This window comes from Cnephaeus nilssonii (assembly GCF_951640355.1).
Source record: "Cnephaeus nilssonii genome assembly, chromosome: 21".
Lineage (NCBI taxonomy): Eukaryota > Metazoa > Chordata > Mammalia > Chiroptera > Vespertilionidae > Cnephaeus > Cnephaeus nilssonii.
In genome coordinates this window covers 37,103,440-37,246,930 of record NC_137092.1, presented here as the reverse complement: position 1 = coordinate 37,246,930, position 143,491 = coordinate 37,103,440, and the positions used below count along the sequence as shown (strand labels likewise).

Genomic DNA, 143,491 nt, shown 5'->3' with positions numbered 1-143,491 from the left:
GGACTTGGTGTGCCCTTCTATACCCCCTTGCTTGGCTACTCCTGGCCCCCTTAGCTTTCTATGAATTGTACTGAAATCATCAATGAGTTTCACTGTGACCTGGGACGAGTTACTTAAAAATCTCGGAGCATGTGTTTCCTCATCAGAGACAAAATATATACGGGGCATGGATTTAAAATTGCACTGTAGCCCTGGCCTATGTGGCTCAATTGGTTGGGCATCATCCCTTGCACCAGAAGGTTGCTGGTTGGATTCCAAGTCAAGGGCATATGCCAGGGCTGAAGGCTTGATCCCAGGTAGGGGAGTGCAGGAGGAAGCCAATCAATGTTGTGCTCTCACATTGATGTTTCTCTCTCTCCTCCTTTCCTCTCTCTCTAAAAATCAATTAACTATTCTTTAAAAAGATAATCTATACTAATAAAAGGGTAATATGCTAATTAGGCCAGGAGACCTTCTGGGAGACCTTCCGGACGTCCTTCCGGACAAAGCCATGGTGGAGAGTGAGGCAGAGGCGGTTAGGGGTAAACAGGCTGGCAGGGGAGGACAGTCGGGGGCGAGCATGCCAGCAGGGGGGCCAGTTGGGGACGAGCAGGTCGGCAGGGGGGGCAGTTGGGGGCGATCAGGCCAGAAGGGAGGGCAGTTGGGGTTGATCAGGCTGGCAGGCAGAGTGGTTAGGGGCAATCAAGCAGACAGGCATGTGAGCAGTTAGGAGCCAGCAGTCCCAGATTGTGAGAGGGATGTCTGACTGCCGGTTTAGGCCCGATCCTCAGGCCTAAACTGGCAGTTGGACATCCCCCTAGGGGTCCCAGATTGGAGAGGGTGCAGGCCACCTGAGGGACACCCCCCTCCTGTGCACAAATTTTGTGCACTGGGCCACTAGTAATAAAATAAAATTGTATTGTATATTTACTGTTAGACTTTGTTTACCTTAATATGTACTGCTCCTTAATTTCCTTTAACAATACATTATAAACATCTTTTTATATCTGCATAAGTGGACTAACTTCACTTTTTAAATTTTGCATAAGATATATGTATGGTAACTTATATAACCACCTTCCTGCTGATGAACATTTAAATTAATTTCAATCTTTTGTTACTAACAATGCTGCAGGGCACATCATTCTATGCATATATTTGTACACTTATGTGAGCTTTTTTGGAGGATAGATACTTAGAAGAAGAATTGTTGGATTAAAGAGAATGTGCATTTAAAATTTTGATAGGCACTTCCAAAATGTGCTCTAAAAGGTCTTTATCAAAATACACTATTTTCAGCCACACATTTCTACATACCCTTTATAGCAATGGATATCAGCATTATTTTTAAACTAGAGGTCCGTTGCACAAAACTCGTGCACGTGTGTGTGTGTGTGTGTGTGTGTGTGTGTGTCCCTCAGCCCAGCCTGTACCCTCTCCAATCTGGGATCCCTCTCACAATTCAGGACTGCTGGCTCCCAACTGCTTGCCTGCCTGCCTTCCTGATTGCCCCTAACCGCTTCTGCCTGCCAGCCTGATTACCCCCTAATCACTCCCCTGCAAGCCTGATTGATGCTTAACTGCTCCCCTGCCAGCCTGATTGCCCCTAACTGCCCTCCCCTGCAGGCCTGGTCACCCCTAACTGCCCTCCCCTGCAGGCTTGATCGCCCCCAACTGCTCTCCCTTGCAGGCCTGGTCTCTCCCAACTGCCCTCCCTTGCTGGCCATCTTGTGGTGGCCATCTTGTGTCCACATAGGGGCAGCCATCTTTGACCACATGGGGGCAGCCATCTTGTGTGTTGGAGTGACAGTCAATTTGCATATTACTCTTTTATTAGATAGGATCTTTGGCCTATTGAAAAAAATTGTTTCACTTATTCTTTTTTTTTACTTTATGCAGTACTTTTTCTTTTAAAAAATGTGGTTTATTTGAAGTAAAACAAAAGTGTTTTTCTTCTTCACAAAATTGAGCTACTATGATTAATACTATGTGGCACATTAAATAATTGGACCATGCTTCATTTAAAAAAAATGTTTTTATTGATTTCAGAGAGGGAGGGAGAGGGAGAGAGAGATAGAAACATCAATGATGAGAGAGAATCCATCACCTCCTTGTTCATAGGTCGATGCTCAACCACTGAGCCACTCAGGCCAGGCTATTTATTTATTTTTTAAATCTTTATTTTTGAAAGTATTACATATACTTTTCCCCACATTGACCTCTTCTAAGCCACCCCCTGCCCCAGGCCTTCACCACCCTATTATCTGTGTCCATGGGTTATACATATATGCATATAAGTTCCTTGGGTGATCTCTTCCCACCTACCCACCCATCCCTGCCTTCCCTCTGAGATTCGACAGTCTGTTCCCTGCTTCTATGTCTCTGGATGTATTTTGTTAATCAGTTTATTTTACTCATTATATTCCACATATGAGTGAGATCATGTGATACTTGTCTTTCTCTGACTGGCTAATTTCACTTAGCATAGTACTCTCTACGTCCCTCCATACTGTCTCAAAGGGTAAGAGATCCTTCTTTTTTTACTGCTGCATAGTATTCCATGGTATAAATGAACCACAGCTTTTTTATCCACCCATCTACTGATGGGCACTTGGACTGTTTCCAGATTGTAGCAATTGTAAATTGTGCTGCTATGAACATAGGGGTGCATACTTTCTGATTGGTGTTTGGGTTTCTTAGAATAATTCCTAGAAGTGGGATTGCTGGGTCCAATGGCAGTTCATATTTAATTTTTTGAGGAAACTCCATACTGTTTTCCATAATGGTTGCACCAGTCTGCATTCCCACCAGCAGTGCACTAGGGTTCCCTTTTCTCCACATTCTCGCCAGCATTTGTTGATGGTAGCCATTCGGACAGGTGTGAGGTGATGTCTGAGATTGTGCTGCCTATGGTTTCTTTTAGGATTTTTTTTTTTTGGTTTCACGACTTACATTTAAGTCTTTTATCCACTTTGAGTTTATTCTTGTGTATGGTGTAAGCTGGTGGTCTAGTCATGCTTCCCTTTTGTTGCTTTGTCTTTCCTCATCCCTGACCCTGATTTCCTTGCCACCCCTCCCAGAGCCATGTACGCATTTATTCAGTGCACATCTTTGAATCTCTTTTTTATTTCTTTATTTACACACACTTACACATACACACATCCATGAGCAATGCATTATACTATTTTGTGTGTTTTACATTTCAGGACAATATTGTGATGTACATCTCATTACGTTTCTTTTCCTTTTTACTAAATAATGTGTTTTAAGATTATGTTATGCTTTAATATATGAGATTGAATTTAAAGCATAGTATGTGGTGAACTAGTTCAGTTTTATCTACATATACCGTATGTTCATTTCACTATGTATTTATCATATAAGATTTCCCCCAATTCTTTGCTGCAATGAGGATCCTTAAATATGTCATTTTATGTATCCTTTGCAGGGTTATTTTGTTGTCTGCTTTACCACTCTTATTCAACATAGTACTGGAAGTCCTAGCCACAATAGTCAGACAAGAATAATAATAAAAGGTATCCAAATTAGAAAGGAAGAAGTAAAACTGTCATTATTCACAGATGGCATGATATTGTACATAGAAAATCCTAAAGACCCCACCCAAAACTACTAGATCTAATAAATGAATTTGGCAAAGTAGCAGAATACAAAATTAACATCCAGAAATCAATGGCATTTTTATACATCAATAATAAACTCTCAGAAAGAGAAACTAAAAAAAAAAAATCCCATTTATCATTGTAACAAATAAAAAACCAAGATACCTGGGAATAAACGTAACCAAGGAAGTAAACAACCTATATTCAGAAAACTATAGGACATTGAAAAATGAAACAGAGGAAGATACAAATAAGTAGAAGTGTATACCATGTTCATGGATTGGAAGAGTTAACATCATTAATATGTCCATACAACCCTAAGCAGTCTATAGATTCAATACAATCCCTACTAAAATACCATTGGCATATTTCATAGATCTAGAACAAATATTCCAAAAATTTACATGGAACCAAAAGAGACCCTGAATAGCTGCAGCAACCTTAAGAAGAACAAAGCTGGAGGAATCACAATACCAGATATCTAACTCTACTACAAAGCCATTGTAATAAAAATAGGCTTGTACTGGCAGTAGAATGGAGCAGAAATTGACCCATGCCATTATGGTCAATTAATATTTGGCAAAGGAGGCAAGAGCATATAATGGAGTAAGGACAGTCTTGTCAATAAATGGTGTTGGAAAAATTAGACAGATCCATGCAGGAAAAATAAAAAAAGAAAGAAACTAGACTACCAAGTTACACTGTACACAAGAATAAACTCAAAAAGGATAAAATACTTAAATGTAAGTCATAAAACCATAAAAATCCTAGAAGAAAACATAGGCAGTAAAATATCAGAAATCTCACAAAGCAGAATTTTTGCTGATACATCTCCTAGGGCAAGAGAAACAAAGAAAAAAATAAACAAATGGGACTACATCAAACTAAATAGCTTTTGCACAGCAAAATAAACCATCCTCAGAATGTAAAGGGGACCCACTATATGGTAGAACTTTTTTGCCAATGATACATTTGATAAAGGGTTAATTTCCAAAATATAGGGTGTTCCCCCAAATGTATACACAAAATGACTGTAGATTCTATTATATTTTGAAAATGAAACATATTTTAATAAACACTGCCTTTATAAGTATTCAAAGTGTGTATACATTTTTGGGGACACCCTGTATATAAAGAATTCATACAACTCAACAAAAGGAAGACAAACAATCCAATTTTAAAATGGGCAAAGGACCTTAAATAGACATTTCTTCAAAGAGGACATACAGATGGCCAAGAGACATATAAGAAATGCTCAACGTCACTAATCATCAGAAAAATGCAAATAAAACTACAATGAGGAATCACCTCACACCTGTCAGAATGGCTACCATCAATAAATCAATAAACAACAAGTGTTGGCGAGGATGTGGGGACAAGGGAACCCTAGGACACTGCTGGTGGGAATGCAGACTGGTGCAGTCATTATGGAAAACAGTATGGAGTTTCCTCAAAATATTAAAAATGGAACTCCCATTTGGCCCAGCAATCCCACTTCTGGGAATATATCCTAAAAACCCTGAAACACCAATTAGAAAGTATGTATGCACCCCTATGTTCATAGCAGTGTTATTTACAATAGCTAAGATCTGAAAATAGCCCAAGTGCCCTTCAGTAGACGAGTGAATAAAAAAGCAGTGATACATTTACACAATGGAATACTATGCAGCAGTAAAAAAATAAGGATCTCTTACCCTTTGAGACAGCATGGATGGACAGCATGGAGATTATTATGCGAAGATAAATAAGCCAGTCAGAGAAAGATAAATAACACATGATCTCATTTATTCGTGGAATCTAATGAACAAAATAAACTGATGAATGAAATAGGTCCAGAGACATGGCAGCATGGAACAGACTGATAGGAGGGAAGAGAGGGGCAGAAGAGGTTAAAAGAACTTATATATGCATAGCCCATGGACACAGACAATAGTGCAGTGAAGACCTGGGGTGGGGTGGGGGCCATATGGAGGGGGAGAAAGTGTAGTAAAATGGGAAACATCTGTAGTCTTCTCAACAATAAAAATAAAGAATAAAAAATAATAAAATATGGTAAGAGAGGTTCAGAGAAAGATTTGGTATTTCAGAGATGAGATCAAAATGGTGGTTTCAGAAATGGCTTAAGAGAGAAAATATCGTTTGACTTGGACCTTGAAATATTTTGGGTAAGGGTGATGGTGAATGGAAGGCACACCGCATAGAGGGAGTAGGATAAACAAATGGGATGAAAGCAGGAAAGATGTGCTTGGTTGAGGGACTAATAGAGTGTCCAGATGGTCTAAGGAAGAATGGCAGGAGAAGATGTGGAAGGTACTGGTGCTATTGCCAGCTTTCTGTAAACATCCTCACCCTAATGGCCTGTAGGCATCTAAGACACCTGTCAAACCAAACACATGATTTACCCTTCAAACCTACTCTCCCTCAGGTACCCTGACTTTATGCATGGCATCACCATCTTCCTTAAGATCGAGGCCACAAGACTTTGAGTCATCTCATATGCCTATTTGTTTCTTAACTCGAACACCTGCAGGCCACCTCTCAAATTTGCACTTTCTTTTCTATGCACCTCATCTTGGATCCTGCTCACTCACTCTCTCACCCTCTCAACTTTTGCATTAGCCTTCTCACCTATCTCTCCATTTCTAGACTCTTCTGCCCTCAAACCATTCCTCACTCAGTCACCAGCTCCCGGTGTCCCCTGAAAAATGGGTGTGAAATTTTATATACATTTTTCTGAAGGGAGCTTATAGCTTTCATCAAAGTCTCAAAGAGAGCCACAGTCCACAAAAAGCTAAGAGCCACTGCTCTGTACCTTTCTTCCCTTTTTTAAAAAAATATCTCTTCCAGTCTCAAAACGTTATTATTTTATTATTTATAAGCATATTCCTTTAACATCAGATATTCTACAGTGCATCTCCTCTCAGTCTCTTCTGTTTCACAAGACAAACATTTACTGTTGTATGCCATTCACTGAGCCAATTTCTGGATCTAGAAAGATAAATAAAGCATTGTTCCTTCCATTTCAGAAGCTCACAGACCAGCTGGGCAGACATATGTAAATAAGAAATTACCATACAATGTCATTAAAATTGCAGATCTCTGGGAGCACAAAGAAGGTGGGGGTGGGGTGGGGGTGGGGACATCTAACTTGGCTTGAAAGAATTCGGGAGTCAAAGAGGAGACCACAGCTAACTCTTAAAGGATGAATAGAACTTTCTAGGCAGAGAAGGAGGAGGATGACATTTCAGGCAAAGAAAACACCCTATGAAGGCAGAGATGGTAATAGAACCCCAAGTTAGCAGAACAACCGGTAGATGAGCACAGTTTGCATGTGTGTTGAAGGCTTGGACTGTGAATGCACAGGGTATAACAGAAGATGAGGCTGGAAGGGAAAGCGAGTCCGGTACTGGAGGTCCTTTTATCCAGCATCAAGAAGTTTTGGGTTTAGCCCTAACCGGTTTGGCTCAGTGGATAGAGCGTCCGCCTGTAGACTGGAGGGTCCCAGGTTCGATTCCGGTCAAGGGCATGTACCTTGGTTGCGGGCACATCCCCAGTGGGGGGTGTGCAGGAGGCAGCTGGTCAATGTTTCTCTCTCATCCATGTTTCTGACTCTCTGTCCCTCTCTCTTCCTCTCTGTGAAAAATCAATAAAATACTTAAAAAAAAAAAAAGAAATTTTGGGTTTAGGGAAAAAAGAGGAACAATTGTAATAATCTGAACAATAAAGATTTATTAAATTAAAAAAGAAGAAGTTTTGGGTTTATCTTGTAGACAGAGGGGAGCCATTGAATTGTTCCAGACAAGAGAGTGACAGTCTGATTATTCCTCCAGAAAAGAAAGAATAGGTTGGAAGGGAATGATGCAAGTTTGGAAGTGAAAAATGTCTGAATGAACCAAGGGGATGGGGTGGTGGTGAAGGGAAGATAATGCGTTCCCTTTAAAACTATACGTTTGGAGAACCCAGAGAATACCAAGTTGAAATGTCCAGTAGGAAGTTGGAAATATGAGTCTGATGATCAGAAGAGAGATCTAGATTTAGGACCTTTAATAAGTAAGCACTGAGTGTAGCCCCCGGAAAGAATGGCATTACTTTGGGAGACCATGTAGGATGAGGAGCAATGGGGCCAAAGGCTGAATTCTGGGAAATATCAATATCTGAAGTCAGGAGGAGGAATGGTATTGAAAGGATAGCTAGGTTGGAAGAAGCTGAGGAGTGAAGGATGGTGATGAGTAATCTACTCTTTTAAGAAGGTTGAATGAGAAGGAAAGGAAAGAGAGGGATGAAGCAAAGAGGAAGCTGCATAGTGGAGAGAGGTATTTTGTTTTCTTACACCTGGTAGGCGAAGATGAGTGAAGAGGTAGAAGTTAGATATAGGAGAGATTGGGGACAACGAGGGGGGAGGGGTACTTGTTCTGTCAAGAAAGGAGGAAGGGAATCAGAGTTTGATTTAATGGTTCTCACATTAGAATCACTAAGGTAAATTTAAAAAAAATGCCAATAGCTGGACTGGACCTCGGAAGTTTCTGGTTTAATTAATCTGGGATGTGTCCTGGGCATGGGTATATTTTCAAAGCTTCCCAGGTGATTAAAATCTGCAGTCAAAGATGAAAACCACTGGTTAATTGTAGGTAACTTTCTAGATTGGTGATAATGGGATGGGATTTGAGTAAGCTCACACTTAATACAGTTTGGATGAAGAGGGAGTGGTAAAGGTTTGGGAAGTAATGTCATTATTTCCCGTGACTATGTTCAGTGCTTACTTATTAATGCTCGAAATCTAGAGGGATGGAGAAAGACAAGGAAGTTAGCAGGGAAGTGAACTATTCCTTAGTGACTTGTATGGACTATTAATGTAGAAATGAATGAGGCTCGGTTCTGTTCTCAAAAGAGATCAGGAGCTTATGTGAGGGAGAAACACCTCACAACAACCTGATGACATCACAGAGTTCTTAACTAGTTAAGGGCATTTTTCCTCTATTTTATTTCCTTTTAAAAATATATATATATACATACATATATATATGTGTGTGTATATATATATATTACTGATTTCAGACAGGAAGGGAGAGGGAGGAAGAGGAGAAGAAGGAGGAGAGAGGAGAGACGAAAGAAACATCATAGATCAGCTGCCTCCTACAGGCCCCACACTGGGGATTGAGCCCATAACCGGGACATGTGCCCTGACCTGGAATCGAACCGTGACCTCCTTGTTCATAGGTAGACACTCAATCACTGAGCCACACTGGCCAGGCTTATTTCCTTTTTTATTAACAGTGAAACAAAATCCTGTTATTCCAGCCCTAGCTGGTTTGGCTCACTGGATAGAGCATCGGCCTGGGGACTGAAGGGTCCCAGGTTCGATTCCGGTCAAGGGCATGTACCTTGGATGCAGGCACATCCCCAGTAGGGAGTGTGCAGGAGGCAGCTGATCGATGCTTCTCTCTCATCGATGTTTCTAACTCTCTATCCCTCTCCCTTCCTCTCTGTAAAAAATCAATAAAATATATTTTTAAAAAATCCAGTTGTTCCAAAGTATAGATTTGATCTAACATTTGTAACATTTGAGAACCATTAAATCAAACTCTGATTCTCTTCCTCCTTTCTTGACAGAATAAGTGCCCCCCACATCGCTTGCTGTCCCCAATCTCTCCTATAGATTTGATCGGACACTTGTAAACATAGTCTTTTTAGGAAAGTGGGTGCTGAGGAAAGAGCTCTAATGGTCATGGGAGATGGAACTGTGCCCGGTTTTATCTGCAGGCTGCAAAAAGATGGTGGCTCTGGCCTGCGATGTGGGTCCCTTACTGGGGTCACCCGAACCCGGGGATTGGCTCAAGTGGCTAATCACTCACATTAAAGACTGTGATGGCCATCCTGCCTGGGTGTGAAGCGTCAATGCTTAGGGAAGGTACTAAGGACTCCCCTTTCTCAGCAGCGGTGCCGGGGAAGGGCCCTACTTTCCACCAGAGTAGACCTAACCTTTGCCACCGTGGCCTGGGCCTGCCTTCTGGGAACAGCTTCATCTGCACAGGAAACCCCCGGAGAGCGTCCACTGCCACCTCTGAGCCCTTCGCCTCTTTCCCAGGAGACTCAAGTGTCCAGGGCAGCCTCTGCTCTGCCTGTTCCATCCAGCAGCCTCAGGCCCGTGAGCTGGTGAGGAGTTGAGAAAGCTTTTATGGAGGGCCCTAACGCTTGGCTAGGAGCCTCCCCCTTCCTTGAACAAGACTCCCGAAAGCACTAGGAATCCCCTTGGCATGGAACACAGAGGGGAAGTTTGATTGGGAATTGACTGGGGCATTATGGGTATGTGGAGGGAGTTCCTTCAGCTACCTTATTACTTCCATTTTATATACAGGATTTGAGGCTTTTAGAAACTGAGAAACTTGCCCACGTCCTCAAAGCTAGGAGCTGCACATTCCAAGTTCAATCTGTTCCATGATGTTGTCCGCCAGGCTCCTGACACTCCCCCCCCCTCCCCCCTGTCACTAAAGGTGGGCCCCCCTTGAGAAAATCCTGGTTAGATGTCACCTCAGTGCCTGCCTGCTTCCTGAAGAATTAGGCTAGCTCCCTTGGGCCGTGGGGCACATGAGCTTCGTCTTTTGGCCTCTGTTTTCCCATTCTGTGAGTTAAGAATGTGTAAGATCGCTCTAGTCAGTTTGGCTCAGTGAGCAGGCGTCCTCAAACTACGGCCCTCGGGCCACATGCGAGTGTTTTTGCTGTTTTGTTTTTTTACTTCAAAATAAGATATGTGCAGTGTGCATAGAAATTTGTTCATAGTTTTTTTTTAAACTATAGTCCGGCCCTCCAACGGTCTGAGGGACAGTGAACTGGCCCCCTGTTTAAAAAGTTTGAGGACTCCTGGAATAGAGTGTGGGCCTGCGGACCAAAGGGTCCCGGGTTCGGGTTCGATCCCTGTCAAGGGCATGCACCTTGGTTGCAGGCTCCTCCCCAGGTTGCAGGCTCCGCCCCAGCCCCGGCCCTGGTCAAGCCTTGTGCAGGAGGTAACCAGTCGATGTGTTTCTGTTGCATCGATGTTTCTCTCTGTCTTTCCCTCTCCCTCCCACTCTCTAAAAAAATCAGTGGAAAAATATCCTTGGGTGAGGATTAAAAAAATTTTTTTTAATTGATTTCAGAAAAGAAGAAAGAGGGAGAAAGAGATAGAAATATCAATGATGAGAGAGAATCATTGATCAGCTGCCTCCTGCACGCCCCCCACTGGGTATCGAACCCGAAACCCAAATAGGCCCTTGACCGGAATCAAACCCCGGGACCCTTCCGTCTGCAGGCTGACGCTCTATCCACGGAGCCAAACTGGCTAGGGCTTGGGGTGAAAATTAAAAAAAAAAAAAAAAAAAAAGATTTGTAAGATTCAGGGGGTTTGCATCCTGGTGGTGAGGGTGGAAGGCAGTCCAGAGAATTGCTGCATGGAACACATCTGACCACTCATATTTCATTTTGGACCTCTCCTCTGTAATCCAAAGTTTCTGTTACAAAGATAAAATTGAAAGCCCCCAATCTCACCATCAGAGAAGAAGGAGAGCCCAAGCTGATTCCAGCTTGTTGCCTGGTATCTGTTGCCATCTTGACTTAGGTTTTGAGCTCTATCTGGGGCCAGCCTAGAGCGTCATCTAAGCTGTGTGTGCAGTTCCTGGACCCTCCTGAGGTCCGTGACACAGGCCGGCAGCGTGTGAACATTGTTCACGCTAACCTGCTGGATAGTCAATCGGGGCCACGGCAGCTCCACACTGTGTCAGATTACACGCTGGCTGCCCAGCATGGGGCAGGGCTGGGAGCACCCTAAGGCCGCCCTGTCTCCCTTTACCCTGACCATTGTCTCTCACACTCCTGGTTGTGGTCACTGCCAAGACCCCCAGTGCAGCCCAGTCCCTGGCACGTGATAGACACCTAGCAGGTAAGTCTGGATGCACGCAGAAATCTGGGGACCTGAAATCAATGATTCTGCATATTCCGTGCAGTCTGCAGTTGCTGACCCAGGATGTGGGGAGGGGGATGAGGAGAGGCAAGGGTTCAACAAAGGTGTCTCTAAAGGTTCTCCATCTTTGAATGGTCCCCATGCAGGTGAAGATGGCTCTGGCCTCATCTTTAGTCAGGCTAGAATGGATGACTGAAAGGGATGAGATCGGGTCTCAGGAAAAATAAAAAAGTCCACCAGGGCGGAGCAAAAACATCCCCAAACAGTGAGGAAAAGAGGCGGGGCATCTCCTTCCCTGGGACTTCTTAATCACAGGGTTGGGAGAGAAGATAGCAGGACTGGGAGTTGGAGGATGCTGAGGTGTTGGGCAGGGCAAGGGAAAAGTGTGTGGAGGTCTTTTTGAAGTATTACTATTCTAGGTAAGTGCTGGGTTGCACCGCAGGAATACGAATGATAACATAATCATACTTTTGCTTTCATGTCTTCCAGAGGAAACATGGATTTCCCACAGCCTAGACTCTTACGGTGGGGGGTCACTCTTGGTGGGTTCCGTCTATTGCTCCACTTCACGAACCCCACCAGGTTTCCGGAAGGCAGAAAAGCCCCAATTACGGGCGGATATTTTTCGATGCCCTGTCATCCCTTCAACTCACTCCAAGGTGTCTGAAACCCTGGGGGCGAGAGCCCCGCCTGCTCGGGGTTAGAGACAGGACAGGACAAAGCATTTTTATTCCCGGGAGGAGGGCCCCTCTCCGACGCCCACCAAACTCCGGGCGCCCCGGCCGCCTCTCCCTCCCTCCCTCCCTCCCCCACCGCCCAGGGCCGGGCTCCCTTTGTAATTAATCCCGATGCTCAAACCGGAGGGGAGGGGCGCGCGTTAATGAGGGAGCGCCCAGACCGACTGGGCGGCAGCCGCTCGCAGCTGGAGCACCGAGTAATTAAATTATTTTTGGAAGCGGGGGAATATGGTGGTGCCGGTGTCAGGGAAATCCCCGTATGCATGGGGAGGGGGGCGCGTCTCTCGCCACTAATTACCATCGGGGGTGACTCTGCCTTCTCCAGGCCCGGGGGTGGGGGGTGGGGGGTGGTGGGGTGTGTGTGGTGGGGGAGGATCAGTCTTTCCATGTCCCAGATTCCGCTGGGCTTCGTGTAGCCGCTCTGTGGCCCTAAAGCATTGAACGCCGCCATCCCCCGGGGCTCGGGGTCGGTCTCCGGCAGAGGGTCGAGGAGAGCGGCCCCAGGAGGGGCTGCAGGCTGGGCAAAGCCAGGAGTCAAGGAGTCCCCAGGCCTCCGTTGGGGGCCGGGGGGTGGGGGGGTGGGTGGTGGCCCCGCCGCCAGGCTCGCTCAGGGCCGCAGGCACCTGGAGGCGCAGGCGGGAGGAGCGACGGCTCCGGGAAGAGCGGGGCCGCAGACAATGGGCGCGGCGGCGGGAGGGCGGCGGCGGCGGGAACAGCCGGGAGGCGGCGCCGGGAGCGCTCCCCGCCCCTCCGCCCCACGCCGCGTCCCCTCCCCCTCCGCCGCCGGCTCCCGATCTCGGTCCCGATTCCTGATCCCCGATTCCTAGATATCAGGGTTCGCCATGGGTGCCTGAGCGCCCCCCATTGCCCCCGGCCCCCTGCCCCGGGGCCTTGAGGGGGCAGAGGCAGCAGTCTGGGACGAAGAGGGGGTGACCGGGCTGCGGAGCCCCCTCCAACCCCCGCGTCCACCCGTCGGGCTGGGAGTGCGGAGTTCGGAGCGACCCGGGGCGCTGCGGATACAAAGGCGCCGGGCGACGGGGCGCCCGCCGAGTCCACTGGGCAGGTCGCAGCGGCGGGTGAGCCGGGGCGCAGGGCGCGGGCAAAGTTTGCAAAAAAAAAAGAAAGCAAGCAACAGAACAGGAGGACAATCATGCAAGGGCCAGGGGGTGCCCGGCCCCCGAGCGAGCGGGGCGGCGTATGGGGGAAGGGGAGCGTGGGTCAATCCCCTTCCGGTACGATCCCCCGCTGCACCGCGGAGTAACCCCCCCCCCCCCCCAACTTTGGGAGGGGAAGGGGCGTGTGGGGAGGGGGCGGAGCCGGGCCTGGAGAGCCGGGGACTTTCCTGGGCCCGGGGTCCGGGTGGGGGCCTTAAGGATCTCGGGGGAGCCTGTTCAAGCCAGAGACTGGGAGTGTGTGGAGGTGCGGGCAGAGGCAGTGCGAGGATGGGGTGTGCGGGTATGGGAAGCGAGGTGCTTCGGGTGCATCCACACCTCTGGAGTGTGGGGAGGGACGGAGTAGGGATGGCTCAGGGTGTAAAGGGGTGTCCGGGGGGGCCTGCCCTGGAGAGTAGAGGGTGTGTGGGTGCCGCTCGAGGATGGGGCCAGCGGGCTGAGACCCGGGCACTGGGCATGCGGGCCCCGGGGACAGGCGCTGCATCCCTCTCCCCACTCCCGTTGACCCATTTGGGGAGCTGTGGGCTCTGCACTGGTGAGTTTTAAAGGCCTGGGGGAGGACCAGTGTGCACTATTCTTTGTTTTCTGTGTCCTGCAGGTGGGCCCCGGGGTTTGGAGGTGGAGGTGTTTTTCTGTGCCCGAGTGTGGGTGCAGCCAGGGAGCGGCTGGCCGTGGATCTGCTGTGTGTTTGGATGTGGATTTGTGTGTACACTCTGGGGAAGGGATGTGTCTGTGGGAGCGAGGTGGTGGTGGTGGTGGTTGGGGGGTTTATGGGAAAGAGGTGTATAGGTATGGAGGGAGGTGGGTGTGTAAGAGCAGAATGGGGCATATCCAAATGGGCGTGTGTTTGAATCTGTTCTCTTGTGTGTAACCTTTGTGGGTAGATCAGTACCAGTGTGTGTGTGTGCCCGCCAGAGGTGGTGCGTGTTTCTGAATGTTGGGGGTACTGCCTCTTGCCTCTGCAGGCAGACTTTCCTGGCAGAAAACCCAAAGGTAGGCCTCTCTGGAGGCTTCTTGGGTGTCCCTGACTGGGTTCTGGGGTACTGCCTTAAGCCTCTGAGACCTATGGCTGAGCGTGAGTGGGCCATCTTATGAAGGGTCTGTTCTGGGAAGTGGATTTTTCTAGCAGAGGGTGTGTGTTGTGAGGAATAGGGAAAGGGGGTTCTGGTTATAGTCCTAGAGGAATCGGGGATTGGAGGAATTAGGGAAAAGAAGAAGAAGGACCTCCGACCCCTCATCATAGGTTGGGTTCTAGTGCTTGGAGAGGTTACATACTTGGCTTTCCAGCTCAAATTCACCCCCTTGCCCCCCAGGCCACTGTTCTCTTAGAAAGCTTTCTTGGAGTTTCTGCCTCAGGGCCCACTAACTGCCCTGCTTCCAGCATCCCACAGTTCCCCGGAGTCTTGGGGTTTGGAATGGATGAGACCGGGTAACAGACAACTTGGGTTTCCCTCCATGGGGTTGAGCGGTTGGCGTGGGAGCTCTAGGGAGGCCAGGGGTGGGTGGTCGTCAGGAGTTCTTGAAAATGTGTGTGTGGTTTGTCAAATGGTTTCCCGTTTCACTGGCAAAGAAGTATGATCGGATGGGGCTGTGGTCTGGGGCCAGGCCTGAGAGCGAGGAATGGGGGCTGAGCTTGCAAGAGGGCAGATGCCCGAGTTGGGGAAGGGGCAGGTACCCACATCCCATCATCGTGACAGCACCGTGGGCCGTCATAGCCTGGGAAGTGGATGTATCTCTTCCCGGAGAAGCACAGCCACCTGCTTTCCCTCCTCTCTCTCGTCTTTTCTGGAGTGAAGGGAGGGGGTGGCCTTTTCCTTCTTTCGGGGGCACTCCTTGTTTGCCCATGTCCCTCTCTCCGCCATTTTCCTCTTGCTGGCAGAGGTCAGGTCAAGGCACCCAGCTTTAGGCGCTGGGACTGTGATTGGCCGTTAGGGTCTCTGGGACATGGGATTGGAATGTTCGAGTCCCTAATGGGCCAGGCTGCTGGGATGTGTCCTCTGTAGTCCTCAGGCTCCCCACTTTTCCTCAGGCTCCGGGATAAGAGTAGTGGGAGTTAGGAAGTATTGGGGCTGGGTATAGAGGCAGAGTAGGAAAAGACTGGATTTTTAAAAAAATGCATGATTCCCTCCAGTCTGACCCCTGTCTGATGGGCAGGGCTCCTGCGGCCAGCGTGTGCCCGCACCCAGCACAGTGTGCTGTGGACTTGGGGCACCTTGCTTGCTCCGGGCACTCTCTCTGCATGCGTGTGCACCGGTGGGGCACGCTTCCAAGGAGACAAAAGGAAGTGCCATCTCTGCAAGCACCTCCAGACTGGACCCAGGGGCCACATGCCCCCCTTGGCTTGCTCCTGCTTCTGTTGCCTCTGATTTCTCAGAGGCAGGCCTCTCTGCGGTGCCCCCTGTCTGCTCCCTCTGTTCCGTGGAAGCCTGAGGACCCCTTCCCTGGGTCCAGAGCAAGACAGACTTTTGTCTGCTTACCTGATTCCCAAGCGGTCCTTCCCGTTAGAAGGGGGGTGAGCTTACTTGGTTAACAGAAGCTTTGGAGGGAAGCGTTCTGGGGCTCTCCTCATTTCCTCTGAGCTTTAGGGATTCCAGTTGTCTCCTTAGCTCCTCCTTCAACAGCTCCCCACACTCTGAGGCCAAGGGGAAGAGTCTGACATGGTTGGAATTAGCACTACATAGTGATGCGATGTTGGGGTTTGAGAATCCCATTCCTCAGCCTCTTAGGTGTCTTAAGACACCATCCTGCAACCCCAGATAGAACCTTTCTGAAGGAATCCCAGGTCCTCCAAGGCCTCCTTCCCTGGCTCTCAGCGGCTTTTATATCCCTTTTTGGTCACTTCCTAGTTTTGTGGCCTTCGAGAAAAATAGGGAACTTGTTGAAGCCTCACCTGTATCACGGAGTTAAACTAGGTCCTGCCTCTGAGGTTTATGAGTGTGAAATGAAGTCCTGTGTGGAGAGCGCATCACACGGTGCCCGGCACAGGGGACGCCCTCGGGAGTCGATGGAAGCAGCTGTGGTTCTGGTTCTGGTTGGAGATGGCGATGGAGAGAGGTCTGGGCTGGGAGGACCTAGTGAGGCTTTGCTTCTGCTCTCCTTCTGGCAGACCATGCTGGGCACTTGCTATTTGCCAGGCACCGTGTGGAGCACTGGGGATGGAGGGGCGAACGAGGCAGGTTTTCACAGGGCAGACATGCATAAGCATGTTGACTCTCTTAGCCCAGTGAGTGCTGTGTGGAGGTATGTTCTGGAGGCCGCCATAGAGCAAGAGTGCTTGCCGTGGGAAGGTACACGGAGAAGGACCTGAAGCTGGTCGGTTTTTTAATTGAGGTGAACGTCACATCACATAAAGTGAACCATTTAAAGGCGAACAGTGGCGTTTAGTACACTCGCAGTGTTGTGCAACTCGGGCCTCTATCTGAAATGCTTTTCACCACCCCGACCGGAGCCAGTGCCCACTCCGCAGTGCCTTCCCGCTTCCCACCACCAATCTGCATTCTGTCTCTGCGGATTTACCTGTTCTGGATATTGCGTATACACGGAATTTCCCAGTGTGTCTGGCTTCCCTTACTTCCTGTGATCTCTTCTGGGTTCATCCGAGTTGTAGCAGGTGTCGGATTGCATTCCTCTTCATGGCTGAATCGTATTCCACGGTGTGGCTGGGCCTTGGCTGGGCTCAAAGGACGGCACTGCAGGGAGAGGCTGAGCCAGGTCAGGGGTGTTGGTGAACCAACCACACACAACTTGGTATTATTGGGTCCTGAAGGACGTGGTGGGGACTTGGCCTCAGTTTCCCTGCCTGTGAAACCAAGTCCTATGTGGTTGCTGGGGTGAAGGAAATGGGAAGAGGAAAGACTGGGATATTACTGCCTCTTCTCAGAGTCTGGGTGGAGAAGGGACTTTTACATATATATATATATATATATATATATATATATATATATATATATTGATTTCAGATAGGAAGGGAGAGGGAGAGAGAGATAGAAACATCAATGATGAGAGAGAACCATCCATCGGCTGCCTCTTGCACATCCCCTACTGGGGATTGAGCCCGCAACCCAGGTCACATGCCATGACTGGGGATTGAACTGAGACCTCCTGGTTTATGGGTCAGTGTTCAACCACTGAGCCACACTGGCCAGCAGGGATGGGACTTTTTAACTCACTCTTTCCTCTTTTCTGGGCAGCTCCCTTCTTATGCATCTATCCTCCTCCCCTCGGATTCCCATCTTCCTGTTCTACTGAGTGTCAACTTCCCATCTCTCTGAATTGACCTGACATTTCTCCTCTTACCCACTCCACGTGGGTAACCTCGTGCTACTGGGGTGGGGGGGCGGGCAGGCAGGTGTGAGAGGCCTGGGAGTGAATCCTACCCACACCTGCTTCCTGGCAGCACTCCCTTCTAAAGGTCTGACTTGGTGACCTGACTTGGGCAGCATCTGTCATGTCACCTTTTTGAGATCTGGAGAGAAATGAGGCAGCTCAGGGAGAATCTTTCCATTCCTTCCCCCCACCCTGCGAGGTACCCAGTAGGAGACAGAGGGCACTGGGGGGCGGGGCCCTTTGGAAATGAGGTCCTGCCGTGCGAGTCCAATGCCCCTGGCAAGGTTGGTAATTACAGATGTGACATCTGGGGAGGGCTTGGGAGAAGCGGGGTTGGATTCAGCAGAGCTGAGGATATCCTGGTAATCAGGGAGGGGCAGTGCGGGGGGAGAGTGGGAAGGAGCGGGGGGCTGGGGTGGGGCAGGGAGCTGGGGGCCCCTTCCTGGGCCGCTCCATACACAGCTGGGCTTGGTGCCTGTAGGAGAGTGGGCGGTGACGGAAGCACAGGCCCTGCCTCAGTGTAAGTGCAAGGAGGGAGGGGAGGGCCGAGGCTGGGGATCCAGGACCCCTGAGGAAAGAGGCAGAGAGAGGAAGAGGGCCTTTGGCTGCTCTCCTGGGCAGTGCCTGGCTCTGGTCTCAGAGAGGGCCTGTCACTTGGGGCCAACACTGTAGCCAAAGGTGATTCCTTGAATTCTGGGTGGGGATTTACTTCTCGCCATGAGGCTGGGGATTGGCCTTGCGCCCTCTTGAAGGATGATAGAGGAAGGAAATACCGTTTTATGGAACATCTGTTATGTGCCTGATTCTGTGATATTCCGTATACATTATTTTCTGGAAAACTCCTCTTAACCGTCCTAAGTAAGCACTGTTATCCCCACTTTACAGATAAGGAAACTGAGGTTTAGAGACGACGAGCCACTCATTAGGATCCCGTAGCTCCTCAGAGGCTGTGCCAGGCCTCGCTCACTTCATTGCTCTTCTGTTTCCCAACGTGCTCTTTCCCTCCTCCCTTACTCTCATTCCACTTAGGTCTGGTTTTGCTCATTATTGCCTTTAATCTTGAACTTGAATGATTCCCCTGTCTTCTGAAAAGCACACTTGAGTCCAGTTACCAGCCTGAGGAGTAGAGAAGCTGCCCCTGAGGCGGGGTGACCGGAGTCTCCTGGAGGAACGGGAGGAACACCTTGTTGTCACAAGCCTGGGGCGGGGCTGCCGCCCCGGGCAGAACATCTCCTGGGGCTGGCCTCTTCCTCTCTGCTGGGCCTCTTCACCTGGGGGGGCTCTAGCCACCACAGCCCAGGGCCTTGTTTGTGATGGGCAGGGGCCTGGCCCTCATTGCCTGCAGAGTTTTCCAGCCACCTCCTAACAGCATCCTGTACGGAGAGCTGCTCTCCAGTGAAAGCAAGGGTCTAAAGCAGTGGTTCTCAACCTTCCTAATGCCGCGACCCTTTAATACAGTTCCTCGTGTTGTGGTGACCCCCAACCATAAAATTATTTTCGTTGCTACTTCATAACTGTAATTTTGCTACTGTTACGAATCATAATGTAAATATCTGTGTTTTCCGATGGTCTTAGGCTAGCAGTTCTCAGGTCGCGACCCACAGGTTGAAAACCACTGCTGTAGAGCCTAAGACCATCGGAAAGCACAGATATTTATATTACGATTCATAACAGTAGCAAAATGACAGTTATGAAGTAGCAACGAAAATAATTTGATGGTTGGGGTCACCACAACATGAGGAACTGTATTAAAGGGTCGCGGCATTAGGAAGGTTGAGGACCCCTGGTCTAAAGGATACTGGTAGGAGGCTGCTGGAAAACTCTGCAGGCAGAGGGCCAGGCCCCTGGTCAGAAGAGAGATGATGTATTTGTGCATGGCTCTGGGGAGGGCTCTGGCTTTTTAGGGTAAGTGGGGGTTAGGAGGGAACAGGTGCTGAGCCTGAGGTGTGAATGCGGTAACTTAAAACACAACCACGTGTGAACAGAGACACTTGTTTTTTGTTGTTTTTTTTTTTTAAAATATATTTTATTGATTTTTTTTACAGAGAGCAAGGGAGAGGGATAGAGAGTTAGAAACATCGATCAGCTCCCTCCTGCACAGCTCCTACTGGGGATATGCCCGCAATCAAGGTACATGCCCTTGACCGCAATCGAACCTGGGACCCTTGAGTCCGCAGGCCGACGCTCTATCCACTGAGCCAAACAGGACAGGGCTGTTTGTTTGTTTTTGAATCACCTGCTTTATCCATAGAATGGAGGTGGCACATAGAAGGGGTGGGGGGTGTTGGGCTCCTCAGGAAGAGTGAAAACCTCCGGCGATGGGTTTGTCAGGGTGGTGGAGGTTGCTTGGTACTGGGCCTTTCAGCTGGCTTGATTTTCCTAGATAAGAGCTGGCTCAGTGTGAGGAGAAGGTTTTCAGAACGGGAAACTCAGGTGTGCCACCTGCACCCCCGTCACACTGTGTCTCCCACCCTGAGGCCCACCCTCCTGCTTTCGCCGTACAAACCAGCCCTCACTGCCAGTGGCCCCACGTCGCGGCTGTCTCCATCATATGCGGGCGGAGGGGTGGCTGACTCCCCCTCACCTACTGCGAGGCAGGGGCTCTCGGGGCCAGGGACTGCTGGGGCCTACCGAGTGTCTTAGGAAGAGAGGGAGGGAGCGTTTCTGTTTCCCCTGAGGTGGGGGTGGTGTGCATAGGAGGTTGGCCTGTGGGCCATCCCAGCTGGCTCACCTTCCGTGGTCCACCTTCTCTCGTCCCTGCAGACAATCCGAGCTCCCTGTTTTTTTTTTTTTTCTTGGCTCTTCCGTAACTTACCTGGTGGGCAGGTAGGGGCCAGCCGAGGGGGGAAGCATCTTGGAGCCTGGTGGGTGGGAATTGTGAGACCTGCCCATGGGTGAACGTTAAACAGCATCCAGGCATCTAGAAGCCCTGGTTCCCTTCTCACCAGCTCGGCCTCCCCCTGGGACATGTGCCAAAGGGATTACTCACCTTTGCTACTGCACACTCTTCCCCTGCCCACCTTCCGCTCCAGACTGACTGGGGATGGGTGTAGGGGAGGCTAGGGAATGGGGCTCAGGGGTGTGTGTGTGTGTGTGTGTGTGTGTGTGTGTGTGTGTGTGTCTACGCCCTTGTGTGTGCTTGCGTGTGGTGTTCTGGGGGGCAGAAACTTTGTGAGAGCTGGGGTGGGGGTAGGGGTGCCAGAGAAAGCAGAGCAGGTCTCTACAGAACCTGCCTGGCCAGGGCAGGTGGAGCTGGGCGGGGCAGGAGGAGCCCTTCCAGGTTTCAGAGGGGGAATGTGCCTGTGGGCGTGAGTGTGTGTCTGGGTTTAAGTGTGTCTGTGGACTTGGAGGGTGCCCAGCCTTAGATGGAGGGAGATTAAGGAAGTAGCTGGAGCGGGCTTGGCTCTGGCTTCCCGGACTCCTTCTCGGTGAGAACGCGAGCTCAGGTGTCCTGGCCAGGAGCCCAGCCTGCGGGCCCTCCCCGGCTCCCTGCCCTGGGGTCTGGTGGGGGGCAGCTCCAGAAACAGAGCCGCCTGGTGGCCCAAGCACAGCCTCGTCCTTGCTACTCAGGCCTGTGACGGGGAGGTTTCTGCCCCTTGCCTGGGGCTGTCAGGATGGTGAGCTCATGTCTGGGGCTGTCCTGGGAGAGCGCCTGGTGAGCAGGGCTGGAGCCGGGCACGCGGTGCCAGCTCCTGGGCTCCCTGGTCCGGCTCTTGCCTCCCCCTCAGCCCACTGAGATCCAGCTGTTCTCTCCGGCCTCCTGGGCGGCACTGTCCCCAGGGACACTGGGTCCTTTTTCAGGGGGCAGGACGGAGGAGTCGGGGCTGGCCCGGGCCCCCTCTGTGCCTTTGTGCTTTTTGTGGCCCGAGATGCAGCATGGGCCTCTTGGAATGGCGGCTTGTCCACGGCCTGAGGCTGGATGGGAAGGAAGGAAGGAAGGAACATCTGGACCCTCAGTTGGGAGTGGTGAATTGTAAGGGTAGGGGCTCTTTGGTCTTGGAGGTGTTGGCTTTGGCCTGTCTACTCTCTGCCCCTGTGGCCTGTCTACTCTCTGCCCCTTTGGCCTGTCTACTCTCTGCCCCTTTGTGTGGTGAGAAGAGGGGTTAGGGCAGGAGTCCGTGAGTTCTCTGTCCTGGCCCTACCGTCTTGGCGCTTCCAGAACAAGAAGGAGGCTCCTGAAGGGACCGGGACTCGCTCTGAGAAGAGCGCACACACCTCAGTCACCGCGTGTGAGGTCTTTCTAAACCAGTGATGGGCAACCTTTTGAGCTTGGTGTGTCAAACTTCGCCAAAAAACTGAGCATAACTCGGGTAGTGTGTCACTTTGAGGAAAAAACTAACTCCAAGACTCTAGTCGCAAATGTTTCATCCTCAGGAGCAGCAAATGTTTCATCCTCGGCATGCGGCTGCGTGTCATCAGAAATGGCTACGCGTGTCAGTGCTGACACGCGTGTCATAGGTTCGCTATCACTGTTCTAAACAATGGGAGCCAGAAGCGGGCTGCTCACACGTCATGGCCACGGGCTACCTACCTTCTTTCTCTGGGCCCCCGTTTTCTCTGTAAATCTCAGGTGATACCTCGAAGGCCTCTTCCAGCTTAGTGCTGGCACCTGCTGAACTGGGTCCGTCCAGGGTCTCCTCCTAAGGGAGGGGATTGAGGGGGAGCCGAGGAATGACAAGGGTACAGTCAGAGGTTTGGGTACCTCTCTGTCCTCCATGGGAGCCATGTTAGGGTCCCCCACATTGGACACCTTCCGCTCCCCACTGGTGTCTACAGGGCGGCCTGGATTGAGCTCACCGATGAGACTCGGAGAAGGGATGCCACTTAGGGAGAAGTGTGGCAAAGAGGAAAGACAAAGGGTCTGAGGGGGGACAGGTGTGACTTTGAGTCTCTGCTGTGCCTCACTCTGGCCTCGGGTGCTTTCTCTCTGAACAGACATCTAGCTCCGGAGCTCCTGGTGCCACCCAGGAAGGCGGGCATCCAGCTCTTGGGGTGGAGCTCACATTGGTATCCTTGCAAGTTGGGGCTGTGGAGGGGCAAGACTAGGGGCACCCACATGTCCACACCACTCGAGGGTTGCAGTGGGGAAGGGAGTGCAGGGCACAGGCAAAGACCCAGGCTCTTGTGTGGGAAGCAGAGGGCTTTCAGGGGCAGGGGTCCCTAGACTCCTCTGCGGGTGGCATCAGAAGAGGGGGCCACGGCCATCCTCCTGCATCCAGGCAGGACCGCCCTCCCCTTGTCCGGACTGAGGAGGGCCTCGGTTGAGAGCGGTCCTATCAGAGACCTGCCCTTTGGGAGGAACACTTTGGGCTTCTTGTCCTCCCCTTCCTCTACCCCGCGCCAGTGGTCCATTCTGAAACCAGCCCCCGCGCCTCCCCTGCTCTGCAGTCCCGTCCTTGGCGCAGATGAGGGGCAATCGCGATCGGCACCCCTTTCAGGGGCATGTTTGTGCCCTGTCCCCTCCCCTCTCCGCCCCACCTCTTCTTCTTTGGCCCCCACAGCACCTTCCCCAGCCCCGTCGTCCTCTCTGCCCTGCCTCCTTTCCCCATCCCAGGTCTGAAGGAGCTGGGACTGGGCAGTAGGGGGGCCCTGGACCAGAGCGGCCGAAGCGGGCGGTGACCACAGCTGCCTGCCCCTGGCCACCGGTCCCCCGCGTGTGCCCCACGTGGGGATGCCAGCAGCTGTGCCCAAGCCCGCTTCCCCCTGAGCTGCCCCTCCGAGCGGGGCGGTGGGGAAGGGTCTAGTCTTGGTCTGCATTTTGGCCAAGACCAGCCTCCCCCTCTCCCCTCCCCCTGAGGCCTCGCTTCTGCCTGTTGCCAGGTTCTGAGTGTATTTTTTTCCAGAGGCCTCCAATTGTTTCCCAAAGAAACCTGATCCCAGAGCTCAGACAAAAGCTGGGGCCGCCAGAGAAGAAACCCCATTCTCTCCCCCTTTGTCCCAAACACCCCCACCTCCATAACCTCCCTGATTTGGATACTGGGTATGGGTTCCTGGACCGGCTGCCATCACCTAGGCAACAGGGGGCTTTGGTTGCCATGGTGACCCATGTGGGAGAAGCTGGGCAGCTGGGACAAAAGCCCCCACACCCCCCCCCCAACCTTCCCCCCAATCCCCCTGAGATGATACTGAGACACATTCCATTAATTTTATTTCTGAAAGGCCTTTGGAGGGGAGAGGGGTCTCCTTTTTGTGACAGGCGCTCCCTCCCTCCCTCTCTCCTCCGTGGTCTCCTTTTAACCCCAGATAATCCATGGTTGGTTTGAGCGGAGGTCGGAGTTGAGTGTGTTTGTGTGTCTTGGGGGTGGGGACAAGGTGGAAAGCAATGGGACACATTCCCTTTTACAGCCCGCCACTCCCCTTCCCCCACCCGAGGCCCTCCCTGCCCCACACCAAGTCCCGCGCTTCCCTTCATTTCCACTTGTTGATCTCATCCAGCGATCCCTCCCCCACTCTCCTTCCTGGGAACGCTGCCCACTCTGGAGACCCTCCAAACCTCCGATTCCTGAGACTGATTATACCAGGGAAACTTCTGCCCTTCTGCTCACCCACCAGCCCTCTCCCAGCCTCTCCAGTGCTGGGATTACTTGAGGGTATTTGAGGGGACAGAAATGGTTCTCTGACATTCGGTTCATTTTCTGGCCCTTCTGATTGGCAAGGGAGGGTGGAGCCTGCTTTGGGAGGGGTGGGAGAAGCAGGCCAGGGGAGCCGGTTGTACGTAGGGTCTTTAATAAGTAGCTGGGAGAAGGGTAGGGCTCTGGGCTGAGCAGTTCAGAACAAAGGGCTGGGAGGGGACTGGCACTCTTGTCTGGTTTGAAATTTATCTGTGGGGGAAACACAATGGCATTAGCTTCCCTCCTGGTGTGTTTGAAGTGGTGGTTTTGGTCAGAGGGGTGTATGTGTGCGTGTGTTTGTGTGTGTGTGAGAGACTTCTTTATTTAGTCACACTCACACCGGGATTTCTTTATACCACCTATTTTCCAAGTCTCAGAGGAAGTGTCTGGGGATTGGAGTATGAGAGATCCTGGAGCCAGAGCATATTAATTGCTTACTTAATTACTAGCTGAGTAGCTTATAAAAGCACTGCTCTCACCCCCAGGATCCTCACAGCCACCCCATCCAGTATGTATTATTATTTTCCCTGTCTGCTGAGCCTGCCAGACTACAAAGCACAGAGCCGTAGCCTGCCCAGGGTCACAGAGCTAGGTTTTGAAGGCAGATCCTTGGGTGCAAATTCCAAACTTTTTTTTGCCAATGGCTGTGGCCAATGAGAGTGTCTGGATGTGGATGAGGAGATGGAGAGTCTGGTTTCTGGTGGCTCTGTACCTCAATGACAGTCCTTTTCCCCTTAATGTCTCCACCCACGTTGGTCTGTAACCCACTTTCTCTCTTTGAACCTCCTGGTGAAATTCCTTTTTTAGGAGGAGGACAAAGAATAGGCTGAACCAGGGTGGCTCAGTTGGTTGGGCGTTGTCCCGTGCACCAAAAGGTTGTGGGTTCGATTCCAAGACAAAGGCACATGCCCGAGTTGTGGCCTCGATTCCCTGTAGGGGGCGTGCAGGAGGCAGCCCATCAATGTTTTGCTGTTTCTCTCTCACATCAGTGTTTATCTCTCTCTCTCTCCCTCTCCCTTCCTCTCTCTCTCTAAAAATCAATACAAATATATATATATATATATTTAAAGAATAGGCTTAACCATAGCAAGAGAGAGGCAAGGGAGATATCTTAACTACAGGGTGGGGCAAAAGTAGGTTTACAGTTGTTCATGTGGAAAATAATACAATGATAATAAACAAGAATAAACTCTCTTTTGCGTACTCACAACTGTAAACATACTCTTGCTTCACGCTGTATGTTGAGGACTAATCCAGTAGAATGGGTTCTCAGGAGGCAGGTGGAAACTGCACACAGAGCGATGACCAAGGGCCCTGCTTGTGGTAAGGGTGTTTAGAAAGGTCGGGTTGGGTTAAGGCCTTACATCTCTGTCTCCAAGGCGTGTCTGTGTCACACACTTGCCTTGACATGGGGATGTGACAGACATCACCAGACCACGGAGTGCCTCCAGATAATTCGGTTAGGATCAATGAATGGGCTTAGCATTGATTTCATCTTCTGGCATGCATTGCCCTTTCCCTGAGAGTCAGAGGCATAATTGTTTACTAGGTGCGTGTCAGTGACTTGCTCGGTGCCCACGGGAGGGCGGTGGATACTGTTCCAGTCCCCGTTTGCAAGTTGGCGATGGTTTCACTTCATTGGGGAAAAGGTAGCAACTAAACAAAGCAAACTCATTTTTTTTTTAAAGCATTTCTCTCTCTCTTTTTTTAAAACACAAAGTATTTTTAAATATATTTTATTGATTTTTTACATAGAGGAAGGGAGAGGGATAGAGAGTTAGAAACATTGATGAGAAACATTGATCAAGCCGCCTCCTGCACACCCCTACTGGGGATGTGGCTGCAACCAGGGTACATGCCCTTGACCGGAATCGAACCTGGGCCTTGCAGTCCGGAACCTGGACCTTGCAGTCCGCAGGCCGACGCTCTATCCACTGAGCCAAACCGGTTAGGGCTAAAGCAAACTCATTTTAGTTCTGAACAGAATCAACCTCTCAGCAGCCCTTGAGCTGGCTGGTTTACTCCACCTTGGCTGCATGGAAGCCCACTCCTCTGGGCTCACCTTCTCAGCCCTTTGCCTGCTCCCTTTCCGCTGGACACATGTACATATTGGGGTTCTCAGGGACCTCTTACATAATTCCCTAGGTGACCCCATTCACTCCCATGATCTGGAAGCCCCAGCTTCTGAGCCCAGCTCCTCTGATACCAGCTGCCTCCTCCACTGCCTCGAAGGCCATGCACTCGGCACGCTGGAAATGGAGCGCAGCGTCTTCCCGGCCAGATTGCTTCCTCCACAGTCTTGCCTGCCCTCTAAGGGCACTGCCACCAACGCTTGCTCAGGCCAGAGGTCCCTGCTCCCCCTCAGCCAGTCCTCATTAGTCCTGTGGATGCTACCACCAACTCTGGGCTCAAGCATGACCATTTCTTACCTCGTTTGCCGCTCTGCCCATTCAAGCCTGCATGGCTGCAGGAGCTTCCATACTAACCTCCCTGTGTCTGCTCTGCCCCCTTTCCGTTCATGTCTGATAGCTCAAGTCCTTCGCAGCCTTCCCGCTGTTTAAAACAGCCCACGAGCTCTTCGCTGGGCCCACGGGGCCTGTGATAACCTGGCCCCTGCCTCTCCAGCTCCCATTTCCACTGCTCTCTCCCCTCCTCAGCTCCGCTGGTCTTTCCAGCTCCTTAAAACACAAACTACCGCTAGCTCCTCACTGCTGGCCCCCCCACAAATGATTCTCTGCTCCGTGGCTCCCCTTCCGCGCTGCCTGGTTAACTCCTGCTCTCCTTCAGGCTTACTATAGGTGTCATTTTCTCAGAAACACTTTCCAGAGCCACCCAATTTTTTATTTTAATTTTTAAATATATTTTATTGATTTTTTTACAGAGAGGAAGGGAGAAGGATAGAGAGTTAGAAACATCGATCAGCTGCCTCCTGAACACCTCCTACTGGGGTTGTGCCCGCAACCAAGGTACATGCCCTTGACGGGAATCGAACCTGGGGCCCTTCAGTCCTCAGACCGACACTCTATCCACTGAGCCAGACCGGTTAGGGCCAGAGCCACCCAGTTTAAAGTAGCCCCTCCTCCCCAGAGTTGTCTCTCATAGGTTCCTGGTCTTCTCCCTTCCTCAGTCTACAGTTAGTCATTTATACTCACCTGTTTTCCTGCTCAGGGTACACCTGCCCCACCAGACTGTAAACGCGGGGCCTGTTTCACCCCTGGATACCCACTGTGCATGGTTCTTCGTAGGTGCCCAAGAAAGAGCTGATGACTCAGCGAGTGAAGCTCAGGCATCAGCCCTCAGTGCGTGAGGATGATTGGTGGGGTCGGGTCAGACGATAGGATATTGGGTGCTTGAGTAGGTGGGGGTGGGCGGCGGGGCTTCTGAGAAGGGCTGGGGGCAGCTCTGAAGAAGGAGCAGGATTTGGGTGAGAGCTGGGCAAAGGTGGGAAGGAGAGGTCATTGTCCTCTGCAGAATTAGAATGTGCACGTGGAGGGGAAAGATGCTGCCCCTTAGCCCACAGATAGACAGATAAACTCACCATCTTGCTCACTTCAGGATGTTTGGCCTTTGGCTTCCCTGAACCCTCACTACTTGCCATCCCTCACCCCGCCTAGTACATACATGCACAAACACACAGACACTCAGCCTCCAGGGAAGCAGCCATCGTGACCTGGACCATAGCTATAGGCGTGTTTGATGTACATGCCGGGAGATGGTGTCACGAGAATAGCCATAGACAGCCCCCTGTGGGCAGACTGAGAAGCTGTGAGGCGGGGCCATGACTGCAGGTGGAGAAGAGGCCTGGGATAGTTCCTGGACTGAAGCCAGTTGATTCCTGATCTCTGGGTTGGTCTCCGTTGGTCCAGCCTGTTGGCCTGGCCAGCACTGCCCTCTCTGAGCCTCAGTTTCCCTGGCTGAGAATAGGGAAACATTGCCCTGGGTCTCCCCTGCAGGGTTGGGTCACTCTGGGAGGTCTCTGCTGGCATCTTCCTCCACCCTGAGCCCGTGGCACAATCTGGGGAGGGGCTCTTTCCAGGATGCGGGGCGGGAGGCACTGGGCGCCTGGATAGAGCAGGGACCTGGATGTTCGAGTCTCAGGCAGTGGCCGGGCTCTCAGCTTGCTGCGGCTGCCGTTCGGGGTGGTCTTCCTTTGTGCTGACCCCCCCACGGGACTTCCTGCCCCTAACTCGCTGCTTTCTCTCCCTAGGGGCCGTTGCTTGATTTTCTCCGAGACAAGCCCACCCGTCCAGCAAGATAGAGTCCCTCAGGGTGACGGTTGATTTCCTGAAGGTGCCCTTCGGCTTGAAGAAGCCGGTGCTGAAGGAGGTGGCTGTGGGGCCCCCCCAGAGGCCCCAGCCCGTGGCCCTGGAGCGCTACAAGGCGCGGCGTTCCGACGCCATGGACACCGAGTCCCAGTACTCGGGCTATTCCTACAAGTCGGGCCACTCCCGCAGCTCCCGCAAGCACAGGTGACACAGGCGCGGAGGGCGGTTGGGAGGCTCCGGCGGCGGGTATGCGGGGACGGGGGTGGGGGGTGGGGAGGTAGGGGTGGTTGTGAGGAGACCCAGGTCCTCCCCTTGACCTTCAGTGCCTGTTCCCCTGGCCTCTGCTGCAGGGACCGACGGGACCGACACCGCTCTAAGAGCCGAGATGGGAGCCGCGGGGATAAGTCGGTGACAATCCAGGCTCCAGGGGAGCCCCTGCTGGACAACGAGTCCACTCGCGGGGATGAGCGGGTGAGTGTCAGGGGGCTGAGGTGCAGGTTGGGTGTGTCCAGACTGACCCTTGGCGAAGCTGGAGGCCCACCAGAGGGGCGGGGCTGGAAGGCTGACCCAGCTCTGGAAAGGCCTGTGTGTGTGTGTGTGTGTGTGTGTCCATCCCAGGGTCAGACACTGTTTCAGTGGAATTGAGGGGATTTCAGTAGAAATCCCGCTGGAAGCAGCAGTGTCTTTATTCCTCATCCTCAGAGAGGTGGGGGTGACCTAGGCTGTGTAGGGGATTCCCTGGTTCCTCTGGCCAATGCTGGTCAGTCTGGCTCCTGGGAATCTAGAATAGGAGGGTGGCGGCTGGATGGGGCCTGGGGTATGGGCTGCCCGGGAGTTTTCTTTGAAGCCTTAAGGCGCGGGCCCTCTGGCACCCTCTGGTGTCGGTCTGTAGAACAGCATCGCCTGGGTGTTGGGTAAATGAGATGTGGGAGGAGTGGATGGAGAAAGGGGAGGGAGGAGCAGTGAGGCTGGGAAGAGTTCTCCAGGACACGGATACTCCTGCTCTAACCCCTGTGGCCCGCTGTGCTCACCTGCTAGGGAGGTCAGTGGCAGAACACGGTTCGAGAATAGGACAGAGCTAGGATGTGAGATGACTAGGTTGCCCGTGTCTCATTCCTCCTCTTTCTTCTTGAGAGCATCTTATGGGGCAGGGGATTCCCAGCCCCCCTTTATTATTCTCACAAGAACTTGTTGTGACTGACATTGGGACTTCCTGGATCTTGGGGACAGAGCAATACCAGATGCAAATGCTTTTTCTCCCTCTTCCGCAATCCTGTCTTCTCCCCGAGACTTGGCCTCCCGAGTTCTTGAAGTGACCCTGAGGTGTGGGCTCACCTGCTGTGGGGAGCGGTTCCCACGCCTTGGTCCTTGGGAAGGGCAGGCCATGTGCCTGGGTGAGGAGTGGACCCTGTCTCTTGAGCTGAAAGCGGTCAGTGCATCCACTTCCTCCTTTCAGGTCGGACTCTCCTCTTGTCCGTGGGAGAGGAGCCTCCTCAGTCTCTTAGGCACGGACTCTGCCAGGCAGGCCCCGGGTCTCCGCCGTGTCACCTACATCCCCGGTGGAGGATGTGACTCCGTACCCCGGGCTGTCCAGGCGTGGAGAGCATGGACACTGCTCCACTTACAGTCTTGGGCTCCTCTGTGAGATGGCATGTAGCCTCTTTAGAGAAGCAGCTTGAGTGGACCCCCCTCAGGAAGGCATCTGGGGGCCCCAGACTGTCCACCCCCTTGCCTCCCGGAAGAGGCAGCCCCTGTGCTGTGGGCATGGAGCTGGCCCAGCAGAGCTGGCTGGGCAGACCCCAGAGCCAGAGCGGTCCTAGTCTGACCATGTCCCCACACCTGCACTAATCACCCCCCTCCCCCTCCCCCTCCCCGCAGTGCCCCCTTTTCCTCACCACACTGCTTTTGTCAATCACTCCCTTTGAAGCCTCGAGTGGCTCTCAGTGCCCGGAGAATAGGCGTTACCTGCTTCGCCTGGCATTGCGGGTCTCCTGTCTGCTTTGTCCGATGAGTGTGACCTCAGGTCCCAGTCGCTGTCGAGCATCTCCCTTGGCATCTCTCTTGTGCCCTCTGCTCTGAGGGTCCTCTGTGCATGTGCAGTTTTTGCTGCCCTGCTGACCAGTGTGAAGAGCCCCCAGGCCCAGGTCTCAGGTGTCCTCTTCCTGCAGAGGCCCGGCGTGGACGCAGGGCGCTCGGTCCCTCTGATGGCTTCATCCTGGCTGACTACCCTCTCTTCTTCCTCCCTCTCCTCTCCCACGCTTCCCTCCGTCCTTCTCCCCGCGCCCTCTCCCCCGTGCTCCTCGCCCCCATGGCCGCAGGATGACAACTGGGGGGAAACGACCACGGTAGTCACAGGGACTTCAGAGCACAGCATCTCCCACGATGACCTCACGCGGATCGCCAAGGACATGGAGGACAGCGTCCCGCTGGACTGCTCCCGCCACCTGGGGGTGGCTGCTGGCACCACGCTGGCGCTGCTCTCCTTCCTCACGCCGCTGGCCTTCCTGCTGCTGCCCCCGCTGCTGTGGCGGGAGGAGCTGGAGCCCTGTGGGACCGCCTGCGAGGGCCTCTTCATCTCCGTGGCCTTCAAGCTGCTCATCCTGCTGCTGGGCAGCTGGGCCCTGTTCTTCCGCCGCCCCAAGGCCTCGCTGCCCCGCGTCTTCGTGCTGCGTGCCCTGCTCATGGTGCTTGTCTTCCTGCTCGTGGTCTCCTACTGGCTCTTCTACGGGGTGCGCATCCTGGACGCGCGGGAGCGCAGCTACCAGGGCGTGGTGCAGTTCGCCGTGTCGCTGGTGGACGCCCTGCTCTTCGTGCACTACCTGGCCGTGGTCCTGCTGGAGCTGCGCCAGCTGCAGCCTCAGTTCACGCTCAAGGTCGTGCGCTCCACTGACGGGGCCAGCCGCTTCTACAACGTGGGCCATCTCAGGTAGGAGCGCCTGGGAGCAGGCAGCGGGGCCTGGGGCGGAGGCTGCGGGGACCGCGGGGCAGGGCAGCGTGACGATGGGGCCGGAGATGCTGGGCTGGGAGGGCCGTGTGGGGAGAAGTTCAGCACTTTGCACGCAGCGTGTGTGTGTGTGTGTGTGTGTGTGTGTGTGTGTGTGTGAGAGAGACAGTGTCTGGGGCTTGATGCGCAGGGTCCTGAGACAGGAGGGGGTGAACGGATGAACAGACAATCAGAGATCTTGGAGCGGGGTGGGCCCAAGAGGCGAAAGCTGTGGCACAAACAGGCTTTTGGGGAGTCACCGTACTATTTCTTTCTTGGAGGCACAGCCTCTTGTGATCACAGGGTGAGTGGTCACTGAGATGAGTGGCCAGAGGAGGGACCCTCAGAGCCAAAGATAAGGAGGAAAGCTCTTCAGCCCTCCCCACCCACGCTGTGGGCAGGACGCTCCCAGACCATGCAGAGTGTCAGGAGCACTTCCTGATCCTCTAGGGAATCTTGGGGGCGGGAATCCTGAAAGGGATGAGTGACCCTTGGCTGGGGACCCAGGCCCAATGCCCTTTCTCCCCTGGGCTTCAGTACGGCAGGGAAGGACTAGGAGGCCCAGCCCTGGGGAAGGCGTGGGAACCCGGTAAGTAGACCTCAGGCCCTGAGCCAGGCTTCTCGGAAGCAGCTTGTCCCTGTCCCGTGTCCTTTCCTGCCCTACCAACCTGCCCTGATGTCTCCCTTCCCCTACGCCCCTTGTCTGTCCCTGCTCCCTTCCCCTCCTGTGTCTCCCCCACAGCATCCAACGCGTGGCAGTGTGGATCCTGGAGAAGTATTACCATGACTTTCCCGTCTACAACCCTGCCCTTCTCAACCTGCCCAAGTCCGTCCTGGCCAAGAAAGTCTCTGGCTTCAAGGTGTATTCCCTCGGAGAGGGTGAGCGGCCCTGCTCCTCAGCCCTCCTCGTCTCCTCCCAAGCAGGACTCCAAACCACCTCCGCCCTGTTTCTCTCGCCCCCCTCCTTCCCTTGCTTCCTCCTTTCCTCGGCCCTTGTCCCAGACTCTTCTGTTCTGTCCTTTGCCTTGACTCCAGGTGGCTGGTCTTAGCTGCTGATCCTACTTGCTGTCCCTTTATGCCATGGTGTACCCCCCAGTCTGGCTCCTCTGCGTCTGCTCATCTGCCCTGGTCCTAAGCCCTCGGCTCTCTGAGCTCCAGAACCTCCTGCACTGGCGAGGAACATGTGCAGAGCTTCTGCCTCCAGTGCCACCTTGTTTCCTGTGGGTCTGTCCCAGAAGTGGCCACAAGGGTTGGGAACAGGAAGTATTGTTGGGGGCGGTCACAGCTTCCTCAGATGTGTCAGATTGCTGTCTCCAGACTTCCTGCAGCGAGAAGCAAGGCCATGCTCCCACGTGACCATCCCCTTTCTCTCCTGCTCCTGTGCAGAAAACAGCACCAACAATTCCACGGGCCAGTCCCGGGCTGTGATCGCCGCGGCAGCCCGGAGGCGGGACAACAGCCACAATGAGTACTACTACGAGGAGGCAGAGCACGAGCGGAGGGTGCGCAAGCGGAGGGCCAGGTAGGTCCCTGGGGGGCAGTAGGTGTGGGTGGGCTCAGGAGAGGAAGACCGTCAGGTTTCTGTAACTGTTGGAAATAGACAAGTGAGCAATGATAAGGGTGAGGGTGTTATGTTCGTGTTCTGTTGTTGCCAAAGCCAATCACTATGAAGGCAGCTCAGTAAAAACAACACACATTTATTCCCTCACGGTCCCTGTGTCAGGTGGGGTTCATTGGACCTCCATTCAGGTCTCACAGGCTGAAATTTGAGCCTGGGTTGTCTGCCAGGCTCACTGGTTGCTGGCAGAACCTTGTCACCTGGCAACTCACAACATGCAGTTTGCTGTCTTCTTGAGGGGCTCTCTAGCCCGAAAAAAACTGCTTTGAAAGGGCTCACATAAGATCAGGTCCATCATAACAATCTCGTATTTTACTTATTTATTTTCAGATGATAGGTGAATCTCTTTTTAAATTTATTTTATTATTGAGAGTATTACCCATCTCTCACCCATCCCAGGCCTTCACCTGTTTATTGTCTGTGTCCATGGGCTACGACTAATTTGTACTTCTCAATCCCTTCACCTTTTTCACTCATTCTCCCAACTGCCTCCCACTTGGCAACCTTCAGAATGTTCTCTGTATCTGTGAGTCTGTTTCTGTTCTGCTTGTTTGTTTATTTTTATTTATTTATTTTTGAATTTTATTTTTATTGATTTCAAAGAGGAAGGGAGAGAAAGATAGAAACATCAATGATGAGAGAGAATCATTGATCGGCTGCCCGCCCCCTACTGGGAATTGAGCCTGCAACCTGGGCATGTGCCCTTGACTGGAATTGAACCTGGGACCCTTCAGTCCGCAGGCCAATGCTCTATCCACTGAGCAAACCCAGCTAGGGCTGTTTATTTTGATTTTTAGATTCAATTGTTGATAGATATGTATTTATTACCATTTTATTGTTCAAAGTTTATCTTTTTTTTCTTCTTCTTCTTAAAAAAGACCCTTTAACATTTCATGTAATCCTGGTTTGGTGGTGATGAATTCCTTTAACTTTTTATTGTCTGGGAAGCTCTTTATCTGACCTTCAAGTCTAAATGATAACTTTGCTGGGTAGAGTAATCTTGATTATAGGGCCTTGCTTTTTATCACTTTGAATATTTCTTGCCTCTCCTTCTGCCTTGCAAAGTTTCTGTTGAGAAATCAACTGACAGTCATATGGGTGCTCCCTTGTAGGTAACTTACTGCTTTTCTCTTGCTGCTTTTATGATTCTCTTTGTCTTTAATATTTGGCATTTTAATTATGATGTGTCTTGGTGTGGGCCTCTTTGGGTTCATCTTGTTTGGGACTTTCTGCACTTCCTGGACTTGTATGTCTGTTTCCTTCACCAGGTTAGAGAAGTTTTCTGTCGTTGTTTTTTTAAATAGGTTTCAATTTCTTGCTCCCTCTCTTCTCCTTCCGGCACCCCCATGATGCGAATGCTGATACACTTGAAGTTGTCCCAGAGGCTCCTTACACTATCTTTATATTTTTGGATTTTTTTTCTTTTTGCTGTTCTTTTTTTAAAAAATATGTTTTTATTGATTTCAGAGAGGAAGAGAGAGATAAAAACATCAATGATGAGAGAGAATCATCAATTGGCTGCCTCCTGCATACTCCTCACTGGGGATCGAGCCTGCAACCTGGGCATTTTCTCTGACCGGGAATCAAACTGAGACCTCCTGGTTCATGGGTCAATGCTCAAATTCTGAGCCACACTGGCTGGGCTCCCTCCTGATAGTAAACCACCACATGTGAGTGTGGCACCAGCCGGTTCCTTGATTCTGCCGCGAGTCTCCGTCCCTTCTACCAGTCTTGATGTGCTTCTTCTTTAATTCCCTAGTTGTGGGATTTCCATTCAGCTAGATTTCAGGTGGTTCTGAATGATGGTTGTTCTGTATTTTAGTTGTAATTTTGATGTGGCAGTGAGTATCCTGTTTATCTATGTTTCCATATTGACTGATCATCGGTCCAATCTCGTATTATTATTTTTTAAAATATTGTCTATTGATTTTTTTTTAGAAAGAGAGGAAGGAGAGGGATAGATAGAGAGATAAAAACATGGATGAGAGAGAAACATCATTGATTGGCTGCCTCCTGCATGCCCCATATGGAGGATCAAGCCCACAACTGAGCATGTGCCCTGACTGGGAATCAAACCGGTGACCTCTTGGTTCATGGGTCGATGCTCAACCACTGAACCACACCCGCTGGACCCAATGTTGTATTTTAAAGTCAGCTGATTTGGCACTTTAATTTTATCCTCAAAATGTGCTGATGTTATTGAATCATCGGGAGTGGGAACCTGGCAGAGGTGGATGGAGACGTCTTTGAATTCCACCTACCACAGTGGGCCAGGGAGCCAGTGAAAGGATGTGACCCTCCCCTGTGACAGCAGGGACTGAGGCTGATGAGATCTCCTACCAGCAGATCTTGAAAGCTTGCTCAGCAGATGGTACATTTTTACCTGCAAAAATGAGGGTCTAGTGCCAAATCTTGGTAAATTCATAAAGGCTGTCCTCACTGCTGCCTTTTTCCCATTCACATTATTATGTGAAATACTTTAAAAAAATATATATTTTATTAATTTTTTTACAGAGAGGAAGGGAGAGGGATAGAGAGTTAGAAACATCGATGAGAGAGAAACATCGATCAGCTGCCTCTTGCACACCCCCTACTGGGGATGTGCCCACAACCAAGGTGCATGCCCTTGACCGAAATCAAACCGGGGACCCTTCAGTCCGCAGGCCGACACTCTATCCACTGAGCCAAACCGGTTAGGCTTATTATGTGAATTTAAGTCACACCTGAAGAATCTTTCTTGCTGCCAACTGCTGTCAGGTCCCTCCTGGGTCTGTCGGGATTTCTACAGGGAGGAGCAGAAGGTCTCAGGCCCCTCCTCCCACGCGATCTCCAGGTCTCAAGGGAGGAAGGTAGCGCTTAGCCTGTCCTCCCACAAACCTGGTGTCCTCTGCACTAGATCAGAGATCATCAACCCCATTTCTGCAGCATCCCAGTGTGCTTGCAGTTGTCGTAGAAGGCGCCGTCATGGAAGGAAACCAGAGATGTCCCCTGCTCCCTTACCTTCTGCCTTGCCTAAGGTCTTTGGGTCTTCTCCACGGCCACCACCAAAGGGACCCTTTCCTTCCCCATTACCTGGGGTGTAAGCAGAGGAGAACTTTTCCCCTTGGTTCACCTGAGACAAGAGGATCATTTCCAAAGGAACTTGACTGAGACAATTAGGAGAAGCGAAAGAATAAACAGAGGGACTGTCGATGTACACAGAGAACCTGTCGGGGTGCACAGGTTTACTTAGCCCAAGATCCTGTTCTAAGCTATTTGAAGGGCTTCTGAATATTGGTGTTGGTGTGTGTCTCTCTCTGCTTTTAATGTAAATTGGCTTATTTTTCCTGTTCCTCTTTAACACTGTTTCTTTCCTTTTTTTTTTTTTTTTAATATTTTTATTGATTTCAGAAAGGAAGGGAGAAAGATAGAAACATCAATGATGAGCAAGAAACATCATCGATTGGCTGCCTCCTGCCTGCCCCATACTGGGGATCAAGCCCACAACCTGGGCATGTGCCCTGACTGGGAATCGAACCCATGACCTCCTGGTTCATAGGTCGATGCTCAACCACTGAGCCACACCAGCCAGGCAACACTGTGTTTCTGAGATTCACTGATGTTGCCTACAATATGCAACGTGTGCCATCCTCTCTTTGCAGAGTAGTTCATTGAATACACACAACATCCTAACCGATATTTGGATTATAGCCCTCTTCCTAATTTTTTTCGTTTTGTTGGATAAGTAATATCTTATTTACATTTTAAATATCTCTAATTACTAGCAAGTGATTAATTCATAGATTTTTTTTAGCCTTTTAGGCCTCTTGCGAATTGTTTGTTCATCTCCTTTGCCCATTTTTCTGTAGTGTTTGGCCTTTTTCTTCTTGATTTGTAGCAAATTCTTTGCATTCCCCCCATCCTCTGCCCCAGGAGATGTTCATTAATGTTGTCCATGCTGTCGTGGTTGAATAGAAATCTGTCGTTTTGGTGTAGTTGTATCTATAAACCCGCTCCCCCTCCCCCCATGAAGTGTGATTTGAGCATCTCATTTAAGAAGGCTTTTCTTAGCATTTGCTGCAATGCTGGTCTTTCCCATAGCACAGTTCTCCGTTGTCTCTCTGGGTTTGACATTCGAATGCTCTCTGAGTCCCTGGGCTGTGCTCACTGAGCTCTATAGCTGTTTCCTGTCCCCAGTGGGGACAATCCCTCCCCCTCCCTCAACAGCATATGCTTATGTGAATACACATAGTCCCCAAAGCCCAGCCCTCGGCTGCACATGGGTTCCTATTGCTTCCTCAAGAGCACCAAGGCCTGAGCTTGTTGTGGCTGCTGGAGGGCTGGGGCCGGGGGGAAGGTGAGAGGTGGGCGTCTGCTCCAGACCCCTCCTGTCCCCCAGGCTTGTGGTGGCGGTGGAGGAGGCCTTCACTCACATTAAGCGGCTGCAGGAAGAGGAGCAGAAGAACCCCAGGGAGGTGATGGACCCCCGGGAGGCAGCCCAGGCCATCTTCGCATCCATGGCCCGAGCCATGCAGAAGTACCTCCGGACCACCAAGCAGCAGCCTTACCACACCATGGAGAGCATCCTGCAGCACCTGGAATTCTGCATCACACACGACATGACGCCCAAGGTGAGCCTGCTCCTCCCAGCATCCTCTGCTTCCTCCAGTGCTGGCCCCTTCTTTCCAGCTCTCTTTCCCATATTCTCTCACTTCTTTCTTTACTTTCCATTTCTCTCTCTCTCTCTCTCTCTCTCTCTCTCTCTCTCTCTCTCTCTCTCCCCCTCCCCTTCCCCCAACCTTCTTATAGTCTCCTCTCATTTCTACCCCATCCACCCATCTCTGCATGGGCTAAAGTTCTTAGTGGTGAGGAGAAGGGAGAGCTTTGGGACTATTTGGGGAAAGGCTGAGACCTGTTTCTCATCTCAAGAAAAGCGCTGAAATTTCCAGATCTAAAATCCCACATTCACCCCTTCACTTCCAGCAGATTTATTTATTTTATTTTATTATTATTTTTTAAAATATATTTTATTGATTTTTTACAGAGAGGAAGAGAGAGGGAGAGAGAGTTAGAAACATCGATGAGAGAGAAACATCGATCAGCTGCCTCCTGCACACCCCCTACTGGGGATGTGCCCGCAACCAAGGTACATGCCCTTGACCGGAATCGAACCTGGGACCCTTCAGTCCGCAGGCCGACGCTCTATCCACTGAGCCAAACCGGTTTCGGCAGCAGATTTATTTTTGTTGTTGTTGTTCTCTTTGAACCATTTTGAGCCATTACCCACCCCTCCCCTCTTTGCCCACTTCCTAGTCTTGCTTCCCCTGAGCCATCCTTGGTGCATGGGTGACGAAAGACACTGCACTTTAACCAGGACACCTCCAGCTTTCTGCTGGTGCAGGCCTGCTCGACACTAACCATGGCAGCTGGGTGGAGAGGAAGGAGGAAGGCGGGAAGGCTTGCCCGGATCATCCCATGGTGTAAGCGGGGAGAGCAGAGCACCGTGTTAGGAGAGCTGAGGTCCAGTCCCGACCCTGCTGAGCCACATCACCTCTGTGGGCTCCCACTTCCTCGTTTATAAAGCAAGGGTCTGACACAGACAATCTCAGCCTTCCTGCCGCTATGACATTCTGAGACCAAGTGCCCAGTGAGCGGGGCCTGCTGGCCGCCTTCGGAAGTGGAGCCCCAGGGTATGCAGGGTGGCGGGTGGCTGGGAGAGCTTCTGACGCGGCTCCTTCTCCCCTTCTCAGGCCTTCCTGGAGCGGTACCTGGCAGCCGGACCGACCATCCAGTACCACAAGGAACGCTGGCTGGCCAAACAGTGGACTCTGGTGAGCGAGGAGCCGGTGACCAACGGCCTTAAGGATGGCATTGTTTTCCTCTTAAAACGCCAGGACTTCAGCCTGGTGGTCAGCACCAAGAAGGTTCCATTCTTCAAACTCTCCGAGGAATTTGTGGACCCCAAGTCGCACAAGTTTGTCATGAGGCTGCAGTCTGAGACCTCGGTGTGAACTGTGTCACGGCAGTGGGCGCGGGAGACGGGCTCCTGGGCGCTGGGGAGGGTCGGGCGCGCAGGCCCAGCCCCTTTCCTGCAGCCCTCGCCCGCTCGTGTGTTTTTTTGTGTTTTTTTTTTTTTACTTGAATTAACTTACCCCTCCCCTGTCCCCTCCCCTCTTCCTCAGTCACCCCAGGTGAACCTGGAGAGACCATCCTGCTGTCATCAGGACCTGGGACGTGCCCTCTTTGCCCCCCTCACTTTGGTACCTTCCCAGGCCCTGCAGGAGTCAGTGCCTCTCCCCCGCCCTCTCCTCTCCCCGGATGACTGTCTTTTCTGAAAGTGCACAGGGCTCTCCTGAGCCCCCACTCTCGAACCCAGGTTCTCGTGGCTGTTCTTTCCAGCGGCTCCTGACAGGGTGCCTCTGGGGGACACAGACATGACTGCAGAGAACCATGGTGCCAAACTCCTCCAGGGCAGCAGCTTCCTGAGACCTCCAGATGGCAGGCGATCCGCCCCTCCTGCTGCTCACTCACCTGCAACAGATCCTGAGTTCTTGGGGCAAGGGCATGCCTGTGTGCTCCCCCAGCGCCCCAAAGTTAGGGGTCCCCCGCCAGAATGATTTGCTTCCAGCTGTTAGAGCCTCCCGCATCCAGCCATACATATTCAGGGCAAGGGAAGATCCCGTCTTGACCCTGAAATCTCCACCGTCTGCTTCTGACCTGTGTGGTCACACGTGACCACGGGCAAACTGAGACAGAAACCATCTGTGACCTCCTTTCCTGGGTCCCCTCTTCTTATGGGTCTTTCCTGGGTAGCCCCTGAGGGAAGGGCAGGAGAGATCCCTGCCCCCCCTCCACTGTGAACATCTCAGTGGGCCAGGTTCCCCTTCCCAGCACAGGATGACATGGAGACTCCTGCACAGAATTAATTGCCTGTGGGCCCCAACCCCACCCCGGTGGTCTTAGGCAAACATTGTTCTTTCTTTCACCAGCCACCTCCAGTTTCGATGTCTCTTCCTTCAGCTCCGGAGACCTGTTGTCTCATCTCTTTCTTGGGGGGAGCCAGCAGCTCCTCCTTGTCCCCTGCCTTAAGTCCACCTCTTTGTCTCAGGGGTCTCTCTTCCTTGGCTGGCCAGGGTCCCCTCCTCCCTCTGCCTGGTTCTCTGGGCTCTGGTCTCCCTCTGTATTGGGGTGAAGGACCAGGATTGCTGCCTTTTGTGGGTATGTAGCCCCTTACCCCATTTAGCTCTTACCGTCTTTGCACCCAATCTGAATTCTTGAGAATTTCCATCTCATTTTGAGCAAAATGTGCTGGCCCTCTAATACATAGATTCAGTGTAAATCTGAGCCTTGAAACCATGTAGTTTTTAGCCAGGGGGTGGGGTGGGGGGAGGGTAGAACTGGGACGCATCCAGATACCTCCAGCCAGGACCCACGTGGCAGACCTTTAAGGTGGCTGGGCTGGAGGGTGCCTCTGGGTCTTACCCTCTGAATAAATCACAGTGTCCCTTACAGGCCCATCTTTCCCCGGAAAACTCACTGGCTGTTGCCTTGCAGAGAGCAGCTTGGGGTCAGATCCCCCAGGGATGTCTCAGCAGGGAGGCATCCTCTCTGGCCGTCCTGGGCTTGGTGGAGCCTAGCGACTGGTGTTTCTCCTGCTGTCCTTTCTGGAAAAGCACATCTGCCCTCCCCCCGCCCCCCCACCCACCACCACTTACTAAGCAAGGGCTCTTCAGCCAGGGCTGACCTTAGGCAGGGCCCGGAAGTCCGCCTCCCGCTGGGGCTGTGGGTTTGTGGATAGACCTGAGGGAAGGACGTCCTCTCCTGGGGGTACTGGGAAGGTGTCTTTCCTTCCGGTTTTGGAGGAGCCCCTCTGGGTCACATTTCTAAATACCTCGCTATCCTGGGAAACGGGGCCTGGATGGTGACTGGGGTCATTGCCGCCGTGGGCAGGAGTGGGACATGTGGTTTGAGGATTGAGTTGGAGAGGGAGACGATTGGGGGGGTCTTCGTTGCTGCCCTGGGTTAGGGGCAGGGAGTGTTTATTTTAAGAACCTGCCATGTGTTGAATCACTGTGATTTCTTCATTCCTTTTTCCTAAAGCAAAAAGAACCCCACCCCCGCCCCCCCCAGCTCTCCGTATAAGCACTAAGGGCCGCGACTGAGAATGATAGTGTTTTGGTCCTTTGCGTCAGAACTGTGGTATCTTTATCTTCTTTGATTATTATTATTATTTTTTAAAATGTCAGGATGAATTGTCAAGTGTGTGGCTGTGTGTCCTTTCTTCTCCTCTGTGGGAGGCTGTCTTCATGCTGTGAATTGCTGTGGGGCGTGCAGCTGACTAAGTCCCTCTGAGCAGCGTCCTTCCCGTCTCCGGTCCCGTCACTCATTCTTCCCTGTGGGGGCGTGCCCACCTCCGCCCCCACCCCCAGGGGATGCCGTGGCTGGGTCTTTCTTTCTGGACTTCATGGCATCCTGTGCAGCCCCTTCACACCTCCTAGGCGTTCCTTTCCATCACTTTGGCCCCCGTCCCTCCATACCAGGACACTGTGCCTCACTCCTTCACCTACCTCGCCACTCTGCGGCTGTCCCCATCGGTCCCTTTCCTTACTCTTCGTGATCTGTTTATTTCCCTGTAATCTCTCATGTTTCTTCCCATCCCCCACCATTTCAGCCCTTCATTTCTCCCCCCCACCACCCCCCCATGTCAAATTCCTTTTACAAACCCTGCATTGTGCTTGTCATCAAGCATCGGAGACATTAGGTCCCTGACCGTCTCAGCTCAAACATCCATTTCCCAGAGTTTGTGCTGCTTCTCTGTCTGTCAGTCTGTCTTCTCATTCCTCGGCTCTCCCCACGGGCAGCATCTGCTGATGGACTTGGTCCTGGTGTGTGATTGTTGTGATTCGTTCTGTGCGCGAAGGAAGGGGGCTTTTTGAATCCCTTCCAAGTGAGATTGTAAATGTAGAATTTTCTACTGTTGGATCTAGATTTTTTTCTTTTTTCCTTTTTTTTTTGGGGGTGGGTGGGCGTGGGAGGGTTACAGAACTGAGACCTTGTGCATGCATGTAGAAAATTGTAAAATGTAAATTTTTTTTAATATATAAAATGCTTGTTTTTACAGTTTGCAGTGAATCTAAACATTATGGCAGTTTTAGGGATTTTTTTTTTCTTAACATAGGAACTAAAACTGTACAAACTTTTTTTAAAAATATAAAATAAAGACATTTGACTTTTGTGGGGGCATTTTGTTGTTTTTCTTTTTTTATAGAGAGCAAAGAGGGTCAGGCAAGAGTGGATATATGTGCTCCTTGTTAGGGAACGGGTAGGCCAGGAGGGGGCATTGTGAGTTCATTGTCACTCCATTGTTCCTCAGATGAAGGAACAGGAAATTGCCTATTCTGAGAAGAGACAGATGGGGATGGGTGGATGGTTGTTAACATAGGGAGGAAGGAAAGATCCATAAGAATTTCAGGGAATAATTTATTTTAGTCAACAGTGATGAAAAATCCCTGAAGTATATGTCTTATTTCTAAATATCTTATTTCTACCATTATCTCTTAAGTCTTTCAGGCACTGCACGAAAGAAAGTATAGCAATAGTCATTAATTAAACTAGAGGCCCGGTGCATGAAATTCATGCATAGGAGAGGGGGGTCCCTCAGCCCGGCCTGCACCCTCCTATCTGGAACCCTGCCTACCTGATCGCCCCTAACCGCCTCTGCCTGCCAGCCTGATCCCCCTAACTGCTCTCCCCTGCTGGCCTGATCGCCCTAACTGCTCTCCCCTGCCAGCCTGATCCTCCTAACTGCTCTCTTCTTCCGGCCTGATTGCCCCTAACCACCTTTGCCTCAGCCCCCACCACTGTGGCTTTGGAAGGATGTCTGGTCTAAATCGCACATTACCCTTTTATTAGTATAGATGAAAATATTCAGTTGGCATTGCGTTTATAATCAAGTATCAGAATCAGCAAGAGGTCAGGGCCTTTCAGCTCCACCAAGACCCAAGCTTCTCTGTGACTTGGAGAAAAATACTTAGCACATAAACAGCTTCTTAAGGTTAAAACAAGTAAGCAAACATAAACTTTCCTGTGTGGAGTTGACCTGCTTCCTAGATTCAGTCTTCCTCTTCCCACCTCTTTGAGGATGCAGGGACAAGAGATGAGGTCCTTGTCCTGGAGGAAGATCCAGCCTATAGGATGCGACAGGCCCAATGACCTAAGGTGAGGCCCGTGGCCTGGTCACAGGCAGAGCACAGAGGAGCCCTGGCTGGATGGCAAGGAGCTCAGTGAGCCTTTCTTCAAGAAATTCAAGGAATTTTAGAATCAAGAGGGGGCAACAGTTTCCTTGAAGGGAGGGGATTTATTTGTTTTATTTACCTAAGTCTTCCTAGCATTTGTACCAGTTCCCCACATACAGTTAGTGCTCAATAAGAAAATTGTTGGATGAATAATGAATTTAAAAAGACGAACAATACAATAGGGACGTGTAAAAGGGATCATATACTTCTTCCTTTACAATTGTACTCAAGTCTTCCTCATATGAAAACAAATAAAATTATTTCAACTTCCCTTGAAACCACAACCCCCATTCTTAGGACTTTTCTTTTTGTAACAAGGCTTATAGTTTCACTTACTGTTTTCAGTTTACCTCAAATCCAGCTTTTGAGTTACTGTGACCAAATTTCTAGCATGCCTCTCAAATTATTCTGTCTCTTTACGGGCAAATAAAATAACTGCTTTTAGTTTAGCAAGTCTTTATTCAGTGCCTAGGATGTTCCAGCCTGACACCTGGCGGCAGCAGGAACGGCACCAGGTGGAGTCAGACCAGATCTGGGTACTTCAACAACCCTCGGTACTTGGGTTCCGGCTAGGAAAGAATTCAGAGCCAAGATTCAAACTCTAGGTGAACATCTATAATAATACAAGTGTAGTATGCAAATCGACCGAACGGCCGAACAGTGGAAGGACCATCCGGACAACCATGCTATGACACCCACTGGCGCCAGGCCAGCCCAGGTGGGTGGGATGTGATTGGTCGGGGGGTCCTGCCATTGCCCCACGATCACCCCAAAGAAGGAGGGCCAGGCCATTGACAGGTGGGCGGGGCCTCCCTCTATGGGGTGATCGATCGCAGGGCTCCTAGATCGCGAAAGGGCGCAGGCCGGGCTGAGGGACGCCCCCCCCCCGCCCTTCCAAGTGCATGAATTTCATGCACCAGGCCTCTATTTATAAAATCACAGAGGTAAAGAAGTAATTCATAGAAGAAATGGGCTTAGGAAATACACTGAGTGGCCAGATTATTATGATCTCTGAATGCATGAAGGTGCAGTATAACATATATATATATATATATATATATATATATATATATATATATCCTATCTAATAAAAGAGAAACATGAAAATTGACCATACCTCCGCTATGCTCACTAGCCACGCCCACCAGCCAATCAGGAGCAAGTATGCAAATTAACCCAACCAAGATGGTGGTTAATTTGCATATCAAGGGTCAGAGCGAAGACTGAAGACAGTGTAGAAGGAAGCCAAGCTCTGCAGAAGGGAGTGAAGCTGCAGAGAAGCAAGCAAGCGGGCGGTGGAGATGGGAGGGAAGCAGGAGGGACAGGGGAGAAGGGAGGGAAGCAGGCAGGGCGGGGGAGAAGGGAGCCCTGGGAGTGAGGAAGCTAATGGTAATATGTCGGGGAATGGGGAAGGGAAAATCGCAGGCAGGCGTGCTCCCGGGAGAGTGAGCAAGCTGGGTCTTCCATTCTAGGGGTTTTAGGGTGGAGATTTTAGGGGAAGTCTCAGGAAAAGATCTCAATAGAATATTCAGCAGTTTTCCAGGTGTGTCCTTTCAGGGTCTATGTCTCCACTGATTGATTGGTCTGTGCCAGGGCAGAGGGTCATTAGTCAACACAGCTGGTCCTGAGGTCAGCCTCGGTGTTGCTTGTCTGGTTTTGCTGCTTCTCTGGGCCTGGAGCTGAAATACAACTGAGGCCTAGATGTTATCTCTAGGGAGGAAAAGGTGAGGGTGTCCAAACCACATGACTAGTGATATGCTAGGGGCGGAAGGGCCTACCCTAAATTGTCCATTGCTAGGCACCCAGAGCTGCCCACTCTGGTGACTTTCTGTACCTGGCCCATCATCCTTGCTCTGCTCATGTCTAACTGTCTACCACATTCCCCCCTCAAGGATCTTGGCTCTGAATTCTGTCCGAGAAAAGGGGCACAGGTTCTCTTCTATAGCTGCTTCCTGCTGAAGAGGGATGATATTTTCCTTCAGAGCCAAGAGATCCTTGCTTTCTATCAGAGGGATGAGGAGGCCTGGGCATAGAAAGAGGCTGTCATGGTGTCTAGGGTTGTATTTCCTGAGTAGGGCTTGTTACAAATTTCAGTATTATTGGAGCAAAAGTTAGAATGACAAGAATTATGACAAATGGTCTGATAAAAGAAAAAATGTTTTAATTTCAAGTCAAAGGATGGGAGAAAAATGAAACATTAGTTTCAAGAGTTGTAGTCAAATATTTAAGAAAATTAGAAAAATTCAGGATTCAGATTCGTTTATAGATGGAAAAAAAAAGCTTGTAATTTAACTAGAGTCTAATATTTGTAACTGTGTATTAAAGGCTGTTGATTAATTTCCCCCTAAATTAATCTCATTTTTATTAAAGAGCCAAATCAAAACCAACTTAGTTACTGTATTAAACCCAGTTCCAATTTGGCCTGATTATTTGTATAAACACAATAATAGCAATTGCCCTTTTAAATTTGCTTTGCTGGAATCTCATGATTAAGCTTTAATTAGCCCCTCAGGGCAAATAAGCTAAGCCACCTGGTTGCCGAATACCTATAGACTTGGGTGAATTCCTCAAGTTCTTGAGGTTCTCAAAATATTTTGAGGTTCCTTCCTTGCCATCTCTCAGGAACACACCCTTCATTGCTTACCTGGAAAGACTGCCATGAACCATATCTATATATATAAAAATCTGCCGGGAGTTCGATCACTCGCTATAATGTGCGCTGACCACCAGGGGGCGGCGTGGAATGAAGGAAGGCCCCAGCTGGCAGCCGGCAGCCAGGGAAGGGAGCAGCCACTAGGGACCCTACCCATTCATGAATTTCGTGCACTGGGCCTCTAGTAAATAAATAAGGTACCAGGCCATTTCTCCACAGGCTTATTATTAGCTTTAAAGTCAGTCTTCAGCCCTAGCTGGTTTGGCTCACTGGATAGAGCATTGGCCTGTGGATCAAAGGGTCCTGGGTTCGATTCTGGTCAAGGGCATGTACCTTGGTTGCAGGCTCCTCCCTGGCCTTGGCCTCGGTCGGGGCTCATACAGGAGGCAGCCAATCAATGTGTTTCTCTCACATCGATGTTTCTCTCTGTCTTTCCCTCTCTCTTCTACTCTCCCTAAAAATCAAGGGAAAAATATCTTTGGGTGAGGATTAACAACAACAACTAAGTCAGTTTTCATTCCTTAAGGCTTTTTGATGACATCCAGAATCCATGTCTCTCTCAGACATGACATTCCAGTCAAAGCCTTGGTTAATAAAATCTCAGTTGGAAACTGGTCTTACTCAATTCATGCAAAGAAACATATTGCCATGACTCACTGATTAAGAATTACCAAATTCTGAAGGGATTAGGTAAGTAGAAAAATATCTAATTTACCAAATTGCTTTAAAAAATGTCTCCTTATATCTGTAAAGCAAGAGGAAAATCTTTGTCCTTTTAACGAAGTGGAAAAGAACCAAACGCCAACTTCGTGTTAGCTTACTTTTGATCTTTAAGTTTATTTCATTAATTAAATTCATTATTCAACTAACCCATAATTCCCTTTCAAGGTTTCTCTTCACAACACGTCTGTAACATTCACAAACCTTTCTACAACTTTCACAAACCTTCTTGCCCATTCAGAAATAATTGGCTTTAGAACAACTTACTTTTTTCTTTTCCTTCGAAAAATAGCTCCATACCTTATACTTACACTCACCAAAACTATACAATTCCTTTCCAATTAATTAGAATTCTTAACTCTTAGAAACCTTGATTTTTTTTTTTTAGTGACAACTGAAAGGTAAGTAATTAGCATCTTTTATGAGGAGATAGAAGCAGCTAGGCAGTTAGGGGCAGGACTAGGGTGAGAGGAGAATAAAGGAGAGGAGACTGACTCCTGTGGGTGGGAGCAGAGACCAGTGCCTCAGCCACACCCTGTCCCACGTGGAATCACAGCAACAAAGGCCCTGGTCCTGGGCTGAAATCACCAGGTGGGAGTCGTAAGCGGGAATCCTGGATTAAAATGTATGGATGTTAGGGCAGAATCCTTCAAACCTACCAATGGGAAGTTAGCAGGGCACATGTGAACCCCGAGACAAGGAAGTTTCCATGGCAACCTGCTTGGGACCCTCTCTGCAGCAGAGAGCGTTGTTACTTTACCGTCTCTTTGTTCATGAACTCATTCTTCGATTTTGTGAGACAACGAACTTGGACCCGAACAGAAAAATTGGCATCATCTTGATTGGCAAGAACATTTCATCACTTCTAGAAATAGCCTCCTCTATTGGCAAACACTCATACTTCTAAGACTTTTTATTTTTCCAGAGAGAATGGAAGGAGGGCTGGATAGGGAAAGAGAGAGAAAGAGAAAGAGAGAGAGAGAGGGGGGAGAGAGAGAGAGAGAGAGAGAGAGAGGGAGAGAGAGAGATGTGAGAGAGACACATCCATTGACTGCCTCCTGCACATGCCCTGACTGCAGCTGGGAAACAAATTCACAACTTGGGTGCATGCCCTTGACCAGGATGGAACCCTCAACTCTTTGGTGCACAGGGCCAGTGATCTACCACTGAGCCACAATTGGCCTGGGCTAAGAGACTTCTAATAAAGGGTAAGACATTCACTAACAGCTTCAAGTGTATTTCCTAGCTTTTTTGTAAAAGTTGAAACTGTAAAACTGCTAGAAGAAAACATAGGCGAAAAGCCTCTTGACATTGGTCTTGGCAATGATCTATTGAATTTGACACCGAAAGCAAAGGCAACAAAAGCAGAAAAAGAGAAATGGAATTACATCACACTAAAATGTTTCTGCATAGCAAAGAAAACAGTAAAATGAAAAGGCAACCTATGGAACGGGAGAAAACATTTGCAAACCCTCCACCTGATAAAGGATTAATATCCAAAATATAGCCCTGCTGGTGTGGCTCAGTTGGTTGAGCATCATCCCATGCACTAAAAGGTCACCAGTTCTATTCCCAGTCAGGTCACTTGTCCAGGTTGTGGATTCAATCCCCAGTTGGGGTATGAACAGGAGGCAACAGATGATGTATCTCTCTCACATTAGTGTTTTTCTCTCTCTTCCTCTCTTTCTCCCTGTTTTTTTTTTAAAGACACACCAAAATATATGAAAAATTCCCAAAACTCAATAGTAAAAAACCAAATAACCCAAATTTAAAATGGGTAAAGGATCAGAATAGACATTCATTCAAATAAGGCATGTAAATGGCCAATAAATATATGAAAAGGTGCTCAACATCACTACTCATTAGGGTAATGCAAATCAAACCCACAACGAGGTATCATCTCACACCTGGCTATACAAAAACACAAATCCTATCTTACCTTATAATAGACAAATATGCAAATTGACCGCACCTTCGCTACTCCCAAGCCACGCCCACCAACCACACCCACCAGGAAACCATTGCAGGGACGTTGGGGTGTGGCGGAGCCCAAGGCCGGGAAAGCCTCGGGGCGGAGGCTTTCCCAGCCTTGGGCACCAGCAGGGAGCCTGCACCGATCGAAGGCAATGACCAGGGGGTCGGCTCCTACGATCCGTAGCAGGGACGCTGGGTGCGGCCGAGCCCAAGGCCGGGAAAGCTGCCCGAGGCTTTTCCGGCCTTGGGCACCAGTGGGGAGCCTGCACCATCGCAGGAAACCACTGGGGGTCGGCTCCTGCGATCGGTAGCAGGGACGCTGGGTGCCGCCGAGCCCAAGGCCAGAAAAGCCTCGGGCGGAGGCTTTCCCGGCCTTGGGCACCAGCGGGGAGCCTGCACCGATCGCAGGAAACCACTGGGGGTCGGCGCCTGCAATCCTTAGCAGGGATGTTGGGTGCGGCCGAGCCCAAGGCCACTGCCCGGGGCCAAGCCCCGACCCTGAAAAAGGCAGAAGGCGGTGGCCACAGCCAAGGCCTGGGTCCCCGGTGCCGGCAGAAAACTGGTGCAGGCAGCCAGGTGAATGAAGGTCTATTGCACGAATCTTCGTGCAAACGGGCTACTAGTATAATAAAACCCTAATATGCAAATTGACTGAACAGTGGAATGACCAGTCGCTATGATGTGCACTGACCACCAGGGGGCAGACATTCAATGCAGGAACTGCCCCCTGGTGGTCAGTGTGCTACCTCAGGGGGAGCACCGCTCAGCCAAAAGCCAAGCTCACGGCTGGTGAGCGCAGTGGTGGTAGCGGGAGCCTCTCCCGCCTCCGCCGCAGCGCTAAGGACCCGCCAGCCAAGCAGTAAGGAGCAGTGAGCAGGCAGGCGGTAAGGAGTGAGGGATCCAGGACTGCAAGAAGGACCCACACTGTGAGAGGGATATCCGACTGCTGGCTTAGGTCCGATCCCAAGCCGGCAGGTAGACATCTCCCAAGGGGTCCTGGACTGCGAGAGGGCGCAGACCGGGCTGAGGGGCCCCACCTCCCCCCAGTGCACAAATTTCATGCACTGGGCCTCTAGTAAAAAAATAACAAACATTGGTGAGGATGTGGAGGAAAGGGAACTCCTGTACACTGTTGGTGGGTGGGCTCTTTCCCTCTCCCTTCCACTCTGAAATCAATCCTACCTAATAATAGACAAATATGCAAATTGACCATACCTCCAACACACCCACAAGCCAGGCCCACCATCCAATCAGAGCAAGCATGCAAATTAACCCAAACCAAGATGGCTACAGCCACAGAGAGCAAGGTTTCCTAGGTAACAGAGGAAGCCAAGCTTTCTGCCTGCCCTTGCCAGGCCTAAGCCTCCACTCAAGCTACAAAATTTCAATTATAGAAGGTAAACAAATTCAAACAAATGGCGGCAGAATGGAGCTTGAGAGAGCAGGCCAGGGTTGCCGCCGGCAACAGGGGAAGCAAAGCTTTCTGCACACCCTGGCGGGGCCCACCTGCTTAAGGCAACAAAGTTTCAATTATAAACCCCAACACAAATGGCTCCCGGCCTCGGAGGGAACCCCAGGCTTGGCTCCGCTCCAGGCTACAAAGTTTCAATTGTAGAAGGAAAATAAATTCCAGATACCAGGGCCTCCGCTTGGGTTGCCAGGGGACGTGGCTGGCCTGCAAACCACCACAGGCCCCTCGCTCAGGCCGCCCCACACCCCAAGGGAACCCCCACCTGATCTGGGACACCCTTCAGGGCAAACCAGCTGGCCCCCACCCCTGTACCAGGCCTCTATCCTATCTAATAAAAGAGTAATATGCAGATTGATCATCACTGCAACACACAATATAGCTGCCCCCATGTGGTCAAAGATCCTGCCCCCATGTGGACACAAGATGGCCACCACAAGATGGCCAGCAGGAGAGGGCAGTTGGGAGGCACCCGGCCTGCAAGGGAGGGCAGTTGATAAGGACTAGGCCTGCAAGGGAGGGCAGTTGGAGGTGATCAACCCTGCAGGAGAGGGCAGTTAGGGGTAACCAGGCCGGCAGAGGAGGGAAGTTGGGGGCAAACAGGCTGGCAGCAGAGTGGTTAGGGGGTGATCAGGCTGGCAGGCAGAAGCGGTTAGGGCCAATCAGGAAGGCAGGCAGGCAAGCAGTTGGGAGCCAGCAGTCCTGGATTGTGAGAGGGATGTCCGACTGCCCGTTTAGGCCTAAACGGGCAGTCGGACATCCCTTGAGGGGTCCCATATTGGAGAGGGTACAGGCTGGGCTGAGGGACAACCCCCCTCTGTGCACGAATTTCGTGCACCGGGCCTCTAGTAAAAAAATAAAATTCATGGATGAACCTGGAGGACATTATGCTAAAATAAGCCACACACACACACACACACACACACACACACACACACACACACACACCAAATAATATATGATCCTACTTATATGAGAAATCTAAAAGTTAAACTTATAGAAGCAGAGAGTGAATAGGGGTTACCAGGGGATAAGTGAGGGCGGGGGGAGAATGCAGATGGTCTTGGTCAAAGGATATAAAATTTCAGTTTTATGTAAGAGGCGTAAGTCCCAGAGATCTATTGTACAGCATAGTGTCTATAGTTAACAATATTGTATCGTATACTTAAAAATTTGCTAGGAGGGCAGATCTTAGGTTAAGTATTCTTAGCACACACACAAAAACTACCAATTAAAAAAAAGTGTAGAGGAAACTTTCGGAAGGCATGGATATGTTTACAGTATTGATTGTGGTTGTGGTTTCACGAATGTATACTTATCTAAAAACGCATCAGTTATATGCATTAAATGTGTAATTTTGGCATGTTAATTATACCTCAATAAATTGTTTCTTTAAAAAAAGACATTAAAATATATTGAACCCACAAAATATCATGAAATTCTTCCTAGGGGAAGAAGAGCATTATTTATCAAATGGGGTAAAAGAAGGGAGTATGAGAATTTGAGCAGAGAAAAGGCAGGAAATGATAAGAAAGCAGGGCTCAGACAATGTATCCTCTCTTCTTTCGTATTTCTTGAAGGTTTGTGAGAAAATCTGTCGGTTCAGGATAATGTAATTTAATAACAACAGCAACAACAGTAGCTAACATTTATTGAGCACTTTTATGAGCTAAGCCCTATGCTGAAGACTTCAGTACATTATCTTATTTAATTCTCACACAATTTTATAACACATTCATTCATTTACTTAAAATAATTGTTGAACATTTTCTATGTGCTAGATACTGTGTTAGGTGCTAGGGAAAGAGTGATAAATAAAATTATTATGGTCCCTATTCCTGGAAAGTTTATGGGCTAGTAGGAGAAACTCACATTACTAGTAAACCAATGTAAATAAATATGTTTTGCCATATGATAAATGACATGGCAGTGTGACAGAAAAATGGGGAGAGCTCCCGGATAGAGAGGTCTGAGAAGGTTCTTTTAGAAGGCGACATATATAGGCTGAGACCTAAAGAATGAGGAAGAGCCTTAGGGCAGATGTGAATAATTCTACCTTATTAAAGAACTCTTTCCTTTAATGGAGGAGCTGAAAGACGATCAGGGAGGATAAACAGAGATAGCGGTGGGAGAGTGATAATAGCTGAGGCTGGAGATGGGCCAGAGACCATCCAGGGTCATGGAGATGCAATTTCGTTCTGAGTGCATGGAGAAATACTGCAGAGTTTTAAGCAGACAAGTGAAAGATCTGATTTATATTAAAAAGACTACTCTGGCTGTCTTTTGGAAAATGGGGTAGAGGGAGGTAAGAGCAAAACTGGGGAGAGTTGTTCAGAGTTTACTGTAGCATTCCAGGTTAGAGATGATAATGATTGGATATGGGATGCTGGTTGAAGATTTGTAAAGAAGTGGATAAGGTTCAGAAGTATATTTGGAGGTAGAGTCCATAGGGCCTGGTGATAGAGAAGCTGGAGTCAAAGATAACTCAGGCTCCTGGTTTGAGCAATAGGGCTGATGTATCACCACCCTCCTTTTTCAGTCTAGGAGACCAAAGCTCCAAGAGCTTAGGTAGCATGTTCCAGGAGATATGTCTAGTACATGACTTGAGCATATCCAATTCCAAAGACAACACACGTAATCAACACACTGTATTCTCTCCCAAAGTAACCATACTCATTTGGCTCACACAGACAAAGCGATCCTCATGTGTCACAATTCTGCTGCTTTCTAAAAGGAGAGAAGTGGTTGTCTTCTGGATTAGAGTCTCTCCATCAACCATAACTCCATTTGCTTAGTTACCAAAGGGAAAGTCAATATCCAGGCATGTTATCTGAAGCATGTTTTGTCCTGGAGCAGATTAGAAATTGTTATTTTGATCACAGGCTGCAAATGATGTTATTCCCTAACCCATTGTATGTCATAAGGGTAGACGCAAGCGGTGGACCTTCCCCACACTCCACGTGCGTCTATAAAGAAAAAATGTTTTCCCTAAGTGGCAGCCCTGACCAACTTCAAAATCATTTTTCGTGAAAATTTTCAGCTGAAAATATTCAAGAACACCCGAATTGTGATATATAATATATATATATATATATATATATATATATATATATATATATATATAATTTTATTATTATTATTTTTTTATTGTCTAAAGTTTTACATGTCTTCTTTTTCTCCAATTAACCCCCTCTCCCCAGCCATTCTTACCCCAGCCAAGCCCCCACCGCCCCAGTGTCTGTGTCCATTGTATTCTCTAATATGCATCAATATATATTTTTTAATAATATCCATTGCAAATTTGGACACGTGGCAGTTAACTGGTGTTTGACCTAGGTAAGCAGGTTCAAGTCTGAAGAACTGGAAGTGATAATCCTAGATATTCAACTTCTGTTTTCAGGCAGAAATCCCGCTCTGGTGTCTCCCATGGGATCAGGAGAAGATGTGTCATTCCTGAATTCCTTTGAGACATTTCAGCAACTTAGACGATGTTGTCAAGAACAGCTGCCATGGAAGGAATGGGCTTACTTTAATGGGAAAAAGAGAAAAATGAAGTAGGTTAATAAGGACCAGAGCCCCAGGCCAGACCCCATGGCTACAGAGGAGGTCTGCAGAGCACCAGAAGGCAGGTAGCATAAGCAGAATTAAAACACAAGTAGGCTGAAAGCGTAGATATGCATGGTGATCCTAATACAACAAAACTTTTCAGATATGTTTTGGTGATGTCCTGAGGCTTTTTATATTCTGCTGGCATTATTCATCTATAAAATGGCTCCTTAACTTAAAAAAAATTATATATATATTTTTATTGAATTCAGAGAAAAAGGGAGAGGGAAAGATAGAAACTTCAATGATGAGAATCATTGGTTGGCTGCCTCTTGCACGCCCCCGACTGGGGATGGAGCCCACAACTAGGGCATGTGCCTTTGGAATCAAACCTGGGACCCTTCAGTCTGCAGGCCGACACTCTATCCACTGAGCCAAACCAGCAAGGGCAAACATGGCTCCTTAACTTTTGCTTTCTTTGCAAAGTCATAGGTCTGATGAGAGAGGTAAGAATGTAAGAACATGGGGCAATCATGGGCTTACCTGTTTGGGTTGACAAATTGTGGAGTAAATTGTAGAGGAATCATTATTTTTCATAGGTATTGGGATTCCCGTTTTCTAAAAAAAGGAATCATACTCATTTGGCTCACACAGACAAAGAGATACTCATGCAAAGATATATTCCCAGAGAAAGGAAGTGTGACAGAGTTCTCCAGGAGGAAGGCTAGGGAGTGCTTAGCAAGGGGAGCTAGAGACCAAACACCACCAGCTCTCAAATCTGTGAGTTTAGTGGCATTTTCTGACCCCCAAATAGAAGCACACCCCAGCAAACCAGTAGGATCAAGAACCAAAGACAGAAGGGTGACTTTCTTAGCAAGTGTTGTGAAGAAAGGAAACATTCTTGTCCTGAACCCAACTCCACTATCTTTTGTCTCAGATCTCTACTGGTTATACCTGGATGGTGCTGCCTGCTCTATTTTATCCCTGTGGTTGTAATTGCCTGGTCATCAAGTCATTGGGTTCTCAGGGGGAACCGGTAGGAGAAACATCTGGTATTAAGAGTGGCTCTGCTTGGAATACAAAATATAGCAATAACAGAAGTCCCCTATGCTCAGAGGTTTTGACATTTAAAATTAATTAAGAAATATATAGGATGTTTTCAAGACCTCCAAAACTCTCCAAAGTACAATTTTACATTAAAGAAAAAGTTAAATTTGCAGATTAGTTTCTTGAGAGTGATTCATCTTGTCTTCAAGAGGAAATGGGAAGGACAATAGAAATATCTGAACAAGCCCTCGCTGGTTTGGCTCACTGGATAGAATGTCAGCCTGCAGATCGAAGGGTCCTGGGTTGGATTCCCGTCAAAGGCATGTACCTCGGTTGCAGGTTCCTCCCCGCCCAGGCCCTGGTCAGGACTCATGCAGGAGGCAAGCAATTGATGTGTTTCTCTCACATCGATATTTCTCTCTGTCTTTCCCTCTCTCTTTCACTCTCTCTAAAAATCAATGCAAAAATATCCTCAGGTGAGGATTAAGAAAAAAAACCCAAAAAAACAAGAAATATCTGAATAAGAGTTTCCCTTCATGTTCCCTTTCTTCAAGGAGCCTGCTTTACAAATACCTGTGAGGGGCTGTATGAGGGGATCAAAGGTTTCTAGCTAGACTATTGCTTCCGTCAGTTGGAGAATGAGTCTCTGGACTTGTTTTCAGATGACATAGAAACTGGCCTGCCAGGATGTGTTCTTTAGAATTGTACCGCTTGCAGGTGGTGGGGAATTGTTGATGCCTGACCAAGGCCTTCCGGTTATGTTGTTAGAGGGGTGGGGAGGATTGAGGTTTGCTCATGTCTTTATTGCCCTCTACTGTGAAGCGGTTGCAAATTCCTGTCCCTCTTCTCTTGAGAGACTGCTTCTGATCACTGCTATTTTCCCTGCTACCGATCTGTCTCCTCTGGAAACTCTCAAACTTAATGGAACTTTGATCCACTCAGCAAATATTTACTGAGCATCATGCTAAGACATAGGGGAAGAGAGAGGAAGACATAATTTTTACTTGCAGGCAGCTTGTAATTAAGCTGGAGGGACCAGACTTCCTGATGCATTAAGCAGTGAGAGAGCAGTGTAGCGAAGGGTATGAGTCAACATTCCTTTGGGGTGAGAGCGGTTGGGGCTGGAACGGTCCTGCGTAGAACCTTGTAGCTATCTGTAGCCTTCTCCTCTCCTCAATGGTGTACATCATTTGGATTAGTCAAATGATTGTGGTGACAAGTTTTTGAATAATGACTATAAAAATAATGCTAATGATGGAGTACAAAGCCGAAAGGACTCACCGTGTTTGGATGAGTGACCCGAGCGTACACAGTGTTCTCTGCACAGGTTGACTCATTCCCTGAGTCCCTCGGGGTCTCTGCTGAAAACACAGAGCGGCCCAGTCAGTTGCAGAAGCGCTCTCCCAGGACCTTGCCTACCCTGGGGCACTTTCTGGCCCTGAAGGTGCAGTTGTTCAAGGCATTGCCATTCCTTAAGGTTCATTCATTTTTGACAGTCTTTGACATTCTGGGTTGAACCAGAAACTTCTCAATCATGTGATCTGTTTTTGACCTCATCTCTTGGGGGGCACATAGTCTTGAGGTACCCTAAAGATTCAGCCTCCCGTTGAATTCACATGTGAGCAAGGAAGCGCCTAGGACCAAACAGTACCATGTACTTAGGAGCTAGCGAACCTCACTGGCCAGGGTAATGGAGCTGGATTATTTCACATACCTGTGATTAAACCTTTCAGGGGTCCTTAGGTTGGGTTTGATTATATTAGAGACTAGAGGCCCGATGCACGAAATTCGTGCAAGAGTAGGCCTTCCTTCCCTTGACTGCTGGCACCGGCTTCCCTCGGGCACCCAGGACATAGGCTTCCCTTGCAGCCCTGGCTTCATCGGGAAGGACATCTGGTCTAATTAGCATATATGCTTTCATTATTATAAATAAGGAACTGTAGGCTCAGAAAATTCAATTGACTTGGCACAAAATTATACAGGAAGTGACCGAATAAGGAACTTAAGTGCATACCTTCTGACGCCAAATCTCATGCCATGTCCTCTACACATGACATCCTATATCTCTCCCCCAGGAAATGAGACTCAGTGCTAATCTGCATTGAGTCTGCATTCCAGTGTCTCTATAACATTTTCTCTTTTGATTGTTTTTACTCAATTCCCACACCCTGGATGAACAGAGTGATGGGGTCAGGCAGTTTGTCTTTGGGCCTTTGATGCTCTCATCCTACACTTGCCCTGGACTTGCTGGGTGATAGTGGACAGGCCATGAGCCCGTTCACTGGCACTTAGTTTTCCATCAGCGGGGTGGGGGTGGGGGGGGAAGGGCCCTAATCCCACTCCAAGAAATTGTGTCAGTGACTGGTCCACATGCTTGTAAAGGACCCCGTAGGTCCCACAGGGGACAAACGTGCACAATGACAGGTTCTCCCCTTGTGCCATCTGGTCCATCTGAGTAATGACATTCTGACTCCATCCTCTCCAATGATCCAGCCCTCTGCCTGGCCCCCTTCTTCTTCAGTTTGGCTATTCCCAGCTGTTTTATGGTTGGGAGTTAAGAGTCTAGAAGCTCACCAGGACTCTGGGTTTGCTGAGTAGAACAGCATAAGGAACCTGAAAAATAAAATCAAATAAATCAAACTTGTGACTGTAACGAGAGAGATCTTCCACCCTCCAGCCCCATAGGTGTTTCTCTAGAATATGTGGTGGGAGGAGACCAGAAAGGGAAGGGCAGGCAGGACCTGAGGACCTACACTTCCCAGAGGACAACGTTTCAGGAAATTAGCAGGTGTGGGGTTACATCCCAGGTGTTGTCCTAGTGGACTAGCTGAACCAGTATTTGCATCCTCCCTCTTTTTCCCTGTCTTCCAAAAGATAGGTAAAGGGAACCCCAGACTCGAAGTCTCTGAAACCTTGGAGAAGAGACAAGTAAGAAGAAAGAAAACCTGATACTTTTTTCCTCCAAACAATTAAGGACACGATACAGATCAAAGAAGGCACTAGTATACTCCATATGATAACCCAGTGTTGATTTTTTTCGTTAAAAACACCTGAAAAGAAAAAAAAAAAGAAGTTGCACTTAGGACAATTGAGTAAGGCTCCGTGTTCTTCTCAGAGCCTACACTTAACCTCTTCTAGGCCACTTTTGGGGGCAGGGTGGGTTCATCTATACCCAGAAGCTCTGGGGCTCTGGGCAGGATTTCTGGGGGTAGGAGACAGGGCAGGGCAGAGCCTGGTAGAGCCAGGAGAAGGCAACAATTCTCCCTTCCTAAGGACTTTGCTCTTGGGCTCTGAGTGTGTTGCAGGAGGGTTGGGGGTGGGGTGGGGTGAGGGAGGAAGGTGAGACCTCTGGGGGTAGACATTGAGTGTCTGTCTTCTCCCGGCATCTTTGGCTGCCTCCTATTGGGCTACTGTTTTGGGAATCATGCCAGTCATGTGGTCATGCCACACCCTACAGCTGCTCAAGGCTTTCAGAGAGACCTGAGACAGACTGTTACCTTTGCAGACACTTTGGACAGAGAAGGGGAAGGATAAATCGCTGACAGGATTCTTAGCTATGCAAGTGTATGTCTCTTCATTGGAATTCTTGGGGTCCCAAGAGATAGTGAGGTTTGCTTCCTCCAGAACTGTGTTTCCTGCGACCTGCCACCTGAATGAGACATGGTCATCTGGATTCTCCACAGAGCAGGTCAGTTGGATCTCACAGGTCCCATTCTCAAAGAGTTGAGTGTCATTAGCAACCTGTAAGTTCCTCAGTCGTCCTGTGTGCAGAGAAAAGACCCAGATTAAGGACAAATGGTTTGGCTCAGCCCTCTGTTAAAAATGTCCTTCTCCTCAATGTTTCTGTATTCTCCCCGACACTCTGCTGTATGTTATGATCTATATACTCTGTAAATAACGTTGTTTATGTTGTCTAATTGATGGGATCAAGGTGTAGGGTGACCAAATGACGAGGGACATTAGTATGAGACAGAAAAGCCAGTGTGAGAAATGACAAGTGAAAGACTGAGTTTGCCACCAACTAGTTGGGTCATTTGAGGCTGATCACCTTACTTTTCTGCACTTCAGTTTATTCCTGGAGTCCTTTACAGCCTTTATTTTTTTACCCCTTATGTAAAAACAATTTGGAGAGTAAGCTGAGGGTCAGCCCTACCTTCGCCAGGTTAGAAAACAGAGCCAGGCACAAGAGCCCTGTTTCATCCATAATCAGAAATCCCTAGCTGGGGTGGAAGATGGAAGCTGATCTTCCCGGGGGAACTATACTTCCCACACGTCTACAGGAATTCTGGTCCACATTGCATACGATGCTGGCTCCAGCGGTGACCAAGAGACCCTGACACAGAATGTCAGCAGGACAGAAAAGAACACGTTGAGAACCAAAACATTAGGGAAGAAAGAAGTGAAGAAACTGAGAGAGCAAGCACGTTATTCTGGGCAGCAAAGAAGTACAACCTATTCAGGCATTTGAGAAAGCATTTACTGCAGAAATTTATGAGAGCAGAGACCAGAAATATTGACTGGTGAGATATCAGTAGCAATGGATCAATGGGGACATGGGCACAGTACAGAAAAGGTCACTGACCTAGACTTGGCCTAAGATGACCCAGCAAAGAATAGAATGACTCCAACTGTCTGATTAGAAGAGACCGAGTAATGCTTTAAGTTTAGTTAACTGAGTAGGACTAGTGGAATCTATCTTGCCAGAATGGAGCTTTTATGTGGCAGCAAGAATGTTGGATTTGGAGTTAAGACTTGGATTAGAATCATTACTTAGTTATTTAATGGCTACTCGACCATGACTACATTGTTAATTGTTTCAAGCATCTGTAAAACTGGGCAATAATACTTACTGCTTAGGTCATTATGAGGGTTAAATAAGACAGAGCCTAGCACAGCAATGGCAAATACTTGGCATAAATGTCACATCTCCCTCAGCCTTTGTTCATGGCTGACCAAAACGCTATATTATTACCTTTTTCCACTTGATGAATTTGTAACCAAGTACTTGACATTTCCACTTGGACATAACGTGTATTTCCAATTCAACATGTTCAAAAGAACTCCCGTTTTTCTCTCTAAAACCTGTTCCATCTGCAGCCTTTCTCCGTCTTACTCAATAACAACTTCATCCAATAGCCAAGAATACCCAGAATCCAGGCACTTCTCACTACTTCCCCTGCTACCATCCTGGTCCAAGCCAGCATCATCTCTTGCTTGGATTGTCGCAATGGCCTCCTTATTGGTCCAGTGGCTTCCACCTTTGTTTCTTACAATCTATTTGCAACAGAGCAGCCAGGAGATCTTTTAAGCAAGTAAGTCAAATCATATTACTTCTTTGTAAAACCCTCCAATGGTTCTCAACCTGACTGAGATTTAGCATCAAAAGTCCTTATATTCATGGGCAATATAATAACTGATATTTGTTAAATGCATTCTGTATGCCAAGCATTATACTGAAAAAAAAAAAAAGTCCTTATGTTGGCTGTCAGAGCCTTACATGATGTGGCCCTCAATTTTCTTACTGAACCTTGTTTCCTATTACTCTCTCCTCACTTTGCTTCTTGATGTTCCTTGAACATACAAGGCACAAGAGAATACATGTACTGGATGTTCTTCATCCAGATATCTTCATGGCTTACTCCCTCACCTCCAATAGGTCTGGGCTCAAATGTCATCTTCCCAATGAGGCTTAGTATGACCCTCTAATTAAAATTACTCCCTATTCCCTGTCGGCACTCCTGATGCTCTTATGCTACTCTAATCTCTTTTTTTCTCCACAGCACTCATGGCTTTCTTACATACTGTGTCATTTGTTTATACATTACATGTATTGATTATTACCTCCTCTTACTCTCCACCCAGAATATCAGCTCCATGAAGGCAAGGGATCTTTGTCTGTTTTGCTCATTGATACATTTCAAGTGCCTAAAACAGTTTCTTGTACATTGTCCATAGTCAACAAATATTGTTAACTCAATGAATAAACTTAACATGGCCTCAACGTCTTTTTTAACAGTGAACTCTAGCCCAGCTGCTGTAGCTCAGCAGTTGAGCATTGACCCAGGAACCAACAGGTCACTGGTTTGATTCCTGGTCTGGGCACATGCCGGGGTTGTGGGCTCGATCTCCTGTAGGGGGCGTGCAGGAGGCAGCTGATCGATGATATTTCTCTCTCATTGCTGTTTCTATCTCTCTATACCTCTCCCTTCCTCTCTCTAAAATAAATAAATAAATAAATACATACATACATACATATTTAAACAAACAAAAACAATGAATTCTAGGAAGTTAGTCCCAGTTAGTTGATCATGGCCTGTAAGATAAAATTTTTGCTATCCCTAGCCTGGTATATGAAGTAATTGGTTAATGTTTTATTTTATTTTTTTAAAATATATTTTTATTGATCTCAGAGAGGAAGGGAGAGGGAGAGATAGAAACATCAATGATGAGAGAGAATCATTGATCGGCTGCCTCCTGCACGTCCCCACTGGGGATTGAGTCCACAACCCAGGCATGTGCCCTTGACTGGAATCAAACCTGGGTCCCTTCAGTCCATAGGCCGACTGAGCCAAACCAGCTAGGGCTGGTCAGTGTTTTAAAACACTATATAGTTCATACCTTGAAATTCCTTTGTACTATTGTAAGACATGTTGGTGTAGCTTGCACATCTCTTTGTGTATGTGCCTTTGAAGGAGAGGTACTTTAAAAGACCCTGAGCAGGGATGGACGTTGAGCCTCAGGAGTGTGGTTAGTGCAGAAGTCATGCTTGGTCTTCTGAGTGGAGGCAGAAGAATGTTGTCTCTACAGGTGTGATGGAGCCTGATATGGGATCTGTTCCCAGACTTTCCAATGGATGTGCCTCCTCTCTCCAGGGCCCTAGCTCTGCCTTGATGATCAGTGATTACCCAGAGTTGGTTGAATGATGACCCCCCTTCCCATCCTCCACCACACACACATAGATATTCTAATTCTAAGAATCTTATTTGGAAAAAAGGTCTTTTGCAGATGGATGAGATGATCCTGGATTATCTATCTAGGTGGGCCCTAAATCCAGTAAGTGTCCTTATAAGAGAAAAGCAGAGATATTTGAGACAGACAGAAGAGGAGAAAACACAAGGAAGAGGCAATGAGACCATAGTTCCCCAAGGAAGATAAGCATTCCTGTCATTCATGGCATCACTGATTGCTAGAACTTTCTTTTCTTGACATTGACTCATAAACTATGTCATTATAGTTTCCATCAGTTTATGTTGAGGACCCGAGCTGTCTGGGAAAATATTGTTGTTAATTAAACAACCTCGCTAGAAAATACATTTCTCTTTTTCAACTCATCCTTATAGAACATTTTCTACATAGACTCCTCTTCTGTACACTGACCACTGGGTCAGATGAACCTTTATATAAAGGGAGGCATCACAACCGTTAGTTCTATGGGAAGCTCTCCCACTGACTATCTCTGTGATTGTAGGGTGTTGCTGTAACTGACACTGTGCCTCAGGGGTAAAAATAGTACCTACCTCATAGAGCTTTTGTGAGGATTACATGACAAATACATACATGTAATGCACATGGCAACAAAATCCTAGATATTTCACTTCCATCACTTCCTCTACACTTGTAGTTTGAAAGGAACCATTTTATGGTGTGAGGGGAAGTGAGGTGATTTGGGGTTGGGAGTCACAAGACTTAGGTTCTGTTCTCAGTTCTGTCAACTAACTGGCCATGTGCAATGCTCTTGAATTGCTTTGCCACTGGACCTCAATCGGGCTCCTAGTGCCATATTCTTTACTACTAGGCTCTAGCACATATTTGCAGTCACACAGAATTAAAATATGTAATATTTCTTAGTCTATACAAAATTAAACTCCAATCTTTGACTCACTGAAGATCGACAGATTGTAATCATAAAACTCGGAGGTTCCTGTGGTTATCTGGGCACGATAGGATCCCCTGTCCACCATTGTCAGGTTGTTTATCTGCAACGAGGAGAACTGGATGACTTTCAGTCGATCTTTCCGTTCTGGATCAGTCACCTGGATCTGTGGTGGTTTTGTCTGTGTGACGATGATAGCTACTACGGTTCGATTATGAAGCCAGGTGATGGACTGGATCTCTTCTTCTGCAGAAAACTTCAGGGGGAGAGTTACCGACTCCCCCAGCACCCCGTTCACCAGCAATGGGGGTGCTCCGGTTTGTGAAACTGTGTTCCCTGTAAACACAGAAGGGAAACTGTTGGAAAAGACCTAGATTGCAAAGATGGCGACCGGCTGGAAGGTAGGGAGAGTGTGCGAGTGAGGAACCCATAGAGGAGAGTGTAGACGTGTGTGGTGTGTGTGTGTGTGTGAGCTAGGGTCAGTTAGATTCTGCACGTCTTCCAAGGGGCTCCCTAACTGGGCAGTCCTAGACGGCGCAGCCCCGCGCACAAAGCGGACACTTCTCAGCGGCTGGTGCGGACGCGGAGACCACGCCATCTTGGGAAACAGAGCTGCCTGAGACGCGGATCCTGGCTTCTGACACAAACCAGGACCCTGCAGCCACTGGGCACAGAGAACTGCTATCACAGCTTCAGACCAACAAACAAGAATCCAGACTTCTCAGCAGAATTCCGTGAGTCAAAGAGCCTACCCCACTCCCAGCAGGCGCGCGAGCGCCATAGTAACTGATAGACCCGCCCCTCCCCCAAGCTGCTGAGCGCTCACAGGCGCGCCGAGAGCGCCATAGTAACTGATAGACCCGCCCCTGGCCCAAGCTGCCGAGCTTTGCGCAGAGACGCGCTCCCCACTAGGGAATTTGGCGCGGCACGGGACAGAAGCAGCTCCCGGTCGGGGAAATCTGTCAGTGCGCACAGAGGGCTCCCCTTCGGGGAATTTGGCTTGCGGGTCACAGCTCCCCCTTCTGGGAATCTTAGAGCGTGCACAGAGGGCTTCCTTTCTGGGAAGTTGGCGCGCAGGACGGACTCCGCCCCCCTTCCGGGACTTTGGGAGAGTGCACCACGGAGTCAGCTCACCTTCAGGATTTTAAGAATGAGCGCTCTAGCCGGTTTGGCTCAGTAGAGAGAGCACACACAGGACGCAGCTCCACTTCAGGGAATTTGGCACGCCGGACACAGCTGCCTGGGATCCCTGACTCACAGCGCATTCACACTAAGAGCCAGCGACCCCAATTGTTGTTGCATGCACACACAGGGACCCTGATTCTCAACGAGAAACCTCACAAGGCAACAGAGACTTTGACACTCGAGTCTTGGTGCAGACACAGGGAAACTCTGACTCCTGGCACATCCTAAGGATCTCATTTTCGGCGCATACCAACAGTGTGGTGCAGACAGGGCCCCTGATTCCAAGTGTGCACACGAGACCACACAGAACACTGGGGACACTGACCCTGGGCAAGTCTGGTTCCCACCAACCAAAGGCAGCCACACGTCCTAGTGTCAGAGCACTCCAGTGAAACTCGGGTGGAGCGAAGTCCCCACAGCACACGGCCCAGGTCCACGCAAACGGAAACTTGAGCTTTCTGGTAATAGCCAGAATGGGGAAACGAAATATCTCACAGAGGAAAGAAAATGTGGAGTCGCCAAGAAAGGAAATTAGTGAAACTGAAGCTTGCAACATGACCAAAAAGGAGTTCAGAGTAATGGTCGTGGAATTTATACAACGGATGGATGAGAAAATCAACAACTTATGCAAGAATCAGGAAGAAATGAAGAGTGATATAGCTACAATCAAAAACACCATGGAAAGTTTCAACAGTAGACTACAAGAAGCAGAGGACCGAATTAGTGAGTTAGAAGATCAGGTACAGAAACAAGCTCAAGCTGAACAGCAATTGGAGAAAAAAATTAAAAAGCAGGAGGAAAGCCTAAGGGAGCTTCGGGACAACATGAAACGAAGTAACATGCGTATAATAGGGCTGCCAGAAGGACAAGAAGAGCAGCAGGGTTTAGAAAATCTATTTGAAGAAATAATGACAGAAAACTTCCCGGATATGGGAAAGATAAAAGTTACGCAAGTAAAGAGAGTCCCAAGCAGGATCAACCCCAAAAGACCCACACCAAGACATGTCATAATTTCAATGGCAAATATAAATGATAAAGAGAGAATCCTAAAGGCGGCAAGAGAGAGACAGAGAGTTACCTACAAAGGAACACCCATCAGATTGTCAAATGATTACTCATCAGAAACACAACAAGCTAGAAGTGAATGGAAGGAGGTATACAAAGTGTTGCAAAGCAAAGGACTGAATCCAAGAATACTATATCCAGCAAGACTATCAATCAAAATTGAAGGGGAAATCAGGAGCTTTGCAGACAAAAAAAGCCTCAGGGAGTTTATCACCACCAAACCAGCAATGCAAGAATTGCTAAAGGGAATACTGTAAAAAGAAGAAATAAACAGGTAAGAAGGAATACAGACACAAAAATAGATATGACTGCAAACAAATACCTTTCAGTAATAACTTTAAATGTAAACGGACTAAATGCTCCAATCAAAAGACATCGAGTAGCTGAATGGATAAAAAAACACGACCCATGTATATGCTGTCTACAAGAGACCCACCTCAGAACAAGAGACTCACACAGATTGAAAGTGAAGGGATGGAAAAATATCTTTCAGGCAAATGGAAATGAAAAAAAAGCAGGGGTAGCAATACTTATATCTGACAAAATAGACCTCAAAGTAAATGCCATAACAAGAGATAAGGAAGGCCACTTCATAATACTAAAGGGAGAAATACAACAAGAAGAAATAATTCTGGTAAACATATACGCTCCCAATATAGGAGCACCCAAATACATAAAAAAACTCCTGGAGGATATCAAGGGAGAGATTAATAGCAATACAATCATAGTAGGAGACTTTAATACCCCACTATCACCACTGGACAAATCCTCTAAACAAAAAATCAGCAAAGAAACAGCAATCTTAAATGACTCACTAGACCAGATGGAATTAATTGACATCTTCAGAACATTTCACCCCAAAGCCACAGAATATACATTCTTCTCAAGTGCACATGGGTCATTTTCAAAGATAGACCATATGCTGGGTCACAGGCAAAATCTCTTCAAATTCAAGAAGATAGAAATTATATCAAGCATCTTCTCAGATCACAGTGGCATAAAACTGGAAATCAACTACAATAAATACAATCCAAAGAAATCAAACACATGGAGACTAAACAGCATGCTATTAAACAAGGACTGGGTCACCAGAGAGATCAAGGAAGAAATAAAAATCATCATGGCAACAAATGACAATGAAAACACAATAATCCAAAATCTATGGGACACAGCGAAAGCAGTCTTGAGAGGGAAGTTCATAGCTCTACAAGCCTATTGCAAAAAACAAGAAACAATGGTAATAAATTACTTAACCCTACAACTCAAAGAGCTAGAAAAAGCGCAGCAAGAAAAGCCCAGTGTAACCAGAAGGAAGGAAATAACAAAGATCAGAGCGGAGATAAATGACATAGAGACCAAAGAAACAATACATAAGATCAACAAAACCAAGAGCTGGTTCTTTGAAAGGATAAACAAGATTGAAGGACCTCTAGCCAGGCTCACCAAGAAGCAAAGAGAGAGGACCCAAATAAACAAAATCAGAAATGAAAGAGGTGAAATAACAACAGACCCCGCTGAGATACAAAGGATTGTTACAAAATACTACGAACAACTCTATTCCAACAAACTGGACAACCTGGAGGAAATGGACATATTCCTAGAAAAATATAACCTTCCAAAAATCAATCAAGAAGAATCTAAACAGCTCAATAGGCCAATAACTATGGACGAAATTGAAGCAGTCATCAAAAAGCTTCCGGCAAACAAAAGCCCGGGGCCTGATGGCTTCACAGGAGAGTTTTACCAAACATTCAAGGAAGAACTAAAACCTATCCTCCTCAGACTATTCCAAAAAATTCAAGTGGAAGGAACACTTCCAAGCTCCTTCTATGAAGCCAGCATCACCCTAATACCAAAACCAGATAAAGACAACACAATGAAAGAGAATTACAGACCAATATCCCTCATGAACATAGATGCCAAAATCCTCAACAAAATTCTAGCAAATCGGCTCCAGCAGTACATCAGAAAGATCATACACCATGACCAAGTAGGATTTATCCCAGGAATGCAAGGATGGTACAATATCCGCAAATCAATAAACGTGATACATCACATAAACAAATTGAAAGATAAAAATCACATAGTCATATCAATTGATGCAGAAAAAGCATTTGACAAAATCCAACACCCTTTCTTGATAAAAACTCTCAACAAGATGGGAATAAAAGGCTCATACCTCAACATAATACAAGCTATATATGATAAACCCACAGCAAACATCATACTCAATGGACAAAAACTAAAAACATTTCCCCTAAGAACAGGAACAAGACAGGGATGCCCACTCTCACCACTCCTGTTTGACATAGTACTGGAAGTATTAGCCATTGCAATTAGACAAGAAGAAGAAATAAAAGGCATCCAAATTGGAAAAGAACAAGTAAAGCTGTCTTTATTTGCAGACGACATGATATTGTACATAAAAAATCCAAAAGACTCCGTCAAAAAACTAATAGACTTAATAGAGGAATTCGGCAATGTAGCAGGATACAAAATTAACGCCAAGAAATCTATGGCCTTTCTATACACCAATAGTGAACTTACAGACAGAGAGACTAAAAAGGCAATCCCATTTACCATCGCGCCAAAAAAATTAAGATACCTAGGAATAAACTTAACTAAGGAGGTAAAAGACCTATACACGGAAAACTACAGGACACTGAAAAAAGAGATAGAGGAAGACGTAAACAGATGGAAGAACATACCATGTTCATGGATTGGTAGAATCAACATCATTAAAATGTCCATACTACCCAAAGCAATCTATAGATTCAATGCACTCCCCATTAAAATACCAACGGCATATTTCACAGACCTTGAAAGAACTCTCCAAAAATTCATCTGGAATAAAAAAAGACCCCGAATAGCCACAGCAATCCTGAGAAAGAAGAATAAAGTAGGAGGGATCTCAATACCAGATTTCAAGCTGTATTACAAAGCCACTGTTCTCAAAACAGCCTGGTACTGGCACAAGAACAGACATATAGATCAATGGAACAGAATAGAGAATCCAGATATTGACCCAAACCACTATGCTCAATTAATATTTGACAAAGGAGGCATGAACATACAATGGAATAAAGACAGTCTCTTCAATAAATGGTGTTGGGAAAATTGGGCAGATACATGCAAAAAAATGAAGCTTGATCACCAACTTACGCCATACACAAAAATAAACTCAAAATGGATACAGGACTTAAACATAAGACGGGAAACCATAAAAATACTAGAGCAATCCACAGGCAGCAAAATCTCAGACATATGCCAAAAGAAATTCTTCACTGACACTGCTCCTAGGGCAGTGGAAGCTAAAGAGAAAATTAACAAATGGGACTACATCAAAATAAAAAGCTTTTTCACGGCAAAAGAAACCATCAACAAAACAACAAGAAGGCCCACTACATGGGAGAACATATTTGCAAATGGCATCACTGATAAAGGTTTAATCTCCAACATCTACAGGCAGCTTATGCAACTTAATAAAAGGAAGATAAATGATCCAATAAAAAAATGGGCAACAGACCTAAATAGAATCTTTTCAAAAGAAGACAGAAGGAAGGCCAAGAGACACATGAAAACATGCTCAACGTCACTAATTATCCGAGAGATGCAAATCAAAACAACAATGCGGTACCATCTTACACCTGTCAGAATGGCTATCATCAACAAATCAACAAACGACAAGTGTTGGCGAGGATGCGGAGAAAAAGGAACCCTCGTGCACTGCTGGTGGGAATGCAGATTGGTGCAGCCACTGTGGAGAACAGTATGGAGTTTCCTCAAAAAACTGAAAATGGAACTCCCATTTGACCCAGTAATCCCACTCCTGGGAATATATCCGAAGAAACTAGAAACACCAATCAGAAAGGATATATGCACCCCTATGTTCATAGCAGCACAATTCACCATAGCTAAGATTTGGAAACAGCCTAGGTGCCCATCAGCAGATGACTGGATCAGAAAACTGTGGTACATCTACACAATGGAATACTATGCTGCCATAAAAAAGAAGGAATTCTCATCATTTGCAGCAACCTGGATGGAATTGGAGAACATTATGTTAAGTGAAATAAGTCAGTCAATGAAAGAAAAATACCACATGATCTCACTCATTTATGGATAATAAAGAAAATTATAAACTGTTGAACAAAAAGATAGATACAGAGACAGTAAAGCATCAAACAGACTGTCAAATTACAGGGGGAAGGATAGGGAGAGATGGGGGAGATAAGAGATCAATCAAAGGACTTGTATGCATGCATATAAGCATAACCAATGGACGCAAAACTCTGGGGGGTGAGGGCATATATGGGAGTGGGGTGGGGGGGGGCAATGGTAAGATATGTACACATATAATACCTTAATAAAAAAAATTGGAAAGAAAAAAAAAAAAAGAAGGGAAACTGTTGAAACAGACTATCAAAAAGGCTCCACCCCAAACAAAATGTATAGCACTCTTGGTTAATGGGCTGTTAGCCCAGATGATCCTGGCTCAGTTTACTCTCCCACACTGGCTGGTTACCCACGGCCATACACACTATCTGACTCCAGCCTCTGAGTTCTTTCTCTGGGCATAAGGTAGAGGGGGACAAGGAACTGCATCAACTCCCTGCCACAGATTCCAAAACCATAAGTGTTTGCTGATAATTTATAATTAAAATAAACATTTACTGATGACCTGCTATGTGTCCAACATAGTGGGCTTGTGAGATTTAGAGGACGAGTAATCAGAATTTACAGTTCTTTTTATACATTACTTCATTTGATGCGGACAATAATTTCTGTGAGGTAGGTAGATGGATGCTATTATCTCAATTTATAACAAAACTGAGGCATAGAGTAGTTCATTAGTAATTTTCCCAGGGTTGCATAGCTAAAGAATGAGTCAGGATTCAAACTCAACTACTTTGACTCTAACTACTTTGTGCTCTTTTTAGGATACTAGAAGTCATCTTTTCTCCTTTCAAAAAGATTATATTTAGTAGGAGAGATACACATAAAAGTAATAAATATCATTTAAAAGGAATGTATAATGGCCATATTCTAATGAGCTTATCTCAGAACCATTAATGTTTGAGCAAAAAAGGTGAAATAGTCACAAATATTCTTTTAAAATATATATATTTTTTACTAATTTCAGCAAAGAAGGGAGAGGGAGAGAGAGGTAGAAACATCAATGAAGAGAAAGAATCATTGATCAGCTGTATCTTGCATGCCCCCTCCTGGGGATTGAGCCTGCAACCTGGGCATGTGCCCTGACCGGGAATCGAACTGTGACCTCCTTGTTCATAGGTTAATTCTCAACCACTGAACCCCACCAGCCAGGCACAAAGATTCTTAAAGAAGATGCTTCCGTAGCATCCTTTGCCGAATACTTAGATAAATACTTAAACAATTATTACACTCTTTTGTAGCCCTCTGTTTACTTGTTTGCCTAACCAATCATACTTCAATTATCTTTGCATTTCAGCACTGTGCCTGATACAAAGTAGTATCTGTTTGAACGAATCAAACAATCAGTAACTATAACCATGACCTTAACATTCTTGAGATCTCTTTATTCTCAGGAGAGGATCTGAGTAGGGGAGGAACCCTGACACTCAGCTCCTGGGTGAGCTCTTTTTTTTTCCTAAACTGTCTTGTGGATGCCAGGCACATGAACATTGCCATCATCAGTACTACCTGCCTACCACACCTTTCCCATCAGCACTTTAACATGCTCTTATTTGTCATCTTAACCCTTCCCTCTTGAAACCATGAGAAAACATCATAAGGAAAAACGTTGAGAGAAAACCCCCAAATATAAACAGAATACATGATATGATTCCATTTATTTTAAAGTTAAAAAGCAGGCAAAACAAATCTATGCTGTTTGAAGTCAAGATGGTGGTTACCTTTGAGGAGGTGGGAGGGATGACAAGTAGGAGGGAGCAAAAGGGAGAATTGGGGGGAGGGGAGCTGATAATGTTCTATTTCTTGGCCTGTGTCTGTATACGTAAATGTATTCATTTTATTTTATTTATTTATTTTATTTTTATTTTTTCATTTTTTTATTAAGGTATTATATGTGTACATATCTTACCATTGCCCCCCCACCCCACTCCCATACATGCCCTCACCCCCCAGAGTTTTGTGTCCATTGGTTATGCTTATATGCATGCATACAAGTCCTTCGGTTGATCTCTTATCTCCCCCACCTCTCCCTAACCTTCCCGCTGTAATTTGACAGTCTGTTTGATGCTTTACTGTCTCTGTATCTATCTTTTTGTTCAACAGTTTATAATTTTCTTTATTATCCATAAATGAGTGAGATCATGTGGCATTTTTCTTTTATTGCCTGGCTTATTTCACTTAGCATAATGTTCTCCAATTCCATCCAGGTTGCTGCAAATGGTAAGAATTCCTTTCTTTTTTATGGCAGCATAGTATTCCATTGTGTAGATGTACCACAGTTTTCTGATCCAGTCATCTGCTGACGGGCACCTAGGCTGTTTCCAAATCTTAGCTATGGTGAATTGTGCTGCTATGAACATAGGGGTGCATATATCTTTTCTTATTGGTGTTTCCAGTTTCTTAGGATATATTCCTAGGAGTGGGATTACTGGGTCAAATGTATTCATTTTATACATTGAGATGATACTTAGGATTTGTACAGTTTTCTCTCTGTATGTTCAATTTTAGTAAAGTATATTAAAACAACAAAAACAAAACAAAACAAAATGATGACAATGACCTATACAGACCAAAATGCTCTGGTTATTTTTCCCTCTTCTACCTAATGTCCCATAACTGTTCCCTGTGTTCACTTTGCTCAGACTACGCTGGCTTGGTTATTCCTTGAGATGGTCAGGCCTGGTTCACTTGCAATTGTCTTTGCCTGGAATGAGCTTCTCCCTGGTGTCCATGTGTCTCACTCTTTGTCTCCATAGGTCCTTCATGCCAATACTCCCTCTCAGAGACCTTCTGTGGCCACTCTTTCCTCATCACTAGCCCTTACCCTATACACTCAGCTGCCTTTGAATTTCATTTTCTCCTTTATACTTACTATCTAGCATACTTTATAATTTGTGTGTTTGGTTTTATAATTTCTTTTTTCCTTCACTAGAGCAGCAGTTCTCAACCTGTGGGTTGCGACCCCTTTGGGGGTCGGTCGAATGACCCTTTCACAGGGGTCGCCTAAGACCATCGGAAAACACAGATATTTACATGACGATTCATAAAGTAGCAAAATGACAGTTATGAAGTAGCAACGAAAATAATTTTATGGTTGGGGGTCACCACAACATGAGGAACTGTATTAAAGGGTCGCGGCGTTAGGAAGGTTGAGAACCACTGCACTAGAGAGTAAGCTCCATGAAAGCAAGAATTTCTCTTTGTCTTGTCCATTGCTGTGAACACCTATGAACAGTGCTTGGTACACAATAGGTATTCAATGCATATTTGTTGAGTAAAAGGACACATCTTCATCCCTTCTTCTGAAGGTTCACAGTGGTCGGCAAACTGCGGGGCACGAGCCACATGCGGCTCTTTGGCCCCTTGAGTTTTTAGCAAAGGCCAGCTTAGGAGTACCCTAATTAAGTTAATAACAATGTACCTACCTAAGTTTAAAAAATTTGGCTCTCAAAAGAAATTTCAATCGTGTCTGTTGATATTTGGCTCTGTTGACTAATGTGTTTGCCGACCACTGGTCTAGGCTATGAAAGAAAATTCCTTTTTGTAAGGAGTCTGGGCATACCCTGTGGCCGAAAGACTCCCCAGGAACTGTTCCTCCCTCACCTAACACATTCTTTAAGGTTCCTTTGTTTGTATAGATAGCAATTACTCATTTATTTAATAAATTGTTCATTCTTGTATTTACTCAGTTCCATGCCAATTTAGTGAGTAAAGCCTCAGAAATTATGAAATTCAGACCATATTTATTAGATTCCTTTTATGTACCAGTTTCTGGGCTAACGACTGGGAATACAAATATGAATAAGACATATTGGTCCTCTGGGCTGTGCATGTGGTAGAGGAACCTGACTGGTAGACAGTAGTTATGGTACAGTGAGTTAGAGCTTGACCTAGGATAGAGCTTGCCTTCACATTGTCCTCGAACCACTAATTGCACCCTGAGCACTCAATATCAGATACTTCTTTCTAGTTGTTATAATTATGAGATTGTTCACCCCCTTTCTTTCTTTTTAAAAAATCTTTATTGTTGAGAGTATTACAGATATCCCTCCTTCTCCCCGTCCCACCCCTCCCCCCTGCCGCCCGCATAACCTCCTCCAGGCCTTCACCACCCTATTGTCAGTGTCCATAGGTAATGCATATGTGCATATAAGATGTTAGGTTAATCTCTTCCCGCCTCCCCTTCCCCCTTCCTCCTTCCCTCTGAGATTCATCAGTCTGTTCCATGTTTCCATGCCTCTGATTCTATTTTATTCATCAGTTAATTTTATTCATTAGATTTCTTGTTCATTTATTTTGACTTTTAGATTCAATTATTAATGGAAATGTATTTATTGCCTTTTTATTGTTCATATTTTTTATCTTTTTATTTTCTCCTTCTTCCACTTTTTTTTTTTTTAAAGATTAGGTGGGAGTCCCGGAAGGCCTAGGCACAGGCCTGGAGCAGGTCTCCAAAGCCCAAAATCCGGCAGCCCATCAGAGCTCATTGCAAAATATAAAATGCTTCATGAATTTGCTTGTCATCCTTGAGCAGGGGCCATGCTAATTTTCTCTGCATTGTTCCAATTTTAGTATATGTGCTGCCTTAGCGAGCACTTCTGCTTCTTAAAGAAAACCCTTTTGCCCTAGCTGGTTTGGTTCAGTGGATAGAGCAGGGGTCCTCAAACTTTTTAAACAGGGGGTCAGTTCACTGTCCCTCAGACCGCTGGAGGGCCGGACTATAGTTAAAAAAAAAAAACTATGAACAAATTCCTATGCACACTGCACATATCTTATTTTGAAGTAAAAAAACAAAACGGCAAAAACAACCGCATGTGGCCCGCGGGCCGTAGTTTGAGGATGCCTGGGATAGAGTATTGGCCTGCGGGCTGAAGGGTCCTGGATTTGATTCCAGTCAAGGGCACATGCCCAGGGTTGTAGGCCCAATCTCCAATAGGGGGTGTGCAGGAGGCAGCTGATCAATGATTCTCATCATTGATGTTTCTATTTCTCTCTCCTTTCCTCTTTGATATATATATATATATATATATATATTTAAAGAATACCCTTCAGCCCTAGTTGGTTTGGCTTAGTGGTTAGAGAGTTGGCCTGTAAACTGAAGGATCCCAGGTTCGATTCTGGTCAAGGGTACATGCCTGGGTTTCAGACTCAACCCCAGTGGGGGTCGTGCAAGGAGGCAGCCAATCAATTGATGTTCCTATTTTGCTATCCCTCTCCCTTCCTCTCTAAAATCAATAAAAATATATATATTTTTAAAAAAGAATACCCTTCAACATTTCATGTAAAACTGGTTTGGTGGTGATGACTCTTTTAGCTTTTTCTTATCTGGGAAGCTCTTTATCTGACCTTCAATTCTAAATGATAGCTTTGAGGATAAAGTAATCTTGTTTATAGGTCCTTGCTATTCATCACTTTGAATATTTCTTGTCACTTCCTTCTGGCCTGCAAAGTTTCTGTTGAGAAATCAGCTGACAGTCTCATGGGCTCTCCCTTATAGGTAACTAACTGCTTTTCTCTTGCTGCTTTTAAAATTCTCTCTTTGCCTTTAACCCTTGGAATTTTAATTATGATGTGTCTTGGTGTGAGCCTCTTTGGGTTCCTCTTATTTGGGACTCTCTGTGCTTCCTGGACTTGTAAGTCTATTTCCTTCACCAGGTAGGGGAAGTTTTCTGTCATTATTTCTTCAAATATCTTGCACTCCCTAGAGCTTCTCCTTCTGGCACCCCATAATGTGAATGTTGGTATTCTTGAAGTTGTCCCAGAGGTTCCTTACACTCTTGTTGGAGACTGGGTGTAAGCTGACAGAGTCCTTACTGATAAGATTCAGTCCCCTACCCACACAGTGTTCCCAGGCTTGTTTGGATGGCGATTTCCAATTATCAGTAGAATGAGAGCAACCTTTCATGGCTTACCAAGAAGTCTGTAACTGTTTACTGAGATTTGCTGTACTGAGAATTTGCCTTTCTGCTCTATCTCTCCCTTAGAGATTAAGAGGAACAAAGAGTACATTCCTCTTGACGGACCTCCTATTTAAGTGTTTGTGTATAAAAAGCATTACGCAGTTAATAAAGCTGCTGCAATCTGAAAAATGGCTTGCAGCCCTCCTGATCCCGCTTTCTTGTCTTTCTTTTCTTAATTCCCACCTCCCTACTTCAGCCCAGTTCACCTGTCAGGCTGGCCCTGACACACTCTCATATTTTTGGATTCTTTTTTCTTTTTGCTGTTCTGATTGGGTGTTTTTTGCTTTCTCATATTCCAAATCATTGATTTGATCCTCAAAATCATCTACTCTACTGTTGAATCCCTATAGATTATTCTTTATTTCAGTTAGTGTATGCTTAATTTCTGACTGGTCCTTTTTCCTGTCTTTGAAATTCTCACAAAGATTCTTGAAAGTCTCACTCAGTCCCTTGAAGCTGTCATTAAATCCCCTGAAGTTCAAATTAAGATCCTTGAGCAACCTGATAACAATTGTTTTGAACTTTGTATTTAATAGTTTGCTTGCTTCCATTTCTTTCATTTGTGATATGTTTCTTTGAGCTGCTTCCCTGTGCTTGTTTTTCTGTATTAGGTAGATCTGCCATGTCTCCCAGACTTGGAAGAGTGGCCTTGTGTAGTAGGTGTCCTGTAGGGTCCAGTGTCTCAGCCTCCCAGTCACCTGAGCTGGCCCCTCTAGGTGCACCCCTGTGTGGGCTATGTGCACAGTCTTATTTTAGTTGAGCCTTGATTGCTCTTGGTGTCACTGGGAGGAATTGACCTTCAGGCCAATTGGCTGTGAGGACCAGCTCTGACTATAGCAGAAGACCTGCTGTGCAGGAAACATCCCTACAGAGCAGAACTTGCTTCAGTGGGGCTTTGGTGCTCCTTGAGTCTGCTCCTTGAGTGTGTCACTTGTGAATGCGTAGAGTTGTAATCTGGTATGGTCTGAAGCTCTCCACCAGATACACTGGCTCTGGGGCCTCCTGGGAGGTGCAAAGTCAGCCATTGCCTGGGGCTACAGAGAGATGTGCAGATGGCTGCTATTTGTATTGGGCTTGGAAGGCCCAGCTGTAAAGCAAAGCAGGTTGGTGCTAGTGTTGGGTCTTGGGCCTCTTATTGATAGGTTTGGGGAATGCTGATGCCAGTTGCTGCTTGTTTGAGGGATTTTAGGGAAGTCTGAAGTCTGAGCTAGGACAGGCCAATCATATGGAAAAGCTGCTACAAACAGCTTGGGTGGGGTTGCAAATTGAATGGGGCAGGGTTTCAGGGAATCACCAGGGTAGAATAAACAGTGTGAGCCAGGCTTATGGAAGCTCATATTTGGCTGCCAGTCAGCACTGTGATGGGGGAAGTCTCAGCATAGGAACAATGACCCCTGTGAGCACCCCTGTCTGGAAGAAAGCCACCTCAGGGTTCTTGCCCCAATGCCAGACAATTCAGTTCCTGCCCATATGTCCCTGGATCCCCCAAAGCCACCACCTGGTGCTGGAACTTAGAGGAAACTGTACCATGTTTATGCGTTGGCCTTTTAAGAGGAATTGCCTGGGGCTCCAGCAGCCTCCATATCACTTAGCCACAATCCCCACTGTTTTTCACAGCCCAAAGTTATAGGGACTTCTCTTCCCAGCTCTGGAACCCTGGGAGGGGGGTCTGGTGTGGGGCTGGGACCCCTTGCTTCTCATGGGAGGCCCTTGCATCCGAGATATCCTTACTGATTGAAAAAAATGCCACATGCAGCTGTTGGACCAGCCCAGTCTGTGCCTCTGCCCCTTCTATCAGTATCGATATACTTTCATCTTTACTTCTGTAGTTGTAGGACTTCCATCAGCCAGATTTATGATTTGAATGATGGTTGTTCTGTATTTTAGTTGTAATTTTGATGTGATTGTAGGAGACAGCAAGAACTAGTGTTTACCTACACTGCCATCTTGGTTCTCCTCTGTTTTCCCCCTTTCTATTCCATAATTTCGAAGTAAAAATTATGTTTGTTATTTCTATATTCTTAGCATTTAGCACAATTTCTAGCTCAATAAAAAATATATTATTTATTCCAGAAAGAGTAATGGGGGGGGGGGGGGAGAAAGAGAGAGAGAGAGAGAGAGAGAGAGAGAGAAACATCAATGACGAGGGCAAATCATTGATTGGCTGCCTCCTGCATGCCCCCATCTGGGGATTGAACCCAAAACCCAGGCATATGCCCTGACTAGAAATTGTACCATGACCACCTGGTTCATAGGTCAATGCTCAACTACTGAGCGATGCTGGCTGGGCTCTAGCTCAGTTAATATTGATCTGATAGAGGTATGTGCTCCATGCGAGCACACATAATGAGAATGATGATCAGGAAGAGTTGGGGTGTGCCAGGAAACATTCCACAGAGGAGGTACTTTTGTAGCAGGGTTTTGAATAAAAACAAGAGGTTCTCCATGGTTTGATCATTTGTGATTCTTCCAAGAATGCCCTGCTTCTTCTTTGTTCTTTTGTTTTCTTTGCCTGAAACACTCTTTCCCACCTTTTCCAGGAAGTGAGCTCCTATTGATCCTTCAAGGATGAGCTCAAATATCTCTTTCCCTCTGCTTATATTTGTGGGAAGTTTGGTACAGGGTGAGAAGAAAAGAGTTTGTGGTGGGAGAATAGACGAAGGGGGTAGAAGGAGAAGATGGTAGAATAGTTCTCTGTAGGTATAAAGGGGAAAAAAAAGATTTGAGCCACTATGCTTAGAGAAGGTAAAGGTTAGAAGTTACTGCAAATGTTCAAAAGGTCCTCTGTGAGACTTTAGCCACAAGTATAGCTGCTTTGGGGTGGGGTACAGGTGATGTGGTGTGTCCCAGAGGGCACAAGGAGGCCCTTTACTCTGCCGGTAACCAGCACTGATGCTTTGGGAATGTTCTGGGCCAGGATCCTTGTCATGGATATTGATGTTCTTGGAGTAAGCAGGACAATGAAGTGTACTCTAAGTGGCTCTGCTGGCAGCAGGTATGAAGGACTAGAAGCAGAAGAGAAGGTTGAGAATTGGAAAGATACCTTATGACTGCAACTGAAGGCTGCTTAGATGGCCCATGGGAAGCATCCCTTTGGGGACCCTTATAAGTCACTGAGGGATCACTTGGAGTGTGGAGGTGATGCAGAGGTCCTGCCAATTTTCTGGCAAGGATGTCAAGTCAGCAGACATGTGGGGTATGTTTGTTGACATGTTTTATTCATTGGATGATGTGCTTCTGGGAACATGAATAATGTCTTACTCAGCTCTTTATGGTCCCAATACTTGACCCAGGGAACTCAGTGAATCTAAGTAGACTGAGATTAGAATGTGAAGTGTCTTAAATGGTTACTGAATAATTTTTTGAAAGATATCAAGAAATATGGAGTAATTTTTAGAATTGGGAAAGTATAAAGAAAAGTGTTTTGGAAAGGAGAGGAGAAAGGTAGGACTGAGTTGATTAAAAAAAAAAAGCAGAGAAACATAGAAACACACCTGAAACCTATATGTTCATATTGACCAATGTCACTCAAATAAATTTAACTTAAAAAAAAAAGAAAAACAGAGAAACTTTGGGGTTTCTAACCTAGGGGATTGGCTTAGGCCTGTCTACAGGAAAGAGGGATATAATATGCTATTTTAGCTCAGCATGAAACAAGTTTAGAAGGAGAGTTGGGGCTGATTTCTCAAGAGATTTAATAGAGAAGAGAAACATAGGACAGAATCTTAAAAATGACAAGGGAAAATGAAAGTAGAATAACCTAAAGTTAAAGGAAGCAACGAAAACAACACTTGAAGGGAAATTTATAGCTATATATATAGCTATATTGATATTAAAAAAGAAAAACATCTCAACTCAATAACCTAACTTTGCACCATAAGGATCTAGAAAAAGAACAAAATAAACCCAAAGCCTAACAGAAAGGAAACACTAAAGATTAGAGCAGAAATAACCAAAATAGAGAATGTAAAACCAACAGAGAAAATCAACAAAACCAAAATTTGGTTCTTTTAAAAGATAAACAGATTTGACACACATTTAGCTAGATTAAATAGGAAAATAATGGAGAATACTAAAATTACTAAATTAGAAATGAAAGAGTGGACATTACTGCAGACCTTATAGAAATAAAAAGGAATTATAAGAGAATACTATGAAACAGACAAATTCCTAGAAACAAGCAAATTACAAAGACTAACTTAAGAATAAATATAAAATCTGAGAGGACCGGTAACAAGTAGAGAGATTGAATCAGTAATCAAAGATATACTAAGCCCAGGACGAAATGGCTTCACTGGTGAATTCGACCTATTATTTAAGGAACTAGAGGCCTGGTACATGAAATTCGTGCACAGGTAGGGTCCCTAGGCCTGGCCAGTGATCAGGGCCGATCAGGGCATTCTGGCCACTGGCTGGGGCCTTCCTTCCTTCCACACTGCCCCGTAGTGGTCAGTGCATGTCATAGCAAGTGATCAAACTCCCAGTCTCCTGGTCAAACTCCTGAGGGGACACTTGGCATATTAGCCTTTTATATATGTAGATAATTAACACCAATCCTTCCCAAACCCTTCCCAAAAAAATAGAAGAGGAGAAAGCACTTTCTAATTCATCCTATGAGGGCAGCATTACCAAAGCCAAAGACATTTCCCTCCCCCAAATAAAATTACCAATTAATATCTCTTATGAATATTGATGTAAAAATCCTCAACAAAGTACTAACAAACTCAATCCAGGAGCATTTTAAAAGGATGATACATCATGACTTAGTGGAATTTATCTCAGAAATGCAGGAGTGGTTTTATATATGAATATTAATGCAATATATCACATTAAAAAAACTAAAGAAAAGAGACACGCCATTATCTTAATCAATATAGAAAAAGTACTTAACAAAATCCAAAACCATTTCACATTTAAGAATCTAGGATTAATAGGAGATGTTTTTACTTTGATAAAAGTCATCTTGAAAACCCACAGCTAACATTCTACTTAAGGATGAAAGGCTGAAAGCCTTTCACCAAAACCAGGGCTAAGATAACAGTACCTGCTTTCACCACTTCTATTCAACACTGTACTGGAAGTTCTAGCTAGAGCAATTAGGCAAGAAAAAGAAATAAAAGATATCTCAATTGAAAAGGAAGAAATGAAGCTATTCTTATCTTTTAGATAGAAAATCCTAAAGAACCCACACACAAAATATCATCAGAGCTAATCAATTAATTTATCCAAATTGAAGAATAGAAGATCAATATACAAAAATCAGTTATAGTCCTACACACTAACAATGAACATGTGAAAGGAAATTAAAACAATTCCATTTACAATAGCATCCAATATAATAAAATATCTAGGAATAATTTAACCAAGGAGATGCAAGATTTTACACTGAAAACTATAAAACATTGCTAAAAGAAATTAAAGAAAAAAAATAGATGTAAAGACATCCTATGTTTATGGATCAGAGGACTTAATATTAAGATAGCAATACCACCCAAACCAATCTACAAAAACAATCTACACATGCAATTCAATGTCTAACAAAATTCCAATGAGTCATTGATTTATTTTCAGAAATGGAGAAGTAAATTCTCAAATTCATATGGAATTTCAAGGGGTCCCAAATAGCCAAAGCAATCTGAAAAATAAAATTAAAATTGGAGAACTCACACTTCCCAACTTCAAAATTTACACAGCTACAGTAATCAAAATAGTGTGGTGCTGACTATAAAGGTAGATATATAGATGTCAACATGAAATTGAATTGAGAGTCCATAAATTAACCCATATGTTCATGGGGAAAGAAGTTGCTTCAACAAATGGTACTGGGACAACTAGATTACCTACATGCAAAAAAATGTGGTTGGACCCTCTAACTCAGACCTATATAAAAATTAACTCAACATGTTTCAATGACCTAAACATGAGAGCTAAAATTATAAAACTCTTAGAAGAAAACATTAGTTTAAATTTCCCTGTCCTTGGCTTTGGCAATAGATTTTTAGATATGATACCAAAAGCACAAGCAACAAAAGAAAAAAATAGATAAATTGGACTTCATCAAAATTAAAAACTTCTGTTCATCAAAGGATATTATCAAGAACATGAAAAGACAATCTACAGAATGGGAGAAGATATTTATAAATCATATATCTAAAAAGGTTTTAGTTTTCAGATTATTTAAAGAACACTTATAAATTAACAATAAAAAGTCAAAAAATACAATTAAAAATGAGTGAAGACCTTGAATAGATATTTCTCCAAAGAAGATATAAATTTAAGTGGTCAATAAACCCATGCAAAGATGCTCAACATTATTAGTCACTAGAGAAATGCAAATCAAAAACACAATGAGATACCTTTACATCTACTAAAATGGCAGTAACGATAATCAGAAAAAAAATTTTTGCTAGAATATGGAGAAATTAGAACCCTTGTACATTGCTGGTGGAAATATACACTGGTACAGCCAATGTAGAAAACTATTTAGTGATTTCTCAAAAATATTAAACATAGTATGGCCCAGTAATTCCATTCCTAGGTATATACCCAGAAGAATTGAAAACAGATATCAAACAAATACTTGTACACAAATCTTCATAGCAGAGTTATTCACATAAGTAAAAAGGTGAAAACAATACAAATGTCCATCAATAGAAGAATGGATAAATAAAATGTAGTAATACATACAATTGAATATTATTCAGCAATAAAAAGGAATTACTGATAGATGATACAGCATGAACAAACCCTGTAGACACTGTACTAAGTGAAAGAAGTCAGCTACAAAAGGTCACATACTATATGATTTCACTTATATGAAATATCCAGAATACCTAAACCCATAGAAATGGAAAGCAGACTGGTATTTTTGTGGTGCTGGGGGGAAGGGGAAATGTGGAGTTATTGCATAATGAGTACAGGGTTTCCTTTTTGGGGTGATGAAAACGTTTTGGAGTGACATAAGTTAAGTGGTGGAGGCACAACAATGTGAATTTACAAAATGCCACTAAATTGTACATTTTTAAAATTATCGTTTTGTCTTTTATATTTCACGTTAATGAAAAACAAAGAAAGAAAAAAAGCCTGCCTTTGGATAGAGACACACCTGACGCTAGATGTGGATGGAAAATGGAAAGGCATGGAAAGTGGGAGGTCACATGGGTACAGACGGCAGATTCTGAGAGGTGGAAAGACACAGCTGTCCTTGAGGACAATGACAAAAGGTAAAACAACACTGCCTGTAGTGAGCAAGAATAAACATTAGAGGCCCTGACCGATGTGGCTCAGTTGGTTGGAGCATCGTCCCATATACCAAAAGGTGTGGGTTCAATTCCAGGTCAGGGCACATACCCAGGCTGTGGGTTCGATGCCTGGTTCGGGTGCATGCGGGAGGGACGTAACTAATCAATGTTTCTCACATCCATGTTGCTCTCTCTCTCTCTCTCTCTCTCTCTCTCTCTCTCTCTCTCAAATCAATAATAAAAAAAAAAAGAATAAACATGAGAAAGCATGGATAGTTGGTAAGTAGATGACGATGCTCAGGGGAAGGAGAGTCATTGGATTACAATCTCCTAGCCTAGCCAAAGAGCCAGCAAGTTTTTGACTCAAAACCCACAGAATCATTTGGCTAGCCCACATGGATTGGCTCTGCCTCCATTTCCAACCACTGTTCTCCCCTGGGCAGCAGATACCTGTCTGTATCTGCTTCTTGCAAACACATTCAGAGAATTAGTTCCCATGTTTCCCTCCCTCTAGTCCCAGTGTGACTTAGGTCCCATGAAATCTAGACCTTGCTACTCAAAGTGTGGTCCTTGGAATAGGAAGGGTTACCTGGAAGCTAAATCTTAGCCTCCATCCCAGAATCCATATTATAATAAGATTCCCTCGTAATTTGTATGCATATTAACTAACCCTTGATAAGCCCCCCATCTAGAAAGAATAACAGAGAGACAAAGGAGACTCATTTTCCCCAAGGGCATGCTGATGCCTGATTCCAGTTAAACCTATTAGGATGGTCTCTCAACACGGTTTATCTTTCCAGCTAAATTTTCTAAAGGAATCAAGTTATGGTGTTCCACCTACTCGAGAGAATATGGGCTGGCATGCATCATCTTTCTTCAAGCTTGTTTTCAAGGTTGATTTATTTAATTTTCCTCTCCGTGGCTGCTTCCTGTCCCTGAAACTGTCACCTTTTTTGGCTACCGAGCCTGAAATGTCACAGCCCCCACTATGCATCATCTTCCTTCCTATACACTATACTATTTCCCTTATTTATCTTGTTTATAGTTTGTCTCCCCTGCTAAAATGTTTATTCTGTCTGGTAGGCGTGGCTCAGTGGTTGAGCTGCGACCTATGAACCAGGAGGTTACTATTTGATTCCCAGTCAGGGCACAGGCCTTGGTTGGGGTTGGGGTTGTGGGCTCAGTCCCCAGTGGTGGGCATGCAGGAGGCAGCCGATCAATGATTCTCTCTCATCACTGATCACTGATGTTTCTTTCTCTCTCCCTTTCCCTTCCTCTCTGAAATCAATAAAAAGATATTTTAAAAAAAAGTTAACTCCAAGAGGGCAGAAATGGTTGTGGCTTTGTTCATGATCGATCTCCAGAAACTAGAACAGTGTCAGGCATCCAGTAAGTACTCAATATTTATTGAATGACTTAATAAATTCACCTTTCCCCTCATTCCCACGGCCAGTTAAATTCTGCATCTGTGGTGACTCTTGCTTCTGTCCTTTTTTCTCTTGTGCTGCTGCCCTGTTTGTTCAACTGTCATTATTTCTCAGAACTATCACAAGAGGCTGCCACCTGCTAGCTAATGAAATTCGGCAAGTTATTGAAATTATCATAATTCCACATGTAAAAATGGGAATGGTACAGACTCATAAAACCGTCACAGGCTTATGTACATATACACTGAGTGGCCAGATTATTATGATCTCTGAATGCATAATAATCTGGCCACTCAGTGTGTGTGTGTGTGTGTGTGTGTGTGTGTGTGTGTGTGTGTGTATCTATCTATCTATCTATCTATCTATCTATCTATCTATCTATCTATCTATCTATTAGAGGCCTGGTGCATGAATTCATGCATGGGTGGGGTCCGGCCAGCCTGGCCAGGGGGAGGAGACATGGGCGGTTGGCCTGCCTGCCTGCTGGTCGAGGGGACAATTTGCATATTAGCCTTTTATTATATAGGATATACACTGAGTGGCCAGATTATTATGCATTCAGAGATCATAATAATCTAGCCACTCAGTGTATAATGCATGGAAGTGCTTGGTCCCATGCTTGTAAAACAGAATAGACACTCAGCGAATATTAGCTCGTGGCTAGTTCTGACTTAGCTCTCCTGCCTTGTCTCCTGCCCCATATGTCCCTTAACCCTATACTTTGGCTCCAATGGACCTCTTGTGGTTGCCCAAACATCACATACAACTTTGTTTTACAGGTAACGGACAGCAGGAAACAAGAAGCAGGCAGGACCCGCTAATTTCTTTCTCTCTGCCTTATAAGGTACTGCTGAACCACATACATAGCCTCTGGTTTGCATCAAAGGAAGAACGAGCTGGAGAAAGCTTTTTATTTTTCATTTTTATAGCAAACAGAAACTAAGAGGACTATGTCTAGTGTTTTTTGTTGGGCCTAGAAATTTTGGCTAAACCGACTCATAGGTTTTCAATATTTTAGATGAGAACAGTGAGAATCTGGAAGAATAAGTAATGCAGCTGATGTTATGCAGCAAGACAGAAGCTAATTGGGCAAAAGGATTTCTTTTCCTAATCTTAGTGCTTCTCCTTCTTCAACATGCTGGTGAGTCTTGTCTTAGAAAAGCTCATTTCCCGTGCCCCCAGAGCCAATTCCCTTAGACCAGTGGTTCTCAACCTTCCTAATGCCGCGACCCTTTAATACACTTCCTCATGTTGTGGTGACCCCCAACCATAAAATATTTTCATTGCTACTTCATAACTGTACTTTTTAAAAAATATTTTTATTGATTTCAGAGAGAAAGGGAGAGGGAGAGAGAGATAGAAACATCAATAATGAGAGAGAATCATTGATTGGCTGCCTCCTGCATGCCCCTGCACTGGGGATCGAGCCCACAACCCAGGCACGTACCCCCGGCCGGAATCGAATCTGGGACCCTTCAGTCCACAGAACGACACTCCATCCACTGAACCAAACCAGCCAGGGCAATAGAACTTTAATTTTGCTACTGTTATGAATTGTAATGTAAATACGATTCATAACAGTAGCAACCCACAGGTTGAGAACTGCTGCTGTCGAGCCTAAGACCATCAGAAAACACAGATATTTACATTACGATTCATTAACAGTTAGCAAAATTACAGTTATGAAGTAGCAACGAAAATAATTTTATGGTTGGGGGTCACCACAACATGAGGAACTGTATTAAAGGGTCGTGGCATTAGAAGGGTTAAGAACCACTGCCTTAGATGCAGACACAACTTTAGTTAGCCACCGAACCATTTAACATTGAGAGGAGGTAGCAGGTTATCAGATAGCATTGTGAGCCCCACCCAGAGCCTTGGCAGAGAGACAGACAGACACACCTATATAGAGGGGATTTAGCCCGAGCAAGCAGCACAAAACCAGGGAGTCACTCCGTGACGACATGGGTTTGTACAGGCATTTACCTGAGCCAAGGCTGGAGAGAAGCGCGAGAAACTGGAGCAACCAGATCATGCTCTTAGCATTGGTGCTGGAGACTTCACACTAGTCAAAATCATTCAGCCGTATCTGCAAGTACTTCTTATGCGAAACTTCCGCTTCCTCTTAGAGGTGTGGCATAAGTAGACAGCGGTGAGCAGAGCAAAGGACCCAGGACCCAAAGCCCTGGGTGCCTAGCAAAGGACAATTGTAGGATGGGGTCTCACCCTCCAGGTGACCTTTCCTCTTTAGAGATAACATTTAGGCCTCAATGGCATTTCAGGCCCAGAAAGGCAGGAAAACCAGACAAGCAATGTGATGGCTGATGTCAAGACAAGCTGCAATGAGAAAGGAGCCCGTGCCCTGGTGCTGACTCATTTCCAACCCTGAAAGCACACAGCTAGAAAGCTGCTGAATATTCTATTGAAGTCTTCTCCTGGGATCTTCCCTAAAATCGCCACCCTTAAAACCCTTAGGATGGAAGACCTAGTGATGAGGAGCACAAGATATTTTGGGGGCTAGCAATCTGAATTTGTCCCAGTAATCTGCTTTCTACTGCACTCTCTTGCTAGCCGGTAACTCCATTTGTGAAAGAATGTAGGAGACTAGCAGCCGGGCTCCGCACCTAGTTAATCAATGTCGCTAATGCACATTCCTGCAGTCACTGCCCCTTCCTTAATTATCTGGTCTCACAAGAGCTATTTACCTAAATACTCCCAATTGACAAGGGCCATAAACCAAGGATGAAACAGCTTCACTAGAGGGAGGTCACTGGCGACATCCAGGATGGACATTAGCTACAATCTAAGTTAATCATTCTAACTGATTCTCAGGGGTGGGGGTGAGGGAGTGGGGGTGAGGGGGGGGGGGAGGAGAGGACTGTGAGAGTCCTCTACCAAAGCTTGGTAGTTAGGAAACAAAGAAACTCAGAAATATATAAGGAGAAAATCTCATTGTCTAAGTTGTTCAGGATCTGGATCTTAGAGTCCCCTGAACCAGCAGCGCGGCTTTGAATACAGGCTTTTCCTGAAACCTCAGAGTATCCAACTGTCTCTTCTGCGCCAATTCCATAAATTCTATATTCCATAACACCAGCACCCTCTCCCTTTCAGGAGCACCCCTACCCACACCTGTCCCTCCCCCACACCCCCAGGCGCTACCATTACTTTCCTCACTCCCAAGCCCCATGGACCCTTCTTTTGCTTCTAGAACTTGTTTTCTCAGCCCATTTCTTCTATGAATTACTTCTTCTACCTCTGTGATTTTATAAATAAACTAGAGGCCCAGTGCATGAATTCGTGCACAGGTGGGGTCCGGCCAGCCTGGCCCCAATCAGGGTAGATTCGGACTGGGCCTGTCAGGAGGAGAAGATGGCGGGAGGTTGGCTGGCTGGGGAGAGGGGCCACAGGCGATTGGCCAGTAGGCGCCACCCCCAATTGGGGTTGGGGGTCCGATTGAAGAAAGGGGCTATGGGTGGTGGGCCAGCTGGCCTCTCCCCCGAATGGGGTGAGTGGTGCTGATTGGGGGCCAGTGGCCTGGGGGAGAGGCCATGGGGGGTTGGCCAGCCAGCCCTGCCCCTGATCAGGTTGGGGGGGGGCGATCTTGGGTGGGGCCGGGTGTGGGGGAGGGGCTGCAAGAGGTTGGCCAGCTGGCCCTGCCCCTATTGGGGTGAGGGGTGGCATCAGTGGCAGGGCTGGCCGGGGGGAGGGGCAGATCAGGGGTGGGGCTGGCCGGGGGAAAGCAGGGAAGGGTGTTTGGCTGGCAGCCTGTCTCTGATTGGATTCTCCCACCCAGATCTAGGGCGGACCAGCCAGGGGGAAGGGCCATGGGAGGTTGGCTGGCCAGCCCCACGCCCTGATTGGGCTGGTTCACTGGCCATAGTGGGTGTCATAGTGAGTGAATGGCCATACCTGTCGTTGCATCATTACAGTCACTGGCTTTTTATATATATAGACTAGAGGCCTGGTGCATGAAAATTCATGCACTGGAGGGGGTGTCCCTCAGCCCGGCCTGCCCCCTCTTACAGTCCGGGAGCCCTCAGGGGTGGGAGGTGACCCGGCAATCAGGGGAAGGCGACACCCAATCACACCTCTGCTGCTGCCACTGCCAACAGTGCAAGCCTCAGCCGGTCCTGGTTACCTGAGCCTCGGGCAGCTCTGGGTGGCTGGGCAGCCACCATCCAAGGCTTGCCTGCACCTTGGGCCAGCCCTGGGCAGTTGGGGAGGGGGTGGCCTGAGGGGACTGGGGACTCTGGAGGCAGGAGTGTGGGCCTGGCCTTGCTGCGTGCCTGCCGCCCAGGCGTGCCTAAGGGGACTGGGCGCCACCATCTTGTGGCTGTGGGTACCACCATCTTTGAGGGTGGGCAATCAATTAGCATATTCCCTCCTTATTAGCTGTGGGTACCACCATCTTTTCGATGGCGTGAGGATCAATTAGCAAATTCCTTCTTTATTAGATAGGATGAGTGAGATCATATGGTATTTTTCTTTCACTGCCTGGCTTATTTCACTTAGCACAATGCTCTCCAGATCTATCCATGCTGCTGCAAATGGTAAGAATTCCTTCCTTTTTATAGGGGCATAGTATTCCATTGTGTAGATGTACCACAGTTTTCTAATCCACTTTTCTGCTGATGGGCACTTAGGCTGTTTCCAAATCTTAGCTATTGTAAATTGTGCTGCTATGAACATAGGGGTGCATATATCCTTTCTGATTGGTGTTTCTGTTTTCTTAGGATATATTCCTAGAAGTGGTATTACTGGGTCAAACGGCAGTCCCATTTTTAAATTTTTGAGGAAACACCATACTGTTTTCCACAATGGCTGCACCAGTCTGCATTCCCACCAACAATGAAGGAGGGTTCCTTTTTCTCCGCATCCTCTCCAGCACCTGTCGTTTGTTGGTTTGTTAATGACAGCCATTCTGACAGGTGTGAGGTGGTACCTCATTGTTGTTTTGATTTGCATCTCTCAGATGATTAGTGACTTTGAGCATGTTTTCATATGTCTCTTGGCTTTCTGAATGTCCTCTTTCAAAAAGTGTCTATTTAGATCCTTTGCCCATTTTTTATTGGATTGTTTATCTTCCTTTTGTTAAGTTGTACAAGTTCCCTGTAAATGTTGGAGATTAAACCCTTATCGGAGATAACATTGGCAAATATGTTCTCCCATGCAGTGGGCTTTCTTGTTGTTTTGTTGATGGTTTCTTTTGCTGTGCAGAAGCTTTTTATTTTGAGGTAATCCCATTTGTTTATTTTCTCCTTAGTCTCTCTTGCCCTACGATCTGTGTCTGTAAAGATATTGCTACAATATATGTCTGCAATTTTGCTGCCTATGGAGTCTTGTAGGATTTTTATGGTTTCACAACTTATATTCAAGTCCTTTAGCCATTTTGAGTTTGTTTTTGTGTATGGTATAAGTTGGTGATCTAGTTTCATTTTTTTTTTTTTGCATGTATCTGACCAAATTTCCAAGCACCATTTATTGAAGAGACTGTCTTGTCTCCATTGTATGCTCTTGCTTCCTTTGTCAAATATTAATTGAGTATAATGGCTTGGGTCAATTTCTGGATTCTCTGTTCTGTTCCATTTGTCTATATGTCTGTTCTTGTACCAGTACCAGGCAGTTTTGAGAACCATGGCTTGGTAATATAGCTTGATGTCTGGTATTGTGATCCCTCCAACTTTGTTCTTCTTTCTCAGGATAGCTGTGGCTATTCAGGGTCTTTTTTTTATTCCAGATGAATTTTTGTAGTTTTTTCTAGATCTTTGAAATATGCCATTGGTATTTTAATAGGTATTGCATTGAATCTATAGATTGCTTTAGGTAGTATGGACATTTTAATGATGTTGATTCTACCAACCCATGAACACAGTATGTCCTTCCATTTATTTATGTCTTCCTCTATCTTTTTTTTTTTCAATGTCCTGTAGTTTTCTGAGTATAGGTCTTTTATGTCCTTAGTTAAGTTTATTCCCAGGTATCTTAGTTTTTTTTGGTGCTATGGTAAATGGGATTGTTTTTATCATTTCTCTTTCCGTGATTTCATTATTGGTGTATAAAAAAGCCATAGATTTCTGGGTGTTAATTTTTTATCCTGCTACTTTGCCAAATTCATTTATTAGGTCTAGTAGTTTTTTTGATGGAGTCTTTGGGGTTTTCTATGTATAGTGTCATATCATCTGTGAATAAGGACAGTTTTACTCCTTCTTTTCCAATTTGGATGCCTTTTCTTTTTTTAAAATAAATCTTTATTGTTCAGATTATTACAATTGTTCCTCTTTTTTCCCCCCATAGCTCCCCTCCACCCAGTTCCCATCCCACCCTCTGCCCTCACCCCCCAGCCACTGACCTCATCCATAGGTGTACGATTTTTGTCCAGTCTCTTCCCACAACCCCCACACCCCTTTCCCCCCGAGAATTGTCAGTCCACTCCCTTTCTATGACCCTGATTCTATTATATTTACCAGTTTATTCTGTTCATCAGATTTTTTATTCACTTGATTTTTAGATTCACTTGTTCATAGATATGTATTTGTTGTTCATAATTTTTACCTTTTTCTTCTTCTTCCTCTTCTTAAAGAATACCTTTCAGCATTTCATATAATCCTGGTTTGGCGGTGATGAACTCCTTTAGCTTTTTCTTATCTGTGAAGCTCTTTATCTGCCCTTCAATTCTGAATGATAGCTTTGCTGGGTAGAGTAATCTTGGTTGTAGGTTCTTGCTATTCATCACTTTGAATATTTCTTGCCACTCCCGTCTGGCCTGCATAGTTTCTGTTGAGAAATCAGCTGACAATCGTATGGGTGCTCCCTTATAGGTAACTAACTGTTTTTCTCTTGCTGCTTTTAATATTATCTCTTTGTCTTTTGCTCTTGGCATTTTAATTATGATGTGTCTTGGTGTGGTCCTCTTTGGATTCCTTTTGTTTGGGGTTCTGTGCACTTCCTGGACTTGTAAGTCTATTTCTTTCACCAGGTGGGGGAAGTTTTCTGTCATTATTTCTTCAAATAGGTTTTCAGTATCTTTCTCTCTCTCATCTGGCACCCCCATAATTCGGATGTTGGTACGCTTGAAGTTGTCCCAGAGGCTCCTTACACTATCTTCATATTTTTGGATTTTTTTTTGCTTTTCTGGTTGGGTGTTTTTTGATTCTTCATATTTCAAATCTTTGACTTGATTCTTGTGATCCTCTAGTCTGCTGTTGGATCTCTGTATATTATTTTTTATTTCAGTCAGTGTATGCTTAATTTCTAGTTGATCCTTTTTCATATCCTTGAGGGTCTCACTAAATTTATTGGCCTTTTCTAGAAAATTATTGAAAAACCTTATAACTGTGGTTTTGAACTCTATATCCAGTTGTTTGCTTTCCTCCATTTCTTTCATTTGTGACCTGTTTCTTTGTCTCTGCATTTTTGGCTGCTTCCCTGAGTTGATAGAGTGTCTTTATGTGCTAGGTGTCCTATAGGGCCCAGCCGCTCAGCCTCCCCAGTTACCTGAGGTGGACACTATTGGTGCACCCCTTTGTGGGCTGTGTGCACGGTCTTGTTGTAGTTAAGCCTTGATTGTTGTTGGTATCACTGGGAGGAATTGACCTCCAGGCCATTTGGCTGTGAGGATCAGCTGTGTCTACGCTGGGAGAACTTCTGTGCTGGAGACACCCTAATGAGACAAGCCTTGCAAAAGCCTCTGTGCTCAGCTTGGATGGGGCGGAGTATCAGGGCAGAGCAAACATCGATGGCTTCCCATCAGCCCTGCCCTAAGAGGCCCCTGTGTTTCAGTGTCCTGTGGTAATCACTGCAAGCACCTCTGAGAGAAAGCCACCCTTGAGTTTCGCCCACTGCCAGACAGTCCAGTTTCTCCCTGAATGAGTCTGGGACCTCAGAGTGTCACCCGGAACTGGAGGTCAGAGCTGTCGGAAGCTTTTGTCTCCCTCCCGATTGAGAAAGCCAGCCACGTACTCAGTTGCCAGCCTTCTCTGCATGAAAGCCTCTGTACCTCTGCTTTCCGCAGCTCCTGTGAGTCTCAGTGTGCTTTTCTCTTTCCTTCTAGTTGTAGAATTTTCACTCACCAGCCTTCCTGTGGTTCTGGATGATGTCCATTTTGTCTTTTAGTTGTAGTTTTGAAATTGTTGTATGAGGCAACAGTTTAGGTGTTTACCTATGCTGCCATCTTGGTTTCTCCTCCTGGATGCCTTTTATTTCTTCTTGTCTGATCGCTATGGCTAGTATTTCTAATACTACGTTGAACAGGAGTGGTGAAAATGGACATCTTTGTCTTGTTCCTGTTCTTAGGGGAAATGAGTTTAGTTTTTGCCCATTGAATATGATGTTGGCTGCAGGTTTGTCATATAGGTCTTTTATTATGTTGAGGTATGATCCCTCTATTCCCAGGTTGCTGAGAGTTTTTATCAAGAAAAGGTGTTGGATTTTGTCAAATGCTTTTTCTGCACCAATTGATATGATATGTGATTTTTGTCTCTCAGTTTGTTTATGTGATGTGTCACATTTATGGATTTGCAGATATTGTACCATCCTTGCATCCCCGGAATAATTCCCACTTGGTCTTTCTAATGTATTGCTGAGTCTGATTTGCTAGAATTTTGTTGAGGATTTTAGAATCTATGTTCATCAAGGATATTGGCCTGTAGTTCTCTTTTTTTGTGGTGTCTTTATCTGGTTTTGGGATTAGGGTAATGCTGGCTTCATAGAAACAGACCACATACGAAAGAAAAGGAGGCATCACCAGAAAAGGAAGTAAACAAAATGGAGGCAAGCAATATGTCAGAGAAAGAATTCAGAGAAATGGTCATAAGGTCACTGAAAAGGTTGAAAGACAAATTCAACAATATGTGTAAGAACCAAGAGGAAATGAAGAAGAACCAAGAAGAAATGAAAAATGACATCACTGCAATAAAAAACTCAATAGAAAATATCAACAGTAGACTAGAAGAAGCAGAGGACCACATCAGTGAGCTAGAAGACAAGGTAGGAAAAATACCCAAGCAGAGCAGCATCTAGAAAAAAAAAGCTTAAAAAACAAGAGGAGAGCCTAAGGGAACTTTGAGACAACATAAAATTAAACAACATCCACATAATAGAGATGCCAGAAGGAGAGGAAACTGAGCAAGGAATAGAAAACCTGTTTGAAGAAATAATGACAGAAAACTTCCCTGATATAGGGAAGAAAAAACCCACACAAATCCAAGAAGCTCACAGAGTCCCAAGCAAAATGAACCCCAAAAGACCGATGCCAAGGCACATTATAATTAAATTGGCAAACACCAACGACAAAGCTAGAATCTTAAAAGTGGCCAGAGAGAGACAGAAAGTTACATACAAAGGAACCCCATCAGACTAGCAACTGATTTCTCAACAGAAACTCATCAGGCCAGAAGGAAATGGAATGAAATATACAAAGTCATACAAAGGAAGGGTCTGAATCCAAGAATACTGTACCCAGCAAGGCTATCAATCAAAATTGAAGGTGAAATCAGGAGCTTCACAGACAAAAAAGGACTAAGGGAATTTATCACCACCAAACCAGCAATGCAAGAAATGCTAAAGGGTCTGCTGTAAAAAAAAGAAATAGGAAGCAAAGAAGGAACACAGGGGTAGAGAATAAAAATGGCGACAAATAAGTACCTATCAATAATAACTTTAAATGTAAATGGATTGAATGTCCCAATCAAAAGACATAGGGTAACGGATTGGATAAGAAAACAAAACCCATATATCTGCTGTCTACAGGAAACCCACCTCAGAAAAAAAGACGCATACAGACTGAGAGTGAAGGGATGGAAAAAGGTTTTCCAGGCGAATGGAAATGAAAAAAAGCTGGGGTAGCAATACTTATATCTGACAAATTAGATCTCAAAGTGAAAGACTTAACAAGAGATAACGAAGGCCACTTCATAATACTAAAGGGAGCAATCCAACAAGAAGAAATAACTCTGGTAAATATATACGCACCCAATACAGGAGCACCCAAATACATAAAAAAAACTCCTGGAAGATATCAAAGGAGAGATTGACAGCAATACAATCATAGTAGGAGACTTTAATACCCCACTATCACCATTGGACAAATCCTCTCAAGACTGCTTTCACTGTGTCCCATAGATTTTGGATTGTTGTGTTTTCATTGTCGTTTGTTGCCATGATGTTTTTTATTTCTTCTTTGATCTCTCTGGTAACCCAGTCATTGTTTAATAGCATGCTATTTAGTCTCCATGTGTTTGATTTTTTTGGATTGTTTTTATTGTAGTTGATTTCCAGTTTTATACCACTGTGATCTGAGAAGATGCTTGATATGATTTCTATCTTCTTGAATTTGGAGAGACTTTGCCTATGTCCTAACGTATGGTCTGTCTTTGAAAATGACCCATGTGCACTTGAGAAGAATGTATATTCTGTGGCTTTGGGGTGAAATGTTCTGAAGATGTCGATTAATTCCATCTGGTCTAGTGAGTCATTTAGGATTGATGTTTCTTTGCTGATTTTTTGTTTAGAGGATTTGCAGCCTGCCTTCCCATCAGCAGCTATCTTCGATCTCTCAACCCTAACTTCTTTATGTTAGGGGCAGAAATAATAATCATGCTCTGTTAACTATGATTGTTAGCTATAGTTATAAGAAATATTAATTATGGCCTTGGCCAGTTTTGCTCAATGGATAGAGCATCAGCCTGTGGACTGAAGGGTCCCGGGTTTGATTCTGGTCAGGGGCACATGCCCGGGTTATGGGCTTAATCCCCAGTAATGGCATGCAGGAGGCAGCTGGTCAATGATTCTCTCTCATCATTGATGTTTCTATCTCTTTTTCACCCTTCATCTCTGAAATTAATAAAAAATATATTAAAAAAATAAATATTAATCATGCTCTGCTAACCATGATTGTTCTGTTCTTGATTAAAGAAAACACATTCTAACCTGGCTGAGAATTGTATGCCCAAGACATAGGAGTAAACCTGAAATGAAGTCTATTCTCCTTACCTGAGAACTGCCTATTATCATGGAAATATTAACAACCTTGTTGCTAAAACAATAGCGTCCCAGAGGTGCCTGCCCCAGCCTGCATTGCTTATAACCTGTCGCCATTATACCAGTTCTTATTCCTTTTGCCTACTTCCCATGTACTTTTGTCCTTCTACCCAATATAAGCAGCTGGTTATGGGGGCTAGGGGATGGGGCAGAGCAGATTTTCGTGGATGACCTGCTGCTCTCCCATACTGCCGGCATTATTGGAATAATACAGGGTTGGCTCATATATGATTCAACCCTGATTCTGCTTAATTGGCTCAAGTAGTGACAGGCAGTCTGGATCCAATGGTTGTCTGGTTTTGTTAACTGGTGACTCTGGTAGGATTGAATAAGCGGGGGACACCTCTGGGGTAGTACCGGAGATCCTGCTTGCTGCCTGGACTGGGGGTTCCTGAGCATGAGGCCTGGACTCTTTTATTCACAGTGCTGTCAGGAATTTTCCTGTTTTGAGTCCCAGCCACAGCCTCAGCACTCCTGTTGTCTCACCTAAGACCTAAGTTGAATCCAACACGTTTGTTTGTATGACAACAAGAAGCATTTGCTGCCTCTCATCTGGGCTTTGTAAGGCACGGGAAGTGAAAGGTTAACATGATGGTGCTGGGAAGGCTAAATAGCCATCTCAGATGGTGGATAAAGAAAAATAGAAGTGACATGTACTGGCTGGGGAAGCCACAGGGACGATGCCAGGGGAGTCCAGAAGCCAGGAAATGGTTTGGCTCCAACATTTACTTGGTAGCTGGTAGGAATCCAAAGAAGCCCAACCAGGACCACCCTATGGACCTGGACCCAGTGCTAGGTACAAGCAAGGTTCCATTGTACCCACAGGCTCCTTGCTTTCCATCAGGAAGCTCCCAGAAGATAGAGACTTTAAAGAACACCGACTGCTGTTAGGGTCGCTGAAGGAGGAACCCATGAGTCCAAAAGGGGTAAAGAATTATAAATGTATTATTACATCTGCTAGAAGGGCTGAGACCAAACTGGCATCAGCAGGGCACAGTAGAGGGAGTGGGATATTTATGTCTCTTGTCAGGATCAGTCAGAGAAATTGGTCAGACCAGATGCAGGTGGGGGCCAGGTGTAGGCGGTCCACTGGAAACGGGGTGAGTCGGTTACTGGAATCCAAAGGCTGTTCATCATGAAACCTACAAGGAGAATAACAGGAAAATCGCCGGGAGGGGCAAGAGCCCCAGCAGAACATAATGGAGCACAAGAATGTGCCTAACAACCATCAGCTGGAGATTTTCTTTATTAGAAAGGACAACTAATAAAAGACACACTCCAACCTTTGAAATGCCGGAAGTGGGGTGTTAACCTGTTGCAGAATTTACCAGGCGACCGGAAAACACACAACGGATGCTCAGAAGATTCAGGAAAAACCCTTTATTTGCAGATGTACGAGGACGGTGACTCAGGGGAGTCGGTTCCCAAAGCCTGAGCACCGAATGTGGAGGGTCTCTCCCATGTATCCCCTTGGTTTCTCTGTCTCCCCAAATGTGGACCAGGCTTCCGGACTTTTCTTGGGCTTTGCAGTCCCTCTGTGGGTTGGGGGTGGGAAAAGTGAGACTTCACCCAAAGGCCTGATGGTGAAGGTGACCTCCCCTCTGGCTAAGCTGTTACATTCTTGGTTTGTGGCCCTTGTAAACTGGGAGTATTTAGGAAAACAGATGATTGCCTAAGGAAGGGGAAGTGACTTCATAGGCTAACAAGAATGTGCATTAGGATACTGGTTACGGGCACAGATTCAGATTGCTAGCCCCCAATTGGCTTATATTCCCCCTTCAAGCCCTCAAGAGAGCACATATTCTAGTTAACTATAATTATAGGATAGTTAACAAGGTTATGTGCTCCCCAATCTTTCTTACACCCCCTCCTTAATTTCAAATGCATAAAAGAAGCTGCAGAACTGTTATTATTCTCAGGAGCATCTGAGATTCTTGTTCCACAGCTTATGTCATGAGTTTGGCTCAAATAAATTCTTATAAAAATTTTAAAAGAATTGAATTTATTTAAGGGAAGGGGATGGGAGATGGGATATACAAAGGGAAGGGCTAGTGTTCCATTTTCTCCACATCCTCACCAGCACGTGTTGATTTATTGGTGATAGCCATTCTGACAGGTGTGAGGTGATATCTCATTGTGGTTTAATTTGCATTTCTCTGATGACTAGTGATGCCGAGCATGTTTTCATATGTCTATTGGCCATCTGTGTGTCCTCTTTTGAGAAGTGTCTATTCAGGTCTTTTTCCCCTTTTTAAAAATTGGATTGTTTGCTTTTTTTGGTGTTGAGTGGTATGACTTCTTTATAAATTTTGGATATTAACCCCTTATCAGGTGTATCGTTGGCAAATATTCAGTGGGTTGTCTTTTCCTTTTGTTGATGGTTTCCTTTGCTGTGCAAAAACTCTTTAGTTTGATGTAATCCTATTTGTTTGTATTTTCTTTTGTTTCCACTGCCCGAAAAGATATATGAGAAAAAAATATTGCTAAAAGAAATGCAGAGATTTTACTGCCAATGGAAAAAACACACACATTTTAAATCAACTTCACTTTCTTTTTCTAAGAAGCATGAGCTGCAACGTTTTCTCAGTTTCTCAGTTCCGTGGTAAAACCCATGCTTTACTACCCTGGCTTACCGGTGCTTTCCCCTAGAGGACTCCTCCCCTGAGATTTCAGCTTCACGTGTAAAAATGACACATTTTTGGTCCGACACAAAACCCTGTTCTATTGAAAGAATGGTTTTTAATTATTTTTTTTCCCCTGTTAATCCTCATCTGAGAATATTTTTTCCATTGATTTTTGAAGAGAGTGGAAGGGAGGGGGGAAGAGAGAGAGAGAGAATAGATGTGAGAGAGACATGACATATCAATTGGTTGCCTCCCACACATTTCCTGACTTGGGCTGGGGATTACCAGGCGTACCTGTTAATAATGCGGATTTTTTTCAATAGATGGAGTTTCACATATGTTGATATATATATGTGATTTGATATGTATGCTATTTTGTTGTATTGACAACAAGCTTCAAAACTTCATATGTCAAATTTTCTGAAGGTGTTAACATATATATTTTTACACTTAAAAATGTCAAATTTCGTGCCAAAAGAAGAGCATTTGAGGGAAGTTTTAATTTATTACTTTATTTTGAAGAAAAGTGCTGCCGAAAGTTATCGTATACTTCAGAAGCTTATGGTGAACATGCTCCATCTCAAGATACTTGTGAACGCTGGTTTAAATGCTTTAAAAGTGATGATTTAAAAAATAAATAAATAAATAAAAGTGATGATTTTGATATGAAAGACAAAGAACATCCAGGTCAACCGAAAAAGTTTGAAGAGCAACAATTATAAGCATTATTGGATGAAATGTGTGTCAAACTCAAAAACAACTTGCAGAAAGATTAAACATTGCTCAGCAAACAATTTCTGATCATTTACAAGCAATGGGAAAGATTTTATTTTTAAAATATACTTTATTGATTTTTTACAGAGAAGAAGGGAGAGGGACAGAGAGCTAGAAACATTGATGAGAGAGAAACATCGACCAGCCGCCTCCTGCACACCCCCTGCCTGCAACCAATGTACATGCCCTTGACCGGAATCGAACCTGGGACCTTTCAGTCCGCAGACCGACGCTCTATCCACTGAGCCAAACCGGTTTCGGCACAATGGGAAAGATTTTAAAGGAAGGAAAAAGGGTGCCACATCAACTGAACGAGACAACTGGAAAACCGAAAAGTCATCAGTAAAATGTTGCTTCAACGGCACAAAAGAAAGTGTTTTTTTGCATCAAATTGTGACTGGTGATGAAAAGTGGATTTGTTTTGAGAATCCCAAATGCACAAAATCATGGGTTGATCCAGGTCAACCATCAATATCGACTGCAAGGCCAAATCACTTCGGAAAGAAGACAATGCTCTGTGTTTGGGTAGGCCTAACTCTGAAAGTCTTCTCCCTCCAAAACAGCCTCTGCCATTTGCATCCTGATATTTAATATATGTCATAATTTGATTCCACTGTGTTTATTGGCTGTTATATGTCAATACTTCCAATAACTACCTTCTCTTCAACAGTATTGATTGCTCACAAGCAGGGCACAAGGCACTGTTGCCTGGTGGTGGATGCAGAAATAAATACAACTATCACCTCTCTTATGTGTGCCTCTTCATGATCATGAAGTCATGGATCTTGTCCTTGAGTGATGTATAATGTAGAGGGAAACAAATAATCATCTATACTGTAAGGCAGAATGGAATGAGTTATAATGACTGAAAGAAAGGAGTGCAAAAAAAGCCATAATTTATTTCACTAGTCATATCAGGAAACACTTCGTAGAGGACTAGGCATTACACGATGTGTGGAGGGATAGGGGGTGGAGCACACATTCTCGCTGAGGCTCTAAGCCGCACATAGGCAAGGGACTGTGACCATGCGTGGTGTCTGGGGAGGTGCCCAAAGTACATCATGCAGATCCAGGGCTGTTTTTGTTTGTTTGCTTATGCTTTCCTCATGTGCACGCCCTTTGTCTTCTTCACTCTCTGCCAAATCCCATTCATCCTTCAAGGCCCAGTTTCAGTTCTGCCTCCCCCATAAGGTCTTTTCTGACTGTGCTAGCTGGTGCCACTCCAGGTAATACGTAGTTCAGGATTTAGTTGCAGTGTTTGTGCTGGAATTGGTTTCTCAGTTAGCCCAGGGCAGACATTACACTCATCTCATACTTTGGGGGCCTTGCAGCCCCAACAAAGTGCTAAAGATAGTCAGGGCTAGGGGGTTTTATGGGTCCATTCACTAGGACTAACATCCTCATCCTGCCTAAATGCAGTTTATTTTTGCTGTGCAGTCTGGGGTTGTTTGTGGGCATTTAGGATTTAGCAGGTTATATTTGTTAGTTCATGGGGGAGCAATGTTTCAAAGACTCACTTGGGTGTTCCGCTCAGACGCGGAAGGGGAAAGGGAGGGAGCACCTAACCTTGAACTGAACTCTGTGACTCTCTGGGTAGAGCCTTGGGAACTGGGGTGGGCCTAGTTGCATAATCTGCAACATCATCACTCAAGTTCCTGCTTGAGAATGACTTTGCTTCTTTCAAGTCTCTTGTCTTGATGGTTGGGTTGCACTTAAGTGCCAGAAATATAACTTGTCATTCCCTTTTGGAGAATGGGGTACAGGGCATGGCTTCTTGGTGCTGAGGCTGCTTGCATTGTGTGTTTGTGTGGTTCTGCAGACAATGAGAACTAGTTATAGTAAGGAATCAGCTCATGTAGATACGGAGATTGAGAAATCCCAAGATCTGTAGTCGGCAAGCTGGAGCGGTGATGGTATATAGTTCCAGTCTGAGTCTGAGTCTGAAGGCCTGAGAGCCAGGAGAGCTAATGGTGTAAGTTCCAGTCCAAGTCCAAGTGTAAAGGCAGAAGAAGACCGATGTACCAGCTCAAAGACAGAGAGAGAGAGAGAGAGAGAAAATTCTCCCTTACATCACCTTTTTGTTCTATTCAAGCTTTCAGTGGATTTAGTGATACCCAACCAGGAAAACAGGATTAATCTGCTTTACTTAGTCTACAAAAGTCAAATGTTAATCTCATCTAGAAACACCCTCACAGATGCATTTGAGTAAAGTTTAACCAATTATCTGTGCACCCCTGGCCCCGCCAAGTTGACAGATGAAGTTAACCGTCACAGAGTGATACAGAAGGAAAGCTTGGCTGGAAAGAAAGTCTTAGGAAACTTTAGAAGTAGGGCCTGAAGAAAAATGCCCCAGCACGCTAGAACCCCACAGAAAGTGCATTTTCCAACACAATGTTTGGGGAGCGTGTCTACACTGCTGAGAGCCAGACTCTGAGGACTTCTCACGCTGTACGGTCATGTATGGTTGCACTGGTCCAGCCAGTTGTACACGAACAAAGGTTCCTGGGTAAAGGGGGCAAGTAGAGGCTGAAATGCATGCAGCTCACACTCTACTTACCAAGCCATGCACTTGGGTGAGGGGCTGCATCTGCCTTAAGGAAAAAGGGGGCCTTTGCCTAATTTTCCCAAGCCATGAACCAGGTCTCCTCACGCATATTGAGTGTAAGCAGAGCATCCTGGCTGGTGTGCCACGGCATATTACAGTTCCTCCAAACAATACAGGTCCTCTCTATGTTTGGAGTTGCTGGGAAGGCTCATCACCTGTAATCACAAGAGGCGTCTAGCCACAGGCAGCCTCCAGACAGGAGCAATCTTGATTGTTTATGTCATTGTGCCATAAAAATATTTTCTACAGGTGCTGTGATGTAAAGAAGATTGGAGAGCACTGTGCTGAGGGACTTGCCTTATTCATCCAGAAGGCAATTCACCCATTTCAGAAAGGGCACATGTCCATCTGTTCATCTAAGCACAAGCTATGTCCAGCAGCAGAGGGCTTCCTGTTCTTCATATAGGGGTGTGGCGATCTGCAATCTTCAGGAAAGATCTGGGCAGAGAAAGTCTGGGTCCAGGGTGTCTGCCGTTATCTGTGGTTATAGTTTAGTTTCCATGGAGAGAATGCTGTCTGGCAGCCTAGATCACAGATTCATAGCTTGGAATCGCAGGAGGTTTGCTGTCCTGAGTGCTCATGGTTTTGTCCATCTGTGCCCAAGAGGGAGAGAGAGGACATGTTAACATAAAGGCGCTGCTGGGGAATCCCAGGTCCCATGAAGAACCCAGGGGAGTTGTGCAAATGGGCAGGGAGATGCCCTGAGGAAATCTGGGGTCGCAGGGCCTTGCCCTTTGCTGAGTCTTTCACCTCTGCTCCAGCCGCCCCATTTGGAAGCCTTTTGACTCATCAACTTTTTCACCCAGAAAAAAGCAGGAGGGAATGGGGGTACTTGCATTGGTTTTTGATTATAGGCTTGAGGCAACATCCAGGCTCAAGCCACTTGCCTTCCTTGTTCCTCGTTGAGCCCCAGTTCCTTCTGTACCTTCCCCTATTCACAGTGGCAAGCCACCTCTGCTAGCATCTCTCATGCTCCAGTTTAGAACACTGCAGACAACCTTCCCACTGGCTTGAGGAGTCTTTGATCTTAAATCACATACCGACCAATGAATAATTGTCATTCAACTTGTCTAGAGGATTTACTTTGCGATATCTCAATTCAGGACTCCCCGATGAATTCCTCAAATCCAGTTCTTTACACTGTCAGCTCCTCCTGTGTCCTCCCACTCTTCTTCAGATCCTGGTTCAAACACGTGAGCACCTTGCCCCTCACTTCTTGCTTCTCCTTCCTCCTTTCTCTTCCTTCTCTTCTTGCCTCACTCACCTCCTTCATTTCCTTCTCCTTCCTTCCCTTTCGTGAACACTGAGGAAAAAGGGTCCTCTATCTCTTTCTCCAGGGCGCTTGGCTTACCTCTACAACTTTCCTACTTGTCCCGCTCACAGATGCCTTAAAGAATCAGCTCTTGATTTTTACTTATGGATTCATTTCCATTCCATTCCAAGTTCCCAATATATCCTCCCACCATTCATTTATTATCATCATTTTCCCATTTTTCTAGATTCCTGGGTTCAAATTTATCTTTTGTGATTAGCTTCCTGCGTATTAGCTTCAGCTATTAAACAGGAACACTTTCAAAACATTTGATTCACTAAGAGACCCCAAAGCTGTCCTGCTGACAGTAGCAGAAATGAGGACCCTCAGATAGTGACCGCCCCTCAGCAGATCCCCCAATGGAAAGCTCTGTTAAAGGACAGGGTTTACTGTTCCTCTGTATATCCCAGAGAAGGACACTGAGGCACAGGGACTTGTGACTGTCACTAGACCACTACAAATGGTTGTGCATGTTGCACACTGTAAAACTCAGCTGAGGGAGCAAATGGGAATGGAAATGACCCTGTGTTCTACTTGCCCGTCTGTGTACCTGGTGTGGGCCTCCGGGAGGCACCTGCTTTCTTATTTTCACACCGTGAGCGAGCAGCGGCCCTGGGTATTGCAGAGGCTGGGGTTTCCACACTAGAACCAGGGGCTCAGGGGATGCTGCACTTAAAGGGTGGGATCAGCACCCCAAACAGACCAGCCTGTGGATAACCATTGACCTGGGGAGTAGGGCTCTGTGCCTGTGTGGAAGTACCTTAGGCCAAAGCCCCCAGCCAGTAGTCCTGAGAAGTCTAGAGAGGAGTCCCAAGGAAACCAGCTGGCCCCTTGTTGAATGAACAGGGTGTAATAGCAGAGTTGTTGGAACAGATATGACAACAGGGATAAAACGTTGGGAAGGATTGGCATTATCAGAGTACTGCACTGTGGAATACATTGTGTTTCCTGGCTTCTCCTAGGTGGGGGGCACCTGTAAAACACCTGTCATTCACTTAGTCAGGGGACCCAAGCACAATGTTGTGTGTCCCCCTTCCTACTTCTACCCCCGCCCATCACTCCTCCCTGGTAGCATTTTCATCAGGTGGACTTCTCTCCAGGCCTCAGCTCTGCTTCCACCCAGCTTTGGAGAAGTTCAGGGTGCGACGAGGGTGCGGTGGGAGGGTGGGTAGCATTTGGGCACAAAGATCAAGAAGAGGGGTTTGCATGGTGGAGACTGAGTTTTGCTTAGTCAGGGTATTAGCTTTCCATGGGCTTTATGGACCCAGCTGCCCTATCAGTTCAAACACAGTGCTAGATTCACCAGGCAGACTCAGTTTCCCCCTTCAGGGGAGCAGCCTGGCAGAGGCACAGAGAAAGGTGATACCAGGTAAAATACTGATTCAGGGTGGAGGTTGAGGGAGGGGCAGGCAGGTAAAAGGCAGGTGGGAGTTAGTGGGTGTGGGACAGAGTGACTCTGAGCCTGAGGAACGTAAGTTGCTGCTGCAGCCAGGCAAGTTAATCGAGTTCAAGGGCACCTCTCTCAGCTCTGTGACCTTGGAGCCCCCTTTGCCACCTGTTCACATGGAACAGCCCTCACCTCACACCAGGAGCTCTCTTGTAGCTTGTCTCCTGTAGAGGGTGCTTCACTCTTAATCATGATTCTCATCTAACCTTGAGCCACACCCCCACATGAAAGTTTAGGGCCTCACCCTGGAGGCTGCCATAGGGTGACAAGTGGCCACATTCCTGTCCTCATAGAGAGAATCCTGGCGTCATTTCCCTGATATGGTATTCCCCTGATATGGTATTTCCAGATTCTTGCCTGTGGCTTCTGGCTAGGCAGTAGTAAAGAGAGGCCTACCACCAGTGACTCCCTGTCCTGGGAGTGCTGGTGAAGATCCATGAGTCGCATCAGCTCACCTTGGACAGCAAGATTTCATCGTAGATTCTGAGCTCTGCTGGCTGAGGAGCTCTTGGAGCCGTGACACATGTGTATATTGTGTTCTTTGAGTCAGCATCTGTGTCACACATAAAGACAGAAACACAGTACGCAAAAGGTGGATGACTTGCCCTAGCCCAGTGGCTCGCGAGCCGCAGTTTGCCGCTCTGTTGACTAATGAGTTTGCTGACCACCGACCTAGACTCTCGATTCCAATAATTACAGGCTGTTGTTGTTCCTTGTGATTAAGTCCCTATCCCAGTGGTCGGCAAACTCATTAGTCAACAGAGCAGCAAACCGCGGCTTTGGAGTTTGCCGACCACTGCCCTAGCTCAGTGAATAGAGCATTGGCTCAGTGAATAGAGCATTGGCTTGTAGACCCAAGGGTCCCGGGTTGGAATCGGTCAAGGGCATATACTTCAGTTGCAGGCTCCTCCCCTGCCCGGACCCTGGTTGGGGCTCATGCAGGAGGCAACCAATCAATCTGTTTCTCTCACATCGATATTTCTCTCTCTTTCCCTCTTTCTCCACTCTCTCTCTCAAAAAAAAAAAATCAATGGAAAAATATCTTTGGGTGAGGATTAAAAACAACAACAACAAACACGCACACACAAAACCAAAAGGTGGCTGACTTTTTTAGAGATGGTCTACTCTAAAGTTTTCTTCTTAAGATGAAGAAATGAAGCCTAAGAGGTTAAATGGCTCAGATCCTCTTGAGATGGATGCTTGGGTGTTTGGACTGTCTTTCCCTCTTCTAGGGATTACATGTGCTATGGGAGGCACCCGGCTCAAGCCTCACCCAGAGCTCAGCGGGAATTCTTTTCTATTCTAGAGTCCACATTAGGCTAAAGAGACTCTCTTCAATCTCTGCGTGGGCAGTCAAAGTAGCTCTTCTACCCAGGGTCTTCTTAGTGTTTCTGGCACTAAGCATTGACTGCCTTGCATGGCTAGTTGTTTTTTTAATGAGAAGGTCTTGGTTTTTCTACTAGATTGAGACTCTCTAGTTACATACTATGTTGGAATCATGTGGTACATATACTACTGTTACTGCCTCAATGTTAAGCACATAGCAGATGCTCCACAAACATTTGTGGCTTGCTTGATTGGCTCACACAGCCGAACACTTATTAAGCTCCCTCTACGTGGCAGACTTTGTGTGAAGCTATAGAGAAGCAAAGACAGGAGAGACATGTCTACTTTTAATCAATTATGGGCTGGTGGAAGCACTCATTCCAGTGTACCACTTTTCTTTGCTCCTAACATGGAACATTTTAGGATCAAGTTGAAAAGATACAGCTAGAATTTAGAGTCTTCATGTTCAAGGGCACTAATATATCCACACTTAACAGATCTGAGTTGAGCAATCTCAGAAGGAGCCAACATTTCAGAGTTTAGTCCTGTCCAGCCCCTGCCTCAGACTTGGTGAGTGAGCTAGACTGAGTGTTCTCTTGTCTCACTTATAGATTAAAAAATCAGCCCTTCTTCCTTCCCAAGAGGCTGTAAGACAAGCATGTCAAACTCAAAGGCTAACATGGGCCAAATAAACGAGACATGTGGCCCACGGGCTGCGAGTTTGACATGCTTGCTGTAAGGTATTGAAGACAGATGTCTTTTTCTGAGGAACCCTGAAGCTCACCTATGGCCTATGCAGGTTGCTTGACTTCTCATCATGAGGCCAAGCCAGGGCTTATCAATGATAAGTATGGTAGCTAACATTGACTGAGTACTTACTACGTGCCAGGCACCAGACAAGTGTTTTATATGTGGAATTCCATTGAACCCATTTCTATGCATATTTTATGATTGAGAAACCGGAGACTCACAATGATAAAATAACTGGTAGCTGATAAGTGGTCAAGCTGGGATGTTCACCCCAGACCAAGCATGTCAAACTCAAAGGCTAACATGGGCCAAATAAACAAGGCATGCGGCCCGCGGGCTGCGAATTTGACATGCTTGCCCCAGACTGTCTGCAAAGCTCAAGCGTAGCCTTAACCACTCTGCTGTGAATTCGTCTCTCCCAGTAGTCATCCAGAGAAACGTGTGGCTGAAAACTTACCAGGTTTCTTCTTACCCTTGAGGATCTTGAAGGAGGAACCTGAGGAATCAGACCAAAGGAGAGTCAAGAACCTGGAGGCAGAGGGAGAATCCAGGCTTCTTCTTATGATTTGAGCGAAGGGGAGATTTTGGGTGGCTATGGGGTTATGAGGAATAGGATGGTGTAATTTCCCCCTAGGGTGCTAAGGTCAGGTTTTCTGAGTTAAAAATAGCACAAATACAGAAGAGTCCAGAGGGATCTGGAAGAATCTAGTGACAGCCATGGAATACCAAATTAGTACATGTTCCTCAGTGACTCTCCAAAGTAAAAAATATGATGGAATTGAAAGTGACCCTGAAGACCTTCTAATCCAAGCCTTATTTCACAGGTAAGAACACTGAGCCGGAGAGGTAAAGATACATGTCTCATGAAGCACAGCTTGTTAATGGGGGTGCGAAACTTCAACCCAAGCTCTGGGCCCACTAGATACTGGTGATCCCATGAACATATTCTGAAGAGCATTCAGAGTGATACCATACAGTCAGGGCCATCAGTCTGGGAGATTGTGTGGTGGTGGGGTGGGGATGGTAGAAATGCTGATTCCCTGGAACAAAAGCCTCTCCACACCACCTTGGATAAATGACTCCCGTCCTAGGGAGAAGGAAGGTGCATTTCCACACCGGGGAAATCCTACCTCTCTTGTAAAACAGGAACACAAGCACTGCAGGTAGGATGAGTATAACCAGAAAGAGCACAGCCAGTCCGCTCAGCCACCCAGCATGGCGCATGTGGAGGCCCATGGCGCTATCTGGAAATGGAAGAGGCAGCGAGACAACTCTCAGAAAATAGGCCCCAGATGCTGGGCAGGCTTGTCCACATTCCAGGGGCACTGTCCAAACCGGGGACCCTCCAGGAGAGTACCAGAGCTTTGAGGGATTATACTTTCTGCTATGGAAAGTCAGGGTTAGAAACGGAACCAGGGATCATCCCTCTGATTTGGACTGGTTTCCAGGGCTTCCTGGGAGGAGATGCCCCTGGGGACCAGGCCTAGCATAAGGGAGGCACTTTGGCCTGGAGAATGAGGCCCTCAATCAGGCCTTACAGCTCTCCAGAGTGATGTGTAGGACTCCAGGGAAGATGGACAGAGCTGGTTACCTGCACAGAGCTGCTGGGCAGAGATGGAGTCAGAATTGTTGCTGACGGGGTTCCAGGCTGTACAGGTGTAAGTCAGCTCTTGGTTGTTAGGAGTCTGGAAGACTTGAAGAACACTGCCCTCTGTCCCCATGGGACTCCACCTGTATGTCACATTGTTTTCTTCTTTCTCCGCGGAGCATGTCAGTGTGACATTACAGGTACTGTTCGCAGATGTCATTAAACTCTGAGTAATTTTCGGCTTCCCAAGCCTACCTATGAGGGAGAAACATATTAGCCTATACCAGCTTGTAAGGGCCAATTGCTATATTTCAATTTTTTTCAAATGTTTATTAAACACAGCCATCATGTAAAAGCAAAGTATAGAATCTTACAGTAAAATAAACCATATTAAAAATAAACCGAATAAGTACTCAAAACTCATCACTTTCTAATTTTTTGACAATTTACCATTATTTATGCTCTAAAAGTTACTTATATCTATGTATCTGTCTCTTGTAATGATGTGCAAAGTCTTTCTAACTCTGCATGTCTTAAAATGATCTACCTGTGACACCATGGGTGGATCTTGAAGGTATAATGTTAATAAATCAGATGAAAAAGGACAAAACCATATGACTTCACTCATATGTGAAATATAAAACAAAAAGTAACAAACAAACTATCAAAACAAAACAAAAACTTAGACACAGACATCAGAATGGAGGTTACCAAAGGGGAAGACAGGGAAAAGGGGGTCAAATATATTATGAAAGGAAATAAGACTTTGGGATGTAAACACACAATATTGTATACAAATGTTGTGCACCTGAAATTTATATAATGTTATTAACCAATGTCACCTGAATAAATTTAATTTAAAAAATCAGCCACAGTGGGATTATTTATACCACAGGAATTGGCAAATGCTACAAACTTGGACTTGATTTATTGCCTTGTTGATAGTTGCTCTAGGTTTAAGAAAGCACAGGAGGAAAGGTTACTAAAGAAGATTAAACTTAAAAGTGTCTATTGTCATTTCATTGTGAATAGCAAAAGAACAAAATAAAATTTAAAAAATTAGAAAATATTCTTCCAGTATTTGAAGAAGTTGCAACTAAATGTATAAAGGGATGAAAACAAACATCTTAAAGTTATTGCAATAAGATGCTCTGAATATTTGTATACAAGTTTCTGCCTGAAATAAGATTTTGTTTCTCTGAGATAAATGCCCAAGAATGAAATCATATGTAAAACCATTTTTTATTTAAAAAAAAGTGTATTGTGATAAAATATACATGGCATAACATTTAGTATTTTAACCATTTTTAATTGTACAGTTAAGTACACTCACATTGTTGTGCAAACATCACCACTATTCATCTGAGAACTTCTCTCCCTCTACCCTCCCCCCTTTAAAATAGATTCTATCTTTTAGAGCAGTTTAAGGTTCTTAGAAAAACTGAGTAGGTAGTACAGGGGGTTACCATATGTACCCTGCCCCCATTCACTCACAGCCTCCTCCATTATCAACATCCCCACCAGAGTGGTACATACAATAGATAATGTATATTGACGCATATCATGATCACCCAAAGTTCACAGGTGATATACACTCTTGGTGCTGTATATTCTATGAGTTTTGACAAATATATAGTGACATGTATTCAGCATTATATATCATACAGTAGAGTTTCACTGCCCTAAAAACCCTCTGTGCTCTGCTTATTTATCCCTCCCTCCCCCAAACCCCTGGCAACCACCGATCCTTTACTGTCTCCATGGTTTAAGTTACCTCCATGCCTGTTCATGGCTTTTTAGCTCTCTCCAGATCTCAGAACTTCTAAGAATAATTTTTCATTAAAAAATTTGCCAATCTATTTAAATTCCCACCAGCAATGTATGAGTGTTCTAGTTTCTTCACATCCTCACCAGCATTTAGGGCAGTGGTTCTCAACCTTTCTAATGCCGCGACCCTTTAATACAGTTCCTCATGTTGTGGTGACCCCCAACCATAAAATTATTTTCCTTGCTACTTCATAACTGTAATTTTGCTACTGTTAATGAATTGTAATATAAATATCTGTGTTTTCCGATGGTCTTAGGCTCTACAGCAGCAGTTTTCAACCTGTGGGTCGTGACCCACAGGTTGAGAACCACTTGCAGGATCGCCTAAGACCATCAGAAAACACAGATATGGTAATATGCAAATTGACCATCACTCTAACACACAAGATGGCCACCACAAGATGGCCAGCAGGGGAGGGCAGTTGGGGGCAACCAGGTCGGCAGGGGAGGGCAGTTAGGGGTGACTGGGCCAGCAGGGGAGGGCAGTAGGGGGGGGCAGGCCAGCAGGGGAGGGCAGTTGCAGGGGACTGGGCCTGCAAGGGAGGGCAGTTGGGGCAACCAGGCCTGCAGGGGAGGACAGTTAGGGGCGACCAGGCTGGCAGAGGAGGGCAGTTAGGGGCAATCGGGCTGGCATGGGAGCAGTTAGGCATTGATCAGGCTGGCAGGGGAGTGGTTAGGAGGTGATTAGGCTGGCAGGCAGAAGTGGTTAGGGGCAATCAGGCAGGCAGGCAGGTAAGTGGTTGGGAGCCAGCAGTCCTGGACTGTGAGAGGGATGTCCAACTGCCTGTTTAGGCCCAACCCCAGTGGGCCTAAACTATCTATATATATCAAAGCCTTAAGCTACTGAGCAACCAAACAACTGAACGACAGATTGCTATGATGCGCACTGACCACCAGGGGGCAGACGCTCAATGCAGGAGCTGCCCCCTGGTGGTCAGTGCGCTCCCACAGCAGGAGCGCCGCTCAGCTGACCTACCCGTCCCTGTGGCTCACCAGCCTGGGGCAGCCACTCCCTCCCTCAGTAGTCCTGCAGGTCCAATCTCTGGAGAATGGGCCAGGCAGTGATGAACCGGTGCCGCTGGCATGATCCCAACAGTGCTGCCAGCCTCAGGGACCGTGGCTGCTTCCCCTCCTTAGATTCTCCGCAAGAAGAAACGATATAAAAGTGGCCACTAGGTGGCTCCCGACAACTGGCACAAATGTCAGCGGGACAGATCTGGATCCCAGGCTGGCAAGGGCGTCCCACCGCCTGCCTGGAGGGCAGATCGCATACCGATCCCCCTCCCTCGGGATGGGTGCCGGATGCAGGGCTCACGGCTGGTGAGAGCTGCTGCATTGGCACGAGCCTCTCCCGACAGGGACTGACTGGGTGCAAGCCCGCAGCAAGTGCAGTGGGACTGGGATGAGTGGGAGCAGCAGGCAGGAGAGGCAGGGGGCATTGGATTGTGGGTTTCATCCCGATCCCTGCAGGCCACCCTGAGGGACTCCACCCGTCCATGAATTTGTGCCCCGGGCCTCTAGTATATATAAAAGCCTAAGTGACCATTCGACCAGTAGCTATGATGTGCATTGACCACTAGGGGGCAGATACTCAACACACAACCATGGAAACATGAAACAGACTGATGAATCTCAGAGAGAAGGGGGGCAGGGGAGGGCAAGAAGAGATTAACCATAAATCTTATATGCATACTAGAGGCCCGGTGCATGGATTCATGCACTGGTGGGGTCACTCGGCCTGGCCTACGGGGATTGGGCTGAAACCGGCAGTCTGACATCCCCTGAGGGATCCTGGATTGCGAGAGGGCACAGGCCAGGCCAAGGGACCCCACTGGCACATGAATCCATGCACTGGGCCTCTAGTATGTAAATAAATTGCACAGAGCGACACGTATACTCACACATAAATCAGTGCCTGTGTAAGTGGTGAAATATAAAGTAAGCTCTATTTGTTGCACTGATGCCAATTTCCTGGTTTTGATATTAAAACTATCTCTCTATATAAAAACCTAATATGCAAAGTGTCCCCTTGGGAGTTCAACTGACTGGGAGTTCCATCACTCGCTATGATGAGCACTGACCACCAGGGGGTGGCTCAGAACGAAGGAAGGCCCTGGCTGGCAGCCACTAGGGACCCTACCGATGCACAGATTTCTTGCACTGGGCCTCTAGTCTATACTAATAAAAGGGTAATATGCTAATTAGACTGAACATCTTCTGGACATCCTCTGGACAAAGCCACAGTGGCTTAGGCCGAGGCAGAAGCAGTTAGGGGTGATCAGGCTGGCAGGGGAGCAGTTAGGGGTGATCAGGTCAGCAGGCAGAGGTGGCTAGGGGCAATCAAGAAGGCAGGCAGGTGAGCAATTAGGAGCCAGGGGTCCCAGATTGTGAGAGGGATGTCTGACTGCCCATTTAGGCCCAATCCTGCAGGATGGAGAGGGTATAGGCCAGGCTGAGGGACCCCATGCCTCCCCTCATGCACAAAGTTTGTGCACCGGCCTTCTGGTCTATAATAATAAAAGCATAAGCGACCATCGCAACCGAACAGATGACTGAACAGGCTGCATGGGGCGACTAGGCCGGCAGGGGGGTTAGTGAGGGGCAACCAAATGACTGAGCAGCAGGCTGCGTGGGGCAACCAGGCCCGCAGGGGGGGGGCAGTTGGGGGTGACCAGGCCAGTGGGGGGGGGCAGTGAGGGGCAACCAGGCTGGCAGGGGGCAGTTAGGGGTGACCAGGTCGGCTGGGGGGGGGGGACAGTTGGGGGTGACTAGGCCAGCATGGGGGGAAATTGGGGACTATCAGGCAGGTAGGCAGGTGAGCAGTTAGGAGCCAGTGGTCCTGGAGTGTGAGAGGGATGTCCGACTGCCAGTTTTGGCCCAATCCTGGAGATTGGGCCTAAACCGGCAGTCGGACATCCGCCGAGGGGTCCCGGATTGGAGAAGGTGCAGGCTGGGCTGAGGGGATCCCCCACTCCCCCCATGCACGATTTTCGTGCACTGGGCCTCTAGTAGTTATATAAGATGTTACCATTGGGGGAGACTGGGTACAGTGGACACAGAACCTCCCTGTACATGTCTTTACACCTTTCTATGCACCTGTAATTATTTCAAAATAAAAAGTTTTCTAAAGTACTTTGCACACACTATCTCACGTGGGGTCCTCACAATAACTATGGGAAGTGAATAGTATGATTATTCACATTTTATAGAAAAGAAAAACAAGGCCATGGGACAAACTGCTGATAGAAGGTTACATTGCTGAAAACAAGCAAAGCCACACCCTCTTGAAAAGTATTAATATAGTTATGCTTATTTATAAGCATAAAATGATTTAGGGAGCCCAGTAGTCAGAAATACAGTTGTTCTGTAATAGTAAATTTGCAAAGTAAAAATAAAAAACAAGCCCTTTATCTTCCCACGACTTACGATAAACTTGAAGTTTGTAGGTCCTGGTGAGTGTCTCCTTTTCAGAGTTGTCTGTATTTATGTCAGCTTTGTAAATTGCTGCATCTTCCATCCTCAGATTGCTGATCTCCAGGTTGTAGTTCTGACTCGAGACGTTTATTCGTTGTTTATAATTTTGGTTGGTCACAATGATTTCGGGGGGTGCGCCTGAGCGGGCCACTACAACAGCAACGGTTGTTTTGGAACTCATCCAATTAATGGCGGTAACTTGCTGTACATCTTGGATATTTAAAGGGAAAGTAACTGTCTCCCCCAGAATCCCATTCACCGTGAGGATGTCTGTGTTGCTTTCAGCTGCTTCCAGACCTGAGGACATAAATAGAAAATTGTAGCCACTTGGCTGTTGCACCATTCAGAGCTCCCTGTCTCCCCAGGCTGGAGTCTCCCTTAGGAGCTCCCCTGGATGCAGATCATCCAGTTTCTTGAGGGTGCCTTTTTGTTTTGGCATTCTACCCTAGAAATATGTAATATGTTATGATGGGTACATTTTCTAAAGGGTTATCATTCAAAAATGAAGTTTCCCAGGGAATTTCCAGGGACCCATTTAATTAAAAACATGTTTATCTAGACTTACAGACTCTGAGAGCTAGAAGGAACATAAGCCTCCATGAGGTCTGAGATATCGAACGTCTTTCTTTCCCAATATCAGATGTCCAAGAAGTGGAAGGGTTGGGGCAAGAGCCTGGGATGGCTCCTGTGGTCTTTGCAAAAAGTAAGTTACATTTATGCCTTTATTCCTGACAGGTACAGTGTTCTGGAGTAAATACTCCCTAAGTTGATGATTTGGGGGATCATTTTAAAAAATATATATATTTTATTGATTTTTTACAGAGAGGAAGGGAGAGGGATAGAGAGTTAGAAACATCGATGAGAGAGAAACACCGATAAGCTGCCTCCTGCACACCTCCTACTGGGGATGTGCCCGCAACCAAGGTACATGCCCTTGACCGGAATTGAATCTGGGACCTTTTAGTCCACAGGCCGACGCTCTATCCACTGAGCCAAACTGGTTAGGGCTGGGGAATCTTTTTTATTAACTGTTGTATCTTCAGTCCTAGGAAAAGTACCTGACACACAGTGGGTGGTTAGTAAATACTTCTGGGATAAAGTGATAAATGGATTTCACTTATGTGCTGCCTAGAATGTCTTGGAACAACTTCTGAAGTAAAGTTCATTTATTCATTCATACATTTATGAATGAATGCATATATTTATTTAAGGTCAGCTTTGTTTCAGATACTGTGGCAGGTATTTATTATCCTATCTAATAAAAGAGTAATATGCAAATTGACCGCCATTCCAACACACAAGATGGCTGCCCCCATGTGGACACAAGATGGTCGCCATAAGATGGCCAGCAGGGGAGGGCAGTTGGGAGAGTCCAGGCCGGAAGAGGAAGGAAGTTAGGGGTGACCAGGCCTGCAGGGGAGGGCAGTTAGGGGCAATCAGGCTGGCAGGGGAGCAGTTAGGCATCAATCAGGCTGGCAGGGGATTGGTTAGGTGGTGATCAGGCTAGCAGGCAGAAGTGGTTAGGGGCAATCAGGAAGGCAGGCAGGCAAGCAGTTGGGAGCCAGCAGTCCTGGATTGTGAGAGGGTTGTCCGAATGCCCATTTAGGCCAAATCCTACTGGGATCGGGCCTAAATGGGCAGTTGGACATCCCTTGAGGGGTCCCAGATTGGAGAGGGTGCAGGCTGGGCTGAGGGACACACACCCCCGTGCACAAATTTCGTGCACCGGGCCTCTAGTGTAATCTGGAATATGAATGTTTGTTGAGCAAACTACTCTTAAGCATTAGGAAAAACACACCAAGGCCAGGAGACAAACTGTTGATGGAAGATTACAGAATAATGTAATAAGGAGTTGGGGATACAATGGTGAACAAAAATAGATATACTTCCTACTCTCCAGAATGTAACAGTTAAATAAAGAGACCAATGTGGATGAGGTAACCACAAAAGGTTAAATATAAAACAAATAAGTATTATGGTGGTTGAGAGAGAATAGCAAGAGGGACTTGTTCTGTTTTGGGAATTCAGGAACACTTTCTAGTAAAAGCTGAGGATGAGTGTATTTATTTATTCCTCACCCGAGGATATTTTTTTCATTGATTTTTAGAGAGAGTGGAAGACAGAGGGAAAGACAGAGAGCAATATCAATGTGAGAAAAACACATTGATTTGTTGCCTCCTGTATGAGCCCCGATCAGGGCCTGGGTCAGGGAGGAGCAGGCCACCGAAGTACGTGCCCTAGATCAGATTTCAACCTGGGACCTTTCGGTCTACAGGCTGATGCTCTATCCACTGAGCCAAACCAGTCAGAGCAAGAATGAATATTTTTAAACTCTAACATGAGGGGGGAAAAAAGAATTAAACGTTTATTTTTCTTTCCCTCCATCACCTAATAAAATAAATTGATTTAATACATAATTTGTGAAATGAAAAGCAATGTAATTATAAGATGTTATTTTTCTCACCTTTTCCTTTTCTCTCATTACTTTCTTATTCTCACTGAGCTCTATTTAGTAGTAAATAGTGTTTTGAGCCACCACAGATTATATTACAAATGTTTAAAAAACCAACAGACACAGGCACTGACCCATCAGTAAGAGTATCAGCCACAAACAAGAACAGTGCTCCTCTGATGAATATTGGCTGCATGTGAGCCCCAAAGAGCAGCACGTAAGTTTTCTACATAAGTGGGTTCAGGCTGATCCTAAAATTTACCCAGGGCTTGGCATAAAGAGTGCAAGAATAAGGGTCATTGAGAATACAGGTCATTCTGAAGTGTCATAAAAGCAAAGGGCCCGGCCAATGTGCTCAGTGGTTGAGCATCTACCTATGAACCAGGAGATGGCGGTTCGATTCCTGGTCAGGGCACATGCCCGGTTGCAAGCTTGATCCCCAGTAGAGGGCCTGCAGGAGGCAGCCGATCAATGATTCTCTCTCATCATTGATGTTCCTATCTCTCTCTCTCCTTCTCCCATCCTCTCTGAAATCAATTAAAAATAAAATAAAATATATATTTTTAAAAAGCAAAGGGATTTTTAACCTGTCTCACTAAGGCCGCCTTTGTCCTCAGCCAGTAAGCAGTTCCTGAATGAACCTGGGGCCTGCAAATGTAAACCTCTTTTCTTTCAGACCAACCAACATTTCCTCTGAGGAAGACCACCGCAGGCAAGGCCTGATGACTTAGTTAGGGTAGGATATGAAACAGGGCCTTGGGGGGCGCGAGAGAGAAGGACCCTCATTTACAAACATGAAGTGCTATCTATGTGCCAGATGCTGTGTTAGGGACGCAGGGATGAAAAGGACATGGCTGCAGTCCTGGTAAAGACAGACGTGTAGACAAGTATTGCATTCAATGTGATGTGTGGTAAGAGCACAAGGAACAGACCTAGCTGGTTTGGCTCAGTGGATAGAGTGTCGGCCTGCGGACTCAAGGGTCCCAGGTTCGATTCTGGTCAAGGGCATGTACCTTGGTTGCGGGCACATCCCCAGTAGAGGGTGTGCAGGGGGCAGCTGATCGATGTTTCTCTCTCATCGATGTTTCTAACTCTCTCTCCCTCTCCCTTCCTCTCTGTAAAAAATCAATAATAAAAAAACAAAACAAAAAAACATCCCTGACCTGTTTGGCTCAGTGGATAGAGCTTCGGCCTGCAGACTGAAGGGTCCCAGGTTCGATTCCGGTCAAGGGCATGTACCTTGGTTTCGGGCACATCCCCAGTTGGAGGTGTGCAGGAGGCAGCTGATTGATGTTCCTCTCTCATCGATGTTTCTAACTCTCTATCCCTCTCCCTTCCTCTCTATAAAAAATCAATAAAATATATTTTAAAAACAACAACAACAAAAAAACAAAACACACAAGGAACACACCATTGGGGGACTAAGCAGAAAGTAAGGTTGCTTTCAGAGGCAGGAGTCATAGTTTACCAAAATGCATTCTCTTGAACATGAATTCTCTCCAGGTAAACTGTTCCATTGGGCTAATGACATCAGGTAGAGGGACATGCAGAGGGTCCCAGCCTGAATCTCTGGATGTCCCAGATATAGTTTGTGACTTGTGCAGTCATACAGAGCCTTGAGCTCAGAGAGACCCTGAATTTGGTTTAATGATGCTGTGCTACCTTGAAATTCTTCATAATATTTGAACAAGGAGCCCCATATTTCTTTTTTAAAAAAAATATATTTTTATTGATTTCAGAGAGGAAGGTAGAGGGAGAGAGAGATAGAAACATCAATGATGAAAGAGAATCATTGATCGGCTGCCTCCTGCACGCCCCCAACTGGGGATCAAGCCCACAACCCAGGCATGTGCCCTTGACTAGAATCGATGCTGGGACCCTTCAGTCCACAGAGCCCCATACACTGAGTGGCCAGATTATTATGATCTCTGAACGCATAATAATCTGGCCACTCAGTGTGTGTGTGTGTGTGTGTGTGTGTGTGTGTGTGTGTGTGTGTGTGTATTAGAGGTCCGGGTGCATGAATTCGTGCACGAGTGGAGTCTGGCCAGCCTGGCCAAGGGGAGGGGACATGGGCGGTTGGCTGGCCTGCCTGCTAGTCAAACTCCTGATCGAGGGGATAATTTGCACATTAGCCTTTTATTATATAGGATATACACTGAGTGGCCAGATTATTATGCGTTCAGAGATCATCATAATCTGGCCACTCAGTGTACTTCATTCTGTACTGGGTTCTACAAATTATACAACTGGTCCTGGTGCCAGATCTTAAGGCTTTATTTTTTTGTTTATTTTATTTTTTTTACATAAGGCCCCTAGTACCTAATGGCCAGTCTGCTCGTTGGATGCAGATCAGGTGTGAGAAGATGGATGAAGTGTAGGTGCCATTACCTCATCATTTTGGTGGGTTCTTTCATCAAACTCCAGGAAGTGTGTAGGCGGTTTGCAAAGGTGGAGTCCTTCTTAGTGTTAGAACAGTAGGGCAGCCACAACATGGTTGATGTGGGGTCTGCTTTTGTAGTTATGTCTTATCTTCCATGGCAAGTCATCAGGAAGTGGTGCAGGCTGGGTGGTAGATAGAAGGAGCTGGGGGAAGTCCTGCTGCTATTTGTGCTCTGGTGTGGTGAGAATTATGGGCTTGCTGAGAAATGGCATAGGGTTTGTACAGGCATAAAGTAAAGATTCTGCCACCTTCAAATGTTCCTACCGTGATGTGAGAGAGGCAGCTGCAAAACCTTAGCATGTAGTGGAAAGATAGGGAAGCTGAAGATGTAGGTGCTAGCACTTACATGTATGAGCTGGGCAACCTTATAAAATCACAAAACCTTTCTGAGTCTCAGTTTCTTAATTCATAGAATGGAAATAATAGCTACAAAATTGCCCTACCTAGTTAGTGGTCAGCAAATCATACAATATGAGTGAAAATGCTTCACTGACCATCATGGCAAATACATGTTAGTAATTTCTGAGGTTAATAAAGACAATGAGGATGAGAATCCTCCTCATCTTCTTTTTTATTAATTAATTAACTAGCTAATTAATTAAAAACATTGATTTCAGAGAGGGATGGATTGGGAGGAAGAGGTAGAAACATCAATGATGAGAGAATCATTGATTGGTGGCCACACACTGAGGATCGAGGCCCCAACCTGGGCACGTGCCCTGACCGGGAATTAAACCGTGACCTCCTGGTTCATAAGCTGATAACAACTGAGCCACTCTGGCATGGCCATCATCTTCTTCATTATCATCTTAATAATTGGTACATGCCCTTGAAGGCTTCCCTAGTCTATCCCTATGATGGCCACGGTGACACCAGGCCCATACTGAAGAATGTATTAAAGAGTCATTATTAAGGGCTAATTCAAGTAAATCCCTGGGGTTGTTTTAGGTACCACTTTACTTGGTGAACTTTATTTTTCTCTTAAAAACTTCAGTGTTAAAACAATCCCTTTTACCATTGCACCAAAAAAATTAAGATACCTAGGAATAAACTTAACTAAGGAGGTAAAAGACCTATACTCGGAAAACTAAAGGACATTGAAAAAAGAGGTAGAGGAAGACATAAACAAATGGAAGAACATACTGTGTTCATGGATTGGTAGAATCAACATCATTAAAATGTTCATACTATCCAAAGCAATTTATAGATTTAATGCAATCCCCATTAAAAACCAACAGCATATTTCACAGACTTGGAACAAACTCTCCAAAAATTCATCTGTAATAAAAAAAGACCCTGAATAGCCACAGCAATCCTGAGAAAGAAGAACAAAGTTGGGGGGGATCACAATACCAGATATCAAGCTATGTTACAAAGCCATGGTTCTCAAAACTGCCAGGTACTGGCACAAGAACAGACAGACCAATGGAACAGAACAGAGAACCCAGAAATAGACCCAAGCCTTTATACTCAATTAATATTTGATAGAGGAGGTAAGAGCATACAATGGAATCAAGACAGTCTCTTCAATAAATGGTGCTGGGAAATTTGGTCAGATACATAAAAAAAAAATGAAACTAGATCACCAACTTACACCATACACAATAAACAAACTCAAAATGGTTAAAGGACTTAAATGTAAGATGGGAAACCATAAAAATCTTAGAAGACGCCATAGGCAGCAAAATATCAGACATATGTCGTAGCAATATCTTTACCGATACAGCTCCTTAGGTCAATGGAAACTAAAGAGAAAATAAACAAATGGGACTACATCAAAATAAAAAGCTTCTGCACAGCAAAAGAAACCATCAACAAAACAACAAGAAAGCCCACTGCATGGGAGAACATATTTGCCAATGCTATTTCAGATAAGGGTTTAACCTCCAAAATTTATAGGGAACTCATACAACTTAACAAAAGGAAGAGAAACAATTCAATCAAAAAATGGGCAAGGGACCTAGATAGATACGTTTCGAAAGAGGATATACAGAAGGCTAAGAGACATATGAAAACATGCTCAAAGTCGCTAATCATCTGAGAGATGCAAATAAAAAAGACAATGAGGTACCATCTTACACTTGTCAGAATGGCTATCATCAACAAATCAACAAACAATAAGTGCTGCTGAGGATGTGGAGAAAAAGGAACCTTGTCAGAATGGCTATCATCAACAAATCAACAAACAATAAGTGCTGCTGAGGATGTGGAGAAAAAGGAACCCTCGTGCACTGCTGGTGGGAATGCAGACTGGTGCAGCCACTGTGGAGAACAGTATGGAGATTCCTCAAAAATTTAAAAATGGAACTGCCATTTGACCCAGTAATCACACTTCTAGGACCATATCCTAAGAAACCAGAAACACCAACCAGAAAGGATATATGCACCCCTATGTTCATAGGAGCACAATTTACCATAGCTAAGATTTGGAAACAGCCTAAGTGCCCATCAGCAGATGAGTGGATTAGAAAACTGTGGTACATCTACACAATGGAACACTACGCTGCTATAAAAAAGAAGGAACTTTGCCATTTGCAACAGCATGGGTGGATCTGGAGAGCATTATGCTAAGCGAAATAAGCAAGTCGGAGAAAGATAAATATCACATGATCTCACTCATATGTGGGATATAATGATCAACATAATTTGATGAACAAGAATAGATCCAGAGACAATTTTTTTTTTGCGGGGGGGGGGGGGGGAAGGTTAGAGATCATCCAAAGGACTTGTATGCATGCATATTAGCATGACCAATGGACACAGACACTGGGGTGGTGGGTCCTTGCCCTCGGGGGTGGGAGTGCCCGGGGGGTGTTAATGAGGGAAAAAAGGAGACATGTAATACTTTAAACAATAAAAAAACAACAACAAACTTCAGTGTTTGTTTGTTTTTTAAAGAATCTCCATATCTGTTTCAGACAGAGAAACGAAGCCACAGAGCCCTGCTGCTGCTTGGACTGCCAAGACTCACCTCCTGTTGCCATTGGAGTTGGTAATCTGTAATCCAAGAGCTGGTGCAGCAGAATCACTGTTTCCTTCTGTGACTGATCCCCAGGAGGGGTGCTTTAGGCGGGACCCCTCAAAGGGGTCCTTCATAAAAGCTTAGAAGCAGGAGAATGTGTAATGTAGTTTAAATGAGTATAGATTGGAATAACAGTAGAGAGAGGTAAGGCAGGAGATAGAGAGAGATATGGCTTAGATTTGGGACAGCCTTGAGTTTAATACCTACACCACAGAGGGGAGCTATTAAAGTTTTTGAGGATGAAGATTAAAATGATGTTTTAAGGTCATAGTAATATAGTAATGATGTATAGAAAAAGTAAGAAGAAAGAGAAGCTGGCCTTGAGAGACTATTTTGGAGACTATTATAGCCTTCTGGGCATTAACCAGAGGATGATGGGGGAATAGAAAGGAAGGGCTAAATTTGAGAGATAGTACAAAGACAAAGAATAAGGACGTCTAATATAATTCAGTTGTTCAAACACACACACACACATACAAATACACACACACGGCTAGGCAAAAGTAGGTTTACAGTTGTGAGTATGCAAAACAGAGTTTATTCTTGTATTACTATTTATTCATTAATCATTGTACTATTTATTTGTAATATATAAACCTTCTTTTGCCAATCAATTAAATGTATACATAATTGATCTCAGAGAGGGGGGAGGGAGAGAGAAACATCAATGTGGGAGACATACATCTATTATTGCCTCCTGCATGGAGCCCCAACTAAACACATCCTAGGCTTGTGCCCTGACTGGGAATTGAACCAGAGACCTTCGAGTGCATGTGATGACATTGCAAACAACTGAGCCACACTGGCCAGGGCAACAATACATTTTTAGTGTCTACTTTATGTCAGTGGAAAACCAATTCATTTTATTTTGGAAGGAATTCAAAGCAGAAGACAAGTTCAGGTTTAGAAATATTGAAGTTGAGATGATGGTGGACCATCTAAGTACGAAGTGTGAAAATGGAAAATAAGGAGAGAGAATGGGCTTAAATATTATTTGTGGGGGGCTATGGTAGAATCTTCTAGTTGTTTTCCTATATTTGTTCTCTCAGAGCTTCATTCATAGTATCAGAATCCTTAATTTGTTTTCTGCTAGCTAAGTTTGGTCATATGACTAAGTTCAGGCCAATAGGATGAAAGTGGTGGTGTTGTATATGACTTCGGTGTCTTTAAGAAGAGGGCACTTTGGCCCTAGCTGGCTTGGCTCAGTGGATAGAGTGTCAGCCTGCGAACTGAAGGGTCCCAGGTTAGATTCCGGCCAAGGGCACATGCCTGGGTTGCGGGCTCGATCCCCAGTTGGTGGTGTGCGGGAGGTGGCCGATCTGTGATTCTCTCTTCATTGATATTTCTATCTCTCTCTCCTTCTCCCTTCCTCTCTGAAATCAATAAAGAAATATTTTTTTAAAATATATTTTTATTGATTTCAGAGAGGAAAGGAGAGGGAGAAAGAGAGATAGAAACATCAATGCTGAGAATCATTGATTGGCTGCCTCCTGCACGCCCCCTACTGGGGATCAAGCTCGCAACCCAGGCATGTGCCCTTGCCCGGAATCTAACCTGGGACCCTTCAGTTCGCAGGCTGACGCTCTATCCACTGAGCCAAACCAGCTAGGGCAAGAAATATATATATTTTTTAAATTAAAAAAAGAAGAAGAGGGCACTTTGCTTTCTTCATCTCTTTCTTGCTTCTTGCAGGTGGAATGCTGGGACAGCTGGCTCTCAGATGGACATTTGGGATCAAGAAGATGAAGGCGAGTACCAAGAATGGTGAAGCAGGAAGGTTGAAAAAGTGTGGACCCCTGATGACCTTAGGAACTATTCTACCAATGGAACTGCCAACTCTGCTTTTTTAAAGAGGATGTTTATTACAACTGTTTCCTGAAAAAAATCCCTGAATCTGCCTGCCAGTCCTTCACTCTCCAAGGCAGTCTAACATTTCTAAAGTTTATGGATTGTCCCTCAAGCAAACACAAAACACAGTCTCTCTCTAAACCCTGAAATGGATGCTTTCCGACTCTTACCCCAAGGCTGGGTGGGAAACAGTTGCCTGTGAAGGGCTATTACAAGATTACTTGGACCACCACTTTTAATGACTTGAGTCCAGGGACCTTGCCTTCAAATCCCCCGACCAAGCACAATGCAGGATACAAAGGCCTCCAATACTTGTCGTGACACTAAAGATGGAAGCGATATGGTTTTCAATCAGAGGAAGGGTGAGTGAAAGGTTCAGGTTATTTTGGGGTGCTTTTGGGGGGCGAGTCAAAGGATGAGTGAAAGGATCAGGTTATTTTGAGGTGCTTTTGGGGGTGGGGATAGAAGAAAGGGAACACAGGTCTGAGCCAGGTTCAGTGTCTGACATTTACTGCGGCCCTTGTCTTACTGAGGCTACAAGATGGGATATAATAACACCTGCCTCATAGATGGTTGTGAGCAGGCATTCTGGAGTAGAGTGGGTGAAAGTGAAGAGAGTCATGCTTGTTGACCTTCACCTCTTTAGTAATGTAGGAGGTGAGACCATCTGGTAAGAGTGAAGAGGCAAGGATAGGACCAGCTAGAAAGTAAAAAGATTAGGGGCACAAATTTTGAATCTTGGTAGATTAGGGGCACAAATTTTGAATCCTAGCTGTGTCACCATGAGAACATTTTTGAAATGATCTGATCCCCAGTTTCCTTACCTCTACAATGTGGATAACTGTTAGACACAATTATGAAGATAAAGCACTTAGCACAATGCCTGGTACCTACTAATCATAGTTGTACTATTGTTTTGATGAATGTAAAAATTTTGAGAAAATGCCACTATAGGGAACACCCTGGGAGTCTACCCAAGATTTATGAAGGGGATGAAAAGGTCGCTGAGCAGCCTTGAGAGCCCAGGGGAGAGGTGACCCACATTTACTAGTATAACATCGCCCAGTGAGGATGATTTCCTGACTGTCATATGCCAGATCACAGAAGGGAAGAGAAAGGCAGGACTTCTCAAGGAGAAGCAAAGGCAGGAAAAGGCTGGAACCCTGAAGTGTGGGCTTACATTCATTGTGCCCAATATGGTAGTTATGGTGAGAGGGAACCCGAGGGGAAAGTTGACACCAGCTAGGACAGAGCACTATAAACAGGCTGTTTATTGGAGGCGGCCTTCCCCTCCTGGGAGGAAAGGTGGGCATCTTTCCCCTCCTAATATACCCTTCTGTGCTTTAGGTGGTAACTCCTGTTTCACTGAATGAATCCATGTGGATAGGTGGACTATACACACGTGCAGTTCATGATAAAGTAGCTGCCGAAAACCACTGACTGGAAGAAGGCAATAGAGATTATGAGAAAAAGAAAGATATTTTTTAAAAAAAATCAGAAACTTATTCTGGTTAGAAATATTGATGGGGTAGGAGGACTTTAACTGGCTAGAGGGAAATTCTTCAGAGCTGAGCAAGAGAAACGTACTAAAGAAGTGGGGGATGGAATCCAAAGAGTGTTCGACACATAAAATATTTATGACAATGCAGAGGGCACGTAGACCTAAAACTTCATAGTTCCTCACAGAGTCTAATAAAAACAAAGATGATGTACAATTGGGGGTGTAGGAGGCTCCCTAGTCTGTTATATCTCCTAAGCTCTACTTGCTCTGGCCCCTCCTCCTTCCTCATCTCCCACCCTTCTTTTCCTCCCTCAGCACTGGCTTCCTCCTTCAAACAGGCCGGGCATGCTCGCTGACTCCCTCTCCTCCAACACGCTGCAGCACTCTGTCGCTGTGGAACTCTGCTCCAAGGTCACCTCGTCAGAGAGCTTTCCTGACCACCATGCTTAAAGCAGCAGCTCCCTCCATCACTCTCCATTGCCTCGCCTTACTTTCGTTTTCTTCACAGCAGCTATCTCTACGCAACGCCCCAGCTCCATTAGGATGTAATGACCATGAATGCAGGGTCCTTGTCTGTTTTGGTCACCACTATTTCCCTACCACCTAGTGGGTGACTCTCACATTTTTGTTGAGAGAATGGATCATTTTAGGCTGCTGACCCCATCACCCCTTTTCCAGCAACATAAAGCAAGGTAGAAAAACTCAGAGCAAGAGAAAGAGTGAGGGCAAGAGAGAACTCTTCACTGGTCCCCGTGTCTTGGTGTGGAAGCCTCAGAGGGTATAAACTGATACACAAGAAGGAGCAGTTGGCTAACGGTACCTTCTTTTCACTCCAATATCCTCGTGATGTTTGCAAACAATTTTTTCCGGCATTGATCCACAGGATGGGGCTTCTCAGAGAGTGGCTAGTAAAAGTGCCCTGAACTAGGGATCGAGGCCCAGTCTCTCCCTAAATAATCCTGTCTTGCTGGAAATAAATCACTGCTCTTCACTGACAAATCCCGAAACGTGATAACAGTTAAGAGGAGGGAAAGTATTTTATTCCACTTCAGCAGCAAAGTGGATGAAGGCAGCATTGCTCAGTGGTTAAATCTAAAGACATTGGAAGTCAAATCCTATTTTCTCCACTTTTTGGCTAAATGACCTCCAGAATTCTGTGCCAATGCTTTCACCTGTAAACTTGAGATATTAATAGTACTCATCACATAGGGTATTGTGAGGATTAAATAAAATGACAAATGTAGGCTACTTAGCATAATGCCAGACACATAGTGGTTGCTCCATAAATAGTAATTACTATTGATGAGAGAGAGGAGAAGGGAGCAAGGGGAAGGGGTTAAGAAACTGAAACAAGAAAGGTGTAGAGACAAGGAAGAATTAAAATTCCATGGAAAAAACATGTAGGGAGAAATGGACATGGAGCAAAAGCGTTGGACTCTCCTGTCTTCCACCACAAAGGGTGGCTGGTTGGTAGGGTACTTGGAGGGATGGTCAGAGTCATAGGGTTCCCAAGTCAGGATGAGAGAGCTGAGATCAGAACATAAGCCTGTGAGTCTTGGCTCGCAGGGAAAAACTTTCCAACATGGAAGAGTCATGAGTTCACACACTCAGACTTATTTCAGTGATTTCAAGAGAAAAAAGGGAATTTCTAACTTCCTTTTCCACTGCTTCTCAGCTGCTTCCCTAATCTGAGTTCCAGGAAAGAGCAGGAAAGCAGTTGATTCACACAGTCCAATGGTAAACGTAAGGGACCACCTTTGCTGGGAACAACAGCAGGAGGAATTTAGGGTGCAATCTCCATGAAGCTCAAATTGAAGGAGCCCCAATGTTAAACGGTCAAGGGAACCAGAGAGACCCTGGTGCATTTATTCTACCTTTTTAGAAAATCCTAACCCACTCATTCATGTCAGGAATTTGATAGTGCATTTTTAGAGCTGGTAAGAGATTCTATAAATAGATTTAAAATGGCAAACGGAGTCAATTTTTATATAACCAAGGCAATTATTTGGATTCAATTAAATAACATATACAATGACAAGACACACCCAGAGCTAGGTTAATGTTACATAGTTTTCTTTGTACCGACAATAAACAGTATGCATATGCCCTTTATAATTTACTGTTGAGCATAAGTAAGAAAAACAGAGTTTTTTAGAGTCAGTTCTTCATTTTTTGAAAGTAATGTTCTTAGTTCCAGTTCTTCATTCTTTGAAAGTAATGTAAAATAGGAATAATAGCCACTTCTCATTTATTTTAGGGAGTTTGGGGAAGATAAAAGCTGAGTAATAGCTATGAATGTGCTTTGAAAATGAAGCAAGCGTCCAGAGATCAAGTTTTTACAGTGACAATTATGGTCATGAACTCCAATCTGATAAGGCAATGAAATAAAATGGAGAAAAGTATATCTCTGTCAAAAACCATAGGACACATTATAATACCCAAAAAGAAATAGCTTTTAAGTTATTCAAGATTTTGGATTATTTCTCCTCTTTCTGGGCTTTCTGGCCAGGTCTACCAAGTGCTGAGCTCCTGAGCAGAAGGGTTTTTCTCAGCTCTTTGGAGACTCACCACCAACAAAAATTCAAACTCTAAAGCTGAAAAACAGGTTTGACTCTTACTGGTTGTTTTCCTTGTAGACCAAGGGGATCTGTGTTGAAACCTATCAGAAGGGCATTTCTATGTCTTCCTTCAGGGCAATCTCTAAAAAACAAAACAAAAACGTAATAGAAAACTAGGAAGGGATCAACAAGGGTCAGAACTTACAGGTTTGTAGGCAAAGGAGCAAGATCCATAAATAGTGCTGGGCCATCTTCCGGAGGATCATTGATTGTGAGAAGAAAGGCACTCTTCTAGCAGACAGCGTTGTACTCGAATTTTCTTGCTATTTATAGCTGCGTTTAAGAAAGGAAGTGTGACAACGATTTCGGAAACAATGGTCTTTGGCTGTTTTTCTCTCCTATATTATCACATAAAGTGCCTAGCATTAATTCATTATTTATTTAGCAAGTATTTATTGAATACCTACTATGTGTCAGGCACGATTCTGGGTGCTGGCAGTATAAAGACCAACAAAGCAATTGATCTCTCCCCTTGTTGGGGAGAGCAACAATTAAACAGTGTTTTAACAGAGAAAATTACGGAGGACGGGGAGGGCCCAGGCTAGGAGAATGTGGGGAAGGCTTTCTGTAGGAACTGACAACCACGCTGAGACGGATCTGAAAAGTAAGTTAACATTATTAGGCAAAAGGTGGTGGGGGATAGAGAATAGGAAGAATGTGTTCACAATAGGAATTTAATAAATGGTAGCAACTAATAAACACTATATAGCTACAGTTATATGTTAATATATAATACAATTATATGTAATTAATAAAACTATTTTATACAAATTTATTTAAATATATTTTTTATTAATTTAAGAGAGGAAGGAAGAGGGAGAGATAGAAACATTGATGAGAGAGAATCATTGATTAGCTGCCTCCTGCACACTCCCCCCTGGGGATCGAGCCCGCAACCTGGGCATGTGCCCTTGACTGGAATTGAACCTGGGACCCTTTAGTCCACAGGTCGACACTCTATCCACTGGGCCAAACTGGCTAGGGCTATTTTATACAAATTTAATAATTTTCCAAAATTATCCTATATAATAAAAGCCTAGGTGGCATCATGCACAATGTCATCACAAGATGGTCACCACAAGATGGCCAGCAGGGGAGGGCAGTTGGGTGCAAACAGGCCTGCGGGGGAGAGCTGTTGGGGGCAGCCAGGCCTGCAGGGGAGGGCAGTTGGGGGCAGCCAGGCCTGTAGGGGAGGGCAGTTGGGGCGATCGGGCCAGCAGGGGAGCAGTTAGATGTCAATCAGGCTGGCAGGGGAGTGGTTAGGGGACGATCAGGCTGGCAGACAGAAGCGATTAGGGGCAATCAGGCAGACAGGCAGGCGAGTGGTTAGGAGCCAGCAGTCCGGTATTGTGAGAAGGATGTTACAGATTGGAGAGGGTGCAGGCCGGGCTGAGGGACACCCCCCCTCTGTGCACAAATTTTGTGCACCAGGCCTCTGGTTTTATATAATAACTAGAGGCCCGATGCATAAAATTCATGCAAGAGTAGGCCTTCCTTCCCCTGGCTCCTGGCACCAGCTTCCCTCCGCACCCAGGACCCGGGCTTCCCTCGCAGCCCCGGCTTTGTCCAGAAGGTTGTCCGGAAGGATGTCCAGTCTAATTAGCATATTATGCTTTTATTATTTTAGATTATATTCTATATGTTATATATTTTATATGATATATAATTATGTTATATAAATTATGTATATCATATACACTGAGTGGCCAGATTATTATGATCTCTGAACGCATAATAATCTGGCCTCTCTCTCTCTCTCTCTCTCTCTCTCTCTCTCTCTCTCTATATATATATATATATATATATATATATATATATATATTAGAGGCCTGGTGCATGGGTGGGGTCCGGCCAGCCTGGCCAGGGGGAGGGGACATGGGCAGTTGGCCGGCCTGCCTGCTGGTCGAACTCCTGGCCGAGGGGGACAATTTGCATATTAGCCTTTTATTATATAGGACTAGAGGCCTGGTGCATGAAATTCGTGCACTGGGGCTGGGGGGATGTCCCTCAGCCCAACCTGCACCCTCTCCAATCTGGGACCCCTCGGGGGATGTCCAACTGCCACAGGGATTGGGACTAAACAGGCAGTCAGACATCCCTTTCACAATCCAGGACTGTTGGCTCCCAACTGCTCGCCTGCCTGCCTGATTGCCCCTAACCGCTTCTGCCTACCAGCCTGATTACCCCCTAACCACTCCCCTGCCAGCCTGATAGATGCCTAACTGTTCCCCTGCCAGCCTGATAGATGCCTAACTGTTCCCCTGCCAGCCTGATCATCCACAACTGCCCTCCCCTGACAACCCGGTCACCCCCAAATGCCCTCCCCTGCATATTCCCTCTTTATTAGATAGGGTTTTTTCTTTAACATATTGGACAGCCCTAACTGGTTTGGCTCAGTGGATAGAGCATCGGCCTGCAGACTCAAGGGTCCCAGGTTCAATTCTGGTCAAGGGCATGTACCTTGGTTGGGGGCACATACCCAGTGGGGAGTGTGCAGGAGGCAGCTGATCGATGTTTCTCTCTCATAGATGTTTCTAGCTCTCTATCCCTTTTCCTTCATCTCTGTAAAAAATCAATAAAGTATATATTTTAAAAAAGAAACATTTAAGATTCCTCCATATCTGCCTGGCTGGTGTGACTCAGTGGTTGAGACCCCAGCTGCCACAGCTGGCAGGTGATCACGCCGTGGGGGTGTGCACACCTGCCAGGCTGAGACCCCAGTCCAGGCTGCAGGCGCTGGCAGGGGATTGGCCGTGGGGAGTGAATTTGTTTTTGTTTTTTATAAAGGGTCAAGAAGGCCTCTGGGCAGCATTCCACCAGGCCACTTACTCTGCAGGCTGTCAGTCCCTCCCTGAGACTGGGGGACTCCGGCGGGGCTGAGAGGACTGGGCGCTGCCATCTTGTGGCTATGGGCGCCGCCATTTTTGTTGTGGAGTGATGGTTAATTTGCATATTACTCTTTTATTAGATAGGCTATACATTGAGTGGCCAGATTATTATGCATTCAGAGATCATAATAATCTGGCCACTCAGTGTATATAATATAATTAACATAATTATATTATGAGTGAGATAAATGCAACACAGGACTATTCTTTTGTTGAGGCTTACCACTCCCTGTTAGAAGATAACAGGGGTCTTGTATGTACGTAGGGTGTCAGGGGTAATAATGTTAGGGGCAAAAGCAGACTATTTGGGACTAGCTATAGTTATAAGAAATATTAATCATGCTCTGTTAACTGTGATTGCCTTGTTCTGATGAAAGAAAGGGCATACCAATCTGTCTGGGAGTTGTACACGGCTGGGACCTGGGAATCAACCTTCGGCCTGGGAGTCAATATTGGAAGGCAGTCCATTCTCATTCAAGAACTGCCTCTTATCATGGAAAGACTTAACCTTGTTGCCCAAACAGTGGAGTCCCACTTCAGCCTGCATTGCCTACTTCCCCTTGTAATTTTTGTCCTCCCCCAGATAAGCAGTGGTTAGTTGCAGAGCAGATTTTTATGGATGACCTGCTGCTCTCCTGTACTCTCGGCAGTATTGGAGTAAACACTATATATGATTCAACCCTGTCTCTGCTTAATTGGCTCAAGTATTGGCAGGCAGCCCAGACCCCTTGGTTGTCCAGTTAAAATAATAGGTATAAATACTTGAGCCCCAAAGCTAAGCAATTTTAACTGGAACCCCGCTGTTTGGGGGCGTCTGAGGACCCAGCTCCTAGACCTGGAGGAAATAAGATTATGTATAGCCTTTGCCTCTGAGAGGAGTCCTTCATTTCTAGGCAACCTGAGCCTCTGAGGTCATTTACTGTATCATCCTGCTCATCATTCTCTAAATATACAATTGTTCAGTAGAGCACCGGTGAGTGCCTTTATGTAGGTATAGTGAACCAGGCAACTTTTTGGGACCAAAGAAGGACTGAAAATGAAACTGGAATTTCCCAAATTAATTATTTCATTTCACAAGGTTAAACCATATTACTTTCACATTCTTAGCATGTCTTCCTAAAATATGTGATTACTACACGTGAAAAACACACACATTCATCAGAGAAGGAAAAATGAAGAAAGAATATAAAGTTGCCAAGAGCTGTTGAAAACTTCACTTTGTATTTCTTTCTTCCTTCCTCTTTCTCTGTAGGAATGTTCTTTCTTCCCCTGTGATTTGAAACCCTTGTTTGGTCTCATGTCATTGCCTTAAGAAATCTTAGACGGTGACTGTTCGGCACATTCTTAGACGGTATCTGTTAGGCTCATTATGCCTTGCAGGGGGCTCTTGCCCCTCCCGGCGATTTTCTGTTATTCTCCTTGTAGGTTTCATGATTAACGGCCTTCGGCTTCCAGTAAACCGCCTCGCCCAGTTTCCAGTGGACAGCCTACACCTCATCCCCCCGCTGCACTTGGTCTGACCCATTACTCTGACTGATCCTGACAAGCGACTTAAATATCCTGTTCCCTCTACTCTGCCCCACTGATGCCATTTTGGTCTCAGCCCTTCTGCTAGCAGATGTAATAGTCTATAATAATAAAAGCGTAATATGCTAATTAGATTGGACAGCCAAACGACCTTCCAGATGTCCTTCCAGATGACCTTCCGGATGAAGCTGAGGCTGCAAGGGCCAAGCCCCTTGCACGAATTTCGTGCATTGGGCCTCTTGTACATTTATAATTCTTTACCCCTTTTAGTCTCATGCGTTCCTCCTTCGGCGACCCTAACAACAGTATCTTAGTCCTGTTGAGCCTAGACCAATCTCTCTCTCTCTCTTTTTTAGAGAAATGCAATCCAAAAATTTATACTTACATATTTTGGTTTGGTTGCTTTTAAATTCCAAAAACTTAAGGGCCTGCATCTGTTCTACAGTTTACAAAAGGAAAGCACCCAAGTAAAGATATCATAAAAGTTAATTATGCCTGGAAAAAAACAAGCTCTTTTTCTTTACAAGTTGAGTTTTGTTTTCAGTATTAAAATGAAGATCAAGATTATATATAAAAATAGTATCAAGTGAATGGTTATGTGTTGGAGGGCAGACACTTCAAAATGATGACTCGAAAAACCATTAAGTCCAATACACGGCACACATCAAGTTGCAGATTAGACAGAAAAATAGCTAATGTCCATAGGCTAAAATTTCAGGTCGGACAGTGGTTAAATCTGGCTTCACTGAAGTAATTTGGTCACCTATTATGAACAAACTCTTGTTAGTCGAAGATTATTTTTTTGATGTTCAACTTTTGATATATCCTATCCTGGATAAGACCTTTAGTTTTCATCATATTCCTAGACCAGTGTCTTACCTCTATCTTTCAGCCTTATACTGCATATAAAAAAGATACTAGGTTTTGAGACTTATTTTGATCTGATATGGAAGGGTATGAAAGTTCTTCTATTCCATGGTAACAATAAGAAAACTAAAATTAAAATCATATTTATCTGTGGAATATGCAAAAAACCCCTGATGAACTGAATTCCAGAGAGAAATGTGTCCTTTGTAGATGAGCCGAAAGCCAAATAGCTCAAAAGCTGGGGCAGGGAGCAGGGGGAAGTGGTGGCGAATAGGCAGACGTTTCTTGCACCTCCTCCCAGGGCCAGAATGAAAATAAAACTAAAGTGGGGCACATGCACCCATAATTACCAACTGAGGTCCAGTTAAGGAGGAGACTTCTATCAAGAAAGGACAGAAAACACCTGGAGACCGACAGGCAGGGCGCGGTCAGGAGAGGAAATGACCCAGCGCCCAGGAGCAGCGGGCTGGCAGGCCGAGAGTGAGGAGGGAGTTCCCTCAGAAGATAGAGGCCCGGACCCAGATGGGCTCCATAGCCTGGAGCACCAGAGCCGAGACCAGAGGCCCAGGTAACATCCCACCTTGAAAGGTGACAGGGCTGCTGGCCACCGTGGTGCCTGGAGCCGGTCAGAGAGAAGGCGACAGGTTAGTGGTTTTTTTCTTTTTCTTTTTCCTAAACCCAGAGCACAGAAGTTTTCATTTGCAGCTGCTCACCTGAGGCTTTGGTGCAGGGAGAGAGTGTGGACTTCAGGTGCCTTCGCAGAGGCTGGGGTGGGAAGCATTCCAGGGAGACGCTGCAAAGCGGCAAAGCAGCAGCCGGGACCGTCCTTGGTCACATACACCGGAACCAAAATGGTCTTAAGAGGAACTAACCCCTCCCAGTAGCCACAGGGCAGGTCAGAGAAACCAAACCCCGCCCTAGGTGATACAGCCCACTCTACCCTCAGGAGCCATGCCTACCACAGCCTAAATCAGTGGTCGGCAAACTCATTGGTCAACAGAGCCAAATATCAACAGTACAGCGATTGAAATTTCTTTTGAGAGCCAAATTTTTTAAACTTAAACTTCTTCTAACGCCAATTCTTCAAAATAGACTCGCCCAGGCCGTGGTATTTTGTGGAAGAGCCACACTCAAGGGGCCAAAGAGCCGCATGTGACTCGAGAGCCGCGGTTTGCCGACCACTGGCCTAAATGTTGTCCATTTTTAGAGGAAACAGAAGCAGAGGCCAACCCTATGGGTTTGAGGGTTTTTTTTTTGGGGGGGGGGTGGTTTGAGGGTTTCAACAGTCTCAGGGCGCACCAGTGACTGGATTGGGAAAGGTGGCCTCCACCCCACTATCCTGGGCACCAGTCTAGTCTGGTACTTTCCCTGCATGGGAGAGCAGATAGAAACTCAGGGTTTCCAGCTGATCCCACTGGATTGCATACAGGGATCTCTGCCCAGCCAAGGACAGAGAAATACTTTGGGCCAATCGCAGAGGAGTAGCTCTGGGACAGGGAAACACACCAATCACATTTCCTGAAATCTGAACAGCCCCTTCCCTGCCTAAAAGTCTTCTGAGTGATTAAGATTGACAGATGGATTTAATTGACATTTATAGAACATTTCACCCCAAAGCTGCACAATATACATTCTTCTCAAGTGCACCTGGGTCATTCTCAAAGATAGACCACATGTTAGGACACAAGTCAAGTCCCTACAAGTTCAAGAAGATTGGAATCATATCAAGTATCTTCTCAGATCACAATGGAATGAAATTAGAAATCAACTACAGTAAAAACACTAAAAAACCTTCAAACACATGGAGGCTAAGTAGCATGTTAAATGAATAGGTTATCAATGAGATCAAGAAAGAAAAGAACTTCCTGGGAACAAATGAAAATGGTCACACAACAACCCCAAATCTCTAGGACACAGCAAAAGCAGTCCCGAGAGGGAAGTTCATAGCACTACAGGCCTACCTCAAAAAACAAGAAAAACTTCTAATAAACTACTGTCCCAATTATGCCCCAATTAATTGATTATCTGCCTAGACTCAGTGAACAAACACCGGTGACCAGGAGTCAGCAATAACGGCCTATCCCCTGGTACTTTTTGTTGTGGGGTCAAACCCTGGAGTCAAAAATAAGACCACCGGAGGCTGCTAATTGATTAAAAAAAGCAGGCAAGGATTTATTGAACTGGCCAGGACGGCTGCGAGGGCACCACACGCAGGTGGCCACCCTCACGACCGCGCCATCCTAGGTGTAGGCAGTCCTTTTAAAGGTCTAAACTACAAAAATTTCCCTTTGTTCTAAATTCTAAATACATTGGAATGTTGATCTATCTTGCGAAAGCAGATTGTACAAAAGCAGGACTGAGCAGGGTTAATAATCTCTAAAGGTAGTCAACTCCTGGAGCCACTGAGTCAGTGGGAATCAATCTTCTGTGGTTCTGGTCCACAGGCACAGGAAAATGACCTTTGTGATGTGGGATGGATTAATGTGAGTTTCCAGGTCTCAGTCTGGAGCTGAGGTAACTACCCTATTGTTCAAGCAAGTAAGTGCGTGCAGGCGCCAGAAGAGCAGGGTTAAAATTTAAACAGCAGTTTTTACCTAAGTAAAGTTGCTACCATATTTCACTTTTAATGTCTAGACAGCTGAGCCGAACCAGAATACATGACACACAAGACAGAATTAGTATGCAATCACACAGGGTTTATTTACCTATTCCTAGTGGGTCCTAGGCTCCAGCAAAGGCCACCCGGCGATGCACACTGAAGGACAGACGACGAAAACAGAGACAGGCAGGCGGCCGCAGTTGGTTCAGGCTCACACAGCAGAGCAATCAGGGACATGTCTCTCGGAGCGATGACGTGGAGTCCTCCTCTTATCGGGCAGGAGACCACAACTGAAGATGGTCCCGGGGTTATATAGACCGCAGTAAACAAGTTGTGTCCTTACCAGACGGTGTGCCTTATGCTAGGAGCAGGGCATTTACACTGTAAGGGCTCAGAGCTTTTACATCAAGATATTGGGGTGTTCATTAACTTTGGAAGTTACAGAGTATTGGGGGTTTCCATACAGCAAACATTTCATACAATAATTATTTCATACATTAGAAGGGTTACATTATTATAACAACTACTAACTCTACAAGTTAAAGAATTAGAAAGAGAACAAAAATAAAAGCCCAGAGTAAGTAGAAGGAAGAAAATAAAGATCAGAATGAAAATAAATGATATAGAGACTAAAAAAAAAATCAATAAACTATAGGACGTTGAAAAAGTAGATAGAGGAAGATATAAACAAGTGGATGAATATACTCTGTTCATGGATTGGTAGAATCAACATCATTAAAATGTCCATGTTACAGAAAACCGGAGAAGAACCAAGCAATACTTAGATGGAGTTACATTTATTACGCGTGGGTCCAGAGGAAAATGTCTCTCAAATTCTGGGCCCCAACATGGAGGAATTTTCCCTATTTACTATATTTTCCGGCATATAAGATGACTTTTTAATCCAGGAAAATCTTCTCAAAAGTCGGGGGTTATCTTATACGCTGGGTATCATCTTATAGGGCGGGTATATCCCAAACTCTATATTTTAACTGGAAAAGTTGGGGGTCGTCTTATACGCTGGAAAATACGGTATATATTTTTACCTTCTTTGTCTCCCAAATATGGGGTGTTTCTGGCCCCTTTTGCAAGTTCTTAAAGAGCCCCTATGTGCTGGGGCCTTAAGACCTCAACCAAAGGCTTGGCCTGGTGCCAGCACTGATAATTTCATCCGGGGAAGATTTAATGGCCTCTCTGAAGTGGGAGTAGTCTTATTTTCCTTACTATTTAAGCAAGCAAGCAAGAATTTACAGAAGCCAAATAGCAGGATTAAAATTTCAAACAGCAGTTTTTATATAAGATGGATGCTTCATCCATACTACCGAAAGCAATCTATAGATTCAATGCAATCCCTATTAAAATACCAACGGCATATTTCACAGATCTAGAACCAATACTCCAAAAATTTATATGGAACCAAAAAAGGCCCTGAATAGCTACAGCAATCTTGCGAAAGAACAACAATGTTGGTGCAATCACAATACCAGATATCAAGTTATACCACAAAGCCCCTGTGGGCGAAAGGGACCACATGCTGACCTGACAAACTCAGGGGAGGCCTGCATGGCAGTCTTGCAAACTCAGAGACCTAAAGTCACCACAAAGGATGGTCTGAAATTAAACTTTAAAAGCAGTTATGGTGGGCAGTCATGTCCTAGGCCGGTATCTTTGCTGAAAAGGTCAACCTTTACCTTAACTGAGTCTATGTGTCTTTTTGCATCTATGATAACATACCCTTGAAATGCCTGGGTAACTTGTAACTTCCCTTTTTCTGGAGCCCCTGGGGCACAAACAAATGTGCTGGGCTCCAGGACAGATACCACAAATTCCTTCATTATCATGTTAATTGTTCCTGCACCCATCTAAGTATTTGTCCATCATTTTACTTTTTATCCAATTCCACCTCTCTAATCTATCACCAATGGATTTCATGTAACCCACCTACGTCCCTCCTTTGATTGCAATGTATAAATACAAATGTAACCCGCCATTCTCCAGAGCATTATCTCAATTCGTTGGAGGTTCTGCTTCCCAGCATATGTCGACAGTTTGGCTCAAATAAACTCACAAAAATTCTTTACAGGTTTCAATGTTTCGTTTTTTTTTTTGTTTTTTTTTATGTTAACTCCCCCGTAATCAAAACAGCTTGGTACTAGCAAAAGAACAGGTGTATAGATCAATGGAACAGAACAGATACCCAAGAAATTGACCCAAGCCATTACACTCAATTGATATTTGACAAAGGAGGCAAGAGCATACAATGGAGTCAAGACAGCCTGTTCAATAAACGGTGTTGGGAAAACTGGACAGGAACATGTGAAAAAATAAAACTAGATCACCAACTTACACCATACACAAGAATAAACTCAAAATAGATAAAAGACTTAAATGTAAGTTGTTCACATTCTTCTAAGAATCTTAGAAGAAACCATAGGCAGAAAAATCTCAGACATCTTTCATAGCAATATGTTTACAGATACATCTCCTAGGTCAAAGGAAACTAAGGAGAAAATAAATAAATGGGACTGCATAAAAATAAAAAGCTTCTGCACAGCAAAAGAAACCATCAACAAAATGAAAAGAGAGCCCACTGCAAGGGAGGACATATTTGCCAATGATATATCTGATAAGTGGTTAATTTTCCATATATATAAGGAACTCATACAGCTTAATGAAAGGAAGACAAAGAATCCAATTTAAAAATGGGGAAAGGAACTAAATAGTCACTTCTGCAAAGTGCATTCACAGAAGGTAAAGAGACATTAAAAAATGCTCAAAATCACTAATCATCTAAGAGATGCAAATTAAAATGACAATGAGGTATCTCCTCAAACCTGTCATAATGGTGATCATCCATAAATCAACAATGTGTAGCCCATGGACACAAACAATTGTGTGGTGAAGGCCTGGGAGGGACAGGTGTGCAATGAAGGGGGTCAATGAAAAAACAAAATGAAGCAAAAGGGCATCTGTAATACTTTTAATGATAAAAATTAAAAAAAAAAAAGACCTGGGGCAGGAGGCTGGTCTGGGTACAGACCAATAGAAGAGAGAGCCTGCTGTAAACAGAGACCTTGAGAAGAAGGACAAAGTTGATGAAATATACATGATAGTATGGGCTGATAAGACAGGCTGGAATCTAGAAGAGCTTCTGAAGCAAAAACAAATTGTTTGCCCAATAATGTCCATTCTTTCCAGAATTTGGCTGAGAAAGTGGCACTAGGAAGGGACTGGACAGAAAACTTCCCTTACCTGGTGAAGGAAATAGTCATACAATTTCAGGAAGGGCAGAAAGTTCCAAATAAGATGAAACCAAAGAGACCCACACTAAGAAACATCATAATTCAAATGCAAAAGGGTAAAGACAAAGAGATATTCTTTTTTTTTTTTAAAGCACTCCTGTTTTGCTTTAGAAACAAAGCCAAATTCTTTTTTTAAAAAATATTTTATTGATTTTTTACAGCAAGGAAGAGAGAGGGACAGAGAGTCAGAAACATTGATGAGAGAGAAACATCGATCAGCTGCCTCCTGCACACCCCCCACTGGGGATGTGCCCTCAACCAAGGTACATGCCCTTGACCGGAATCGAACCTGGGATCTTTCAGTCTGCAGGCCAACGCTCTATACACTGAGCCAAACCGGTTTCGGCAAAAGAGATATTCTTAAAAGCAGCAAGAGAAAAGCAGTTAGTTACCTACAAGGGAAAACCCATAACTGTCGGTTGATTTCTCAACAGAAGGGATTGGCAAGAAATATTCAAAGGGGTGAAAAGCAAGGACCTATAACCAAGATTACTCTACCCACCAAAGCTATCATCCTATATAATAAAAGCCTAATTTTTTTATAATGTGCTAAGTGTCTGGTTGTCTGGTTGGCCATTAAACCAATCAAAGCATAATATGCTAAGGATATGCTAAGGCCACTCAACCGTTTGCTATGATGTGCACTGACCATCAGGGGGCAGACACTTCAACCAGTAGGTTAGCTTGCTGCTGGCATCTGGCCCATCAGTTTTAAGCAAAATGGGCCAGACACACCTTGGGGCCCTCCTATAATCCCTCCCTGCCTGGCCAACCTCCTGCATCCCTCCCTGGCCCCGATCGTGCACCGGTGGGGTCCCTCGGTCTGGCCTGCACCCTCTCGCAATCCAGACCCCCCTGGGGATGTCAGAAAGCCCGTTTTGGCTCTATCCCGCAGGCCAGGCCAAGGGACTCCACTGGTGCATGAATTCATGCACTGGGCCTCTAGTTTAGAATGGTAGGACAGATAAAGAGCTTCCCAGACAAGAAACAGCTAAAAAGTTCATCACCACCAAACCAGTAGTTTATGAAATGTGAAAGGGCCTTCTTTAAAAAGAAGAAACAAAAAAGATAAAAAATATGAACAATAAATACATATCTATCAACAATTGAATCTAAAAAACAAAATGAACTAACAAGCACAACAGAAACATACTTGCAGATACATACAGAGAACATTTTGATGGTTGCCAGATGGGAGGGATTAGGGGGTTGTGTGAAAAAGGTGAAGGGATTAAGAAATACAAATTAGTTGTTATAGAATAGTTATGGGATGTAAAGTACAACATGGGGAATATAGTCAATATTATTCTAATAACTATGTATGGTGTCATATGGGTGTGAGGTTTATCGGGATGATCACTTAGTAAGTTATATAATGTCGAATTACTGGGGTGTACACCTGAAACTGATATAATAATGTATGTCAACTGTAAGTGAAAAATAACAAATATTTAAATGGCAAAAAAATAAAGATTTGCAAGATGTAATGTAAAGTGAAAAAAATAAATTGAATATACTAAAACTATTAGATAATGATATAGAAGGATATCTTTAAACCTTGAGAGTAAGAAAACTTTTTAAACCAAGATATAAAACCCCTACAAATAATAAAGGAAGAAATGACGACTACATCAAATTAAGTTTTCTGCTTAGTAAAAGACACTGTGCCCACTGTTAAAAGAGAGATATATGTTCCCCGGCCGGTGTGGCTCAGTGGTTGAGCATCAACCCATGAACCAGGAGTTCATGGTTCAATTCCTGGTCAGGACATATGCCCGGGTTGCGGGCTTGATCCCCAGAAGGAGGCATGCAGGAAGCAGCCAATCAATGATTGATGTTTCTCTCACCATTGGTGTTTTTAGCTCTCTCTCCCTTCCTCTCTGAAATCAATAAAAATATATATTTTTTAAAAAGAGGTATACATAACCAACTAAGACTTAATATTACAAATATACAGGAAAAAAACTGAATATTATCAAGAACAAACAGATTATCTAGTGGGAAAATGAGTCAATAATGTGCATAAGCTATTCATAAAAGTGGAAACTGGAACTGCAAATAAACATCTGGAGAGATGCACTATCCCTCCAGGAATAAGAGAAATAAAAATTAAAACAACTGTGCTATGTCACATACTTGAGTGGACAAAAATATCAGGTAATATCAAGTGCTGTAGAGGAAGGGGGTAAAAAAAAAGAAACTCTAATGTATTGTCAGTGGGAGTATAAATTTTTCAGAACAGTTACATACTTTTACAGAGTTGAGTATTTGCATAATTTATGACTCCAGCAAATTCCAACCTGAAAACTACTCAGAGAATCCCTTATATGGGTAGCAAAAGAAGTATAAAAAGACAGATACAATGTTGTCCATCATAGCATTGTTTGCAAAGTTCAATATCTATCAACAAGAAAATTGATAAATTAAAATGTAGCATATCTATAGGATGTAATACTACAGAGTAGCCAGAAAAATTGAATTAAAGCTACAAGTATCAACCTGGAAAGATCTAAAAAATACAATATTGAGCAACAAACACAAAACAAAACAGAGAAGCAGAATGTCTCTATATGTAACTTGAAAATAATTCTAGATATCCATAGGTACCTTTAAACATACCCCCCCTCCCCACAAAATAAATGTATAGACAATGGACTAAAAGGGTACACATGAAGTAGATGAGAATGTGTCTATTCAAGGACATGGTAGTGGGAAGCAGAGAATAGGGATGTGTTGTGAAGGGGAAAAATAGAAGAATAAAATAAAAATGAAACATGGATCAAGGGGAATGCTGTTAATTGTATTAATCTATTTTTGTGGACCTGAAGTCCAACTTAAAAACAAAAATGAGCCCTAACCGCTTTGGCTCAGTGGATAGAGTGTCGGCCTGCAGACTGAAGGGTCTCAGGTTCGATTCCAATCAAGGGCATGTACCTTGGTTGCGGGCACCTCCCCAGTAGGGGGCGTGCAGGAGGCAGCTGATCGATGTTTTTCTCTTATAGATGTTTCTAACTCTCTATCCCTCTCTCTTCTTCTCTGTAAAAAATTAATAAAATATATTAAAACAAACAAACAAAAATGATTGTGTATTTCTCATATCATGGAATAGAATTCTACCCTGGTCTGCATTGGTGTATTTAACATCTGAAGCAGAATTCTGTCTTGAGTAGCAGATTTCAAAAAGCACAAACAATTTGACCTCTCTTCCTATGAGTCTACTTTTGTTTTACAGATTCCACATATAAGTGAAATCATATGGTATTTATCTTTCTCAACTGGTGTTGCCAGAGGGGAGGGGCGGGGAGGGGGTGAAAAAGGTCAAGAGGGATATAGTCAATAATATTGTAATAACTTAGCACAGGGACAGATGATTGCTAGACTTAGTGCGGTGATTACATCGTAAGGCATCTATACTAATAAAAGGGTAATATGCTAATTAGACCGGGAGACCTTCCGGACAAAGCCATGGTGGTGGGGCCAAGGCAGAGGTGGTTAGGGGTGATCAGGCCAGCAGGGGAGGGCAGTTGGTGGTGACCAGGCCAGCAGGGGGGCACAGTTGGGGGCAAGCAGGACGGGAGGGCAGTTGGGGGCGAGCAGGCCAGCAGGGGGAGCAGTTGGGGGGTGATCAGGCATGCGGGGGGGAGAGGTGTGGGCAATCAGGCTGGCAGGGGGGGCAGTTGGGGGCAAGCAGGCCAGCAGGGGGAGCAGTTGGGGGCGAGCAGGCTGGCAGGGGGCATTTGGGGGCAAGCAAGCTGGCAGGCAGAGTGGTTAGGGGTGATCAGGCAGGCAGGCAGGCAGGTGAGCAGTTAGGAGCCAGAGGTCCAGGATTGCAAGAGGAATGTCTGACTGCTGGTTTAGGCCTGATCCCAGGGATCGAGCCTAAACCAGCAGTCAGACATCCCCCAAGGGGTTCCAGATTGGAAAGAGTGCAGGCCGGGCTGAGGGACACCCCCTACCCCCCATGCACGAATTTCGTGCACCAGGCCATTAGTATACCAATATTTGTTGAATCACTATATTGTACCTGAAACTAATGTAATATGGTATACCAACTGTACTTAAGTCAATTTTGAAAAGGAATTGGCAAACCCTATTGTGTTTGGAGGAGAGCAGTCAGGACAGTGGAGGGGCATATAAGGGGAACATCATATGATAAATAACTGAAGGAAAGGAGACTTAGAAACCATACAATTTTAGGTAAAGGAGACCTTAGAAATCATCTTGTTCACTTTCCCACCATTTCACTTAAACTAGTGAAGACATGAGAACTGGGAGGTCAAGTGACTTGTCCACAATCAAAGGTCAGATAGAAATGACAGTTATTTTCATACTAGAGGGCCAGTGCATGAATTCGTGCACAGGTGGGGTCCCTTGGCCTGGCTGGCGATCAGGGCTGATCAGGGCCACCTTGCCCAGTCCCAATTGTGGCTGATTGCAGCCAGCCAGCCGGGGGAAGGGACCACAGGAGGTTGGGCCACTGGAGGTTGGCTGTGGGAGCGCACTCACCACCAGGGGGCAGCTCCTGCATTGAGCGTCTGCCCCCTGGTGGTCAGTGTGCATCATAGCTACCAGCTGACAATCCCAGGACATGTGCCCCATAAGAGGACACCCTGCCCTTGTGAGCAGGAGTGAGTAGACAAGAATGTGTGCATCTTACAGACAGACTGGTCCCAAGAAAGAGAGCTCAGAAGGGACTGAGTTGGGCTTGTTCAGCTCATCTTCCCAAATTCACAAAACAGCTCACACACTCTTTCTTCCTCATGAGGTAGAGTGAGTGAGGGATGGGGTGTCAGGACCCGCTAGGAATGTTATTCAAGCCCCAGTAGATCATGTGATTGTCTACCTATTATGTAACATTTTAATTGCTTGTATTCCTTGTATCTCCCACTGGATGGCACGCTCTAACACGTAGTAGGAACGTGGTAACTATTTGTTGAATGGGTGAAACATTGAGTCGAACTAGGCATCTTCTGTGAAATAAACTTATGGCAGTTAACTTTGATTAGAATCTGTCATCAACCCACACTGGATCTCCTTATGTCTAAGGGGAGGGCTCCGCTCTCCCTCCAGCCTGTAAGTGTTGTGAACTAAGGAGCATCCAGGCAGGCTCAGCAAGTCTGTGACTAAGTTCCCATCTCTTAGATGCAAGAGAAGTGGTGCTGTGGATGCCTGTGGGGGGTGGACTGTAGCGTTGCCCCATCTCCCTCTTGTGGTTGCTGTATGGAATTCTTCACAAAATCCTTTCTGTGAAGAATGGGTGGTAACTTTCCACTTGGAACTTTTTCACAATGGAACCTGCGAAACTGCTGTGGGAGAGAATTTCAGGGGAGGCTTGCAGGATGCTTAACCAGGGAGTTAGAGAAAGTGGGGGGCCTCTAAGTTGGTGGTTCTATATAGATCTCAACCAAGATTTCATTTGGGTTTGAGGTAGGGTTTGGGCATCAATATTTTTAAAAAGTTATCTGGCAACTCTAATATTTAGATAACCTTGGGAATATTGGCAGGTGTAAGTAAGCCATGCTTACGTGACCAGGTGGCCACTTTCCCAAAATGTGATTTTTGGCCTTGGCCAGGTGGCTCAGTTGGTTGGAACATCGTCTCTCTCATACCTATGTCTCTTTCACTCTCCCTTTCCCTTCCTCTCTCTAAACATATCCTCGGGTGTGGATTTAAAAAATGTTATTTTTGGCCCAGCGGGCGTGGCTCAGTGGTTGAGCATTGACCTATGAAACAAGAAGTCACGGTTTGATTCCCGGTCAGAGCACATGCCTGGGTTGTGGGATTGATCCCCAGTGTGGAGCGTGCAG

The 143,491-nt window shown here is 45.9% G+C and overlaps 3 protein-coding genes across 5 annotated transcripts; 1 reads left to right on the top strand and 2 right to left on the bottom strand.

Annotated features, from left to right (window-relative positions):
• The first annotated feature begins 13,057 nt into the window (after positions 1-13,057).
• VANGL2 (VANGL planar cell polarity protein 2) lies at positions 13,058-42,237 on the top strand. The gene is made up of 8 exons (XM_079762197.1): positions 13,058-13,345; positions 28,586-28,847; positions 28,994-29,114; positions 30,962-31,569; positions 32,369-32,505; positions 33,013-33,148; positions 37,623-37,854; positions 38,974-42,237. The coding sequence occupies exons 2-8, from the start codon at positions 28,777-28,779 to the stop codon at positions 39,232-39,234; spliced, it is 1,566 nt and encodes a 521-aa protein (XP_079618323.1). The 5' UTR covers positions 13,058-13,345; positions 28,586-28,776; the 3' UTR covers positions 39,235-42,237.
• Positions 42,238-53,581: 11,344 nt separating this feature from the next.
• Positions 53,582-85,909, bottom strand: SLAMF6 (SLAM family member 6). Of its 2 annotated transcripts, XM_079761654.1 has the most exons (8): positions 85,840-85,909; positions 62,809-63,135; positions 58,424-58,687; positions 57,872-57,976; positions 57,501-57,539; positions 56,208-56,287; positions 54,423-54,497; positions 53,582-53,860 (listed from the first exon to the last, which is right to left on the bottom strand). In XM_079761654.1, exons 1-8 carry the CDS (start codon positions 85,886-85,888, stop codon positions 53,858-53,860), a joined length of 942 nt encoding a protein of 313 aa, XP_079617780.1. In that variant the 5' UTR covers positions 85,889-85,909; the 3' UTR covers positions 53,582-53,857. The 2 variants fall into 2 exon arrangements, with proteins under 2 accessions (XP_079617780.1, XP_079617781.1); XM_079761655.1 differs by lacking the exon at positions 54,423-54,497.
• An 11,969-nt stretch (positions 85,910-97,878) lies between these two features.
• On the bottom strand, positions 97,879-132,635 carry CD84 (CD84 molecule). Of its 2 annotated transcripts, XM_079761439.1 has the most exons (8): positions 132,497-132,635; positions 126,647-126,774; positions 112,570-112,914; positions 107,320-107,571; positions 106,859-106,972; positions 106,186-106,224; positions 104,108-104,205; positions 97,880-101,486 (listed from the first exon to the last, which is right to left on the bottom strand). In XM_079761439.1, exons 2-8 carry the CDS (start codon positions 126,705-126,707, stop codon positions 101,418-101,420), a joined length of 978 nt encoding a protein of 325 aa, XP_079617565.1. In that variant the 5' UTR covers positions 126,708-126,774; positions 132,497-132,635; the 3' UTR covers positions 97,880-101,417. The 2 variants fall into 2 exon arrangements, with proteins under 2 accessions (XP_079617566.1, XP_079617565.1); XM_079761440.1 differs by lacking the exons at positions 126,647-126,774; positions 132,497-132,635 and adding an exon at positions 126,502-126,583 and having other exon boundaries at positions 97,879-101,486.
• Between the last annotated feature and the right edge of the window lie 10,856 nt (positions 132,636-143,491).

What these genes read in the sequence shown, in the direction of transcription:
- VANGL2 (XM_079762197.1), top strand. Translation starts at nt 28,777, where the DNA reads ATGGACACCGAGTCCCAGTACTCGGGCTATTCCTACAAGTCGGGCCAC. An exon ending in GGTGTATTCCCTCGGAGAGG is followed by an intron (nt 32,506 to 33,012) that starts GTGAGCGGCCCT and finishes GCTCCTGTGCAG; the next exon opens with AAAACAGCACCAACAATTCC. An exon ending in GTGCGCAAGCGGAGGGCCAG is followed by an intron (nt 33,149 to 37,622) that starts GTAGGTCCCTGG and finishes CCTGTCCCCCAG; the next exon opens with GCTTGTGGTGGCGGTGGAGG.
- SLAMF6 (XM_079761654.1), bottom strand. Translation starts at nt 85,888, where the DNA reads ATGATCTGGTTGCTCCAGTTTCTCGCGCTTCTCTCCAGCCTTGGCTCA. An exon ending in TTACAATCTGTCGATCTTCA is followed by an intron (nt 58,688 to 62,808) that starts GTGAGTCAAAGA and finishes CTCTGCACACAG; the next exon opens with GACGACTGAGGAACTTACAG. An exon ending in TGTCCAAAGTGTCTGCAAAG is followed by an intron (nt 57,977 to 58,423) that starts GTAACAGTCTGT and finishes TTTTCTTTTCAG; the next exon opens with GTGTTTTTAACGAAAAAAAT.
- CD84 (XM_079761439.1), bottom strand. Translation starts at nt 126,707, where the DNA reads ATGATCCTCCGGAAGATGGCCCAGCACTATTTATGGATCTTGCTCCTT. An exon ending in CTACAAACTTCAAGTTTATC is followed by an intron (nt 107,572 to 112,569) that starts GTAAGTCGTGGG and finishes TCTCCCTCATAG; the next exon opens with GTAGGCTTGGGAAGCCGAAA. An exon ending in ATGAAATCTTGCTGTCCAAG is followed by an intron (nt 101,487 to 104,107) that starts GTGAGCTGATGC and finishes TCTTGGGCACAG; the next exon opens with ATGGACAAAACCATGAGCAC.